At 67.3% G+C, this 134,968-nt stretch overlaps 5 protein-coding genes across 12 annotated transcripts in view; 2 read left to right on the top strand and 3 right to left on the bottom strand.

Annotated features, from left to right (window-relative positions):
* The window catches only part of DBH (dopamine beta-hydroxylase), a 9,759-nt gene extending 6,669 nt beyond the window's left edge, over positions 1 to 3,090 (top strand). The window contains exons 6-12 of the mRNA XM_084899612.1: positions 1 to 78; positions 325 to 468; positions 754 to 792; positions 1,265 to 1,324; positions 1,581 to 1,708; positions 1,990 to 2,149; positions 2,826 to 3,090. The exon at positions 1 to 78 is cut by the window's left edge and continues 89 nt beyond it. Coding sequence (XP_084755738.1) covers positions 1 to 78; positions 325 to 468; positions 754 to 792; positions 1,265 to 1,324; positions 1,581 to 1,708; positions 1,990 to 2,149; positions 2,826 to 2,957 — 741 coding nt within the window. The 3' untranslated portion in view covers positions 2,958 to 3,090. The remainder of the gene's footprint in view (positions 79 to 324; positions 469 to 753; positions 793 to 1,264; positions 1,325 to 1,580; positions 1,709 to 1,989; positions 2,150 to 2,825) is intronic.
* Positions 3,091 to 5,600: 2,510 nt separating this feature from the next.
* Positions 5,601 to 31,143, bottom strand: SARDH (sarcosine dehydrogenase). The gene is made up of 21 exons (XM_084899647.1): positions 30,991 to 31,143; positions 27,794 to 28,146; positions 26,158 to 26,336; positions 25,490 to 25,669; positions 25,025 to 25,148; positions 24,790 to 24,890; positions 23,877 to 23,981; positions 22,952 to 23,081; positions 21,157 to 21,243; positions 20,882 to 20,972; positions 19,800 to 19,941; positions 17,820 to 17,903; positions 16,592 to 16,705; positions 15,141 to 15,279; positions 14,101 to 14,214; positions 12,839 to 12,986; positions 11,673 to 11,766; positions 8,018 to 8,180; positions 7,591 to 7,759; positions 6,673 to 6,808; positions 5,601 to 6,273 (listed from the first exon to the last, which is right to left on the bottom strand). The coding sequence occupies exons 2-21, from the start codon at positions 28,116 to 28,118 to the stop codon at positions 6,148 to 6,150; spliced, it is 2,751 nt and encodes a 916-aa protein (XP_084755773.1). The 5' UTR covers positions 28,119 to 28,146; positions 30,991 to 31,143; the 3' UTR covers positions 5,601 to 6,147.
* A 5,005-nt stretch (positions 31,144 to 36,148) lies between these two features.
* On the bottom strand, positions 36,149 to 98,581 carry VAV2 (vav guanine nucleotide exchange factor 2). 3 transcript variants are annotated; one of them, XM_084899648.1, is made up of 29 exons: positions 97,931 to 98,581; positions 74,601 to 74,717; positions 61,336 to 61,394; positions 60,430 to 60,498; positions 59,872 to 59,974; positions 57,434 to 57,532; positions 56,737 to 56,805; positions 56,206 to 56,306; positions 55,907 to 56,006; positions 54,611 to 54,706; positions 53,966 to 54,034; positions 52,249 to 52,335; positions 51,125 to 51,210; positions 50,272 to 50,404; positions 49,405 to 49,419; positions 48,208 to 48,317; positions 46,928 to 47,029; positions 46,369 to 46,457; positions 44,904 to 44,920; positions 44,227 to 44,248; positions 43,494 to 43,621; positions 43,083 to 43,157; positions 42,650 to 42,702; positions 41,947 to 42,063; positions 41,253 to 41,340; positions 40,250 to 40,373; positions 39,424 to 39,510; positions 38,462 to 38,616; positions 36,149 to 37,512 (listed from the first exon to the last, which is right to left on the bottom strand). In XM_084899648.1, the coding sequence occupies exons 1-29, from the start codon at positions 98,132 to 98,134 to the stop codon at positions 37,465 to 37,467; spliced, it is 2,622 nt and encodes an 873-aa protein (XP_084755774.1). In that variant the 5' UTR covers positions 98,135 to 98,581; the 3' UTR covers positions 36,149 to 37,464. The 3 variants fall into 3 exon arrangements, with proteins under 3 accessions (XP_084755774.1, XP_084755775.1, XP_084755776.1); XM_084899649.1 differs by lacking the exon at positions 49,405 to 49,419 and having other exon boundaries at positions 97,931 to 98,580; XM_084899650.1 differs by lacking the exons at positions 39,424 to 39,510; positions 49,405 to 49,419 and having other exon boundaries at positions 97,931 to 98,578.
* Positions 98,582 to 106,843: 8,262 nt separating this feature from the next.
* On the top strand, positions 106,844 to 112,736 carry BRD3OS (BRD3 opposite strand). 5 transcript variants are annotated; one of them, XM_084899686.1, is made up of 3 exons: positions 106,844 to 106,961; positions 107,351 to 107,423; positions 107,939 to 112,736. In XM_084899686.1, the coding sequence occupies exon 3, from the start codon at positions 108,531 to 108,533 to the stop codon at positions 108,783 to 108,785; it is 255 nt and encodes an 84-aa protein (XP_084755812.1). In that variant the 5' UTR covers positions 106,844 to 106,961; positions 107,351 to 107,423; positions 107,939 to 108,530; the 3' UTR covers positions 108,786 to 112,736. The 5 variants fall into 5 exon arrangements, 4 of the variants coding, with proteins under 4 accessions (XP_084755812.1, XP_084755813.1, XP_084755814.1 ...); XM_084899687.1 differs by having other exon boundaries at positions 106,844 to 107,001; XM_084899688.1 differs by lacking the exon at positions 106,844 to 106,961 and adding an exon at positions 107,073 to 107,099.
* Positions 112,737 to 112,915: 179 nt separating this feature from the next.
* BRD3 (bromodomain containing 3) lies at positions 112,916 to 133,153 on the bottom strand. 2 transcript variants are annotated; one of them, XM_084899651.1, is made up of 12 exons: positions 132,995 to 133,153; positions 125,975 to 126,275; positions 125,150 to 125,287; positions 124,003 to 124,150; positions 123,177 to 123,376; positions 121,211 to 121,582; positions 120,763 to 120,891; positions 120,091 to 120,282; positions 119,087 to 119,316; positions 115,211 to 115,503; positions 114,914 to 115,039; positions 112,916 to 113,576 (listed from the first exon to the last, which is right to left on the bottom strand). In XM_084899651.1, exons 2-12 carry the CDS (start codon positions 126,185 to 126,187, stop codon positions 113,461 to 113,463), a joined length of 2,157 nt encoding a protein of 718 aa, XP_084755777.1. In that variant the 5' UTR covers positions 126,188 to 126,275; positions 132,995 to 133,153; the 3' UTR covers positions 112,916 to 113,460. The 2 variants fall into 2 exon arrangements, with proteins under 2 accessions (XP_084755777.1, XP_084755778.1); XM_084899652.1 differs by having other exon boundaries at positions 124,003 to 124,096.
* Positions 133,154 to 134,968: the final 1,815 nt, after the last annotated feature.

Raw genomic sequence — 134,968 nt, 5'->3', positions numbered from 1 at the left:
ACGCCCGTGATGGCCATCCCCCCGCGGGAGGCCGCCTTCGTGCTCACGGGCTACTGCACGGACAACTGCACGCAGCTGGTGAGCGCCGCCGGCCGGGGCCCTGCCGGGGCCGCCTTCCCTTCCCGGGACCGTCCCTCCCGACAGCACAGCCCCGGTTCCCTGACCGCGGGAGGGGGTGATGCTGGGAGAAGGCTGAGGCCGGGAGCACTCACGTCCTGGGCGCCCTCGGCCTCGCTGCCCTGGGCTGCGGTCGGTGCGGGCAGCGGGCGGAGGGCAGCGGCCCACGTCCCCACGTGGCCGGGCCCTGACCAGCGCCCCCCGCAGGCCCTGCCGCCCTCGGGGATCCACATCTTTGCGTCCCAGCTGCACACGCACCTGACCGGGCGCAAGGTGGTCACCGTGCTGGCCCGGGACGGCCGGGAGATGACCATCGTCAACAGGGACGACCACTACAGCCCCCACTTCCAGGTGGGGCCCCGCCCGCCCCGCCTGACCAGCAGCCACAGACACACCCGCCCCGGGCTCCTCGTCCTGGGCCAGCCACAGGCGCCTGATGGGGCGCAGTGGCCAGCCCTCCCCTGGGACTTACTCTGAGGGAGGGCTGGGGGACTCTGGCCTGTGGCCGATGCGGATCTGGGGGACCAAACCCAGCCAGGCCTGGCTCCCCAAGGGGCTGGGACGAACCTACACCCCAGCGGGTTGGGGGGTGGCTGGAGTGGGGTCCAGCTGACGTCCCCCCTTCTTCCCCTCCAGGAGATCCGCATGCTGAAGAAGATGGTGACCGTCCATCCGGTGAGTGCCGGTCAGGGCCACGGAGGCCGGGAGGGCCGGACACAGACAGCAACCGGGGGTGGGGGACAAAGGTCCCTCCGTGTCCACACGGCAGGGCTGGGCGGTCCCACAGCGAGGGCCGGGAGCTCAGAGGGGCTGGGACAGACGGCACTCAGGGCCAGCCGACCCCAAAGTCCGAGCCGCAGAGGGAGCTGAGGGCGCGGAGGGCGCCCGCGGGGCCTGTGGTCACGCCCAGGGAGCCCGGGCCACGGGGGCCTGGCCACGCTCACCGAGGGCTGGGACCTGGCCGGAAGGCCCGGAACCACCAGCCGCCTGCCCGTGGCCGGCGGACGAGGGGCCATGGAAGCCGAGGCGTGTGACCCTCAGGGGTGGGGCCCATGACCACACGTGCCGTGGCCCAGTCCCGTGTGGGCCCTGAGCACCTGTCCCCCGGGAGGGCAGGCTGACGGGCCTCTGTCGGCCCGGCTCGCAGGGGGACGTGCTGATCACTTCCTGTACGTACAACACGGAGGACAGGACGCTGGCCACCGTGGTAAGCCCCCGGCCTCTCCCTGTCCCCGGAGCCCCCGCCCCTGGGCCTTCCAGTCCGCTGTCCGCACCTTCACGGGGACACCGCTCCTCGGCTGGAGGAGACTGCGGGGGGCAGGTGCCCTCACTCATCCCATCCGTGTGGCTGCAGACCCCGGGGCCGCGGGAGCGGATGAGGGAGGGGTGGACGGAGAACGACCCAGAGGCCGCTGCGGGGTGGGCGTCCCGCGGCCGAGCCACGGCCCCTCCTCCTCCCACAGGGCGGCTTCGGCATCCTGGAGGAGATGTGTGTCAACTACGTGCACTACTACCCGCGGACGGAGCTGGAGCTGTGCAAGAGCGCCGTGGACGCCGGCTTCCTGCAGAAGTACTTCCGCCTGCTCAACAGGTGCGGCGGCGGGAGTGCGGCCCGCCCAGGCCTGCAGCCGCGGGAGTGCGGGCCGGCCGGGGCCTCAGAGCGGGGGAGGCGGCAGGCATCACCCATGGGTCCCCCCCTTTCCTGCCGAGCCCGGCCGTCCACGCAGGAGGAGGAAGCTGTCCGCCCTCCTGGCGCGGAGGCGGCCCCCCAGCCTGGGAGGCACCGGAGCAGGAGCCCTGGGGGGTGGCGGCGGCCCGAGGGGGAGTCTCCGTGCCCACCGGCACCGACAGCGCCCCCTCCCGCCCGCCCAGCTTCCACAGCGAGGAGGTGTCCACCTCCCCGCAGGCCTCGGTGCCCCAGCAGTTCACCGAGGTGCCCTGGACCTCCTTCAGCCGCGACATGCTGCGGGCGCTGTACCGCTTCGCCCCGCTGGACGTGCACTGCAACAAGTCCTCCGCCGTGCGCTTCCAGGTGGGCCCCCGCCCCCCGCCCCCGCCCGGGGCCGGCCCCCCCACCCGGGCCGCCTGGGCAGTCCTGCAGCTGCCTACCCCTCTGTGCCCGCACCAGCCCGGGGCCCCGGGGGGCTGGCAGGGAGCCCCCACGCAGACCATTAGACAAACAGGCGGCCCAGCCAGCCCGGAGGGAGGAGCCTGCAGCCGGAGGAGCCGCAGGGGCAGGCTCACGTGGGCAGGGGCTCCCGCTCCTCCCCCGGAGCCTAAAAATAACCGAGGGGAGGGCAGGTGGGCAGGAGCAGTCTGAGACCGGGGCGGGGCGGGGGCGGGGCCGCGGGGTCCCCTCCTTCTCCCGAGTGCCCAGGCTGAGTCAGGTGGGACCGCTCTGCGATGCCCGAGGCACATTTCCTGGGCGGCGGGAGCCCGATGAATTGCTGGCCGGTCGGTGCCGGCTGCCAGGGAAAGGCGGGCGGTCACCAGGCGGTGGGTGGACGTGGACGGACTGGGGTGCGGGGCAGCGGTGGGGGAGGAACAGCGGCGCCTGCACCCGGGGCTGAGGTGGGCGTGAGTGGGGCGGAGGGGGTGCCAGGATCCCCTCGTGAGGCCTCCAAGCAGCCGGGGGTGGGAGGGTGAGTTTGGAGTAAGGACAGAAACCGAGGGGCTGTGGCCGCCTCTCACCGCGGCCCTTCCTGCAGGGGGAATGGGACCTGCAGCCGCTGCCCCGGATCGTGTCCCAGCTGCAAGCGCCCGCCCCGCGGTGCCAGGCCGGCCCGTGTCTGAGCCCCGCCGGCCCCTCCGTGGTCCGCATCGGCGGGGGCCGAGGCTGAGGGCAGCCACCTCCCCGCTCCCCTCCGCTCCCCGTGGGCGCATGCCCGCCTGTGTACCCCGCTCTGTGAAGACCTCCCGAAACAGCCCCGTGTGCCCCGCCGAGACCACTGCGCCCGCCCCTGCACGCCCAGAGGCTCCCGAGCGCCCGGTGGGCCCGCCAGGCCTGGGCGTCCGGACAAGGCCCTCCCGGCCCGGAGGGCAGCCCCGGAAGCCCTGCCCGTGTCTCCAGGAGCCGCCGGCCTCCGGGCGGGAGCCACGCCGGACTGCGCTCACGCCCCCGGCCCCCATGCTCGTGCACCCCTGCGCCCGGAGGCAGGAAGAGCCGTTTCGCCACCGAGAGTCTCGCCCGGGCACCGGCTCCTTCCGGGGTGAACCGACGGTCCGCCCCGAGGGAAGCCCTCCCCGCAGCGCCACCACGAGGGCCGGACGGCCAGCATCCCGGCGGGGGTCTGGGGCGGCCCCTGGGAAATGGGACTGGCAGCCCCGTAAGAATCAGACCTGCCCCAGAGCCCCCGGCCTCTTCGTGCGGGTGTGACGTGGGCGGACCATCTCACCTCCCGGCCCTCAGTTTCCTCATCTGTGAAATGGGGCCAATACCGTGCCGATCGATGCGACAATAAAGCTCACACAGGGCGGCTTGCTCCCACCGAGGCCTGGCTGAGCCCCTTCCCCTGTGCCCTGTGCCCTGTGCCCCGTGGGGAGCGGGGACACCCCGCCTCCCCGCCGCCTCCACCGCCCGCCCCGCGGAGCTGCCTCCCCCTGGTTACGGCCAGGCTCAGCTCGGTTTCTGCGGGAGGTAACAGATCAGACTGTTCAGCCAGGTCAGCAAAACCCGCCCGGCCCCAGGGAGGGAGGGTGATGGATGGGCCTCGAGCAGACGCCAGCTCAGCGGCCTGCGGGCCACTCATCACACAGGGCGAAGGCCCGCACTGCGCCGTATCAATCACTTCCCGGCCCATCACAGGGCGATCGCGGGGAATGCCAGGACCGGCCTGCCTCGGCCCTCGCTCATCTCACAGCCGGAGGACAGGCTGGGAGGGGCCTCCCGGTGGGGCAGGCTGGCCAGGGCCCTGCTCTCCTGGCCCAAGGCGACCCCTCACCCCATCACGCCCATCTGCCCAAGCTCCCCCTACCCTGAGCCCTCGCTGGCCACCACCATCCTGCCCCCGAGCCCCTGGGAGGCACGGTGCCACTCCAGCCTCGCCAAAGAGGGAACAGGAGGAATGGCTCACCCTGGAGGGTTCACGGTGACTGGAAATCACACCCGGTTCTCGATCCTTCCGCCACCCAGTGGCACACCCCCACCCCCGCTGGCTGGAGCTCTCCGGCGAGGTGTTCCCTCCCCACAAAGGGTGCCTGCTGGGCGCTCCCACAGCGACCGCTGCCCGCACCCTGCGCGCCCTGCCCGGCTCCCTCTTCTCCCACCTGACTGTCCCGCCCGCGTCGCTGACACAGCTGCCGCTGCCCCGGTCCTGTGATCTCTGAACAGCCCACACGTGCTGCTTCTGCCCCGCAGACGGGGAAGCGCAGACTCAGAGACCTCATTGGGGACCGAGGTTCCCAGCGGGAGCCGGGAGCCCAGGAGCTGCCCCGGGCCCGACTGCAGAGCCTGGGCCCTTGGCCTCGGCCTCCTCCTCAGGAAGCAGGCCCCGGGCCAGGCCCTGTGAAGACCGAGCAGACGCCTGGGCCCTTCACTCCCTGACACCACCCCTCCCTCTGGCCCACCCTCTGGACCGCTAGGGCGGTGCCCCATCCTCCCTCTCCGTGTGACCCTGGGCAAGTGCTTTCCCCCTCTGGGCTGCCACTTCCTGCAGCAGGATGAGGCGGGGAGCCGGGCGGCGGCCCAGGCTGGCCTCCGGCACGGGACCCCCAGCGCTCTCCACGCGGGTCCGGGCTGTTTCTCCTTGGAGAACAGCCAACGCCCAAATGGGCAGACCTGGTTTCCGAGCTCAGCCCCGAGGAGGGAGTCAGACCAGAACGGGGTCTGCCCTCCTGGTCCTGAGCCGCCCCGGGAAAGGCGGGCTGCGGGGGCACACGGCGCGGCCTGCCCAGGGCCTGCGGCGGCCGGCGAGCAGGCCAGCTGTCGGGACGCGGCCTCCCTGGCCTGTGCCGGAGCCAGGCCCGGGGGGGGGGGGGGGGGCAGCCAGGCTCTGGTGGGCCTTCGCCGGGGCCCTGGGAAGCCAGAGGCCCCTGTACCCCCGCCCGGGGGCTGGCAGCGGGCCAGGCAGCTGTCCAAAGGCAGTCAGGACCCAAATGTCTTCCCTGGCTACGGCTTGACTAGCCTGGCCCGATCCAGCTCAGCCAAAGCCGTGTGTGAGCCCCCGAGAGTGGCCAGGCTGCACCCCAATCACCAGCGCCCCCCGGGCTCCTCTGTGGCCCCGTCCTCTGTCCCCGAGCATGCCCCCCGCTCCCAGAGAGCCAGGGAGGGGTCCCCGGTAACTGGCCCCGGTGCCCAGCGGGCAGTGACCTCCGGCGGGGAGCGAGTGCAGGGGCTGGACCTGGGCGTGGGGGTGGGGCAGCCGGACACCATCCCGGGCAGGAGGCAGGGCCACACGGCAGGTGCCAGAGAAGAGCCAGGCCCTGCCCCGGGGGCCCAGAGAGAGAGACAAGGACGCAGCAAGGACAGAGGCCACCCAGGCAGGCAGGTTCCGTCAGGTTCTTACTGAAACATGGTCATAAGGAGCTCCTGGGGAGACTGAGGCAGGAGATGGCCTGTCTGCACAGGCGAGGACTCCACACTGGGACACGGAGGCAGAAAGTCCTTCCCACAGTTCTGCACCCAGAGACCACACCCAGAGGGCCAGGGCCGCCTGGCACGTGCACGCTGCCTTCCCTACAGTGCCCGAGGCAGACATTACTAATCAATCCTGCTCTGTCCCTGGCTGGGGGTGGGGGGAGCCTTGAACACCTCCGCTCGCTACCCAGACCTTCTCGGAAGCCGGTGAGGGTCCTGGCCGGGCGCCAGGGGATGGGGGATGGAGGGGCTGGAGTCCGCCTTCTGGCCAGGACAGAGATGGGCCCTCGGGTCCTCTTCCACCTGCTCCATCCACATCTGTGGAGTTAGCAGCCTGGCCTGAGGGCAGGGAGGGCCCCGTGGGACCCAAGGGGGGCAGGCCCTCTGAGAGCCTGGGGGGGGGGAGAGGGGGGACAGGTCCTGGCGGCCTAGCAGCGGGCCCGGCCCGTGGCCCATCAGTAGATGCCCTTCACCCTCTTGTTGTCGGGGTCGAAGGGGGACTTGAGGTGGGCCCGGGCGGGGTAGGCCACGCCCATCCGCTCCAGGCTGTAGTCCCCGCTCTTCACGAAGTCCGGGGAGACCTGGGGGCAGGGAGACGCCGTCACTCAGGACTCCCCTGGGTGCTGGCCTCCCTGCTGCTCTCGGAGCAGGACCTCGGCCCCCCTGCGAGCAGGCCGACCTGCGCAGGCCGCCCTGAACCGAGGGCCTGCCCCGCGGGGCGTCCTGGCCCAGGCCCCTGGCCCAGGGATAACAGGGCTGGGCCCACGGGAGGTGTCTGGGTTCTGCCCTGGGGTGAGAGAGCCCTCACTCCCGGCACTCAGGACCGGGCAGAAAAATGAAACCACACAGGAGCGAGGTGGCTTCTCGGCCCGGCCCCGTGGCCCCGTGGCCCCGTGGCCCCGTGGCCCCCGGGCAGAGGGACAGGCCGGGGGCCAACGCCTGACACAGCGGCCACCACGCTGTCCGTGGTCCCGACTCACCGGCCCGCCGCTGGGGTCCCGGATGTAGCCATAGGCCACGGTCTTGTCGATGGCGAAGCCGAAGTCGGCCCTGCGCACGTGGCCCACCACCTGGCCGTCCCTCCAGATGGCCTCCAGGCCGAACATGGGCACCTTCCTGCAGACGCAGGAGAGAGACTGGCACCAGAGCCCCGGGGACGCCTGGCGGGAGGGGGGCCCGCCCCGAGGGGACGAGCCCGGAGGGAGCGGTGTCCGGCGTGAAGCGGCCCGGGCCCGTGCGTGGAGAGAAGGGGACGGAAGGAGGGTCTGTGAACAGGTCCCCGCCCCGTGGCGCCACCTCCAGGGAGGGCACAGGCTCGGGAGGCCCCGCCTCTGCCCCGGGCGGGCGTTCCGAGGCTGCGCGGCCAGCAGACCGGACCTCGGGGTGCCAGCCCTACGCTCTCTGTGCCCAACCTCGCCAGGCTGCTCTGGGGGGCCGGCAGGCAGTCACGCAGACAGCCTGGGGGCAGGAGGGCATCTCAGATGGTGGAAAGCCAGCTCTACCTGCTCCCCCACCCCCCTCCTCCACCCGTCACTCCTGACACCTCTGAAAGCCCCAGACTGGGAGCGGCTGTCACCCCCAAACCACCACCCAGAGGGCAGGTCCCTGAGAGGGCTCCTCTCTGGGGCAGGAGGCCCGGTCCCTGCCACCCGTGGTCCCGTATGTAAGTGGCCCTGCCCACCCCGTCCCCTCACCCGGAGCCCCAGGAGGATGGAGCTGGGACACGGGGAGGGCCAGTGGTGACTGGGAAGCTGCCTCAGGCAGGGCCAGCCTCTGCGGCCTCTGCCTGGGCCGCCACCGGGGGGTGGCTCGGCAGGACTTCCCTCCTGTGAAGTCTGTGCCGGAGAGAGGTGAGCCATCCTCCCCTCGGCCCTGTGCCCGGCCCGGGGAGCACTCACTCGTCCACGGTGAAGCAGACCAGGCGCCGGCGGAGGCCGGCCGCCCGCTGCCGCTGCAGGGCCTCGCGGCCCAGGAAGGCCACCTCGGACTTGAGCTTGCAGGTGAAGGCCAGGCCCGCCTCCAGGGGGCTGTCGTCCGGCCGCAGGTCCGCGTGCCAGTGCCGGTAGCCTGTGCGGGGCACCCGGCTCAGCGCCCGGCAGGCCCCACCGCCTCCCGGCCTCCCTCGGGCTGGGATGGGAAAGGGTCCCGGAGGGCCCTGGCGGCTCTCGGGACGTTAGGCACCGAATCCAAACGGAGCCTGGTCCTGTCCCCGCACCCGGCTCCCCGCCGAGGGGGTCAGGAGGGAGTGACAGGGGAGGAGGGGACAGACCTGGGGGCAGCAGCGTCCCGGCCTCCGCCCCCGCCCCGCCCCGGACCGGTGCGCACCTTTCTCGATGCTCAGCGAGTCGATGGCCCGGTAGCCGGCGTTGACGAGGCCGTGCTTGGCGCCCGCGGCCATCACGGCGCGGTACACGGGCACGCAGGCCGGCCTGGGGATGTGCAGCTCCCAGCCCAGCTCGCCCACGAAGGACAGCCGCATGGCCCGCACCTGGGGGGCACAGGCTCACTGGGCGGGGGCGCCCCACGGGGTCAGGGCCCGGCTACCGCTCACGGCGGGCGGTTCCGCTTCACCCACTGTTACCGCCAGCCCGCCCCCGAAACGCGGGGTCTCCGAAGAGACTTCCCAGGAGCCCTTGGGAAACAGGTAAGGGAGCAGGGGGCACGCTGAGAGAGTGGACGGCTCTCCTCTAAGTGACCGTGTGAGGGTCCTGCGGCCCCCAAACCAATGACCCCAACGCTATGGCTGGGATAGCCAAAAGGGACTCCCTCCAGTTCTGGGGCTGGAAGTGTCCCTGAACCCCCGCCAGCTCTCCCGGGAGATGACTGAATCCCGGGGGCACTGGGTGCCCGCCTGAGCCCAGACCCGAGGCCCTGCAGGTGCCAGGCCGGGGGAGCCACGGCACTTCCGCGGACGCTTTGGGCCTGAAACCAATGTTCCGTTTCGCCGTGTCTCGCGCGGAGCCTGCAGCCCGGCGCCGGCTGCTCTGCGGGGCCCCGTCCTCACAGAGGCACCACGTTTCCCACCGGGACCTCCACGGCCTCGAGGCCAACGTGTGGGGAGGCAGGCCATCTGGTCAGCTGGCTGCCGAGGGACGGCGTCGCGGCCCTCCGTCCTGCCTCTAGGAATGCAGGCTCCTGGGAGACGGCCCGAGCCAAGCAGCTTGGAGAATTATTGCAAAACCCGGACACTGCGCGGCTGGGGACGCTGCTCAGCCAGGGCCCGCCCGCCCGCCCGCCCGCTGTGAGCGAGGGTCCCGTGGGCGCCGCAGGCCTGGCCGTGCAAGCAGGGCCGGGGCGGTGGTCCAGGCTCAGGGCTCGCCGTCCCCGCCCTGCAGCCCGGAGCCTCGCCGGCTACACAGGCCCCCGGCCCGCTCCCCATCTGCCTGGCCGGAGCCCAGCGATCTCCCATAAACACTTGGCCCGGCCCCGCGCCCCGGCCCCAGCGCCTCCTCACACTGAGGGATGGGGCGCCAGCACGGCCAGGGCCAGACAGGACCTTGTCTGGGAGAATGTGAGATCCCGGACCCGGGAGGAGGGACGTCTGCGCAGACTGTGGCCCGGACATTGTCTGGCCTTGGCCCTGCAGATGGGGAAACTGAGGCCTGAGAGGCAGCCCCGAAGAAGGCAGGGGTGGGACCGGAAGCCAGGCCTGCCCAGCCCCCAGCTCTCTTGAACAAAGGGGTGACACTGCCCCTGCGCCCTCGGGTTCTGTGCTGACCCAGCTTCTGCCCATGCACGTCTGTGACCCCAGCACAGGCCTCTGCCATCTGTGTTCCTCCTGCCAAGACTAGCCTCTCCCTGCTCAGACTTGTCCCTGGGACCCTCCTCATTCTGACGTCAGCTCCTTGGGGAGCGCGCCCCCCTGCCCCCACCCCGCCCAGGCCACCCTCCAGCGCAGGCTAGGCTGTGGCCGCAGGACCCTGCCCGACCCCCAACCTCAACCCGGGTGTGACCCCCGGAGGGGCTGGCGGGCGCAGAGGCCTTTGGGAGGAGACACCATGGCCACAGGCTGGACTCAGGGTCCCAGCGAGGCTGTGGGAGGGCACGGCCGGGGGACGATGGTCACAGGGCTCCGAGGAGGGGACACGGGCCCGCGCCCACGCCCAGGCACAGGGGCTCCCGGGGCTGAGCGAGGATGTGGCGCGCAGAGCGGCTCAGAGAACATTCATAGAACAAGGAACCGGCTGCCAGGTCGGGAGGGAACGAGGCCGCGCACAGATGTGCACGCAGGGTGGTCCCCTCCGTGTCAGCATCGGCCCCAGCCAGGGAAGAAGGAAGCACCTGGGGCCTGTCTGTCTCTCCGTCTGTCCCTCTCCCTCTCCCTCTCCCTCTCCCCCTCTCCCTCTCCTCCCCACTCGCTGAGTGAGGGCTTCCTTTCTCATCCTCTTTGGCAGGGCCCGGGGTTTTCAATGAAGCGCTGGTGCCCAGACGGGCAGGCAAGCTTTGCGCCAGCTTCTCCCGGAATCTGCTTAACGACCCCCGTCCGGTGCCAGGCCCACCCCGTCCGGTGCCAGGTGGACAGAGGGAGGCAGAGGGGTGCACCAGGCCCGGCGCTCGGCCCCGGCGGCACTGTGGTTAGAAGCACACGAGGGCACACGCAGTAAGTCCTTTTGGACAAAACCAGTAGCCAGCCCCGGGCCAGTGCGGGGAGGAGTCCGCACGCCCTAACCCCGCCCCCCCGCCCCCCATGTCTGCCTGCTTATCACCCGGGAGAGGTTCACCCGAGGCCCGGCCTCTGTCCCGCCAACCCTGCGCAGAGCCGGCCCCTCGGCGCGGCCAGACCTGGGAGGTGGCCAGGGCGGCCCCAGGGGCTGGAGGCAGCCGGACCGTCATCCAAGAGCCCGTTCCAGGTGCCTCATGGGAGCGCCTGGCTGAGAGGGAGTGTTCCCACCTGGTCCTCTCCCCAACGAACCGCCCCCCCGAACCACAGAGGCTGAACGGACGCTGAGCCCCCCAGCTCAGACTCTGCACAGGCCCAGGAGCCACAGCGGGGAAGGCAGGGTGCAGCCACCACCCGGCCGAGCTGTGCTGCTCCTGCGAGGTGCCCACCCTCTCTGGTCCCAGCAGGCCATTTGGCACCGAGGAGCCAGGAAGCGAGCTAGACACAAACACACACACACACCCCCAGCTTCCTGCTCCCCCAGCCCGGCCTCTGCAGGGCGGCGGGAGCCGAGCAGCCTGTCTGTGTCCCCCTGGCGGCCTCCGCCGATGTCATCGCCGGCTGTTCATCCGCTAACAGGACCCAGACGCCCCTCCAGCCCCTCCGCCGGCCAGCACGGCCCCGCCCAGCGCTCCCTCCACCGCCGCCCAGGCCCCTGCTGGACACGGAGATGAGAACAGGACCGGCTGTCTGTCCGCCCAACCCGTCCTCATGGTCACGTCCGCTTCTCAGACACAGATCTGTGCCTTCTCCCTTCTCACCGGCCGGGCAGCCGCAAACCTCTGAGCCCAACGGGAGGAACATCATCCTCCGGGACGGCCTGGCCACGCCGGCTGCCACCTGCCGTGGGGACCCTGCGACAGCGACCGCCCGTGCCTGCCGCCCTGCCACGGGGACCCTGCGACAGCGAACTGTGCCTGCTGCCTGTGCCCTGCTGCCCGTGCCTGCCGCCCTGCCATGGTGACCCTGCGACAGCGGCTGCCCACCGCGAACTGTGCCTGCTGCCCGTGCCTGCCACCCTGCCGTGGGGACCCTGCGACAGCGACTGCCCGTGCCTGCCGCCCTGCCGTGGTGACCCTGCAGCCACACAGGGCACGCGCTCACGTCAGGACACGTTTTCGGTCACAGCTGGAGGAGTCCGGGCATTGAGCAGCCTGAGGGCAGGCGTGAGGGCAGGACCGGGGTCTCTGTGCACAGCGGGGGCCGAGGCTCTGGGGTAATAGCCATGCCCAAGGGCACGAGGTCCCCGGCGCCAGCCCCGGTGTGCTCCTTCAGCAGGTGGTGCCGCCCACAACCCGGGGACAGACAGCGGGTACCTACCAGGTGCCCGGCGGCTCGCACCAGCTGGTGGGTGGAGAAGGGGAAGGCCTCGTTGCTCAGGTCGGCCTCCAGCACCTCCTGGAGGATGGCCCGGCTGTGAGCGAGAACAGTTGGTCAGTCAAACACCCGCTGGCACCCCTGGGTGTGTGCTCCGTGCCAGGAGAGACTGGTGACCAATCCCCGTGCTCGTGGGCAGGCGGACCGCAGGCCGGTGCCAATGAAGGCGCGGCAGGACGAACACGCACCAAACCGGCAGCGAACGCCCCCCTTGCGGCAACAGCGAAGGAGCCGGCGGCTGGATAGAGGGCAGACCCACAGACACGCCCTCATGAGCTCCCTCCGCGGTGGGCGGACAGAGGCTGGGACGGTGACTAACCATCTAACGCCACCCCCATCCGACCACCTCCGCTGCCCGGCGCTCCCCCCACCGCTACAGACCTGGGTCCCGCAGGCAACCGAATTCGGACACCTGACGGCTCAAGTGCACAAGCCGCTCAGATCCTATTCGATTGCTCTGTAAGGACCCACGTTCACCTGCCGTGTGCCCGGGAGGGCAGTCTGACCCCGCCAGGGAGGGAGGGAGGGAGAGAGGGAGGGAGGGGGGCGGCCAGGCTGGGGCCAGCCGGGAGACGCTGGCACGGGGCTGGCAGCCCACAGGCGCCCGCGGGCGGCTTCCACACGACGTGCCTCCCCTCCTGCCCCCACCCCGGTTCCTCCTCTGAAGCCCAGAGGGGCCTCTGGGAAGTGGGCAGCTGCCCGCGTGCCCCTCTCTGGGCGGGGCTCCTCGGGGTTGGGGGGTGGGAACCCCGTAAACACTACAGAGGGAACGGGGGTGAGTGCCGCCCGCCGGCGTCTCCCGGGCTCCGGAGGCGCAGGAAGAGGCCGGTGGCCGCTCCGTGCGGACACGCCCTCAGCCGGGCAGCAGGCAGGACCAGCCTGGCCCGCCGCTCCCAGAGCGTGTGTGGCTCTGAGATGCGGGCCCTGACCTGCGATTCCGAGTCACACGGGAAGTCTCTCTGCCTCTTAGGGCGCTGAAGACGGTTTATCCCTCATGGACCGCTAGCTTCCCCCGATGGATGAGCGAACCAGGCTTCCCATCGGACAGTAGGGCTTCTGCCCGCGGGTCCCAGCCGGAGGAACAGGGCCGGGCCAGGGCCCCTCCTCACCTGGCCGGGCCCTGGATGCTGATCATGCCCAGGTCCTCCGAGCTGTCGATGAGCTGGCAGCGGAACCGCTGGTCCTGCAGCACTGAGGTGATGTGCGACCAGTTGTGCTGGGCCACGGCCCCGCCCACAGCCAGGTAGAAGCCGTCGCCTGGAAGGGAAGCAGCCTTAGGGGGCTGGGGGCTGGGGGCTGGCGCAGGACGGTTGAGAGAGGGACCAGCAGAGCCGTGACCAGCCAGGGCCCTGGACCCTCACACCCAGGACCCAACGTGGGGCTGTCCCTGGGGGAGGCCAGGGTGTGGGACCCTGAGGACCCCACACACCAGGGAGCACATTCCTGGGAGAATCTGAGGCTCCCGACCCGGGAGGGTGTGAGCCCGAGACCAGGTCGCCACGGAGAACCTGGCCCCACGTCAGCAGGCGGGCAGCCTGGGACCGGCTCCTGTCCTCTGTGAGCCGAGAGCCCACCAGCTTCCTGTCACCGTGTGCCCGTGTCCCTGGTCCCGGGCACCCGCCCGGCCTGGATCAGGACTCACTGAGGCCGGCACTGGTGGCCCTGGCCTGCGCTCTCTCATCCCAGCATGGGAGGGCGGGGACCGGACCGGAGGCCAGCCCAGGCCCGGCAGCTGCGGGCGGGCAGGGAGGGGCGCTGGGCACTGCAGCCCGGACTGGATTCCCGTTGGCACCATGGCTAGCGGCTCCCTGCGGGCTGGTACCCTGGCCCTTTGTGGTCAGAGGTGGCTCAGAACCACACCCACGCCGCGGCTGCCGGGAGCGCCAGGGACCGACGGGCTCACCGACAGCACAGCCGCCCACCGGACACACCGGGCACAGAGCGGCGTCAGCGGGGCCACCCTCACGCCCAGGGTAGGGCCAGGCAGGGCCAGGCAGGCCCAGGGCAGGGCCAGGCAGGGCCAGGGCAGGGCCAGGGGCTGGGCCAGGCAGGCCCAGGGCTGGGCCAGGGCAGCAGCTGGGGCAGGGGCAGGGCCAGGGCCAGGGCAGGCATAGGGCAGGGCCAGGGCAGGGCCAGGGCAGGGCCAGGCAGGCCCAGGGCAGGGCCGGGGCAGGGCCGGGGCAGGGCCAGGGCAGGGCCAGGGCAGGGCCAGGCAGGGCCAGGGCAGGGCCAGGGCAGGGGCAGGGGCAGGGCCAGGGCAGGCATAGGGCAGGGCCAGGGCAGGGCCAGGGCAGGGCCGGGCCAGGGCCAGGCAGGGCCGGGGCAGCGGCCAGGGCAGGGCCAGGCAGGGCCAGGGCTGGGTCTCGCTCACCTTCGAAGGCGGGGGCGAGGGCCGCGGCCTCGGGGCCGGGGGCCAGGCGGCTGACGGTCAGGTCGCTCTCGGTGCCGCCCTGTGCGTTCAGCATGCAGGTGTACACCGTGGCGCCTGCGGGAGGAGGGCCGTACACGGCAGGCTGTGAGTGGGGTTCTGATACACCATGGCGGTGTCCTCACAGGGAGAGGAAATGCAGGGAGGCGGCCCTGGGCCTCAGAGGCAGAGACGGAAAGACAGGAAGGAAGGACAGCGCAGCCAGAAGCCGGGACGGAGGCAGGAGGGTCCCCCGAGCGTCCGGGGAGCGTGGCCTGGTGACGCCTGCTGTGGCCTCTCGCCTCCAAACCGAAAGGCGGTCACTGAGGTCGCGCAGGGTCACAGCCGTCCCGGGACTGACACCGAGGACGGGGGAGGGTGGGGTGCTGGTGGGTAGGGTGGTGTGTGGGTGACAGGGACACAGCCGTCCCGGGACTGACACCGAGGACGGGGGAGGGTGGGGTGCTGGTGGGTAGGGTGGTGTGTGGGTGACAGGGTCACAGCCGCCCCGGGACTGACACCGAGGACGGGGGAGGTGGCGTGCTGGTGGGTAAGGTGGTGTGTGGTTGATAAAACAGAAGAGGACTGTCCCAGTATCACACAACACATTTTGAGAAATTCCCTGTTCTCTCTCTGAAGTTCACACCTAACTGGGCATTGTGTTTATTTGATCTGGAACCTAATCTGGCGCAAGCATCCCTGGGAGGGAGGGGGCAGTGCCAAGGGACATTGAACGGGGTGGGGGGACCTCGAATCCTTTCTGGAACAGAGTACAGGGGCCGCGAGGGTGGAGGGAGGGGGCGGGGGGGGGGGCAGGGGGCCGACAGCCTGGGCCCGGGATTGGTGGTGAGGACACGGGATCCGGACAGGGCGCAGGCCAGGCCGAGGGGCAGAGCATGTGCTGGAGGAGCCCCGAGGTGCCACCTTGTCCCTGTGCCCAGGGCTGTGCCAGGAGCTCTGCCTGGAGCGGAAGCCTGAAGGACAGGACCCGCCTGGCCGCGCACCTGGGGGCCGGCTGACGTCGGCGGAGAACAGCCAGTCGGCGGCCTTCCTGGCGTCGGCGCCCACCAGGTAGAACTTGCCGAAGTAGGACATGTCGAACACGGCCGCCGCGCCTCTGCAGGCCAGGCACTCCCGCCGGATCTGGGGGGCGGGCAGGCCGGGCTCTGAGATGTGCCCCCGCCCAGGAGCATGGGCACTGGGCTCTCTGCTGCCACCCACTGAGCCCCCTCGTCCCCTCCAGCTCAGAAACACGTGACACACGGACACACCCAGGCTAGACCATGAGCCATAAAAGCACATAATACTCTGAGGAGGATTAAAGTCACACAAAGATGTCCTTCGGCCACAGTGGAATGGCACTGACATCCCGCAGGACACGGGCACTCTCAGGTCAGTGAAAACAACAGCCCACAGACCAGGGAACACCGCCAGGGGACTCAGAAGACACCGATCGGCGTGACAGTAAACGCGTGGCGTGTGAAAGAACTTTAAAATACTTACGAGTAAACGTAACGAAAGTACAAATTGGAATTAAAACTACAAACTATGTGATTGAGGCTCCTCCCTGGCCGGGCCTGGTCAGAGCTGGCGCAGGAGGCAGCCCATCGATGTCTCTCTCTCTCACGTCGGTGTTTCTGTCTCTCCCTGTCTCTTCCACTTGCTCTCAAAGCCAGTGGGAAAATGCCCTCAGGTGAGGAGACCAAAAAGTATGAGGCGTTTCAGGGCGACCACAGGGGTTCACCCCCACCAGGCGCTCCTGAGTGAGGCCCCGTGTCTGCGCAGGAGCCAGCCAGGGCGCTGGCTGTGCGGGCGACCCCCAGCGCTGCGGCCCCTCAGAGTGGGGCCTCCCTGGGCGCTGGGCTCCGGGCTCGGAGGCACTTATGGGGCCACCCCGCCTCTCCCAACGGCCACGTGTGCGGACAGTGAGGTTCTGACCAAGTGGTGAAGGAGCCGGCCTGGTGCGTCCTCACTGGCTGCCCTGAGAATGCCCCCGTGTGGCCCAGGCCCGTCACCTGCACCCAGAGTGGGAGCGGCGAGGGGCAGGGAGCTGTCTGGCCGGCCTCCCCTGCCGAACCACGGACCCTCCCCAGAGACTGACCATGGACCCTCCCCAGCGGCTCTGCTCTGTCCCCCCAGAGGCCTGCTCTGCAGAGGGCGCCCTGCGCTGGGCCCGGAGGAGGGTCATCGCTGACAAAGCTGACCGGGCTCCCGGCTCTGGACCAGGCTCGGGGGCCGAGGCCACACAGCCGGACCCAGGCCGGCCGCCCGGAGCGGTGCCGCTGCCCCCGGCCGTGTCTCGGTGCAGACCAGGCAGCGCTGGGGCGGGAGACATCACCTGCCTCCTGGAGACGGAGTCAGCCCCACGGGCCCGGGACGGAGCGGGGCCGGCAGCGCTGCGGCCGGGAACCGGCCCACAGGAGCCCCGTCTCCTCCGGGGGCGGGGGGCACTCACCACCTCGTGGTGGGGCGGGAAGTCGAAGGTGTACTCGGCCCCCAGCAGCCGGTTGTAGGCGTAGTCCTGGTGCGCCTGGTGCCCGTACGCCCCGTAGTAGTCGTAGGCCAGGACCTGGGAAGGAGCCTGCTGGTCCCGGTCCGCCCTCCTCCCCCTCTCCCCACACACAGATGCCGGCTGGTCCCCAGGACAGACACCCAGACCCTTACACCCGCCCACGTGACACCGGCATCGCTGAGCGCGTGTGTGGGTGGGCCTCTGAGTCGTGGGGGCCCCAGGGGGATGGAGGGGAAAGGGCATGAAGTTGAGGTGTGGGAGATGGGGAGCAGGAGGGGGTCCACCAGGACCTCAGGGCTCTCAACTCAGCGCCCAGGCAGTGGGGGGCGGCCAGGGGCGGGGATGGAGGAGGGGTGGCCCAGCGCCTCCCCTGAGGCTGTCGCCATGGCAGTGGGGGACCACGTCCTGCAGAGAGTGCCCTCTCCCAGGAGGAGGTCCCTGCTGTGGGTGAGGAAGCGGGCACAGGGACACGAAGACCTGTCCCGGGTCCCGGGTCCCAGGGGTGTCAGACAGCGTGGCCCTCGCCCGGGGGTGCACGGCAGGCGCTGGGCCCTGTGGGGAGTGGGTGCTACGGGCCCAGGAGGAGGGACGCGCCCAGCGGGGCTCAGACCCGAGCGGAGGCGTGAGGGAGCTCAGCTCCTGCTCCCCTGGCGATGGCCCGGAGCACTCCGGGGATGTGGTTGCCATGGAGACGGGGGTTGTGCGGGGAGGGGATGGCGGAGCACAGCAGCAGGAAAGGGTTTAATTTGCTCCAATCGGGACCAAACACTCCCCATCGGCCTAAGCCTCCAGGCCGCCTGCGGGCTGCCCCAGGGCAGACAGGGTGGTCTGACCCTCCTGAGGCCTGGGTCCTCGGGGACCCCGCTGGGGGGCTGCGGGGGGGGGGGGCGGGGGGGCGGAGCCCCAGGAGGGCACCCCGAGGCCAGGGCGGTGTGAAATCCCAGCTCACAAGGCAGCACACGGGGCGAGAAGCCTCCTGCGAAGCCGCCCCCTCACAAATGAGCAGTTGCTGTTGCCAAAAATACGTGAACCAGATTATGAGGAGACGCTCTGATTCCTCCTGCAACCCAGGGGGGGTGCGCCCAGCCCGCAGCGGGCACCAGCTCCCGGGGCCAGGCAGCCGGCGGCTCAGCGCCCGGGACAGGTGGTGGGGTCAGGACGGGGGGCTCACCGGGGCCGCGCCTCCGGGGTTAAACCACCCTGGCCGCTCCCAGCCGTGCCGCTCCTGGAACACACAGCCTCGTGCGAGCAGCTCCTGCCGGGGGGGCGGGGGGGCAGCACCTGTCACGCCAGGCCGGACACCCCGGGTGGGGCAGCCAGCCGTCAAACCTGGACGTCACACCCCAGGGCGTACGGGCTGAGAGATCCTGCCCCCCCCAGCGCCCCCCACAGAACCCCAGCGTACCCCTCTGCGGAGGACAGAGCCCCGGCCCACACTCCCCGGGATGAGGAGATGGAGACGGGCCTCTGGGAGGGACGGGGTGGAATGAGATGGGGAGGGGGGCCTGTCCTTCCAGAGATGACATCCTGCTCTCTGTCCCCCACCTGCGGAGAGCCGGGCAGCCGCCAGCTGCCAGGAGAGCCGGTGCGGGGCTCCAGCCCTTGGGGAGTGGGGTTCTGTGCTGAGGCCGCAGCCCCTGGTGGTGCAGGGTGGAGCGGGGTGGAGCGGGGTGGAGCGTGGTGGTGCGGGGTGGTGTGTGGTGGAGCGAGGTGGAGCGGGGTGGTGCGTGTGGTGCGTGGTGGAGCGTGGTGGTGCAGAGTGGTGCATGGTGGTGTCTGGTAGAGCGTGGTGGAGCGTGGCGGTGCGTGGTGGAGCGTGGTGGAGCAGGGTGGAGCGGGGTGGAGCGTGGTGGTGCGGGGTGGTGCAGGGCGGTGCGGGGTGGAGCGGGGCGGTGCGTGGTGGAGCGGGATGGAGTGTGGTGGAGCAGGGTGGAGCGGGGTGGAGCGTGGTCGTGCGGGGTGGTGCAGGGCAGTGCGGGGTGGAGCGGGGCGGTGCGTGGTGGAGCGTGGCGGTGCGTGGTGGAGCGTAGCGGTGCGGGGTGGAGCGTGGCGGTGCGTGGTGGAGCAGGGTGGTGCGAGGTGGAGCGGGGTGGTGCGTGTGGTGCGTGGTGGAGCATGGTGGTGCAGAGTGGTGCGTGGTGGTCTCTGGTGGAGCGTGGTGGTGTGTGGTGGAGCGGGGTGGTGCGGGGTGGTGAGGGGTGGTGTGTGGTGGAGCGGGTTGGTGTGGGTTGTGCATGGTGGAGCGGGGTGGTGTGTGGTGGAGCGGGGTGGAGCGTGGTGGTGCGTGGTGGTGCGTGGTGGTGCGGGGTGGAGCGGGGTGGTGTATGGTGGAGCATGGTGGTGGGGTGGTGTATGGTGGAGCGGGGTGGAGCGTGGTGGTGCGTGGTGGGTACTGCCAGGTGTGACCCGAGAGGAAGGACAGGCATGGAGTTCTCCGCGGGCCGCCGTCTGATGGCGCCCCCTGCCGTGGACTGCACACACTGCCCGGCACCTCCCCCAGAACCCGCCCCCCGCCCCCGCCCAGAGGCCAGGGAGACCCAGTGCGCACCCTGAGCTCCGGCCTGAGTAAGCGCCTGGGAATGAGCGGGCCGCCTCCTCACCTGCCGCTCGCCCGCAGGTGGCCCCCAGACCCCGCCTCTGGGCACCCCGCCTCCGGGCACCCCGCCTCCGGGCACCCCGCCTCCGGGCACCCCGCCTCCGGACACCCCGCCTCCGGGCACCAGCCTCCAAGCACCCCACCTCCGGACACCCCGCCTCCGGGCACCCCGCCTCCGGGCACCCCGCCTCCGGACACCCACCTCCGGGCACCCCGCCTCCAGGCACCCCGCCTCCGGGCACCCCACCTCCGGACACCCCGCCTCCGGGCACCCCGCCTCCGGACACCCCGCCTCCGGGCACCCCGCCTCCGGACACCCACCTCCGGACACCAGCCTCCGGGCACCAGCCTCCAAGCACCCCACCTCCGGACACCCCACCTCCGGACACCTCGCCTCCGGGCACCCCGCCTCCGGGCACCCCGCCTCCGGGCACCAGCCTCCAAGCACCCCACCTCCGGACACCCCACCTCCGGACACCCCGCCTCCGGGCACCCCGCCTCCAGATATCCCGCCTCCGGGCACCCCGCCCCGGAGCCTCTGGGAGCCCCGGGCACCTCGTGCAGCGGGTCGGTGCGCATGTTGCGGCCGGCCAGCGGCTCGTCGTGCGGGAAGACCACGGCGTAGTTCTTGGCGTAGGACTCGTGGCTGCGCTCGCGGATCCAGCGCCGGTGGTCGGTGAGCGAGTGGTGGAAGCGCCTGTCACAGGGAGGCCGTCACTGCCGCCCCTGCCGCGGGGCCGAGGGCCGGGACCCGGCAAAGCCCCCCCCCCCACGGCCCGGGAGGCACTGCCCCCGCCAGGAGGGCGGCCGAGGATTCACCGCCTCTCCCAGCCCCTTCCGCCGGCTCTCAGGGTGCCCTCTGCCTCCAGCCACACCCCGGGCCTGGGCAGGCCTGGGGAAGGGCTGGCGGAGGGTGCCAGGCAGGTCCCGCTGGGCAGGGCAGGGCAGCCTGGGGGGCAGGCCTTGGCTGCCAAGGCCCCGGGGAGGCAGGTGTGAGCCGGGTCGGACGCGGCCTGCCTGCCCCTGCAGACAGCCCTGGGTGACCCCAGGCAAGCCCCGCCCCCCCCCGCCCCCTCCTTGCTGTGGGTAGCAGGTCCATCCCAAAGCCCCGCACAGACTTCGCGTTCTGGAACATGCCCCTCCTGGGAGCGCCCGTGGCACGGCCCCCGCGGCAGCAGGCACACGGCACACCGCGTCTCAGTGCCTGTCGGCGGGTCCCGTGGGGCAGGCACCCAGGGGTGTGATGTCCTATCAGGCCGGGAAGGGAGGAGGCGAGCAGAGGAGCGGGCGTGCTGGCTGAGCCTGTACCCCTGCACCCCTGCAGTGGGGGTCCCGGGGGGCTGTCCCCCAGGAGCAGGAACAGCAGAGCCGGCTGAACTCCCAGCAGCCCCCCAAGCCGTGGCCAGACTGCGGCCGGGACAGGCCCCAGGACCCCACCGCCTGGGCACCTCAACTCACAGGCAACCAGGACCCCAGCCCTGACCTCTGCCCCTCGGCCTCTACGCGGGTTCGCTCAGCGCTGCCACGGGCCGGCCTGCAGGGGGGTTACCTGCACGGACCCAGCAGCACACGCAGCCCTGCCCAGGTCACAGGGCGGCCGGCGGAGCCACCCCGCCCGCAGGGGTCCGGGCACTCGCCTGATGTCGTAGCCATACATGTCCTTCTCCGGGCGCCCGTGGACGATCCAGTGGGCCAGCTCCTGCCCACAGCCGCCGCCCAGCATCATCCCTGCGGGGCGGGGGGGGGCACAGTCTGCAACCCTCTCACAGCTGCTCCCCCCTAATTCCCCCCCACCCCCAGGTTCTCCCCTCCCCCCGGCAGCAGCACTGCAGGCCTCCTGAGGACCTCACCGGTCCCTGCAGGCCTCTGTCCCCACCCCTGTCGGGGCGCAGGGTGCGGGGGCTGGACCCACCTGCACTGTTGAAGCCGCAGCCCAGGAAGAAGCCGCGCAGCTCGGGCGCCTCCCCCATCAGGGGCTTGTGGTCGGGCGTGAAGGACTCTGGAAGGAAGGGTGGCCTGAGGCCCCAGGTGGGGACTCCCGAGGGGGCAGCGGTGGGGCAGGGCCCCGCCCAGCCTCAACGCCCACTCCATGCCCCCTCCTCCAGGGAGCCCTCTGGCTGCTCCGGCCACGTGGGCAGCTACACTGGCAGCTGTGCCTCAGTCAAGACTCTCAAAGCGGCGGGCTCAGGGGGTGAGCGTCACCTATGAACCCGGAGCTCACGGTTCGATTCCCGGTCGGGGCACAGGCCTGGGTGGCAGGCGGGATCCCCAGTGTGGGGCGTGCAGGAGGCAGCCGATCCACGATTCTCTCATAGATGTTTCTACCTCTCTCTCCCTCCCCCTCCCTCTCTCTAAAACTAAAAATTAAAAACAATAAAAGGAAAGGAGAGAGGCCAGGGTTGCTGACCCTGCGGCCACAGGAAGTCCTGAGCCTCGCGGCCAGAGGAGACGCCGGCGGGAGCCGTTTCGGGGGACGAGGGTCTGTGAACGTTGAACCAAGGACCCAGGCTGAGCCACACGGAGATGAGGGTGCAGGACGCATGGGGCAGGGCCTGCAAGACCCCGCCTTGGCTCCGACCTCCCAACCCTGCTTCCCCGAAGGCCCGGAGGCCAACGGCCTGGCTGTGCCATTCCGGAAGGAGAGAGGCCCGTTTCCCCAGAGACCTCCCCCCAGGACACAGACCCAGAGCCTCCCAGCACCCCAGGCGAGGCCCGGGGCGAGGATGTGGCTAATTAGGCTGAGCTCCGGCTATGTTCGCTGGGATGGCTTCCGGCCTGTTCTCCCTGCGGCCCCTCCCCGGAGGCTGCGGGTGGTGAGTCATCGCCTGCTCCCCGAATCCTGCCCTGTGGGTCGCCCTGCACCCCTGCCTCCGGGAGAGGCGGCCCTCGCCAAAGCTCCTCAGGCCGGGACAGCCCGCGGGGCCGGACACCGGTGTGCGGGTGGAGGGCTGGGCGCTGACCCCCCTCCTGCCCGCCCTTCCTCCCCGCAGCCTGTGGGCGCGGCTCTGCCCGGCTTCTGGCTGCTGTGCCCACGGGGACACGGGCTGCTGGTGGGCGGGCCCTCCGGCGTGTGGCTTCTCGCTGTCCGGGCAGGTGCTATCCCGGTTCACAGATGGCTGCCCCGGGGCACGGAGACCGGAGCCGCCCCCACAGCCCTGACCGGGCGGGCTCACCCGCCGTCAGCTGGGCATCAAACAGGCCTGTGCGCCCGGAGGGAGGGGGCGCCCTGGGGCCTGTGGGAGCCACGGAGGGTGGCGCGCCTCCGGCCCAGGCATGGCCTCTCCCCCTCAGGCTCGATTGGGCCGTCCCTCCTCCGGGCAGCCCCCCAGGCACCAGCACCCCAGTACTCCCGTCCGGACACCTGCCCCAGTGGCTGCAGCCGCCTAACCGCCTGGTCCTGCCCGCCAGGCTGCTCGGGGAGGCCAGCTCGGGGCAGCGGCTCACCCTGGGCAGAGGAAGCCTGGCCATGGCCCTGGGGGCCACTCCTGCCCCGCCTCCCGCAGGTCCCAGCCTACAGGGAGGACACAGCAGTGCCCACCACCAGGGCTGCTGGGGAGAGGCCCCGGGAGCAGAGAGACCCAGCTACTGCCTGCAGGGGCCAGCCCCTGCCCCCAGGCCTCCCCCCTTCAGTCCCCAGGGCCAGCCCCCACCCCAGGCCTCCCCCCTCAGCCCCCAGGGCCAGCCCCCGCCCCAGGCCTCCCGCTCACCTGGGCCGCAGACCGTGGACTTGACCCCCGTCTTCTCCAGCACCGGCACCCGGTTGACGGCCCCCTCGATGTGCTGGGTGAACACGTCCCAGTCCAGGTCGAAGAGGCCGAAAGCGAACTTGTCCGACACCTGGGGGGGCGGGACCCGCCCTGTGAGGCCGCCCAGGGGCTGCAGCTTCTGCCCAGCAGGTGGTGACGGCTGGGCTGGTCCCCCTCCCGGGCCCCCAGCAGGGCCTGTCTGCTCCCCGGGCCCCCAGCTCTGCTCCTGACTGGCCGTGGCCTCTGCCCGGAGGCCCTGCCTCCCCGCCCTGCTCCGTCCTGCTCTCCCGGTCCCATCACGGCCGCCTGCTCTGAAGGCTCCTCTGTGGTCTGCAAAGCCCTGCAGGAGCCGGCCCGCCCCAGCTGCCACCGGCCCACAGCCACAACGACCTCCCTCCTTCCTTCGAGAAGGGCAAGCTGGCCCTCAGGCTGCACCTGGCCAGCAGCTCCGCTCCCACCTGCTCTCTGCAGGGCCCTGCTCAGCATTCCTGCGTGTCTCCGGCCAAAACACAGGTCCCCCGGGACAGGGGCTTTATCTGTCTCCCTGTCTCCCAGAAAGTAAGGCAGAAGCTGACCCCAACTGGCCATGGTGCATTCCAGTTGTGGACTAAATGCAGGAAAATGAGAGGCGGTGGCCGACCGCGCCTGGGGTGGCCGAGGGGGCGGGCACGTGCTGCTGGCTGACAGGCAAGGACCTGAGGGAGCCCTCCCCCTGCCGAGGGCCGGCCCTGCCGCAGGCCAGGCGCTCGGGGTCAGCGGGGAGGGGACTGACCCTGTGGGCTGGGGCCTGCGTGGCTCAGCACCCACCCCAGGAGCTGCAGGCGGAGGGAGACGCAGCCCCAACCCCTCCCCTCCCCTCCCCCCTCCCCATCCCCCCCAGCCGCACCTCCTCCCAGAAGACGGGGTTGGCCTCGTAGCCGCCCACGGACAGGGCGTCCCCCTGGAGGCGGAGGTAGACGGAGGCGTCGTGGTCGCGGACGTTGGGCATGTTCTAGAAGCCGAGCAGAGGCCGGGTCAGCCAGCTCCTCTCTCCTCCCGCACAGGCTCAGAGGCTCTGGGGCTGGTGCGGGCACAGCCTGGACCCCCAGGGCACACGGGCCTGGGGACAGCACCGTGACTAAACAAATAACCCCCGCCTGCCTCTGACCTTGAACTTCACGGAGGGGCCCTGGCCGACCCCCAGCTTCTCCTGAGAGGTCCCTGGAGGTCAGGCACGGGCAGGGACCAGGCCCCGGGGATGAGGGCCGCCCTCTATCCTGGTGCCCCTGCCTGGGACACAGCCCCTGCTGCCCTCAGCCAGTCCTGGGCCTGAGCTCAGCGGCCGGAGCCCACTGCGGCCCGAGGGCGCCCCCTGGTGGCCACCAAGAGCTCTCCCGCAGAACCGGCCTCCCTTCTGCCGGCGGCGCTGGGTGACTGCTCACCCCAGCGCCCACCTGGGGGGACACAGCAGCCTGAGGAGGGGGCCCTCAATCACAGCAACTCCATGACCCGGGGAACGCGGCCAAGGGAGACCCCAGCGCCCCACCCCTCCCCTCCACGTCGCAGAGCGGCCTGCCCGGCCCTTCCAGTGATCGCAGGGCGGCCCAGGGCGGGGCCAGGCTCCCGGGACCCTCTGTGCTGGGCCTGCCCCTGCCCATGGGCAGTCTGGCCTGGATGCCCCCACCCAGACCCTCTGGCCGTGTCCGGGCGGCCTGCAGGCCCTCCACAGCCTCGGCACACGCCGCCACGGGGCCCCTGCCCAGACCCAGGCCTCCGCGCCTCCCACAGCCAGCCCGGGCCCTCCGGCCGGTGGCGCCCACCTGGATGCCCTCGATGCGCTCGGTCACCACGTAGGCGTGGTGCATGGCCACCAGCGGCACCTTGACGCCCGCCATCCGGCCCACCGCCTCCGCCCACACGCCTGCAGGCAGAGGGGCGGTCAGCCCTGCTGGCACCGTCCGCCCGACCACGGCCCTCCCCGGCCCCACGGCCCCAGGCGGCCCCCCGGGCCCTCCCCGGAGGAAGGCCGTGGCCGCTCGGAGCCGGCCCGCCCACCTGCGCAGTTGACCACGCAGGGCGTCTGCAGGGTGCCGTGCTCCGTCTCCACAGCTGCCACCCGCCGCACGCCGAAGTCGTCCGTCCGCACGCGGATGCCCGTCACCGGGCAGTTCTCGATGACCTGCGGGCGAGGGGGCTGCCACGGGCTCTGCACCCCACCCGGCGGGAGGGGGACCCCGCTTCCGAGGCCAGGCTGCCCCTCGCTCGGAGACCCGCCCCGCTCACCGGCTTTCTCACAAAGGGGCTGGTCGTTGACTAAAAGGTGTTTGCGTCTCCCTGCAGCCTGAGGGTCACGCGGGCGGCGGCCCCACGTGTGATAAAGCCACGAGAAGGCGGCGGGGAGGCCCTGGCCCAGCGGGCACAACCTGGGGAATGCTGGGGGGAGGGGACCCCGGGCCGGCGCGGGCACTGCTGCCTGGGCAGAGGGCGGGCTGGGGCGGCGCCCGGCCGGCGGCCACGTACCTGCGCTCCCCGGGCGGTGGCGGCCCTGGCGAGGGTGGAGCAGGTGCCGGCGGGGTCCATGGTGCCGTCGTGTGGCACGTACAGGGTCCCGTACAGGTCGTCCACATTCATCAGCGGGTACAGCGCCTTGGTCTCCGCCGGGCTCAGCACGTGGGACTCCACGCCGTAGGCCTTGCCCAGCTGGGGGCGGGGACAGGGACTGAGCCCCGGGGCGCAGCCCTCCGGCCGCTGTCCTCCACCCCGCCCCGAGGGCGCCCTGACCGCCTCCAGAAGCCTTGGCCGCCACCACGCCCAGGCCCGGGAGCCACCCGGACGATATGGACCCCGCTGCCTGGCGTCTCCCGCCTCCGCGGTCCGTCTCACAGGTGCGGGCACTGAGGCTCCGGGCAGACTCCTCCCGGTGGCCCAGCCACAGGGGCAGCGCCAGGTTCCAACCCAGATCTGCTGGGGCTCCCTCCCTGCAGGGCACACCCCCTTCAAGAGGCCCCCCCACCCTGCAGGTGCAGCAACCACAAACACCCCCACCCTGCAGGGCACACCCCCATGAACCCCCCCCGCGGGGCGCACCTCCCATGGGCCCCCCCGCTGGGCGCAACACCCCCCCGCGGGGCGCACCCCCCCCCGCGGGGTGCACCCCCCATGAATCCCCCCCCGCGGGGCACACGCACCGACATGAGCCTCTTGTACTCGTCCAGGCGCTGCCGGTTGGAGGCGATGAACAGGCCGCCATTCTGGATCCAGCCCGTGTGCAGCCCCGTCTCCGCCTCCAGGTCGTGGCTCACCACACGCCTTGTGTGTGCCAGCAGCTCCACTTCCACGTCGCTGGGCCGCAGCTGCCACAGCAGGCCTGCGGGAGGCGCCGTCGGTACGCGGGGGAGCCGCACCCGCCCCGGCCGGGCCCGGGTACCAGGCAGCACCGGCCCTTATGGTGGCCCCGGCAGCCCCGGGCCGGTGAGGATGACGGGTCCGGCTGCTCAGGACGGCCTCTGGGCCTCGGGCAGCGCGGAGTGACCCCAAAGCTCCGTCTACAGAGCACCTGCCGTGCCGGGTGCCGTGTGCCGTATGCCGTGTGCCGGGTGCCGGGTGCCGTGTACCGTGTGCCATGTGCTGTGTGCTGTGTGTCGGGTGCCATGTGCCGGGGGCTGGGGGCCGGGTGCCGTATGCTGTGTGCCGGGTGCTGGGTGCCGGGTGCTGGGTGCCTTGTGCCGGGTGCTGGGTGCCGAGGCCTGGGCTGAGCCGTCCCCGGGGGAAGAGGGTCACTTTACCCAGCGCCCTTCACCCACAGCTGCCCCTCGGTGAGTCTGGGAGTGGAGGCCGGGTGAGGCTGAGACGGCGAGGCCGAGGCTGCCCTGGCGGACGGAGGGCAGTGGGGGGTGGGGGGCGAGGCTGTGTGGGCGGCCTCATGTCACCCCAACATGTGTGGTGCCTGAGGCTTCCCAGCTCCGTGGGGAGCGCTCACTCATGCGGGCGATGTTGGGGGAGTCGGGAGTGTTTGTCCCTGGAAGCCGGGAGCCGGGAGCCGGGGGCCGGGAGCCGGGGGCCGGTGGCCGGGAGCTGGGGGGCCGGGAGCCAGGGGCTGGGAGCTGGGAGCCAGGAGCCAGGAGCCGAGGGCCGGGAGCCGGGGGCCGGGAGCTGGGGGCCGGGTGCCGGGAGCCGGGTGCCGGGAGCCGGGTGCCGGGAGCCGGGAGCTGGGGGCCAGGAGCTGGGGGCCGGCGGCCAGGAGCTGGGAAGCAGGGACCGGAGGCTTGGAGCCGGGAGCCGGGGGCTGGGAGCTGGAAGCCAGGAGCCCGGAGCCAGGAGCCCAGAGCCGGGGGGCTGGGAGCTTGGAGCCGGGAGCCGGCCCCGGGTTGGGGCAGAAGGTGACACCCTGGGACGGGCACTGCTTGGTTGGCAGAGAATCGCAGCCACAGCTGGGGGCCCGGAGGACCCCGTCCGACCACCTGGGTGGCCCTCCCCGTCCACCTCCTGCCCCGGGTCCGCCCTCACCCAGGTGCCTGTGCGGGAAGGGCTTCCATTCTCTGAATAGACAGCTGGCTCCCAGCTCACAGCTCAGCTTTGACCTCTGACCCCGGGACTCCCTCCTCCCACCACAGCTTCAGACTCGGGGGCAAGCGGGGGGACCCCCAATCTGCCCGGCTCCCTGCTCCACTCCGCTGCCTCTGCCCGTGGTCCCGGCCATTCGCTGAGTCTGTCCCCCACCCCACCCCTCCCAGCGCCCCCTCCCAGTGCCCCCTTAGGTCCCTCACCTGCGCCCCCCTAGGCGCCCTCCCAGCACCCCCAGCACCCCCAGCGCCCGGCCCCCACCTGCAGTGTGCCAGGTGGTCCCCGAGGTGAGGCGCTCCCGCTCCAGCAGCACGCCGCGCACGCCCAGCTTGGCCAGGTGGTACAGGGTCTGGCAGCCCAGGCTGCCGCCGCCGATGACCACCACGTCGGCCGCGCTGGGCAGGGGCCGGCTGGGGCCCCGGGCCGCCGCAGGGTCCCCCGCCTCCTTCAGGGTCCGCTGGTACGGCACGCTCTTCTCCGCGGCCGGGCCGGCCCCGCTGCTCAGGGGACGCGGCCCCGGGCCCGGAGCGGGGCGAGGGCGCGGGCGCGTGGCCACCGCACGCAGGGCTCGGCCCAGCGAGGCCATGGCGACGCCGGCGTCAGCGCTCGGGGAGCTGGGGAGAGAGCAGGGGGAGGTGTGGACGGGCGTCGCGGGGGGGCACAGGAGAGCCGGGCACCGTGCCCCCACACTGTGCCCAGGCCCCTCCTGCCACGCCCCTGTGCTCCTGCATCATTGAGTGAGGGCCCAGCGCCCACATGTCTGTCAGGGCCTGGGGCACACATGTCTATCAGGGCCTGGCGCACACATGTCTGTCAGGGCCTGGTGCACACACGTCAGGGCCTGGTGCACACATATCTGTCAGGGCCTGGGGCACACATGTCAGGGCCTGGGGCACACATGTCAGGGCCTGGCACACACGTCAGGACCTGGCACACACATGTCTGTCAGGGCCTGGCGCACACACGTCAGGTCCTGGCGCACACATGTCTGTCAGGGCCTGGCGCACACATGTCTGTCAGGGCCTGGCGCACACCTGTCAGGGCCTAGGGCACACGTCAGGGCCGCTGAGGCCTGGCGCACACATGTCAGGGCCTGGTGCACACATGTCAGGGCCTGGTGGGGCCAGGGCACCACAGTGGAGGCCCAGGGAGTGGAGAGTGGGCAGGGCTGTGCCTGGGCGGGGGGCTCTGTTGGGGGTGGAGAGGAGCGGCCAAATGAGACCTGGGAAGTGCGGTGACCCCTAGGAGAGGGCAGGGAGGACGGGAGGGGACCTGAGGACCAAGGTCCAGAGAACACAGACCCAGACAGGCACTGGGCAAGGATGGGGATGGGGCGAGGCTGTCCAGCAGCCTGGAGAGCCCCAGGCACTTCCCGGGGGTGGGGCCCGGAGACCCCGGAGGTGGGGCCTGGAGACCCCGGAGGTGGGGCATGGTGACCATGGGGGTGGGGCCTGGTGACCCCGGGGGTGGGGCCCGGTGACCCTGGGGGTGGGGCCTGGTGACCCCAGGTCTGGCGCTGCAGGGTGGTGCTGGGACAGGGGAGACGCAGTGACCCAGGGATGATGAGAACCTTGGGGTGACGAAGGACGGAGCCACCTGGACACACGCCAGGTGGGTGGGAGGGGGAGGCGGTGTGCTTGGGAGCGGGGGTCCCAGGGCCGGTGGGGCAGCCTGAGGCAGGGACACTCCCCCTCCAGCCCGACCCCTTGGGGAACTCCCCTCTCAACCCCAGACATAGTCCTCTCTGCCCGCCGGCCCCAGCGCCCTCTGGGACCGGGCGGACGGGGAGAGGCAGGGAGGTCCAGGCCGCTGGGGTCAGGGCTCAGGGCTCCCTCCTGCCTCTCCCTCACCCGTCCCCTCCTCAGGGTCCTCCAGTGGACTTCAGGGCTCACTTAGGGTCCCTCCCCCTCCGGGAAGCCCTCCCAGGCCTTCCCAGCCAGAAACATCTCCGGATTAGGAGAGCAGGACCGGGGCCCCTCTCCTCACCGGGGAGGAGTCCCGGGGTGGGCCCTGCCTGCCCTGCCCGCAGCGGGGAAGCCCGGCCAGCAGAGGGCAGGGAGCGCTCGAGGGGTGGAGTGATGGGGGTGGGTGAGCCATGCCAACCACCGTGAATCGTCAGGACGGACGCCGACGAACTGCCTGCCTGAAGGCCCCGTCCATGGCAGGATGTGCCCAGTGCCCGCCCGGGCACCCGCCTCGCTCCGCAGACGCTCTGAGGCCAGTGTCCCCGGCTTACGGGGGGCACTGAGGCACGGGGGCTGAGCCAAGGTCCCAGGGCCGCTGCCGGCCCGGGGGGAGCAGGTCCGGGCCTGAGCCGGGCGGGCTCTGCTGCCCTCCTGACCTCCGTCTGCAGGCGGCACAGGCTGGTGGGGGAGGGAGGCTGGGCCGTGCTGGGGGTGGGGTGAGGGCCCAGCCCCGTGACCCTCTCCCAGAGGGGCCGGGGGGCACCAGGGAGCTGTGGTCTGAGAGGCTCTGGGGGGGCTGGGGTTGGGGCAGCGGCTGGCCCCCGTGCCCCAGGCCTGACCCCACCTGCCTCCTTCCGCGGGTGCCCGGGCGCGGGGCGCACCCCTGGGCTGTGTCCGCACTTACCTCCCAGGAGCCCAGCGGTGCCCGCTGTGGACAGCGCCTCACGTGGTGCCAGAAACTCCCCGGGGCACCGGCCCCGCCCGCCCCCCGCCCGCCCCGCACCCGCCCTGCACCCCGCACCCGCGGCCTCTGACCGGCCTCCGCTCCCTGGGAGGCGGCCTCATGCCCATCCGCCCCCGTCCAGTCTGGCTGTCCTCCTGGCCCAGTCCGGGCTGTCCGCTGTCCACCTGGCCCAGTCCCGCTGTCCACCTGGCCCAGTCCAGCTGTTCACCTGGCCCAGTCTGGGCTGTCCACCTGGCCCAGTCCCGCTGTCCACCTGGCCCAGTCCCGCTGTCCACCTGGCCCAGTCCTGCTGTCCACCTGGCCCAATCCACCTGGCCCAGTCTGGGCTGTCCACCTGGCCCAGTCCCGCTGTCCACCTGGCCCAGTCCTGCTGTCCACCTGGCCCAATCCACCTGGCCCAGTCTGGACTATCCACCTGGCCCAGTACTGCTGTCCACCTGGCCCAATCCACCTGGCCCAGTCTGGGCTGTCCACCTGGCCCAGTCCCGCTGTCCACCTGGCCCAGTCCTGCTGTCCACCTGGCCCAATCCACCTGGCCCAGTCTGGGCTGTCCACCTGGCCCAGTCCCGCTGTCCACCTGGCCCAGTCCCGCTGTCCACCTGGCCCAGTCCTGCTGTCCACCTGGCCCAATCCACCTGGCCCAGTCTGGACTATCCACCTGGCCCAGTCCTCTGCTCCCAGCAGCAGCTGCTCCCCCGTTAGCCTGCTCCGGGGCCCCCACAGCCTGTCCCGCCCCCAGGAGGACACCCGCTGGCAGGGGTGAGGGTGCAGGACCCCGGGGTGCGGGGTGCGGGGTGGCCACCACTTACCCTGAGCCTCAGGGGCCGGAGGAGCCCCGCAGCTGCAGGAGGAGGGTGGACGGGTGCCTGCCCGCGGACCTGGCGGAGGGGCAGGAAGCGGCCCAGGACCCGCCCACCAGCCCTGCTATCGCCCCGCAGCAGCCAGAGCCGCGCAGCAGCCAGAGCCGACAGAATCCCCCAACCCCGGGCCGCCCCCACCCCGCCCGCCGGGGAGCCTGGGCCCGCCCCCCCAACCACCCCGCGCCCGCCGCCCGCCCAGCCAGGCTCCTTCCTTCCGCCCCAGCCAGTCCCTCCTCGCCCCGCCCCCGCAGCAAGGCCAGGCGCTGCCCACGTCCCGCCCCAACACGCCCCCTGCCCTGCCACGCCCCCTTTAACCCCGTTCCTGTCCCCGCCTGGGACATCCCGATCCACAAAATACCACGGCCTGGGCCAGTCTATTTTGAAGAAGTGGCGTTAGAAGAAGTTTAAGTTTAAAAAATGTGGCTCTCAAGAGAAATTTCAATCGTTGTGCTGTTGGTATTTGGCTCTGTTGTCTAATGAGTTTGCCGACCACAGGACTGGCCCCTGGGTTTGCGTTATAGTCAATGGACACCAGAGCGATGCCGCGGTGAGGACCGCCCAACACGGACCTAGGTTCCTGTTGGCACCAGGCAGTCCTCCCTCTGGCTGCCCCGGTCTGCCCTCCACTTTTACTGAGCACCGACTGCGTATAAAGCTCGGCCTGGAATCAAGGCAGCAGGGACCAGCCTGCCTTCACGGGCTCAGGTCCATCGGGAGGAAGCGGGCGGCTGTGCAGTGGCTGCTCCCGAGCAAGTGTTCCTTCCTCCCAGCAGGAAACCCAGGAGGGCGTCCTGGAGGAGGTGGCCTGGACTCTCACCTGACCAGGCGTTCTCAGTCCTCACTCCCTGGCTCTGCCAGCACCAGGCTTCCTAGGAGTGGCTCGGGGTCCTGGGCCAGGGAGGACATGGGCCAGTCACTGTGTGGCTGGCCTGGGCAGCGGCCTGGCCAGAGTCAGGGCCGCCCTCACTTGATGGGTGAAGGCCAGGCCAGAGGACGAGCACGGGTCATGGCCTTGTCCCCGAGAACGCAGTGCCCGGCACGCAGGTGACGCACTGGCCACCGCAGCCCGGGCAGCAGCTGGGACCGCCCGGCTGCCCGAGGCCCCGCACACACGTCAAGCAGCCGGTGCCCATCCTCACCAGCCAAGTGGGCGGCTGTAGCCCTGGCCTTTGGACCAGGGGCGGTGGCCGGAGGGCCAGGCCTCCCGTGGTCAGCGAGGCCACCCATTGGCCCTGCTGGAGTCTGGGGGAGGGGCGGGCCCCTCGGCTCCCCTGGGCGCTGGAGGGCACAGCTCAGGAGGGGCCAGGCTCCAGGGAGGGACACCCAGTCAGGGTCCTGCTGCCAGCCTGCCGTACCCCCTGGGCTGGTCCTGCCGGCCGAGCCTGTTTCCCCACCGGACAAGCCGGGACGAGAACCCTCCAGGGCCCACGTAGGAAGGCGCTGCACGTTCACCTGCGTGCTGTCCTGTCCTGGCCTCAGTGCACTGAGAAAGCCACGTGCAAACCAAAGTCCCACGTTCCCTGCCCAACCCTCCCCCACCCACACAGACCCAGACCAGCCCTGCCACGTGGCCAGCCGAGCCCGCCCCTCTTGCCCGGGCTGGCCCCACGCGCAGGCCCCAGCCCGCCCTCTGCCCGCCCGCTGGCCAGCTTCCCGGCACAGGGAGGCGTCTGCGGCCGCACTCTGACTGGGCGGGAGGCCAGGGCGGAGCAGGGGAAGGGGCCAGGGGACACTCTGCTTGTGGCCTGAGGGGGCGGGCCTCGCTGTGCCCGACGAGGAAGTGGCGCGGCCGCACCTGGGCCGGCGCCTGAGCGGAGCACCTGGCACAGCTGCTGGGGTGGGGGGCCGGCTCTGAGTGAGAAGTGACTGCTGCCCGTTCAGAGCGGGTACTGAGCCAGGACACAGCCCGGTGACCCGTGGTCTGGGAGTGTCCAGAGCACCTCGGAGGGAGGGCTGGGTTGACACTGAGGTTCCATTTCCCGTGTGAGCCTTTAAAATAACGATGACCGCCGAAACCGGTGTGGCTCAGTGGATAGAGCATAGCCTGCGGACTGAAAGGTCCCGGGTTCGATTCCGGTCAGGGGCATGGACCTTGGTTGCGGGCACATCCCCGGTAGGGGGTGTGCAAGAGGCAGCTGTGGATGATTCTCTCTCGTCGATGTTTCTAGCTCTCTATCCCTCTCCCTTCCTCGCTGTAAAAAAATCAATAAAATATATTAAAATAAATAAATAAAAAATAACGACGACCAGGACCCCCGGCCCCATGAAGTCGGCTGTCTGTCACCGGGGTCCTGGGGGTCTTCGGGAGGCAGGCGGCACCTCGTTCCCCGGATGCCCACACAGAGGGCAGGCGGGACCGATTCGGGGCTCGGCCACCGGGGCTCAGGCGTCCCCAGGAACGGGGTACCCCCAGCAGGTGTGGGCAGCTCCATGGGGGCCCCCGGGCTCCCACCTCACCCCATGATTTGCCTCAACTGTGACTTGAGAGTGAAACAACGCGGAGGTGGAAGTGGTCGCGTCCCATGGCTGAGCCGGGGGGGCCGGGCCCGGGCCCAGTGCTCCATGCCCCGGGGGCACAGCGCCCACAGCCGGGCACCACCTGTCCACGGGGAGACAGACGGAGCCTCGAGGATCTCCTGGCCACAGAGTGCGGGTTGGGCGCAGGCCCCCCTCATGGAGGGTACCGGAGGGAGCGATGGAGAGGCCGTGGCCAGCGGAGACCGCCTAGAAACCCCGGACTTCCACACTCCCCCATAAAGCTGCAGCACAGCTGGCCACACACTCAGAGGGCCCATTTGGTCCAGCGGGCCAGTCCCCACCGGCCTCTGCCTGACCCCTGACCAGGACCCCCAGCCACTGGGGCGGTGGAAGGAGCAGGGACAGCGTCCTCTCTCCGGCTCCGGGGGCAGGAGCGCCCCCAAACAGGACCCTAGTGAAGCCGGGGCAACCAGTGCACTGACGGAGGGGGAGGCTGAGCCTTTGCAGAGAACACCTCCCCCTGGTGGCCACATGGGAGTACAACACCTGGGAGAGCTGAGCCCAGGAGGAACCCTAAGCCTGGGAATCCGGGAGGGGACCGGGGTTGGGGGGGATGGGCACTGGGACTGGCCGCGTGGCCCAGCCCACTCACGCCCTCCTCCGCAGGGAGCTCCCACTACCCTTCCAGAGGCACCTGCTCTCTGTGCTGGACGCCAAGTGGGTCTTTATTTCCTTCTTCATTTTTTTAATGTGTTGATTTGAGAGGGAGAGAGGGAAGGGAGGGGGAAACACCCATTGGCTGTCCCACCGACCCACCCGTCCACTGGGGTTCTCCTGTGTGCCCTGACCAGGGGGGTCCCACAGCCTCGGTGTCTCCCGAGGCTCTGTTCACCGCGCCGCCCGGCCAGGGCTTATTTTCTTTCTCCTCCATCCGGGTGACTGTGTCCCCGGTGCGGGAACGCTGAGGAGGCACAGGGAGCCCTGGCCGGTGACCTCCATCCAGGGGCGTCGCTCCAGCTCGGGCCCAGGCCTCCGTGGCCGCCCTGGGACCCGCCGCTGTCGACATTCAGGCAGTGATGCCTGGTGCCCGGCGGCCAGCCCTCCCTGACCGGGAGCACCCGGCTGCCTCTGCCTCCCGTGTCCGGATCACCCGGGCAGGCTCTCCCCGCGTCCTGGCCGATTCCGCCCCGTCCACACCCGGGCCCTCAGACAGGAGGGCGCCCACCATCGTGGGGTCTGAACCCACAGCAGATGCTCTGATGCCCGGCCCCCCCGTCCTTCCCCCTCCCCAGTGGCCACCTGTGGACGCAGCAGCTCCCCTGGCCACCCCACTCTCTGCTCCCGCGGGCTCTCAGCTCCGGGAGCTGGTGTGGGAACCAACAGGCCTGTGGGGGCTCAGGCCGAGAAATTCCCGGGGAGGAATTTCTGTGTCACCCCGAATATCCGAACCCGCCTGCCTCCTTCGTAACCAGGTCCCAGGCTCAGCTGATCCTCACGAGCCCGAGCCGGGCCTGTGGCCGCCCCCCAGCAGCCTTGCCCCGTCTCCACGGTAACAGGCCCGCCGCCGGGGCCCGTGCGCCCGCTCAGCGCCCGCGTGTCCGTCCCTTGCAGCCAGCAGCGCCGGTGCCCAGGCTCCGGCTGTGCCCGTGGCCTCGGTGGCAGGAGCGCCAGCAGCCACGTGGGCCACGAGGGGAGTGAGGGAAGTGCATGTGGAGAGGGAGACAGGGTGGGGGGCTCCACAGCCTCCAGCTGCTCCCCTGGAGAGAAGCCTCCACCTGCTGCTCCCTGTCCTGGCCCAGCCCGCCCTCAGGGGAGCACTGTCTCCAGCACAGGGAGGCGCACGCGGGCAGGGCCAGGGTTCGAGTCCACCCACAGGGAAGACAGCGGGCGCTGTGCCGGCTGGAGGAGGTGCCGGGGGTGGCCCTGGCATGTTCCGGGCTGAGTGTCCTGGCGGGACAGACCCAGGGAGCCGGCGGCGGCCACACCCCTCCCGCAGGAGAGCCACTGCGGAGGGAAAGTAACCGGGTTTATTGCCGTGGAAACTGTGGTCTGAAAACCTCCTGGCGAATGGACAGCCTGTGTTCCACTGGGGTCGCCTCCAGCTGCGGGACCCCGAGTTCTGACCCACGTGCATGGCCCCAAGTTCACAGCCGATCCCAGGCCCCAGCCGCAGCCCCTCAGAGGCCCCGCCTCCTGCCGGATGGAGCAGGATTGTCCCAGCCCTGCTGCCTGCGCCCTGCTGGCCCTCCTCCCCGCCTGCCCCTCCTCCCTGCATGCCCCTCCTCCCCGCCTGCCCCTCCTCCCGCCTGGCCCTCCTCCCCGCCTGCCCTTCCTCCCGCCTGGCCCTCCTCCCCGCCTGCCCCTCCTCCCGCCTGGCCCTCCTCCCCGCCTGCCCCTCCTCCCGCCTGGCCCTCCTCCCCGCCTGCCCCTCCTCCCTGCCTGACCCTCCTCCCGCCTGGCCCTCCTCCCCACCTGCCGGAGCGAGCAGAGCTAAACCAGCCCCAGGAGTCGCCGTGTGAGAACAAAAAGACAGAGCAGCTGCGGGCCGGACCCGCCCGCGTGGTGATGGCCACAGACACATGCTCCGCTCTCAGAAAACCTTCTCCTTGTATTCACAGACACACGGAGCTCTGGACGAAATAATTACAAACTTCTTTTTCCCTCAAAAAGCAAACAAGCCGAACAGAAACAAACACAAACCCTCCGACAGCAGTAGACAGAAAGGGCGTCCCTCCCTCCAGGGGGCCGTGGCCCGGGGTCGCACAAAGTGCTGGGTGCGCCCCAGGGACGGATTCTTCCCCCGCTCCCCGCCGGGCTGCGGCCCTCACCCACTCCAGCCCAGCCCGAGGCTGCTGCTCTTCTCCCCCTGCTCACCCTCCACCGCCTGGCCATCTGGCGGCGGGAGCCCAGCCTGCAGGCCGCCAGGCCGACCTCGGAGCTGCCCCGTGCAGCGTGGGGGCCACGGCCCGGCCGGCCTGCTCCCCGCACAGCGCGGTGCAGCCGCAGACAGAGGCGGGGCCTGGCACGAAGCTCGGGGGGCGAGTCATGGGGTCTCATGCAACATCCGGGCAGAGAAGGGTCTGGCCCAACAGCCAGAGGCCAAGGCCAGGGAGGCAGGGGGGGGCGCCCCAGGGCGAAGCACTTGCTTCGGGCCGTTCACGAGCTCTGGGCGTCCCCGGAGGAAGACCCACCAGGGCGAGAACCCAGTCCTGAGCCAAGGCCGGGGCCCCGCAGGGACCGCCCGCAGGGACCGCCTCGCAGGACCCAGGGGACCCAGAGAGCACCCCGCGTGGGAGCGTGCGCCCCCTTCTGGACAGGAATGTGAGCAGCAGGGACGGCGAGGGACCCGTGTTCTTCCCGCCGCATCGGGTTCCAGTCTCTGGCAGCAGGCAGGACAGACAGCCTCGGGTTCGGGTTCGGGTTCGGGCAAGGACAGTACCATCGACCAGGGGGCGGGCAGCCCCCTCGCTCCCAGGGCACCTTCCTGAGAGGTGCCCGGGCAGAGGGCACGGGAGGTCAGGGGGCGGCCGGGCCCTTCGGTGCCCTCTCCGACGCGTCGCCCCGGGAGCAGCACGAAGCAGGAGGCTGAGTCCAGGCTGAGCAATGTGGGGAGGCCCCTCCGCCCTGGGCCGGCACCCGCTCCCGCCCGGGCTTCTGAGCGCCGCCCGCAGGACGGGACGGGACGGGACGGGACGGGCTAGGAGCTCTGACTCCCGCCGGCGCTGGCCCGGCCTCGGCGGGCAGCCACGCAGGCCGCCCGGCTTCCTCTATGTACAAGCGGCGAGCCCAGCACAGGCCGCCGGGCAGACTGACGGGCAGACGGCAGGGCTCAGCACCCTCCCGGTCCCCGCGGCCTTGGGGGACGAAGGTCAGCAGGCATTTCCCCGTCCGGGTCCAGGACTGGACACGGGGCCCAGACAGTCCCTGAGTCCCGCCTGCGGCCGGTCACTGGACGCCCTCCTCTTCCACGTAGGTCGAAGGAAACCAGCCGATCTGAAAAGACAGACGGCGAGTCACTAACGGTGTGTGTGTGCGCACACGTGCGTATGTGTGCGTGGGTGCGTGTGCGTTTGTGTGCATGTGCACGTGTGTGAACAGGATGTGGAGGTGGGGACCCTTCAAAGGGCGACGCCGGCCTGGAGAAGGGCTGAGAGCCTGGCGGAGCCCCGGCCCGGGAGGTGGGGCCTGAGAGGCAGGGCCCTGAGCAGCCACCTCTGGGGGGAGGGCGTTCGCCAGGCCTCAGGGAGGAGGGAGAGAAACGGCCATGATGAGAGAATCAGATTGGCTGCTTCCTGCACGCCCCGCCCTAGACCCCCGAGCCGGAAACCCAGGCCAGTGCCCCGACCAGGAATCCGGAGCCACACTGGCCGGTGTTAAAAAAAGGAGTGGAATGAAGACACGTCCCCATCCAGCAAAAACTAAGGACTTCCAGATGGACTCGCCGGGAGCACAGACCAGGAGGATGTGCCAGCGGTGGGAACTGGTCTCTGGCGGATGCCGGGAGGAGCCGGGGCCCCGGGAAACGTGAATCTAAATGAGCACTGGCTGCCTAACGCAGGCCACGCCCTGTGGGGCTGAAACATGCAGGATGAGATAAAGGCCCGCCCGCCTGGCTCAGTGGCTGAGTGTAGACCCAGGAACCAGGAGATCCGAGTTCGATTCCCAGTCAGGGCACAGGCCCGGGCTGCAGGCCCCATCCCCAGTGCGGGGTGGGCAGGAGGTAGCTGATCCATGATTCTCTCTGACCACTGATTGGTGTTCTCTCTCTCTCCCTCTCCCTTCCTCTCTGAAATCAATAAAAATGTATTTAAAATAAAAAAATTTTAAAGATACAAGACCACACCTTCCCCGAAGCTCAGGGGGGAGCGGGCAGTCAGGGGGGGGACCCCTCGCTGGCGGGAAGGCGGTCTCTCCGCAGGGGAGGGGGGGGGCAGCCACTCACCCGGCCGTTGGTCTCGCCCCGCCACCAGCCCTGGTCGCCGCCGATGCGGCTGTAGATCTTCACCACGTCGCCTTCCCGCAGCGAGAGCTCCCGCATGTCCCGGGCCGCGAAGTTGTACCGGGCCACGGCCGTGCCGATGACGCGGGGCGTGAACACTGTGGGGGGATGGGCGGGTCACCGGCTGTGGGGCAGGGCCCGGCCCATCCCCGGGGGGAGGCCGGGTGGCATAAAGGCTCTGGAGGGACAGCCCAGGCCCCAGGCCCGGGCCCCTCGCTCCTCGGTGGCCTGAGACCCCGGTGGAGGGAACCAGAACCGCCCCACCAGCCCTGGAGCTCCCACAGGCGATGACCGGGCTCCCACAGGGACAAGAACAGACGCCATGCTCTGACCATCACAGCGCCTGCGAACCCCCCACCTGCCCCACCGTGGTCCCGGGCGCCACAGGCCAGGGGACAGCGCGTGGCCGCCGCCCAGCTCCCAGCCCTCACTCCGACCGAGCAGCCTGAGGGACCCCAGGGCTCCCTTTCCAGGTCCCCAAACTGGAACCCCGGCTGGACCAGCTCCCCCGGGACCCAGGAGCCCTGATGGACAGGCGACAGTGACCGCGACAGAGAGAAGCAGGCACGGCAGCTGGGAGGCTCTGGCTCTGGCAGCGGAGGGAGGGCCGTGTGGTCGGCCACTGAGATCCCGCCCCCTGGCCCCCAAGTCCCGCCACCCCGCGGCCAGCGCTGAGGGGGCCGCCTGGCCGCCTGCCGCTGCCAGAGGCACAGCCCCCCGTGAGCAGCGTGGGCGATGGCGGAGCGGCTGCGGAGCGGCCATCGGGGAGCGTGTCAGGGTGACAGCAGCGAGGGCAGCGCCAAGCCGGACGGGGTCTCGGGTGCAGCAGCCCCGCCTGCCCCCTCCCCCCCTCAGCTGGACGCCGGCAGGCAGCCCGCCAGGCCCCCCCCCCGCGGCAGCGGTACCTGACCAGAAGGGAGCGGAGGAGCCCTGAGAAGCCAGGCCGAGGCCCTGGGGACTGAGGAAAGAGAAGCTGTAGGAGGCGCAGGAAGCTGCAAAGAGCGAGAGAGCGCGTGAAAGGCCAGGAGCCCAGGCCGTGCTAGGAGCTGGGGGGATGGGAGGCGGCCCCAAGGCCCACCAGGCACAGCACAGTGGCCGCCGCGGGCACCCTGCCTCCAGCTCAGCCTCTGTACCTGCCCCGGAGAGCAGACCGGGCCCTCTCCCAGCGGCGGGCACGGGAGTGGCGTGCGGGAGCCTGCCCCTCGCCCAGCACACAGCAGGTGCTCACGAGGGCCTGCCAAGCCCCGGCCTGCTCTGCCCGGTGGACCCACGCCGGGCAGGTCCTGCCGCTGGGGAGGCGGGTGGCTCAGGGTCAGTGCTGGGCTGGATGGCGAATGCTGGGGCCCAGCCTGCCCCCACTCCAGGGCCACCCGCCCCCCCAGCCCCTGGGCTGGGCAGCAAGGCCCAGTCTGCCAGAGGTGCTGGCCTGGCTCCCGCACAGGGGGCCACGGGGAGGGGGACACAGGGAGGGATCTGAGACAGGCGGGACCCGCTCTGATCTCTCCCCGTGCTGACCTCGGGCAGAGGCACCCAGGCTCAGAGCGGCGTTCCTCCCCGGACACCCAAGACCACCGGGCACTGGGCCCGGCCTGGGAGGTGCTCCTGCCGGGCGGGGGTGCCAGGGCACTGCCCCGGCCGAGGTCAGCGTGGCCCCCAGAGAGCCTTGCCTGAGGGCGGGTGGGCATGGGGCCCGGGCCGCGGGAGCACCGGTGTGCCTGGGGCGGGCACTACCTGGGGACCGGCTGGAGGTCCTGGAGGCGGCCCGCTCCCGGGACTTGTAGGGGAACTTGAGCGTGGTGTCCAGCTGCTTGAAGCTCTCCTTGAGGGAGTGGCTCTGGTAGTACTCCACCAGCTCCTGCAGGACACACACCGTGACTGCCGCCGCCTCCAGGCAGGCCTCCCGGGTGCCCTCTCCCACCTCCTCAGGCTCACACAGGCGATTCCTCTCCTGGACCCTCGAGGGCCCCCTCCTCCTCCTCGTCCCCCAGCGCCAGGCCCAGGCGGGTGGCCAGCGCCCCAAAGACCTCTGAGCCAGTCACCTCTCCCCCCGACGTTTCCAAAGGAGAAGCCTGAGAAATGCTGAGGCCAGGGTGCAGGGGTGCTCCCTGCAACTCTTACACGGATAAAAGCGGGGACCCCGTGTGCCCCACACCGGGGAGAAGCTTCCAGAAATAACAGTTTGCCCAAGTGGCCGAGGCCCCACGGGCACCAGCCAGGGGAGGCGGGGGGCTGGCCGGCCCGTTTTTCACTACGCCTGTCGGGGAGCAGGCCAGGCGTGGGCATATGGACCTCAGTGAGGCTTCCCGGGCGGGTGGTGGTTTGGGGGCGCAGTGGGGGGCTATCTGTTTTACGTGGCGTTTCTGTGGCCACTGTGGGCCTAAGAGCTCAGGTGGTCTCCGTGCATGGACTGTGTGTGAGGAGGAGAAGGAGGGGTCCAGTCGTAAAGGAGCTGCATCCGGGGAGCGGGGAGGCGGGGGGAGGGGCCCGCGGGGGAGGGGTGCTGTGGGGAGCAGCCGCGGGCGAGGTTGGCTCACACCAGGCCTCACTGGCCATGGCTTCCGGCTCCGGTAGGAGGATAGGCTGGGCCCTCCCGGTCACTGGCCCTTTTGGGGAGTCTGGGGGACGGTCCCGAGGCGCGGGGTGCAGGGGGCCTCTCCTCCGTGGAGCGGCGGCCATGGGGCCAGGCCCTCCCGGACCCCGGGGCCCGGCCGGCAGGAGCCGCAGAGCCGCCTACCAGGAGGCTTTCAAACTTCTTGGCTTCCGTGATGTGGATCCAGCTGTCCTTCTCCACCACCTTGATGTGCTTCACCTCGTCATTGAACCTGGGCAAGTCCAGGACGAGCGGTCACCGATGGCCCCGGGCCCAGCCCCTCCCCCCTCCCGGGGGGGGCGCTCAGGAGCCAAGACACACCTGGGCCTCGGCTCACACCGCTCTCTAGCCCTGCCTCTCGGTCCTCCCGCCCCACCGGCTCTGGGCCTGCCTCCCACGGCTTGCTGTCCGTCTGTCTGCCCACCTCTCCTGCCGGAGCTCCAGCTCCCAGCCCCGCCGGCACGGCCTCGCAGCCACTTCCTGACTCGGGGTTCTGCTCGCCCTGCTCTCCGCCCTGGGGACCCCCCGCCTCCTGTCTCCCCAGAGCCCGAGGCCTCGGCCGCCAGGGCGGTAGGTGGGAGGCAGCCCGCACCGGCCCTGACATCTCCTCCCAACGTCCTACACTGCACACCCTCCCCTTCGCCGGCCCGGCCCGGCTCCTCCTCGGTCACGCCAAGCTCGCAGGGCCGTGGTGGGCTGACAGCAGCCAGGATGCTCACCGTGGACACCCTTCCAACCTGACCGTGTCCAGGTTTGGGCACCGCACCCCGTGGCCACCCAGCCCAACGCCGACCTGCAAGGACGTGGCTGAGGGCCCGCCCGGCGCCGGGACACGTACTTGATGCTGATGGCAAAGCGCTCGGCCTCGGCCGGCCGCTCCCGGACCAGGTAGGTGCCGCTGGCGTGGGACTTGAGCAGGTTGTCCGTCTGCTGCCGCTCCATGTTGCCCGCGAACCTAGAGCCACGGGAGGAAGCGAGGGGTCGCTGACGGCCCTGACAGCGTCCGCCGCGACAGCGTCCGCCCCGCAGGAGCCGCTGGGAGGGAGGCCCGGGCTGGGCCCCGGCGGCTCCCCTCCTCCAGGCGGCCGGTGGCCAGGCGGGCGGAGACGGTCGCTGGGCCCTGGGCCATCTGCACCGCGGCTCACACCCAGACCACCACCTTCACGCCTGTATCAACGCCAACATCCCCTGTCCCACGAGCGGCTGCATGTGGAGACACGTGACTAGACCGGCCTCCAATGTACCGCCTCCACATGCGGTAGCGACTCTCCATGCAGAGAGCGTGAGACAGCACCTCACTCCCCCAACCGTCCCCCCGTGACCGGCAAAGGCGGCCGCCGCCAGGGGTGGGGAGACCCCAGACCCAGGCCATCAGGCCCAGCACGGAGCAGGGTAAAAGCTGGGCTCTGCTGCCTGGAGAACCCAGACCCAGCCTGCTCTCAGCTTGTGGGTCACCCCACAGCCCAGGGCCCCCCAGCCCAGAGATGCCCCCCCACACAGCCCAGCTCCCCCCCAGCCCAGGGCCGCGCTGGCCGGCTCACCAGGGGTAAGCACTGTAGTCGATCTCCCGGGACGGCAGCCGGCCAATAGGGGGCTGGCAGAAGAGAACATGGGGTTAATGCCCCCCAGGGGCCGCCCTCATGAGGGGGGATAGAAGGGGCTGGTCGGCAATGACCTGACCCTTGGGCCCTGGAGCCACTGGACTGCGGGGTCCCTGGGGGCAGTGACCGGGACTCCACCTCTGAGTGACTGGTACTGGTTTGAATGAATGAGTGGTGAAACGAGTGAATGAACGAGTAGCAGCCACCATCCGCACCTGCCCCAGGAGGTGTGACAGAGGCTGCAGAACGCCTCGGGGGCCACGAGCACCCCCACAGCGTTTCTAACACCCGTGATGGGATGCAGCCCCCTGGCCGGGTCCTTCACACAGGAGGGCCCCCTGCCCTGGGCCCACCCTCTCCTCCGCCAGCTCACCCGTCCGTCCACGGGGCAGGGCTTCACGGACGCGCTGGGGAAGCAGCCGGACTTCCTGGTCTGCACCAGCCGCCCCTGCGGCAGAGGGAGGCACGGTCAGGCCGAGGGCCGGTGTGTTTGGGGGCAGCTTAGCGCTCACTGTCCCCCAGGGACAAGCACGGGGAAGGGCCATCTGGAGACGCGGTGACCTCCGCTGACCTCACAGCCCTCTGGGCAGGACGGGGTCACAGAGGAGCACGCTGACCCGCAGAAGGTCCTCCCAGGGTACAGCCACGGCCCCGAGGCCCCGCCCACAGCCCTCCTCCCTCCACCCCGTCCCCCCACCCCCACCTGCCCTGCCAGGGCGCAGGGCCTCTGCCTGGGCCAGGGGCGGGGCAGGCGGCTGGCCTCCACCTCCAGCCCAGCACCCACCTCCCACCACGGAGACTCGGGGTCCCCTCTCAGCAGCTCTATCACGTCGCCCGTCTGGAAGGTCAGCACCGGCTTTCCAGGGGGAGCGGGGTTGCCGTGGTAATTCTGCACGGCCACCATCTTGGGACCTGTGGGGACAGGGGGTGGGGGTGACTCGGGGACTCCATCCTGCCCAGACTCCCGCGTCTCTGCTGTGTGTGCATGTGTGTGCGTGTACCTGTGTGTGTGCAGGTGCGTGTGTGCATGTGGTAACAGGCTCGGGGACGTGTTTTCTTTCAGCGCCTCTCCTCCCAGGACCGGCAGCGGCGCCTGCAGGAGGCGAGCTCCGGGTCAGAGAGCAGGTGGGCCTGGGACACGCCAAGGCCACGCCCTCACTGGCCCAGGCGGCTCTGGGGCCGAAGGGGGTCCTGGCTGAGCCCCTGAACCGTGCAGGCCGGGCCTCGTCAGGCCCCGCTCCGGCCCGGCCGCCCGGCGTGGGCCTGTCTGCCCGTCCGGTCCCGGCGCTGGGTCCCAGCGGCAAGGGCATGATCAAGCCACGTTCCTGTGACGAAGTGCAGGGTGGGTGGGTGTGTGCGTAGCATGTGCATGGCGTGTGTGTGTGCGCACGCGCGCGTGTGTATGGTGGGAAGAGGAGACAGAACACGGGAAAGCAGCCGTGTTCCCGGCTGCGTGGCTCGGGGCCCAGGTGACCGCTGACAAGGACGGGAGCCGAGAGGCCCCAGCCCGCACTCACCTGGTCCAGCTCCAGAGGCATCCTGTGAGGGAAGGACAGATGACAGGGCTGAGAAGGCCACCCACAGTCCGACACTCCTCCTCCCCAGAGAAGGGTCAAGGCAGGGAGGGGCGGGACAGGGACGTCCTAGACTCCTGCGCCCCTGTGACACCCCCTGCTATTTCTACTGTGTCTTCCCCCTTTGTGCCCCCTACAGCCCTGGGACCCCCACCCTTCCCCCGCCCACCTTACCACCAGCTCCCACCTCCTCCAGGAAGCCTGCCCTGACCGCCCGGCCTGGAGCTCCCTGTCTGAGCCTGGGACAATCCCGCTGCCTCTGCTCCTCCAGGGGCGTCTGACACCCCACGCAGGGCTGCTGAGCACGTGTCAGTGCTGGCTAACTTGTCTGGACCCCAAAGCTGGGCGGCCCGGACATCCACACCCCACAGTGACCTCAGGGCAGCCTCGGGCCAGCTAAGCAGAGGGCAGTGAGCCAGCGGGCAGGCGGGCAGGAGCCAGTGACAAAGCCGGACCCCGTGGCCACGAGCCGGCCGCTGGGCAGTGGGAAGGCGGCGGTGGGCAGGGCAGCAGCACCAGTGGCTGTGCTCGCCGGGGCGGCCGGGAGTGCCGGGAGCTGGCACGGCGGGGCCTGGCGGCACAGGGCGTGGGCTGCGGGCGGCAGAGCGTGGCGGACTCACCAGGTCAGCAGGCGAACCTGAAAAGGAAGCACCGGGCTCAGGGCCAGCCCCCAGCACGGGCCGGGCTCCCCGCAGCGGGCGAGGTGCGTGTCTGACCAGGGCTTCCGAAGGCGGGAGCGGCCCGTCTGGGGGGCCCCCAACCAGACACAACGGGAACTGGGCGAGCGGCCGGCCCAGGGGAGCGCCCACAGCAGGAGGGGCTGCGGGCCCCCGCACGGGTCCGCTCGTTTGCTCGTCCTACATTTCCCCCATTTCCCCGCAACAGCACGCAGCGGTCAGAAAGCCAGTCCTCTGACCCGCACTGGTCCGTGCGGCGAGCCCAGGCCGGAGGGTTCTGGAAGGTTTAGAGCCTGCACGGCAGGGCTGGGGCCTGGGTCCCGTGGGGACAAGGGCGGGGCTTCGTCCGAAAGCAGAGCTGAGGGGCAGGGACCTGCGGAGGCCACCGCGCCCTGCAGGTGTGGATGGCCCAGGCCCCCTCCCCGCTGCCCGCCATGGACACCGATGTCCACCCCCGTCCACCCTCAGGGCAGCTCCCCCAGGAGACGCCACGGCCGGGAGCAGGGGCTCTGCCAGTCCCGTGGCTGCTGAGGCCAGGCCCGGGGCTGGGACGGGGGAGGAGGCCCCACAGGGAGACCCGGACCCCGGACCGAACAGCCTCTGGTCATTTCTTCACCAGTTCACGGGGGCATTTATTTTCTTCTCTCTCTTTTTTATTTTCCTTCAAATTTTTGACAAGTATGTTACTTTTAGGATCAAAAGAACAACAAAAACACTTCCCCGAATGCCAGTCACCCAGCGTGAGGGATACGTGGCCACAAGAGGGCAGTGCTCCTGCCGGGAGGGGGCTGGATGGGGGTGGGCGGGTGGGGGTGGGGCCCAGGGCCTGGGCCGTCAGACGCTCCCCCCCTCTCAGGCACTGGGCCAGACTCAGCAGTAAATAGAAACTAAGTGCGTGTGCGTGTGCACATGAACCACCTGCAGCACGGCTCAGCTGGAGGGCCAGGCGCCCGGCACAGGAGAAGCGGGCACAGGGTTTCTCAGACCAGAGCCCCCACGCACTTCCCAGAGGTTCTGTGTCCATTTTGGGGGACCCCACAGGCCCCCGCTGGGATGAGGCGGGGACACGGGGAGGCCGAGAGCAGCCCTCCAGGGCGCAGCCAGGAGGGAGGAGCCCGGCCCCTGGCCCTCGACCCGGCCCCTGGGGCAGGCGTCCGCCCCTCCGAGCCTCGGTGTCCTCAGCCGTCCAGCGGGCACCTCAGCAGGAAGGAGCGCGTGCTCACGCACCAGCCCAGGAGGGGGCGAAGGTGGGGTGGGCCGCGGGACCTGGGCGGGGTGTCGGGCGGCCCGGGGGCGGCTCCCGGAGGGGGCGGAGGTGGCGGTGGGCCGCGGGACCTGGGAGAAGGTGGGGTGGGCCGCGGGACCTGGGTGGGGTGCCGGGCGGCCCGGGGGCGGGCAGGGTACTCACTGATCTTGCAGGGCGGCGTCACCTCCAGGCACTCCTTGTGGGCCCCGACCCCGCACTTGGTGCACAGGTAGCCCTGGTAGAAGGTGCCCCTGTGCCGGGGGCAGTGGGGGTGAGGCAGGGCCCAAGAGCACCAGGCCCACCCGCTGTCCCCCCAGAGCGCCCACCCCTCCCAACCCCGGGCCTCTGAGACCCCGTCCCGCTCTCCCCACTAAGGTGACCAAACGTCCCCCTTTTGGCGGGACAGTCCCGACCTTCAGCAATTTGCCCCGCGGCGTTTTGAAAAAGTCCTGATTTTTTTATCCAAAAATCGGGACTTTTTAAAAACGCTGCGGGACAAATTACCAAAGACAGCCCGCCTTGCTCTGCCACCCCACACGGCGGGCCCTGGGCACCCTCCCCGCAGGGACAGTCCTCCCCGGCCCCCCTCCCGGCCGGGTCTGAGCTGAGGGCCCGGCCCAGGGCGGTAGAGGAGGTCGGGGCGGTGGAGGAGGTCGGCTGGTGGAGGAGGCGGTCTGGGCGGTGGGTTCGGGCCCCTCGGCGGGGGCGGGGCGGGGCTCACCGGAGGAACATCCGGCAGGCCTTGCAGCTGGTGGTCTTGTCAAAGGTGTACATCTGGAAGCTGTGGTGGTTGGCGTTGGCTTTGTCCGGCTTGATGTTCGACCTGGTGGGAGGGAGGTGGCAGGTTCCGAGCCCGCACCAGCGGGCGGGGCCGGGACGGAGCAGGGTCTGCCAGACACCCCGGCTACACAGGGTTTGGGGAGCAGGCGGGGGCACTGGACAAGCCTGGGTGGAGGGGCCCCTCGGGAGGCCCCGGGGGACGAGCCAGCGATGAGAAGACTGTGAGTGGCAGTGAGCTGGAGCTCACAGCAGGCACATTCCCTGCCAGTGGGCACGGGGCCGGGGCTTAGACAAAGATCGGGGCGCTCCTGAGAGGGTTCGGGGAGACACTGCCACCAGGGGCTGGGGGCAGAGGTGAAGGAGACATCTTCCCTTTTTTTAAAAAATATTTTTTTAATTTCAGAGGAAGAGAGAGGGAGAGAGAAACAACAACAGGAGTCATGGATGGGCTGCATCCTCCAAGCCCCCCACTGGGGATGGAGCCTGCAACCTGGGCCTGGACCCCGTCGGGGAATCGAACCCTCATCTCCTAGTTCACAGGTTGACGCTCAACCGCTGAGCCACGCCAGCCGGGCGGTCATTGGTTCTGACGTGTCCTGCCTGGGCGTGTCCCCCTTCGGCCCCCCTAACCAACCCCTAACTGCCTCCTTGCACCGCCGGTTCACCAGGATAGAGGCCAGGAGTGGGCGCACCTGCCCGTCTGGCCGCGGAGTCTGAGGGCACAGGACCTGCCTCTCCGGCCCCGGGGCCAGCGTGCCTGGGTCCCCGTGACCCACTGGTCACCTTCTCGCTGGACAGAAGGGCTCCTCCCGGACTAGCTCTGTGGCTTCCACAGACGGGGACAGTCCCAGCCTGGGCCCCGAGGGGGTCACCAGGGGTCCATCTGGCATCACGACCACTGCGGGCCACGGTGTGCCCTGCCAGACAGCGTGCCGGGCTGCCTCGGGGCAGCGGGCAGCGGAGCCCGCCTGGGCCAGCTACGATGCCACCAGCATGGCGCTGGGGGAGATGAAGTTCGTCTGGGTCTCTGGGCATCTGCCCTCACCCTCACGTGAGAGAGGCCTGGACAGAGGCCCCCCGGGCTCCTGAGCCGCCCAATACTGCCCCCTCGACTCCCACGCTGCCCCCTGGATTTCCATGGCCATCCCCACCTGCTCCATCCACTGGACAGAGTCCCCCCGGGCTCCCGAGCCCCCAGCCCAGGGCTGCCCCCGGACTCACATGGCCATCTCAAACTGCTCCATCCATTTCCGCTTCGTGTCCTCCGTCTTGCAGAAGAACTGGAAGCCCTGCTTGCCTTGCAGGTGGATCAGGTAGAAGCCATAGGACCACTGTGAGGGGAGAGAACATGTGTGTATCCACGTGTACAGTGCACGCCTACGCATGTCTATGCCTGCATGTGCACATGTACGTATGTCACACACAGGCATAGGAATTTGGAAACCTCAAGCCCATATGTTAGAGTGCCAGAGGGAAAGGAATCGGGGAGGACCTGAGAGAGGGAGGGGGAAGGGGGAGAGGAGAAATGACAGAGGATGACAGAGGGACACTAGACTCGCATGCATGTTTGTTCTTGTGTGTGCATATATGTATGTGTACAGTATACTCACGTGTGTGCATGTGCATATGAGTGTGCATGTGCATGTATGCAGTGCCCTCATGTCTGTGTCTGCACACATGTGCATAAGGGCATGTGCACACCCCTCCCAACTCCTCCAGGTGCACCCTCAGCTGAACTCCACTGGTGCATCCGGGCCCTGAGCCTGAGCAGGTCCCCGGGGAGCCCGCGTTCGGGAGCCAGCCCGGCCTTCCATCCAGCACACAGGCGCCCACTCTCCTTCCTAAACGAGGCGCCGAAGGAGCGCCCGCTCTGAAGCAAACCCACCCAAACCCACCGAGGGGAGCAGGGAGGGGAGGCCATGGGGCTGGAGCCCACCCCGCGCCCACCCCCTCGGCGCCCCGGCCTGGCCCTCGGGGGCCGCCGCAGGCCCGGAAGGAGTGTGGAGCCCGAGCCCCTCTGTTAGAGTGACGGGGGGCGGGGGGGTCAGAGGGGAAGAGGGAGGGGGAGGGGGGAGAGGAAATGGAGAAAAGACAGAGGGTGGCAGAGCACACTAGACACACCCCTGACCAGCCATGGCCTAATCTCCGGGGAACAGGCCGGCGGGGACCTCGCTTGAACCCTCTGTAAGAGACAAACCTTCCTGCATCGTCGTGAGAAGGAAGATGAGGAGGAAGAAGCCATGGGCCACCCTCCTTGGGCGCCCCGTTCCCCATCCCCTCCCGGCTCAGCGGGAAATGCTGCCTTTGCCGGGGAAGAAGGCCTGGGGGCACCCCCCTCGCCCCGGGTCCCCGTCCCCTCCCGGCTCAGGGACAGTGCCGCTCGCCGAGGGGAGGAAGGCGTGGGCGCCAGGTGCTTACCATTTTCCCATGAGACTAGGCAGCGTGAGGAGGAGGGAAAAGGGGGAAGGTCATGACGGGCTCACAGCCCAGGACACTGGCCGCTGAGAGCCTGGGTGGGCAGCGGCCTTCCCCAGGGGGAGAGGAGGCGGGCGGGGCCCTGGGGTGTCTCAGCCGGGAGCTGGGCGTGGCCGCGGCTCACCCCTCTGGGCCCAGGAGCTTGTTTGGGACCCACGGTCAGGCAGGTCCCCCAACAGCTCTTCCAGGCGGCACCTCACTCTGCACTGTGAACCCTGAGGTCCGGGACCTGGCTCTTTAGCACGTGGGCTCCTGGCCCTCACCCCACTCAGGGCTGCAAATGAGGCCCCAGCGATGGCGCAGAGGCCTCTGCAGGAGCAGGACTGAAGGGAGAGAGCAGGGCAGTCCCATCCAGCAGCCATGGCCCCACCCCCAATTGCTATGGACCCACATCCAGGAGTCATGGCCCCACCTCCAGGAGTCGTGGCCCCACCTCCAGCTGATGTGGCCCCACCCCCACAACCATGGCCCCGCCCCCAGCTGCCGTGACTCCACCCCCAACAGCCAAGGGCCACTGTCCATGCAGCAGTCTGAGCACTTAGCTGGGTCCTCTGCTCCTCCCTTCACTCGGGCACTGAGACACTGGCCACTCCCACTCCCGGGAGGATTCAGAGACAAAGCCAGGGATGGGCTGGGCGAGAGGGGCGCCTTCAGCAGGAGCCCTTCTGGCAGAGGATGACTGACAGGAAGCCCTGTCCCTGGCAGCCCACCCTTCCCCAAGGCCACTCCGCACACCCCTCCGTGGGGCCCCCCGGCTCCCTGCCCGTGCGCCCCGCCGCCCGCTGCCCGCCGCCCCAGGACGGGCCCCACCTTCTTGACGTCCCGGTTGTTCATGGGGTCGTCGGTCATCTTGTGGAAGAGCAGCTCGATGATCTCCTTCAGCTCGTAGCTGTAGCCCCGCCGCTTGCACACGATGACCACCTTGTCGAACAGGAACAGGTACCTGCCCGCGCGCAGGGGCGTCAGCGTGGCCCGCTCCGTGCTCTGTGCTCCGTGCTCCCGGGCCCTGCCCTTCGCCTGGCTCCCCCCTAACGCTGACCCTTGGCCAGGGCTCTGGCGCTCCGTACAACTCCTCCAGGAAGTCCTCCTTGACCTCCCCCGTGGCCCAAGGAGCACATGGACTCCTCCACCCACTAGCTCCAACGCCCACTCACCAGAGGGGAGCCGAGCCCCTGTGTGACAGAGGACACTAGACACAGCCCTGACCGGCCATGGCCTTAACCTCCGTGGGACGGAGCAGGCGGGGCACAGGCCCGGCCCGGGCCTCGCACACGGCAGGAGGGCACGGAGGGCTGAACAGCTGCCGTGCCAGCTCAGCCAGAGCCGTCCCCACCGCCCGCCAGGCACTCCCTCAGTCACCTGGCAAAGGGCTCCCGTGGCCACTCTGGCCGGCTGGCTGCTGGGAGCCTGGGAGCTGGCCGGCCACGGCCTCTGGCTGTCCCCCAGCCCAGCCCGGTGCAGGGCAGTCCGTGGGCGTGGCGGCCGCTGGCTGGCTGCCGAGGCTCACCAGCGCTCTCGCCGAGAAGGCAGGAAGCAATTAAAACGGAGCCACACAAAGCCGGGCGGCAGGCAGCGCCCGCGGCAGAGCCGTTTCCTCACCGTGGGGGCGGGCGCCTGGCTGGGCCGGTGCCGCCGCCCGGGACGCTGTCACCCGCCCGCTCACCTGTCCTGCTTGGTGTGGTTGACGATGGACCGCACCTTCAGCTCCCCGTCGATCTTGGGCCGCCCAAACTCCTCCAGTTTGACTTGCTAGGAAGTCGGGGAGGGCGGTTAGCCGTCAGCTCGTGCCGGGCAGGCCCCCGTCCCGTCCCCGCCCGGAGGAGGCTGGGTGCACCAGCCCAGGGGCTGACCCCACAGAGGCGGAAACCCAGCGACAGAGCCGGCGCTTAGAACAAGGAGCAGGTGACGGAGAAGCAGGCCTGCCCTCTCCGGTGCCCTCGCCGCCGGGACTGCCTGCGCCTCCCAGGAGCAGACCCTGCACGGCGGGCGGCCTCCCTCCCCGGCCGCTGTGGCGATGCTCAGCGCAGGGACCAGTAGGAAAGGCCAGACGCCCGGCCCGAAAGCCAAGTTCAAGGGAACAGAGAGCGTCTGACAGACGAGGGTGGGCGGGGTTGTCCTGCCCGGAGCACAGGGTGCAGGTCACGCTGACAGCCCAGCTGCCCCGGGGCCGTGGGACAGGCTTCTCCCAGCCCTCTGCTCCGCGGAGACTCCATCCCGTTTCCTGTGAGGCTGTATCTCGGCTGCTCTGCTTGGACGCGGTCCCGGTGACCCACGCAGACAGGAAGGCTGAGCCCTGCCCTCCGCCTGGCTCCGGCATCAATGCTGACCCGCAGGTACGCCTCCTCCAGGAAGCCCTCACTGGCCTCCCCGCCCTTGAGGGGGCCGTGTCCGCGTGGCGCTCCAATGGACGGGTCACCCATGCACAAATTCATGCACCACGCCTCTCCGAAATATATATACACACACACATACTGGGTGGCCAGGTTATTATGCGTTCAGAAATCATAATAATCTGGCCACTCAGTTTGTGTCCTATAGAATAAAAGGCTAATATGCAAACTGTCCCCTCGACCAGGAGTTCGACCAGCAGGCAGGCTGGCCAACCGCCCATGTCCCCAACCCCTGGCCAGGCTGGCCGGACCCCATCCATACATAAATTCTTGCACCGAGCCTCTAATGTACACTGAGTCGTCACATTATTATACGTTCAGAAATCATCATAATCTGGCCACTCCGTGTACATTTAGAAGAGAAGTCTCCCTTCTTCGGAGAGTCGGCCACACTTACCAAGTTTTCTATGGAACTCTGAAACTCGCTGATTTTCTTCAGGGTCTCTTTGTCCCGTTTCACTTCATTTATGTACATGGCCAAGTCCTTGGAAATAGCAGTGTGGGGCGGTTAGCGGGCCCACGCTGGGCAGGGCGGGGGCTCAGCCCCAGCCCCCAGCCCGCATCCACCCAGAGCGGGGCCCTTTAAAGCACCGCCAGCCCGGCCGCCAGGCTCAGGGGTTGAGCGTTGACCTGTGAGCCAGGAGGTCACGTTCAAGTCCCGGTCAGAGCACAGGCCCAGAATGTGGGCTCCATCCCCAGTGCGGGGCCTGCAGGAGGCAGCCGATCCATGATTCTCTCTCATCATTGATGTTTCTGTCTCTCTCTCCCTCTCTCCTCCTCTCTGAAGTCAATAGAAAATACATGTTTTTAAAAAGCACCTTCCACCAGCTGCCAGAGGTGGCTGGCTCTCAAAGCAGCAAGGAGTGAGAAGGACCAAGCCCCTGGACAGATAGAAACTCGGGAAGAAAAGATAGAACCAACCCCAAACCGCACTCCAATTGGGGCCAAGAACCCGAACTCCCGCCTCCTGACCCCGTCGGTGTGAGAAGATAAACAACAGGCACCTAGACTCGAGCAGCCATGTCTTAGCTCTGGGGAGGGGACCCCTAGGAGGGGACCCCCCCAAAGGCCACCGCCTCCAGGAGCCCCGGCTGCGCGTGGGTGAACCCCACCGGCTTGCCAGCTGGCCATGCCATGCAGCCTCCTGCTGACCACCAGGGGGCAGTGCCCACCACAATCCAGAGGGCAGAGCGAGTGGACAGGGCACCCAGCGCTGCGGAGAACCAGGGACCCGGCCCACCCCGGGAACCAGGAGGGGCACAGGCTGCCGTGGGTGGAGCCGCAGCCTGGTGCAGCCCCCGCAGAGCTCCCGCCGTGCCAGCGCAGGGCCAGACCCGAGGCAGAAACGCTGCAGACGGCCGGTGGCCGTGCGCCCACAGCAGCCCTGCGGTACAGGCCACGGCCACACGGACGTGGAGTGAAGTCTCCCACGGGCGCAGGCTGCTCAGAGGCACGCTCAGCGTGGAGCATGCACAACAGGGAGTGGAACCCAGGGGCCCCCTGGGAAGACTGGGACACAGCGGGAGAGGGGCGGGCCCGGCCTGCCACCACTCAGCGGGAAAGGCTGGAGGTGCTCAGGCCTGGCGTGGCCAAGCATGCCTGGGACGTGGCCACGTGGCAAGCACCACCGCAGAGCCCCACGAGCACGCTGACGGGCGGTGGGAGCCACAGGAAGGCTCATGGCAGTGTGCGATGCCAGCTGAGCTCCCCTTGGCAGCTGCCAGTGGCTGGCATGGGCCTGGGAGGCGGGGGAGGTGGTGCGGCTGGGGGGGTGGCTCAGGGGCGGGCATGTCAGAAGCAGACGTCCCAGGGCTGGGCAGCAGGCAGCACAGGACAGATGCCCAGAACCGAGTGGAGGGCCTGGGAACCCGTGGCCCCAGCAGACGGCAGGAAAGCCTGCAGGGTCCCGGCCCCGACCCTCTGCCCAGGGCACCTCCACTGTGCCCGCCCTTACCTGTGCCCTGCTGCCCAGCTTATCCCTGTCCCTGCTCTGCTCCGTGCTCCCCGGGAGACGCTACATCTAGGGTGAACCCCATTCCAGGCCAGGAATGCAGGCCTGGTGGGCTAAGCCCCAGGCCAGCCCGGCCGCTCACTGCCTCAGTTTACCCACCCACCTGCATGGCTTCCAGTGCTTCTTTCAGCTGCTGCCTCTCGGGCCGGTCGGTGGAATGGCTCAGAAGTTCCTGAGGGGGTAAGAAGGGAGTACAGGGGTCCTGGCCTCTGCCCTCGCCCCCACCGGGCACAGGGTGCGGGCGGGCACAGAGCGAGGCCTCCTGAGACAGCCGGGCTCAGCTGCCGCCTCCAGCAGACAGGAGGCCCCCACCCGGGCCACCCACTGCTTCAAGGGAGGGGTGTCCCCAGTCCGGTGGGTAACAGGAGGACACTCCCGCCACAAAGCTGGGTGCTGAGCCCACAGGAACTGGCTGGTTCACAAGAGCCTCCCTCGGCTCCTCCCACAACCAGCGTCGCCCCAGGTCCGTCTGCCCAGAAGGACTTCATTCCCCTTTCTCCGTGGCCACCGGGAACACTCCCTCCTGGCCGGGGCGCTTCCTGTCCCCGCCCCCCTCCCTGCCGTCCCCCCCCCCCCCCCCCCCGCCTTCTCCACTGCGCCCGACGTGAGCCCTCCCTCTCCTGTGCACCCTCCCACGGCGCCAGCAGAGCCGGCTCCTCGCGCCTGCGGCTTCCAGGCCTAAGCAGCGCCCTCCTGTGGCTGCTGGCTCTAACCTGGGCCCCGCCCCGCCCGCCGGCCGCGGGCTCACCTTCAGGAGGAGGTGGTACTTGAGCACCCGCTGCATGGGCACCACCAGCAGGTCCTGCAGCTTGAACTTCCCGTCCTGGACCTTCAGCGTGCATTCCTGGGCGTCGGGGCAGCAAGGCGATGAGGGGCGTCCCGGCCCGGGGACGCTGGGCCCCGACGCTCCCGCACCCCGGCCGGGGGCAGACCTGAGGCCGGAACTGGGGCCCAGGCGTCCCGTCCTTGTCTGGCCTGGCTCCCAGAACCCCCTCCCCAGAACCAGGGCAGGGCTGCCGCCTCTCACAGCCTCGGGGCCCCAGTGGTCACACGAGGGCCGCAGGTCTGGGGCTGGCGCTCCCTGGGCCGGCCCCCACGCCCTCGGGGAGCCGGCTCACACAGGGGGGGGGGGGGGGGGGGCCCGCACCGCTGACTAAGGGACCACTCCGGAAGCAGGGTCTGACGGGAACCCAGCCGGGGGCAGCCCGGCCCACCCCAGGGAGGGGGGCGAGGACAGGGTCCGAGTGGGAAACCCCACAGGAGCCGGGCCCTGAGCCCGAGAGGATGGGAGAGCGGGCGGGGGTTGGGGAGGGAGGACCTCCACAGCTCCCTGCAAACAGCCGTCACCTGGGGCCCCCTTGGGTAAGGTGACCAGACATCCCAATTTTTAACAATTTGTCCCTCGGCATTTTTAAAAAAGTCCTGATTTTTGGCAAAAATTGGAACTTTTTTAAAGCGTGGTGGGACAAATTGTTAAAAATCAGGACTGTCCCACCGAAAGCGGGGCATCTGGTCACCTTGCCCTTGGGGTCCACCTAGACCAGGGTCCGGGGTCGGTCACAGCCCCTCACTGAGCCAGATCCGGTCCTTGGAGCCTACCTCACCTGCACCCAAGGGCTCAGGCTGGATTCGGCCGGGACAGTGACCTCCACCTGCTCACTGCCCACCCCACAAAGGAGGGGAAAATCACCTGCTAAAATCACCCACACAAAAGTCCTATAGGCCCGGCCGGCATGGCTCAGGGTTGAGCATCAACCTGTGAACCAGGAAGTCAGGGTTCGATTCAAGGTCAGGGCACAGGCCCGGGTTGCAGGCTCGATCCATGGAGGCAGCTGATCCGTGATTCTCTCTCATCATTGATGTCCCTCTCTCTCTCCCTCTCCCTTCCTTTCTAAAATCAATAAAAATTTAAAAATTTTAAAAAAAGAAAAAGTCCACCTTCCTACAATGTGGGTGAGCAGGAGGCCATGGAGCTGCAGCCTCGGGGGTCGAGCTGGGGAAAGGGCAGGGGCAGGGCAGGGGCTGGGCCGGGAGCCACTGTCACCTCCACTTTCAGCCTGAAGTCCTCCCGGCTGGCGAGGAGCTGGTTCAGCGTGTTCTGAGCGTGCTCCATGCGGCTGCAATACTCCCCGTAGATCAGGAGCCTGGGCATGCACATGCAGACATGTAGAGCCACATGTGTGCAGACACGTGCGCACACACATATGCCACCTGCCGCGGGTGGCTCACAGCCAGGGGACCCCTCCCCCCGGTGGAGCCACTGGTCAGCTCTGCACTGTCCTGCTCGGACCCAGAGAGGCGCCCAGGCGCCCCGAGGCCCCGCAGCCGGAGGGCCGCACCCACCTCTCCTTGAACTCCAGGAAGACCTTGGCCAGCGTGCCACCGCCCGCCATCATGGCCACGTCGATGGCCCTCAGGAAGCTGTGGTGCACCCTGATCAGGTCCTGGAGGGAAAGCCGTGGGCACGTGAGCGGGCACCGCCAGAGGGGCCCCGGTCCCTGTTCGCTCTCGATGGAGAGGCCCGGGCACGGGGGTGCGTCCCACAGAATGTGGGTGTAACCCAGCCAGGAGGGCTCCCGGGCTGGCGCCCAAGGAGGCCTGCCGCCACCCAAGTCCCCGAAACCAATCCCTCCTCTCATCTGCCAGCCAAGAAACACCCCTAGCCAGGATCCACCGAGCCCCAGGCAGGGATGCAAGGCAGTCCGGGACCTGGGTACAGGCACAGCCGGGACCCAGGACAGAGCCTGCGGGTGGGTGCAGCCGGAGACCTGGGACAGAGCCCGCGGGCAGGCACAGCCAGGACCCGGGACAGAGCCTGCAGGCTGGCACAGCCTGGAACCCGGGACAGAGCCTGCAGGCGGCGCACAGGCTCACCTCCAGGTTGATGAAGACGGCCGCCATGTCCGCGGGGCTCAGCACCAGCCTCAGGGGGCCCATGTAGTTCTGGAAGACAGAGCCGGTGCCGCCTCAGCCCGGGGGCAGCCACCTCCCGGCCACAGCTCGGCCGGGGGCTCTGACACCCCCCCCCAGGTCAGGGCTCCCTGCGGGCGGCGCTCAGTGCTCGCTGGGGAGCGTCTGGGGGCCGGGCTCTGCCACCGGCCGATGGGAAGGGCCTGAGCACCGAGGAGGGCCACGCCTGCCCCTGGGGGCACGTGAGTCCCGCTGGACACGAACCCCACAGCCACCGCGGAGCTCGGCTGGCGTTCGAGACACGAGGAAACAGGCCCGGGAGGTGACGGGCCCCCGGGCCCCAGCCTGCGCCCTGACCCTGCGGGAGCGGCTCTCCACGCCCAGCATCTCCGCGAGGCAGGCGGCGGTCCTGCCCGAGCGGCCTCGGCTCTCACAGGTGCCAACGCCCCTCCTGCCCCGGAGGACTCCGCCACTCCCCTCCGGCCCTTCTCCCTGGGGCCCTGCCCGGCCTCCCCCGCCACTGGACAGAGTGGCAGGAAGTGCCCACATGGACAGGCTGTCTGACCTGTCTGACTCGGGGACGGCACACTCGCCTCAAATGGGGAGGGGAGGCCTGCAAACATGGTTACCCCCAGCACACGGCACACCCGGCCGGGCCCACCTTCTCGATGTCCTCCAGCGTGCGGTAGTACTTGGCCTCGGTCTCCTGGATCTCCATCAGGCAGCATGTCCGCTTGTCATCCTCCGTCATGCCCATTTTCTACGGGATGGACGGGCACGGGCACCGGGCGTGAGCAGGGTCGCCCACCAGGCCTGCCGCCCACTTACCGCCGGGCGTGGCCAACGTGGGGCCAGGTGGGAGATGGAAGGGGCCCAGGCCTTCCTTCCCCACCTCTCCCCTTACAGAGGAGGAAACTGAGGCACGGGAGGGGCTGTGTGGGAACCTGAGAACTGACGGCAGTGCCGAGGAAGCGCGGCTCCAGGCCAGGGCGAGCCCCGCACAAGCCACCTCCGGCCCAGACTGCAGGTGTGAGGTGCTTAAAGCACCTACTGTGTGCACAGGAGAGGCTCTGACCAGCTCCCTGAGGACCCGTGTCTGACACCTGAGCTGGTGCCTCAGAGAAAGACACCGATTCCCCACCGGCTAACACCACTGGCAGGGCCCTGGGGACACGCTGTCATGGCAGGGCTGGCCCCCACCTCTGGGGGGAATGGGGCGGGCTGACCAAGAGACTGGTCACAGAGCCGGGGAAGGGGGTGATGTGACTGCAGAGGCAGCCACGCCCTCGGGCCCCCAGGGGCTGCATCGTTATTCCCGGGGAGCCATGGGGTGCTGAGTGACCCCTAACACGGCATACAAACAGCCGGCAGTGTCTCTGGGACAGGGCCGAGGTGGGGAGCCGCGCAGGCAGCGCTTACCTGCATGTACCTGATCTGCGAGCATGGAAACGGAGGAGAGACCCGGTTAGTGCCCCCCTGCACGGGGGTCAGGGAGCCCCACCCACACTTAGCCCACAGCCTCAGGGGTGCCCCCTGCTGGGATGGCGGGGAAGGACAGCCCGGGACCAAGCCCTTTAAAGACAGGGCTGAGAGCCACACTGGCCAACCTCTGGCTTTATCTTCCTTCGAGAAGGTCACCGTCCCCACGGCCTCCTCTAGGACTAAGGGGGGAGCCGGACCGTGGCTGGGGTGGCAGGGGGTGGCGGGGGGTGAGATAAACTGGCAGTGGGCCCCAGAGGGCGTGGCATGAGCCTGTGAGCACCAGCCCGGGGCGTTAGGACACTGAGCAGAGCGGGGCAGGGGCGCCAGCTTATCCCCAGGATATTGGGGACGGGGGGGTGGGGTGGGGGGGGGGGGACCACATTGTCTCAGCCACCAGGCCCTGCCGACGGCCCCAGGTCCTGCTGTGTGCGGTGCAGCACCAGGACAGAGGGAGCTCCGGGAGGCCCTCTCCAGGTCCCCGCAGGCCAAGCGCATGTGGGGGCCCGAGGGGCTGTGGCCAGATCCCCATCTCCCCGGCTGGCTGGCAGGACCCGCCTTCCCCACAACAGCTGTGAGCATTAACCCCGCACCGCACTGCAGCCGACGGGCGTCCTAGGCTGTTAGCACCGCCGGCAGGGAACAGACACCCTCGCACCCACCGCACCCACCGCCACTGGCTAACCGGGGCGACGGCGGGTCCGGTACTGCCCAGAGGCCGACCGTGGTGTGAGCTGGTGCGTGTGGTGTGAGCTGGTGCGTGTGTTGTGAGCTGGTGTGTTCAGTGTGAGCTGGTGCGTGTGGTGTGAGCTGGTGTGTGTGGTGGGAGCTGGTGCGTGTGGTGTGAGCTGGTGTGTTCGGTGTGAGCTGTCGCGTGTGGTGTGAGCTGCTGTGTGGTGTGAACTGGTGTGTGTGGTGTGAGCTGATGCCTGTGGTGTGAGCTGATGCCTGTGGTGTGAGCAGGGCTCCCGCTGGGAGCTGGCGGCTCCGGGGCGGGAGGAATTCCGAGCCCCGCACAGCCTTTGAGGAGAATCCGGCTTCGCATGGCGGAAGGCGGGAAGGGCGTGTGGCAGGCAGCGTGTCACACCCCAGGCTCCTGAGGGGACTTCGCAGGGACAAGGGCCTGCACAGGCTGGGCCCAGGAAGGGGAGGAATGGGTGGGGAGGACAGGGCAGCCTCTGGAGCTCCCTCCACACGGGACCAGCCCCCTCAGTGGCCAGGGCCTGGGGATGCTCATTTTTAAAGAAAAGGCCAGAATCAGACCGGCCGGTGTGGCTCAGCGGTAGAGTGGCAACATGTGAACCAGGAGGTCACAGTTCCATTCCCATCAGGGCACAGGCCTGGGTTGCGTGCAGGTTGATCCCCAGTAGGGGACGTGTAGGAGGCCAATCCATGATTCTCTCTCATCAGTGATGTTTCTCTCCCTCTCCCTTTCTCTCTAAAGTCCATAAACGTGTGTGTGTGTGTGTGTGTGTGTGTGTGTGTGTGTGTGTATATATATATATATATATATTTTTTTTTTTTTTTAAGGGCAGACTGCTCTGCCAAGTCCAAAGCCGTGCGGGCGAGGAAGAGGCGTGGGGGCGGCCGGGGCAGCGGAGGGCGCGGCGCGGCGCTCACCATGGGCTGCTGCACCTCCACCTTGATGATGTCCTCGTAGATGTCGTCGCCCTCGTCCTCGCAGGGGACGCAGTCGTAGATGTCCTCCCCCACGCCGTGCTCGCTGGGGAGGGAGGGGCGGTCAGAGGGCCTCCGGCACCTGCGTTAAACCAGCCGCACACAGAGGCCCCCCCAGACCGAGCCCCCACGCCCAGCCCCTCACTACCTGCCAGGGACCAGGCGGGGCCAGCACAGCTCGGGGCTAAGAAGCCCCCAGCCCCGCCCGCCCCGGTGGCCCAGCTCTCTCTGCTCCCCGACAGGAGGCTGGGGAGGAGACCCTTCCCCCATGGCACCCCCAGACCCACCAGGCCTTCGAGAACGAGGGGGGGGTGCAGAACGGCTCATGTTTGAGAGAACAGACCCTCCCACTCACTCTCCCAACCTGCTGGGGGGACACACCAGGCCTCAGGACTGACAGGTGTGCTGGGCGGGCTCTGAGGCCTCAGCGGGTACCCTCCCCTTTCCTTTCCCTCTCCTCTCCCCTCCCCTTCCGCCCTCCCCGTCCCGCCCTCCGCTCACTCGGCCAGCTCCTCCAGGCTGCGGTACACGTCATCATCGTTCTCCGCCGTCTCCTCCGAGGGGAAGGGCCTGCAGGAGGAGTGAGGATGAGCGGGCAGGTGAGTGTCGCTGCCACGGGCTGGCCGGGAATGAGAGTTGGCGTAGCACTCCCCGAGGAGCTAACCGGCTCCCGTCTGCCTCCCAGGGAAGGACCAGCCAGGCTCAGTCCGTGCGGTTCTGATTCTGCTTAATCCCGTCACCCCCTGCACTCAGCCGAGCTCCACGCCTCAGCCTCCGCCAGGCTGCGTGGGGCGCGAGCTGCTCCCCTGCAGTCCCTCCACCCGGGAGGCCAGCCCCTCACTGCGTCTGCCGACGCCGCTGTGTGACCTGGGGGCTGGGTAACCTGGGGGCTGAGTGACCCTGGGGGCTGTGACCCTGGGGACTGTGTGACCTGGGGGCTGTGTGACCTGGGGGCTGAGTGACCCTGGGGGCTGTGTGACTCGGGGGCTGAGTGACCCTGGGTGACACGGGCCACCCCGCACCAGGTGGGACTCTCGGATCAGGCCTCCCATCCATGGCCTCTGGGCTGTGCTGGAGAACCAGCTCATCACCAAAGCACAGTGCTGGGACAGCGGCCATTTCTACAGGAGCCGCTGGGCTCCATCCAGCCCTGAGAGGAAGGAGCCATCGGCCAGGCTGCAGGCCTGGGTGTGGGCTTGGCTTTTAACGGGAGAGCCCCAGCTCCCCCATTCCCACGGAGCCCGCTCCGGACGCATGCACGCACGCGGGCGGTGATCTGTGAGAGGATTGATCTGTGCACCTGATGGCCCACATCGGAACTGACTTCGCAGCCACAGCAGCTGCCTCCTCCCGCCCTGCCAGCCGCGCCAACAGGGGACTCCAGGGGCGGGCCTGCACCGGGCTCACCTGATCCCTTTGTTCTGGGCCACATTGTGCAGGGACAGTCTGGACACGGCGGAGATGACCTGGACAACAGAAAGGAGGCTCCGTCAGTCACAGGAAACAGAAGTCTCCGGAAAGCGGTCATGCAGCCCTTGCCAGCTCGGCTCCGTGGACAGAGCGTCAGCCTGCAGACTGGAGGGTCCCGGGTTCCATTCCAGTCAAGGGCATAGGCCCGGGTTGCAGACCCGATCCGCAGTAGGGGGCGTGCAGGAGGCAGCCAATCAATGACTCACTCATCACTGATATTTCTCTCTTTCTCCCTTTCCCTCTGAAATCAATAAAAAACATATATATACACACACACACACATATGTATATACACAAACACACACACACACACACACACACACACATATATAAAATTAAATAAAGCGGCAAGGCAAGGTCTGGTAGAAGCAGAGGGCTGTCCCCGTGCCCTTCACGGGAGGGGGGGGGGTTAGGGGGGGCCACAGTCCCGTACTGAGGCTGACGCCTGCTGACCTTATTGCACAGAATCAGTCACCCGGGTGCACTGAGCTCGAGGGCTGCCCGCTGCCGGTGTGGCTCAGAGTGCGAGAGGGGGTCCCGGCGGTGCCCAAACCAGCAGCTGGGTCAAACGGAAGCTGTGACAGGCTCAGGGGCGACCATGGCCACTCCTCCCGGGCGGCCCCACCCTGTGCTCCGGCCAGCCTGCCCCAGACACCACTCCACCACCCGGCCCCGCAGTCCCAGCTGTCATTCCACAATCTCTAACTCGACGGGCAGCCAGCGGGCAGCGGCTCCGTGCTGTGGGGAAACCGAGGCAGGGAGCGGAGGAGGCTGCCCCGGAGCAGAGTACACACACCTGCACAGCAAGCAGCTGCTCCCGGTTCGCACAGGATTACCGGCGCCGGGAGGCGGACGGCGCCTCACCTCGGAGACGCCGCTGTGCGAGCACAAGATCATCTGTGTGCGCTCACGTGTGCGTGCGTGCGTGCTTCAGTGGGCATAAGAGCTAAAGTGTGTTCATGTATGTGAGTGTGTGTGAGTGTGTGTGTGTGTGTGTGTGTGTGTGAGAGTGTGAGTGTGTGTGTGTATGTGAGTGTGTGTGAGTGTGTGTGTGTGTGTGAGTGTGTGTGTGTGTGTGTGTGAGTGTGTGTGAGTGTGTGTGCGTGTGTGTGTGCGCACGCACATGGTTATATCTGGGGAAAGGGAACATGAACACGACCCCTGGTGGCTGGCCGGCTGCTAAATTCACAGACACCCCTGCTAGGTACGGAGTGTCCGGGAACGGCGCCCAGCAGGCCTGTGGGAGCCTCGTCCTGGGCACCCTCAGCCCCCCAAGGCCTGCCCCGCTGTGCACACTGGGAGACAGCAAAAGTGAAGGCAGGGCCCCACAAAGGCCCCGCGGCTGGACCTGTCCCTCCGCCGTCCTTTTAGGCTGCCCTCCTACTGAGCACTTCCTCCAGGCCCGGGGGAACCCCACGCCGCACAGAGGGCCCTTTTTCTCAGCCTGCGAGGGGCAGGCCGGCCGGCAGCCCTGCGTGGCTCTGTCTCAGGGCCGGGGCGTGCGGGAGCCATGAGCCTGGGGGGGACGGGCCCGTCTGCGCTCGACCAGACCCCCCGAGCTCAATGCAGCCGCCCGCCGGTCCCACCGACTCTCGGCCGCTGAGCGCTGACAGGTCTTTCACCAGCAACTCGGCCTGGGCTGTTTTCTTGGCGCTTAAGACGGCAATGTTTCCCGAGAACAAAACCAGAGCAGCAGTGCTGGTGCCCTCCGGCCGTCCCACAGGAGAGCGGGCGGACGAGGGGCTTGGAGACCGTCGGGCCTGGGAACCGCCCCGTCCGATGCCCACTGGGCAGAGGTCACTCATCAATGGGCACCCTCCTCCCGATGAGCCAGAGGCAGCGGCCCCTGCAGAGCGGCCGGGCACACCCTGGGTCAGCGTGGACACGGAGATGGACCATATGCCGACCTGGAGCCAGGGCCAGGCGCGGCTTCCCACGGGGAGAGGGTGTTGCAGTGAGCCGCGGGGGAGAAGGTCTGCCCCCCCCCCCCCCCCCCGCGCTCGTGGTCCCGGGCTCAGGGGCTCCCCCAGCGGCTGTGACCACCGCAGCCTCAGCCCCGCCTTCACGGCCACGGCTCCGGCTGGACTCAGCCCGGGCTCCGCGGGGCTGCGTGCCGCCTGGGGCCAGGAACCCCGCTCGGGGGCTGAGGACCAGAGGGTCTGGGGGCACCGCCGTGGGGAGCTGGGCGTGGCGTGGCCCCTCGGGAAAGGGCCCGGAGCGGGGAGCACCCCCCGCTGGGCGCCCGGCTTCCCCGCAGCCGTCTCTCGGGGAGGGGATCTAAAACCGCCCGCTCCGCCTGCCAGCGCCTCTGAAAACGTAAATGTCAGAGGATGACATTTTCCCGCTTTTATCTCACGTCTCATCTTCCCGCCGATAATGAATGAAATGGAGACACCGAGGCCCCCTCCTTGTCCCTGCACCCCCCCCCCCGCCCGACCCCACGGGACCGGCACCACCTGTGCCCAGAGCTTCACTCCCAGGCGGCGAAGGGCCGAGTGTGCGAGGGGCGTGGGGTCAGAGGAGAGGCCTGCGCCCCGCAGACCGGCCCCGCTGGCAGGAGTGGCCGGCCCGGTGCCCCCAAGACCCTGCCCGCTCTGTTCCCTGCAGGCCCGCCCCGCCCCCACCACCCCCACCGCCTCACGGGGCCTTTGATGCTGGGGAGGGAACGAGGGGTGAGGTGACAGCCCCGAGGGGGGGCACTGGGGTCAGAGGCCGCGTGGACTGGCTCTGCCAGGTCCGGATCCCTGAACCAGCAGGCCCCTCACTAAGGAGGAGCCCAGGACTCACCCAGCCCCGGCTCCGAGTGGCAGGGGTCCGGGAACCTGCATTATGTCTAAGGCCCCACGTGGCTGGGAGGTGCGGCCTGCTGGTCCCGGCACTGTCCGTCTCGGGGTGGCCTGCGAAGCCGGGGTGCCAAGAGGAGCTGGGTGGGGGGCCCAGCGGAGGGGGCAGGAAGGACGTTTGCGGAAAGGACACGTGGTCTGCACCCCAGGACTGAGGGGTGGGGCCAGGGCAGAGCAGCGTCCAGTGCAGACCCCGAGCCCAGGGCCAGATGGGGCTCCCAGGACCCTGCATTGGGGGGGGTATGCTGGCCCCGTGGGCCCCCAAGACAGGGCAGCGCCCCATGCCGGCGGGAAACCCCAGCTCGTGGTCCTGCCGGGCAGGGAGGAGGCAGGGAGGCGGCAGGCAGGCGAGGACACGTCCCGAGGGGCAGGGTGAGCGGTATGGTCGCAGCGAGCCCTGCGGGGCCGATGCGGGAAGCACCCATTCCCGGGCCGGGAGCAGCTCGCCGCCCGGCTGTGCCCGCTGCCGGCTCCTCCCGCCTCACAGCCTCTGCTCGGGCTCAGGCCAACGGCCAGCAGGACCGGGTCCCAGGCTGCAGCGTCCCTGCTGGAGCCCCCTTCTCCCCCTCGGGCCAGAGCTGCAGGTCGTGGAGCTCGAGGCCCAGCCGCTTAAGGTCCCCTCGTCCTGGGTCAGGGCTCAGGGCCAGCTCGGGGCGCAGGGGCTGTGCGGGCCTGAACACCGGCGCCAACCTGTGTGGGTGCGTGAACATTCCGGAGGCCTCGTCGCTCAGCACGCTCAGAGGGTCCGGCACCGAGGAAGGCCCCCCCACCCCGGTGGGCCCGCTGGAGGGAGCTCCGCCAGGCGGTTCCCGGCCACACATGATGGGGGGGCGGGCGTGTGGGACCTGCAGGCCGGGCGGGGCGCTCTGCGGGCGGGGCCTTAGGGAGCCGTCACAGGCGATGCCGCGTGCCCACTCGGGGTGCGAGGAGCAGTTTAGTTCCCGGCGCGTCCCCGCAGCGTTTACAAACAGCTGCCGATCTGGCAGCGCCCGGCGGGGAAACACAGAGAAATACCGAGGATGCCCGCCCACACGGCGGATCCCGAGCTGCTGTCGCCTTAGGAGGGGTTTATTGCTACAACACACCCTCAGACGCCTTCCGGGAAAAGCAGGCTGTGAGACACGCAGGCGGGAGAGGCCGATCTTTACAAACACGAGCTCGTGAGGAGCGCCTGCGGCCACAGAACACCGCAGCGGGGGCGGACGGCTGTCTTCCTCCCCACGCCCGCCCCTCCCTGTGTCCGCCGGGAGCACACTGCCCATCGGGGACCAGCTCGGAAAGGAACTGCCTGCGGGGCCCACGCCCGGGCGGCCTCTCCAGAGTCTCCGGCATTAAAACACGTCACTCACACCAAAGGGCCTCGAGGAGAAGTGGGAGCACAGGCCAGGGCAGCCCGCCGGGAGCTGGCGGGGTATCTGTGCCGACCGGGAAGGCTGGCAGGAGCCAGGCGTGGTGAGGGGCTTGGCAACCATCCCGCCAATTCCTCACCGTGCGGACGAGAGAGCTGAGAGCAGGGGGCTGCATGAGGTCTGCATGGCCACCTGTGACCCCCAGGCCACCGTGACCCCCAGGCCGAGCCCTCGCGGGGCCAGGCTGCGGGAGCCCAGGCTGCGGCTCTGGACACATCGGCACTCACATCAGCGAGCGTCTGTCTGGGCCTCCCGCCCGCCCGCCTGGCTGTCAGCCCCGAAGCATTTCAGCCCCTCCAGCGCCCATGGCACTCTGCTGCCGCCCGTTTCCTGGAGGAGGAACCGAGGCCCACAGGGCACACGCCCGGGCGAACCAGCTGTCTGCCATCAGACAGTGGCCGCTCCACACCCTGCCTGCCCCGCACCCTGTCGGCCCAGCAGGCCGCCTCCACTCTGCCTGAGGCTGAGGCGGCGACAGGACCACACACCTCACCCTCAGGCATCAGGAGCGGGGCTAAGTGGGGTCCCACCCAGCACGGGCTTTGGGGGCCTGGCGGGCAGCGCCTGTGAATGCACCTCACCCCTGCCCTCCCCGCCCTCCTCCCCGCAGTTACCTCCAGCAGCTCCCGGGCTGGGGCCGGTGAGGAGGTGGGTGGATAAAGGGGTTAAATACAAGCAGCAGCTCGTCCCCACTCTGATCCGCCGGAGCCTCGCACAGACACAGGTCAGCTGCCCCGTGAGTCACAGCCCCAGGAGGTACCGGAACCCCCAGAGCAGCCCGAGGGGCCCAGGCCTGGGATGCAAAATGGGCCTGGCAGACGGCACGGGGCGGGCAGAGCCCAGGCCCCCCTGAAACCTCACCCTCCCCTCTCCCTGCAGTGGACACCGAACCAGGGGCCATAGGCAGGGCCCTCACAGCTGGCTCCCACGTGGGCCCGGCCGCCCAGCCCAGCCCGCCTCGGGCCGGCACTGGTTCCTGCCTCGGCCCGTGGAGTTTGGCCCCAGCACGCCCCGTGGAGTCGGGACGGCCCCCCATGTCCCGGGTGAAGACACGGAGCCCGGCCATCGGCCTGGCCTTTCCCAGGCACCGTCTGTACGTCTCCGAGGCGAGAAAAGCTGGAGGGCTGGGTTCCGATTAGGGTCACCTACGTCAATCCCTGACCCGTCGAGGTGTGTGCGGGAGGGAACCAGTCACTGTGTCTGCCACACGGACGTGTTCCTCTGTCTCCCCGCCCTAAACACAAAACAAACAGCAGCAGAAAGGAGAGCTCGCGGCCGCACTGCAGGCTGGCCCGCTTCCCGGCGGCAGCCGCACCGGCAGCACCACCACCAGCAGGGAGCGCCCTGAAAGCTGTGACTGATCCCACGAAGCGCCGGCCCCGGGGAGGCGGCAGCACGGGCCCCGGGGAGGCGGCAGCACGGGCCCCGGGGAGGCGGCAGCACGGGCCCCGGGGAGGCGGCAGCACGGGCCCCGGGGAGGCGGCTGGCACGGGCCCCGGGGAGGCGGCTGGCACGGGCGGCGGGGAGGCGGCTGGCACGGGCCCCGGGGAGGCGGCAGCACGGGCCCCGGGGAGGCGGCAGCACGGGCCCCGGGGAGGCGGCTGGCACGGGCCCCGGGGAGGCGGCTGGCACGGGCCCCGGGGAGGCGGCTGGCACGGGCCCCGGGGAGGCGGCAGCACGGGCCCCGGGGAGGCGGCAGCACGGGCCCCGGGGAGGCGGCAGCACGGGCCCCGGGGAGGCGGCAGCACGGGCCCCGGGGAGGCGGCAGCACGGGCCCCGGGGAGGCGGCAGCACGGGCCCCGGGGAGGCGGCAGCACGGGCCCCGGGGAGGCGGCAGCACGGGCGGCGGGGCCAGCGTCCTTCCGCTCTGCCTGCCCCGGACGGGACGGGGTGGGGCGTGGGCGCCTCGTCCAAGGCCCGGCCTCAGAGCCCCTCACCTGCCGTGTCTGAGCCCGGAGCCCACCATCGGGTTCGAGACCTAGGTCCTCCCGGCTCAGCTGCGTGACCGTGGGCAACGGACAACCTCCACTCCCTCTCCGCAGAACGGGCCGGGCAGACAGACCGAGACCAGCAAGACCGCCCTCCGCGCCCCCTCCTCCCATACATTTCTTGGTCTTAACTCGGCCGGCCGATGGGGGTCACAGCCCACGGGTGGCTGTGCTGGGGGCGTGGAGGAGGGCGGGCGCGGGAAGGGGCGCGCCTCCCCTGGGGCACGTCCTGCCCGCTGGTGCCCGCGGCGTCTGACCACGGGGTCAGCTCTGGGCCACGCCTCGGCGAGCTCATGGAGGAAGTGTCCTCACTGACTGTCAGCCAGGTGACCACTCGTGCCTCCGGCTCCCACCGCCGTGAGGACGGAACCCACCGGCCCCGGACCTGCCTGCGGAGGCACAATGCACTGCCTGTCGGGGTCCACCCCGAACCCCGCGCCCCCAGGCTGCTGGCAGGCTCACCACACAGAGGCACGCCCACGGCTTCCCTCCCCGAGCCTGGCAGGCGGTGGGCACAGGCAGGCGGTGGGCACAGGCAGGCGGTGGGCACAGGCAGGCCAGCCAGGGGAGGAGGGAGAGGGATCTCTCCCAGGCGCCTCTCGCTCTCCCCGTGGACCTGCTCTGGGGGGGAGAGGAGGGGAGAGGGAGCCAGCGGCGCCGGGCTGGGCGGCTCAGATAAGAGGCAGAAGGACAAGATGAATGGCTCCCGACCCATCGCCGAGCTGAACGCTAACAGACACGGAGGCATCGGAGTCTCCGGGGAGAAAGCCCTGGGCGGGAGCGAGGTGTGGGCGCCGCTAACAAAGGCCGGGCGTGGCCTGGCAGGGCGCATGGGGACCCGCCAGAACATGCCCGCCGGCCGCTCAGAGCTGCCCACCGGGCCGCGGAGGCGCCGCCACTGTGCTGGGATGGGCGGCCTGTCACAGGGAGGACGGTCCTCTGGGGAGGAGCAGTGGTGAGGGGGCCTCATGGCGGAGGGAGAGGGGGAGGGGGAGGGAGAGAGAGGAAGGGGTGGAGAGAGAGGAGGTACGGAGGGAGGGGGCGGGAAAATCCTTCCATCGCTACCTGTTCCTGATCCGAGTGTTTCCCGGGATTGGGTCACGGGAGGTGCTGTACGTGATTCTCCTTCAAAAACAGTGTCAAGAACAACACACGCCGGAGCATTTTGTGAAGAGTTTAGGTTGAGCCGAAACCAGTTTGGCTCAGTGGATAGAGCGTTGGCCTGCAGACTAAAAGGTCCCGGGTTCGATTCCGGTCAAGGGTATGTACCTTGGTTACAAGCACGTCCCCAGTAGGGGGTGTGCAAGAGGCAGCTGATCCATGATTATCTCTCATCGATGTTTCTATCTCTCTATCCCTCTCCCTTCCTCTCTGTAAAGAATCAATAAAATATTAGTTTTTTAAATAAATAATAAAAATAAATCCCAGGCCCAGGCCGGGTGCGAGCGGGAGGGGACCCACTGCTGAGCCTCTCTCCATCGACGTGTCTGTCTGTCTGTCTGTCTGTCTCTCAGGAGGGGAGCCCCGTCTCTGACCGCGGCCGGCCGTCCTCGAGCAGCCACAGCGCTGCCCACCGCCCGCCAGGCACCGCCGTCCCGCCCCAGCACGGACTGGCGCCTCCTGCGAGCAGACGGGGGCGCCGGGGGGCCCAGGGGGGCCGGGAGGGAGAGCCTGTGCTGAAAGCCCGGCTCTCCAACCATCGGCGCCGGCTGTGCGGGAGCCGTCCCTCCTCCACCTCTGGGCCCGGGTCCCGTCCACCGGAGGCCCTCCCACAGCAGCCCGAGCCTCGAGGCCGGTGCAGTCACTGCTCATGGGAATGACAGACGGGACCCGGCCGGCGGGGCTCGGGGGCTGAGCGCTGACCTATGAGCCACGAGGTCACGGTCCGATGCCTGGTCAGGGCACATGCCCGGGGTTCGGGCTCCATCCCAGAGTGGGACATAAGAGAGGCAGGTGATCCATGATTCTCTCTCATCCCCGATGTTTCTCTCTCTCTCCCTCTCCCTTCCTCTCTGAAATCAATAAAAAAAAAATAGAACAAAGTCACTGATCGCACCCACGACAGTCCGGCCTCGTGACGAAACCCGACCGCCAAGTCCTCACCTCTGACCCTCCCACGGAGGCCGAGGCTTCGGTGCGTGAACTGTCAGGGACATGGCTCCCCGTCTGAGGCGGCCGGAAGCCTGCTGGCAGAGACCGCGGCGAGGGAACGGGCGGAACGCTGGGAGAGGCCGGGTCCCACCGGGTCCCAGCCCTCGGCCGGCGACTCCCCGGCGAGGTCCCTGGCCCCATCGCCTCGACCACACCGCTCCCCGACCTCCCGCCCAAGGACGCCTGCGACTTCTCATTTCCCTGCTCCACCGGCTCCTCCCAGGGCGATGAGATGCCGCACCATGAGGACGAGTTAATTTGCCTCCCAATGACAGCCCGCGGTGTCAGGACGGCTCTCCGTTCCGCCCCGAGGACACGGCGGTGACTCCCTGCAGTTAAGTTAATAGGGTGCCTCCAGCTCAGCGAGGGACTGCCTCTAAACCGAGGGGAGCCCTGGCCGGTGTGGCTCAGTGGATAGGGTGTCGGCCTGCAGACAGAGGGTCCCGGGTTCGATTCTGGTCAAGGGCATGTACCTTGGATGCAGGCTCCTCCCCAGCCCGGGCCATGTTCAAGGTATGTACAGGAGGCAGCCCATCGATGCATTTCTCTCCCATCGATGTTTCTCTGTCTCTCCCTCTCTCCTCCACCCTCCCTAAAAATCAGTGGAAAATACCCTCAGACGAGGATTAACAAAACAAAACCAAGCACCAGAGGGGAGCACAGTCCCAGCGGGGCAGAAAGTTCCAGGGTCTCATTTCTGCGTCTCAAGCGCTTCCCTGTGGGATCTGAAGCACCCAGTGACCACCGGACCCACCATAACCAGACCCACCATCACCGGGACCCACCATAACCAGGACCTTCCATAACCAGACCCACCATAACCGGGACCTTCCATAACCGGACCCACCATAGCCAGACCCATCATAACCGGGACCTTCCGTAGCCGGACCCACCATAACCGACCCACCATAACCAGACCCACCATAACTGACCCACCATAACCAGACCCACCATCACCGGGACCCACCATAACCGGGACCTTCCATAACCAGACCCACCATAACCGGACCCACCATAACTGACCCACCATAACTGACCCACCATAACCAGACCCACCATCACCGGGACCCACCATAACCGGGACCTTCCATAACCAGACCCACCATAACCGGACCCACCATAACTGACCCACCATAACCAGACCCACCATGCCCGGGAAGCACCCAGGCATCCAGGCCAGAGGCCAGCCCCTAGAGGGCGCCCTGCTCTGGGTGGAATGGGGTCAGGCCGCCCTTCCCAGCTCTGGGAGGCTGACGTAATGGATGTAATTCCATAATTAATTCTGATGTCCGAGTTGCAGATAAGATGGGAGGGCGTGGAGGGTGGGGAGCTGCACCAAGGTCACGTTCAGTAAGCACAGAGGCGGAACCAAACCCTCCCCTGACACCCCCCCCCCCCACTTCCCTCAGCTGCTGGGACCGCAGCCACTGGTCAACAGCCACACGGCCAGACCCTGCCAGCCCCTCGGTCTCACCTTTGCCCTCACCCTGACCTGGCCACACTCCCCGGTGTAGACTGGACTGTCCACCCCTCAGGCCTCCCTCCTGCCACAGCCTTGCCCTCCGACACGCCCCACTGCACTCTGACACGCCACCCTGGTGCTAACGGGCACAGCCCCGGGAGAGGGAGGACCAGCGGGGCTCCGAGGTCTGAGCCCAGGGTCCAGGACTTGGCGATCCGGGAGGCACCCACAGAGCCGCCTCCCGGGACCCGCCCTGACCTGCACAGCCCTGGCGGGGCGCTCCTGGAACCCGGCACCCAGAGACCCCAGGCCCAGGGCCCCAGTGTCCCGTGGCCAATATAGCTGGCGACTTCCCAGTCAGAGCTGCCCTCGGGGAGGAAAGGCACCGGACACCGGGCTTTCCTGGAACTTTCTCCCGTCGGAGGGAGAAGGGGCTCTGAGCCATTTTGCCACCAGCTCAGTAAGTCCATCTCAGATCAAAGAGGAATCCGGCCGGACACGGCACCGAGGCCGGACACGGTGGATGCGGCCGGGAGGCCAGCCTGTCCTGGAGTCCATGGGCGGAGCAGAGGAGGGCCTGGCCGCCCGCTCCCTGTGTCCTCGGTCCCTCTGTCCCTCTGTCCCTCGTCGCGGCCCTGAGAGCTGTCTGCCCAGCCAGCCCCGGGCGGCGCCCTGCTCTGCCAGGCACTGCTGGCACCTGGGTGCTCTGTCCTGGCCTGGTGCTGTGCACCCACCTCCACACGGCGACCTCAATGTGAACCGGGCGCTCAGACGGGGGAGGGCTGCCGTCTGGGGCTGAGCCCGGAGCCTCAGGCTGGTCAGCCTCAGGCCATGCTCGGCCTGCCCGTCACCCAGGGCCTGGCTTCAGGGCCCAGGAAAGAAGCCACAGAGCAGGCCCAGTCCTCGCCAGGCCTCCATGTCGCCCTCAGGCCTCCATGTCCCTCACACCCCCCCCCCCCCCCCAGCTGGAAGACGGCCAAGGCCCGCCATTCCCAAACCTGCAGGCCCAAACCAGCCGCTGGGTCAGCCAGGGAGAGGAGAGCCCGGGGGCCGGGCAGAGATGCCCATGTCCCCTCTGCCCACTCACTCAGCCGGGAGCCTGGCCCCAAGGCTGCAGCTCCGCAGAGACCTCACACACAGCAGTGAATGGGGGCGGGGTCATCCCCCAGATGCCCGCCCCCTGGACGCCCCAGCTGATGGCTGACCCGCCCCAGCCCCAACGCACAGAGAAGCCCAGGGCTGGCTCGGGACTGGGATGCTCCCTGTCACCCCCTGGCTCCCTCTCGGCAAGTGAGCTGCTAATTGGAGACGTGACTCATAATTAGTCCTTGGTTAATTAAAGATGGGAAAGCTAATTACCTAATGAACGTCGTTGAACGAATCTGTGAAAACGGGCCGTCCTAAGAGGAGAGGGGAGGGTATTTAAGAGGGTCCTGAGGGCCACAGCCAGGGTGCAGGTTCGGCGGGCTCCCCAAGACCTCAGCCCCCAGCCCCCAGGCTGACACGGGGGCGAGTTGCCCCACTCCCCTTTCCCACCTGAGAGCAGGGGCCGGGGTCCGTCTGCTCACCCCTCCCTCTCCCCTGCCCCAGGGCACCTCCCCGCGGCTGTGGGATGACGAACGAACGAATGAATGAATGAATGAATGAATGAATGAATGAGGGAGCGGGTCTCCCTCAGACCGAGTGTCCAGGGGGAAAGCTGTGTCTCGCACTGGGCTTCCAGCTCGGGTGGGGTTGAGCAGTTCGGTTCCCGGCCCAGGTGGTAGGCTCCATCCCCGGCGGGGGGCGTGCCGGAGGCAGCCGACCGATGCTGTTGCTCTCCTCACGGATGTTTCTCGATCTCTGTCCCTATCCCTCCCTCTCTCTCTGAAATCAATGAAAACATATATTTCTTAAAGTCAACCATGACCCCCTGCCCTCCCCTCGGCAGGCGCATGTCCACAGCAGTGCCAGTTCCAGCAGCCACAGGGCAGAGGCCGCCCCACGGTCTGCCAGCGGGTGACAGATAAACAAAATGTGGTCCACAATGGGGGGGCGTGCGGGAGGCAGCTGATCCATGATTCTCTCTCATCACTGATGTTTCTCTCTCCCTCTCCCTTCCTCTCTGACATCAATAGAAATATATATATATATTTTTTTAACATATTTTATTGATTTTGTACAGAGAGGAAGGGAGAGAGATAGAGAGTTAGAAACATCGATGAGAGTCATCGATAAGCTGCCTCTTACACACCCCCTACTGGGGATATGCCCGCAACCAAGGTACATGCCCTTGACCGAATCGAACCCGGGACCTTTCAGTCCCCAAGCCAACGCTCTGTCCATTGAGCCATACCGGTTTCGGCGGAATATATTTTTTAAACGTGTGGACCTCGACGGTGGTGCTGGACGAGCAACACGGAATAGATGCTGGGACTGACGCTGAGCTGTGCACATTTTCAAGGGTTAAAACGATCATTATTAGGTTCCCTCGTTTTACCGTAATAACGGTTTTTCCACGGAAGCCTAAAAGGATCACCCGGGATAAACAGTCCAACAGTCCAGGGCCCAGCCCCACCTCCCCCACTGGAGGTGCCGGGGGGGGGGGGGGGGGGGGGCCTGGGAAAGGCTTTCTGACCCGCAGCAGGGCCTCCCCTGCACCCTGAGATCCGGAGGGGCTCCCCGACCCAGCACCCGCCTGGCACAGAGCGGAGCCTCGGAAACCCCGGGCCTGGGGGGCCCCGGGCGCTGGAAGGACACCTTGCTGCAATGCACTCGCTCCCTCTCGTTCCTTCTCACCTCCCTGCCTCCTTCCGCCTCTTTTCCAACAAACACCAATGCCAGGCTTCCACAGAAACAACGAATCTCTTGGGGCGCGGGGAGAAGCAATTAGCCAATTAAAATTTAATTAGCTGTGGGCGCAGGCAGGAGAAAAAAAGCACGCTCACACCCGGTGGAGCTGGGGAAAGTCAAGCTCCTGGCCGTCGGAGCGGGACCTCAGGGTAAAGGACGTGGGAGAAAGAGAGGGGGGAAGGTGGGAGCCCGTGGGGACCCCAGAGGCACCCCTGACGCCATCGCGCAGTCATCCAGCCAGCCCTGCCGCTGACCCGCAGGGAAAGTGAGGCCCGGCGAGGAGCAGCGGCCTGCCTGTGGGTGAGGACCCGCGGCGGAGCCGGGCCGGTATGCACCCCGCCTGCCCCTCCCCCCGTCCCAGGCTGCTCCCCACGGTGTGAGGGCTGCGCACAGAGTCCCTTCTGTTGGCACACATCCGCCTGCACCTGCCGGACGGACGGGACAGGGTGTTTACTGGGCCCCTGCCGTCGAGCCGGCCTCAGCCGCCAACCTGGGGGCAGACGGAGGGGGCACTCACCTTCCCAAAGTCTCGGACGTCGAAGAGGTCGAAGGGGTCGAACAGCTCGCTGTTCCTCAGCCCGAACTTGTCGTGGCAGACCTTGAGGAAGGTGCGGATGTTCTTCAGGCACAGGAACTGCGGGGAGAGGGAGCGTGAGCCTGGGGCCGGCATGAACAGATGGCGGCAGCGCACCTGCTCCCACTCAGGAGGCGCCAGGGGATGGCCCACCGCCCGGCGTCACACTGCCCAGCCCTCCGCCACCCATGACCATGCACCCCCGCCGCCCCCCACTCCGGCCCTGTCCGAGGAGACCCAGTGCATTTCCACCTGACAGTCTTCACTGGAACTGAGATGGAGTGTGCGCCCACACGCACACACGGGCACGCATGCAGGTGCTCACACACACGCACACGCACACACGGCACAGGTACACACACCTGCACCTCCCTGGGCTCACACTGACCACAGCTGCTCCACAGGTGACAGAGCCGACAGCGGGAAGCAGGCCTCGCACGGGAGCAGCACAGGCCCCTCCGCGGGGAATGGAGCAAGCACACAGGCCAGAGTCCCCAGATCCAGGCGGCTCCTCCCCTCCCCGCCCCCCCCCCCCGTACCCCAACACCTGGCCCCGCACCCCAACACCAGGGCACACACACACACAGTGAGGGGCACACAGGCACAGACCCCGGGGGAGGCACTGTGACGAGGGGGGAGACCAGGTGCTGCTCTCGGGAGTGAGAGGCGGAGGCGGCCAGGGAACCAGAGGGCACGGCCCGGGACCCCCTGAACCCCGAGGAGGCCGGCCCTGCCCACTCCCTGACCTTGGCCCGGCGGCCTCCAGAGCGGAGCGGACAAATCACTTCGTGGCCTCAGCACCCGGGTCCGGGGGCACACCCGCGCCGAGCCTGCACCCGGGAGGGGGGTGCCAGGCCAGCCTTCTTCCGGCCCGTGCCAGCACCCCCTCCCCCTCCCCCCAGACGCACAGCTGCCAGCGGCTCCGCTATTTCTGCTCACCATCGTCTCTAATTCCCTCTAAGCGTTTATTTTCATTCCTCCTGCCTCCGCTTTTAGCGGTAATTACACAGCGCCTCCCACAACCAGCCGGCACCCGCTTCCTTCGGCTCAGGGCAGGGCGCGGCCTCGGCCGGCCTGGCACACTCCCTCCCTCCCGGCCGCCCAGGCCCTCACCGTCCAGGCCCGCTGTGGTCAGCGCCGGCAGCTGGGCCCTCACCGTCCAGGCCCGCTGTGGTCAGTGTCCGGGCCCCTCACCGTCCAGGCCCGCTGTGGTCAGCACCAGCCACCGGGCCCTCACCGTCCAGGCCCGCTGTGGTCAGTGTCCAGGCCCCTCACCGTCCAGGCCCGCTGTGGTCAGCGCCGGCCGCCCGGGCCAGCCTCTTCGAGGCGCACAGACCGCGGGCCTCAGGGGAAGGGACACGGCGCGTCGGGGACGAAGCAGATGCAGGAGCGGCTGGGTGCCCACGCGGGCGGCAGTGCCCTGGGCGGCGGGCGCTGGGCTGCAGGTCTGCCCAGGACACCGAGCTCAGGCAGTGAGGAATGCTGGCTCCCGACGTGGCGGAGCTGAGACTTGAACCCATGTGCTTCCGGGCGGTGAAGGCCCCTCGTGAGAGCAATCTCCAGGGGGCGCTGGGGGCCGGGACCCCCGTCCTGCACACCTGTCCCCCATCCCCTTCCATCTCCTAAGGAGCCGGGGTCCTGCACAGTGATGTGGTCCCTGCAGGGAGGGAAGCCGAGGCCCAGGACGGGGAGGGGCAGTTAGGGAAGCCAAGGCCCAGGACGGGGAGGGGCAGTTAGGGAAGCAGAGGCCCAGGACGGGGAGGGGCGTTAGGGAAACCGAAGCCAGAGGGGTGGGTGCTGGTTCTTGCCTGCGGCTCCGGGCCCGGCACCGTCTCCCCACGAGGCAGCCACAGCCACAGGAGCGTGTCTCTCCAGAAAACTGGCCCGACAAGCGGCCAGCGCCGAGCCAGACCCGCTGGGCTTGTGGAAGGGCCTCCATGGGGCATGGGCACCCCACCTCCCCCCCCACCCCCACCCATAGAGCGGCCTTTTGTCCAAACAAAGCCCCTGCAGGCCCGGCGGGGCGCCAGGAGGCGGGCGGCCAAGGGGACACGTCGGCCTCCCCGGCCCTAATGGCCTCAAATGCGATTAGCTAGCCTGTGGCTCGGGCTGCGGCTCCGGCTCTGTGCCCAGCACCCCGGGCTGCGGGCACCGCCGGGCTGCTGCCTGCTGTCCGCTGTCAGTTAGCTCTCGGAGGGCCCGGCGGGGACCCGCCGCCAGAGCCAGGACCTGAGTCCCAGTGCACCCCGGGGACGGGGGCTGGCCCACTGTGGCCACGTGGTGCCCACCTGCTGGCTGGGAACAGGGAAGGCACTGCTGCCAGGGACAGCCCCCTCGCCAAGGCGCCACGGAGGCCTGTCTCCCCAGCCCGGGCAGCGGCGGGCACTGCACGCCGGACTCAGCCCTCTAACACGTCATGGAGCCACGTGGACACGCAGGGAGGGGCGGACCCAATGTGAACCCCAGCGGTCGGGTCCAGTCCTCATGGTCTCGTCCACCATGCCAGGCTCCTCCCATGAGAGACCCCCAAAGCCATGGGCAGGGACGCCTCTCAGGGGCCGAGGCCGAGCCAGGCCGTGGTGGGGACGAGCTGCTCGGAGGGGTGTCCGCAGGCCCTGTCCCAGGGTCCCAGCGAGGCAGTGCCCCCCACCCGCAGGGCAGTCCTCCAGCCGTGACTGCAGCCGTGACTGCAGCCATGACCGCCAAAGTGACTCAAAGGCCCCAGCCTCCGAGGCAGACAAGTCCAGCCTTAGCGAGCTTCCTGACCCCTGACCCCGTCTCAGGATGCCTGCCACAGGGACACAAACAGGGTTCGGGTGCACTCTGGCCAATTCCGGGAAACTGGACAGGAGCTCCGCCTCGGCCCGGCCACTCCCCACCCCCTCGGCTCCGGGGAAGGCGGCGGCTGTCTGGGCGCTGTAGACTCGGCTGACACGGCTCCGCTGGGCTCTGCTGGGCTCGGGCCCCTGGCCATGTGTGCCCACCCACCAGGCTCCCCCTCCCGCCCACCGCGGCCTCCCACCGCGGCCACGGCTGCCGGGGCCATCGGCCACACCTATGGACAGTTGCCACCATGAAACCGAAGGGGCTTCCCAGCGACCCTGGGAGGGGCTCAGGGGGCAGCAGAAGCAGGCTCTGAACGGGGTGAGGGGGTCGAGCCCTCAGGCACCAGGGCGGCCTGCTGGCAGCCACGCAGGCCAGGCCGTGCCAAGCTGGTGACGGCTGTAGAGCGGTGGCCCCTGACCTGATGGCGGAGGACTTCCTCGTGGAAGCTGGCGGGAGGCGCGCCCAGAACCACCACCCTGGCAAAGCCCCGCCTGGCAGTGGGTGCGGGCCTGGCGGCGGGTGCGGGCGCCTGGCAGCGGGTGCGGGCCTGGCAGCGGGTGCAGGCGGCCGGAGCTCCCTCCTCACCTGGTCCTGCTCAGCCCCGTCCGCAGGCGCTGCAGGTGCCCGGGGCTCCGAGAGCAGACGGGGGGGGCGGGGGGGGACCCCTGAGCCACAGCGTCCGTCAGCCGAACCAGACGGAAACGCCCGGCAGCCTGGAAAGCCCCGCCGCCCCGGCTGGCAGCGCCGGAGCCGGAGGAATGAAGAGACCTCGTGCGATCGGCCTCCAAGGCCGGGTCGGAGCAGAGGTCACCACAAAGCCCGCAGGAAGCGGCTTCCGGGCGTTTTTCCGCGCAGCCACCTCCCTGAGCCGCTTCCGGACGCCGAGGGCTCCATCCCACCGCCGGCCCAGGGCGCAGCCCGCAGGAGGCTCCGAGGGGTCAGCGGGGCGCTGCCTGGCGCGGTGCCCCTCCCCACACACACACACACACACACACACACACACACACTCCTCAGGACCTGCTGCAGACCCCGCACCTGCTCCTCTCTCCGGTGAACCCGCCCCTCGCTTCTGGCACTTCATGCTGCAGGCGCCCCTGAACCGGGGCGGGGGCCCAGACAGACCCAGGCAGCGTTCAGAGCTACATGGGTTAGGGTTCGAGTCCACACCCTCCCGGACACACTTCCTGGGAGCCGTCCCCGTGACTCCAGCTCCAGGTGAACCCGGGGCTCAGGCGCCCAGCTCGGCCTGCCCAGTGGCTCTGTGGAAAGGTGCCCGACATGAGCACCCCAAAATCAGGTCACCCCAGGAGTGCCCCTCCATGGGGGTCACCTCCACCTCCCCCGCAGGCTGGAGCCAGCACCTGCTGGCAGCCGAGCCGCCCTCACCCTGTACCGTCCGATCATGCAAGCGCCTCCATGTGCACGCTGACCCAACCCATGACACGGGATGATAATTCTCACCACCGAGAGCATCAGGACAGGAAGCAGCCTTCCCCACGGCAGCAAGAACGCTGCAGACGCCGGGAGTGTGGGCCCCGGGCCACAGCATTTCAAGAAGAAAATGCCATGTTCAGTGATCCCCCTGGGGAGCAGCTGGGGTCCAGGTCCTGAGGCCCACTCCAGGTGCCTGCACCCTCCCCAGGTCTCCCCTGCTCAAGGGATGGCCTTTCAATATTAAACCTCAGGCTTCAGGCTCTGGAGTCACTCCCCTCCCGCTCACATGGACAAAACTGCCCACAGGCTCAGAGGCCAACGTGGCCTCCAGGGCCGTGGCGGCCCCTGCACCCCATCTGCGTCCACGGCACCCAGGAACCATCCAGAACCCAGGCTCCGCCTTCCTGGCCACGTGGCCACCCAGGACAGAGGGACGCTGGAATACACTCTGCTCAGAGCACAGCTCGGTCACCCTGACAGGTCTCCGCCCCTCTCAGCGCCTCAGTTTCCCCAGGTCAGTAACCCTGAATGCAGGCCCTGGAGTTCCAGTTTCGGGGGGCAGTGGGGAGGGAGGGTGTCCTCCCCAGTGTGTCTCCCTGCCCCCCTGCCCACCATAAGAACGGCTACTGTGGGAGGATGTGGACAGCGGCCCCTCACGAGTGCGCTGGGGGTGGGCATGGAGGATGGTGTCCGCTGGGGAAAGCAGCGAAGGTTCCTCAGAACGTTAGAAAGAGAACGACCTTACGAACCAGCAATCCACTTCTGAGTATTTCCAACAAGGGGAGTCCCCCATCTGGGGAAACATGAATTGGGTAAAGACTCCACAAACCAGCTGAAACCGGTTTGGCTCAGTGGAAAGAGTGTCGGCCTGCGGACTGAAAGGTCCTGGGTTCGATTCTGGTCAGGGGCATGTACCTTGGTTGCGGGCACATCCCCAGTAGGAGGTGCAAGAGGCAGCTCATCGATGTTTCCAACTATCCCTCTCCCTTCCTCTCTGTAAAAAATCAATAAAATAAAATAAAATAAAAAGACCACAAGACAGGGAAACAAAATTCTCCCCTTCCAGGCACACGGAAGGTCACTTACACAGAAATGCCCACCCTAGCCTCTGACTGGTCCGCTTTTATGCAAATTAGGACTCCAAATTTGAACAGTTTGATTGGCCTAAAGAGCACCTTCCTAATTGGCCAACATGAGCTGCTTTGATTGGTCAGCAAATATGCAAACGAGGACTCAATGCAGTGCTCCCATTGGATGGGGCAGGTAGCAGCCAATTGATGGAAAGCCTTAAAAAGGAAGCCGATCCAGCAGACCATCCCTGCTCCCCCGTGGATGAAGCCGGAGGGTGGATGAGGCCGGACGTGATGCTGGCTGGAATGAGCCCGCCAGGAAGGGCCAGTTCTGTGTCGTTTTGCTCCTGTGAGGGACTGGGTCACTCACAGACAGGAAGTGGAGGGGTGGCCGCAGGCCGGAGGACAGGGGGTGGGAGTGAATGATTGATTTACGGTGCAGTTTCAGTCTGGGAGGATGAGAACGTTCTGGAGACGCTGGTGGTGGTGGTTGCACAAGATGTGAATGTGTTTAATGACCACTGAACGGTGCACTTGAAACTGTCAGCACGATAACCGTCACATTATATGATTCATCCTGGACTGCCCGCTGCCCTCCACACCGCACCCCGGGCGGGGCTCCCTCGGGGGAGCCGACACCACCTCCGTGACGGGTAAAGGGTGCCACCTGCCTGGGGCTGGGGGTCCGGGAGCGTTGCCTGTCCGGAGCTGTTTCATGTTTTTATTTTCTCCAATGAGTCAGAGAAGCAAAGATCCACTGGAGAAGCTGCACTTTCTGGAAATTCCGGCAGAACCAGGCCAGGCCCGGGGCAGCGCGCACGGGGTGGGCGTGGGGAGCGGCTCCATTGTCTGCGGGGCAGGCAGCTGGGTCTCACCCCTGCAGGTCAGGAATGCTCACAGCTGCGGACTCACCCTCCACCCCCGCCCGCGGGTGGGAGCGGGGGAGGGCCGGGCCGGGGCCTGGGGACTGGGGGGGGGGGGGGGGGCGGGGGGCACACGACAGGAAACACCCCAGTTGTTTTTGCACAGAAACGCGGAGCCAGCGCTGGTATTTCAGCTCCGGGGCTGCTCCAGCCCGGCCCCACGGCCCCACCTGCTCAGAGCGTGCGGGAGGCAGGCCTCATGGTGGGTCTCTGTCTGTCTTTCTGTCCAGAAGGCCTTCCCCTCGGGGCTTGGATAACCATCACCACTTCACTAGGTGGGCAAACTGGCCAGACTGGCACTGAGGGGCCTCCCCTGCACCAGCTGCCAACCAGTTAGGTCTGATTTGTTTGATCGTTAATCCTCACCCAAGGATATTATTGCCATTGATTTTGTAAATTTTTTAATATTTTGTTTTTTAGAGAGGAAGGGGAAGGGATACAGAGAAAAACAGATCAGAGAGAAACATCCATCCATCAGCTGCCTCCTGCGCGCCCCCTACTGAGCGAGGATCTGCCTGACAGGGAATTGAACTGTTGACCTCTTGGTTCCTGGGTCAGTGTGTGAGAGACACAGACTGGGACTGGGGATCGAACCTGCAACCCAGGTACCTGCCCTTGATAGGGAATGAAACCCTGGACCCTTCGGTGGGCAGGCTGGTGCTCTAACCATTGAGCATACCAGCCAGGGCTGTCCCTTCTGATTGAAACAGCAGTCGGGCCCAGGAATCACCCCCCCCCCCCGGGGGAGGGGGGGCATAAACCTTTCTTTGTCTTTTCTCCCCAAGTAGAAACTCCTCTTTAGATAAGGGGGGGGGGGGGGGGAATCAAATAAAAACCTACTGACCTCTCCAGACACTTAATCATTTTCTTGACTCTGCAGGGGGTTGTGGTTTTTTGTTCTCTGGGGTTTTTTGTGTTTGTGTTTTACAAACCTGACTGCTGGGAACAACACCCAGTCCCCTCTGCTGCCGCCAAGCTGGGTCCACGGGAATCTCCCGGGCCTGGGCCGTGCATTCCTCACCCCATCCCTCCTCACCCCATCCCTCCCCTTCCCACCCCACCCCACCCCCTCCCCTCCTCACCCCTCCCCACCCCCTCCCCACCCCCATCCCCTCCCCTCCCCACCCCATCCCTCCCCACCCCCTCCCCTCCCCACCCCGTCCCCTCCCCTCCTCACCCCGTCCCCTCCTCACCCCGCCCTCTCCCCACCCCATCCCCTCCCCACCCCCTCCCCTGCGTGGCTCAGGGGCTGAGCGTCGACCTAGGAATCAGGAGGTCACGGGTTCGATTCCCGCTCAGGGCACAGGCCAGGGTTGCGGGCTCCATCCCCAGTGCAGGGCATGCGGGAGGCAGCTGGTCAATGATTCTCTCCCCTCATTGAGGTTTCTATCTCTCCCTCTCCCTTCCCCTCTGAAATCAAAAATATATTTTTTTTAATTTTTAAAGGCAGAGGCATGCCCTTGTGCACTCTCCACAGAAGCCATTACACGGGGCTCCCTGGCTGGGCCTCACTGTGCCTCCCGACCACCCTCCCCTCCCCTACCCCCCTGGTTATTTTCGAGATGAGCGACGGGCTGGCAGGGGAAGTGAGAGGGTGGTGGAGCGGGTCGGGGTGGGGTGGGTGGGGTGGGGTGGGGGTGTGGGAACCTGAGCGGGGCTCGCCAGCTGCAGACTCGGGGCGCCCCAGGCGGGGGCTCAAACACTCCGAGGGGAGCCTCAGTGGGGAGGGGGGAGGGGTGGCACACCCAGGCGCCAGGGAGACCCTGCTGCCCCGTGGCCCTCGGGGGAGGGGAGGGCCCTCGCTACCCAGGCTGACCGCCAGGCCTCATGCAGCAGCCACCCCTGGAAAGCCCCGGCAGAGGCACAGCTGGAAGCCGGGCCCAGGCCCCAACAGCCTCACCACCCCCTCTTCTCCCCGCCCCCCCCCCAACATCCTGGGCCCAACTGAACGGCTGGGCCTGCGCCCCGGGTGTGGCAGGCAGGCAGGCCTGAGCAGAGCAGGTACAGGCCAGGCCCGAGCAGCGGAGGGCTGGGGGGTGGGACCTCGCCCCAGGGGGCCGCTCCCTCCCCTAGCTCGCAGCTGGCCTTGGGGGTGGGACCCCACCTTCTCCCCTGGAGGTAGGTGAGCGAGGCCGGGGTTGGAGGCCAGCTGCAGGCCCAGAGAGGCCGCTAACCCAGCGCGGCCGCCCTCAGGGCCAGCCTGTTGGGTAATGACCCTGCCCTGGGCCTGCCCGTCAGTCCCTCAGTGGAGACAGGCCCTGAGTGGACACACTGGAAGCAGCTGTATGGTCTAGGCCAGTGGTCGGCACACTCACTGGTCCACAGAGCCAAATATCAACAAATAGCCACATTTTTTAAGCGTAAACTATATCGGTAGGTACACTGTTATTCACGTAACGAGGGTCCTCCTAAGCTGGCCTTTGCTGAAAACTCAAGGGGCCAACGATAAGGGGACCAGACGTCCCCGCTTTTGGCGGGACAGTCCGGATTTTTAACTATTTGTCCCTCGTCCCTCGGCGTTTTAAAGAAGTCCAAAAAATTTAAGAGATTCTGGACCTTGCCCTCCGCCCTCCAGAGCTGCAGAGAATGAGGTTCTGCTGTAGCAGCTTCCTGAGGCCACTCCCGGGCATGGGGGGCGCGGGGGAGCAGACATGACCCACCCCGGCCCTCACCTGCAGACACTCCCGGGGGGGGGGTCCCTGCTCCTCTACCCCAGGAAGAACCCCAGGGGTAAGGGTGCTCGGAGGCCTCGGGGGAGACCCCGCCTGCTCAGAGCCAGCGCCTGGTGCGTGGGGCGCTGAGCTGAGAATGTTCTGGACTGCGGGAATTTCGTCACCACAGTTTAGGTTGTAAATCGCGAGGCTCAGCCTTACTTCCCTGCCTCCCCCGGCCCAGAGGCCTCGGCCCTGGACACAGCCCAGAGCAGCCGGCGCCTGGGGCCGTGTGAGGGCGGCCCGGAGCATGGGGGGGCCCTCCTCCACAACGGTGCCCACACGGAACCAAGCACCCTGGGCAAAGGGGCGGGGAGGCACTGGCTCCTTCTAGGAGTGGGCAGGGCCGAGGGGCGGGCCCAGGTGAGGGCAGGGCTCCCTCGCTGGGAGATGCACCCTAAGCCTGTGGCTCTGGCCCGAGGGGGGGGGGGGCTGGAGGGGCGAGCTGCTGCTTCCCGGGGAGATGGCCCTCGTTGGGGGGCACTTGGCGGGGCCTCACCGCCCATCCAGGGAGTGAACCCCTAGGCGGCACCAAGGGGTGGGATGGGCAGGGCCTCTGAGGGGGCTCCGCCGGCCTTGGGGGCGCAGAGGAGGGGAGCAGCCCACGGTGGGGTGGCCCACAGGCTCCCAGGCTGAGGTCAGCGCCCACCAAGGGGGCAGACTAGCGTGTCCCCTCATCACTCCGCTGACATCACTAACCCATCCGGCACCCAGCAGCCACGCCACGTGCCCCTCCCACCCTCCTCGGGGGCGCCCAGGGGAGCCCAGGGGCTGGGCCCGGGCTGCACAGTAGGGGAGGGGGTCCCGCACAGCTTTGTGCGGAGGGGGCCTGGGCTCCCAGGTTCCAGGGAGGCGGGGGTCCGGGTCGCAGACCCCATGAAAGATCTGAAACCCCGTCTGCTCTGGCCGGGGCTCAGGGGACCCGGGACGGGACACCCAGGGACGGTGCCCAGCCCTCCTCCGGGACCCCCTCAGGCGGGGCCTCCGGCTGCGCCCCCTCCTCCCGGCACGGAGCCAAGGGCCGCCGGGAGGAGCGTGGCAGAGCCGCTGGTGCCCACGGGCCAGAGCGCTGTGGGTTCGCTTCCTGCTTCCGACCCCGCGCTGAGGGTCCGGGGACCTTGTCCGCCAGCGGCACCTCACTCCTCAGGAGACATGGACAGTCACCCCGAGCTCTCAGGACTGGGCACCAATAGCCACTGGGGAACCGACACCCGAACCTGAGCCTGCAGCAGGGTGCCCGGGCACGGGGTGCTCAGAGGGCACGCACCCGTCCCCGGGCCCACAGCGGGGGAGGGTGTCCCCGGAAGCCCCCTCCCTGGCTCCTCCCCACAGGGGTCCCTGCAGAGCCCAGAACGCCCCCCATCTCCTGACACCTCGGTCCTGGGACACTGTGCCCTCAACCCCAACTCTGCCCGCCACCCCTCTGACCCTCACGGGCTCCCGGGCGCACAGCCGGGCACAGGGAGGAAGAGGGGTGAGGGGTGAGTCCTCCCCGGGCACAGGGGCTGCGGGGCGCTGCAGAGCGGGGCTGGGTGGGTGGGGAGTGGGGGTGGCCACTCACCATCCCCCTGGCACCCGGGCGCCAGGTGAGCCCCCAGGTCAGGACACCTGCCCAGGCCCCTCCTGCTCCCTCTCCCCCCACAGCGCAGAGCGCCCCCACCCCACCCCCCCGGGCTCGGGGCTGGGCCTCCGCCCGCGCCCGCCTCAGCAATGACCTCATCCCCCGGGGAGACACTGGACACCGTTCGGGACGCGCCCGGAGGCGGGCCGCCGCCGGCACAGCTCATTGCTGGTGGAGGTTTGGTTTTAACGTCGTTTTCTTTGTAGAGTTATCTGGTCTGCCCGCCATCCCTCAGGGGGGCTGACTCCGGCTCGGCCCTGCCAGACCACCCGTCCTCCCGGGTCCTTCCGAGGCCGCTCCCTCCCTCGGGGCCTCGTCTTTCAGGTCCAAGTGGAGGGAACCGCCTGCGGGCAGGCAGAGGCAGGGGAGAGCCGGGCGATGGAGCCCAGGCCAGAACCCCCTACCTGGACCCTCGGCCTGCCTGACCTCCCGTGCCCCCGGCGCCTGGCCAGGGGGAGACCCGCACAAAGGGCGCTTTGAGGCAGGAGAGAGGGAGGGAGGAGGGCCAGCTGGTGTGTGTTTTGGACGGCTTCTCAGAAATCTCCTCCTCCGGCTCCATGGCAACCGGCGGCAGCTGGGGGAGCGCCTGTGAGCTGGGCGGGTGGAGGGGGTGGTGGGCGGGGGAGGGACCTCTGCTCCCTCTCTGAGCCTCAGTGTTGGCGTCTAGAATATGGGCACAACCACCCAGCGGCTGGCTCCTGTCAGCCAGGTGCTCAGGAAGCGGAGGCCCAGGCTGCACTCGGAGGGGAAGGCCGGGGAGGGGAGGGGGCTGGGGGCAGACACTATCCAGCAGCTGGGGGCTGGGCCAGGCGCCTGCAATGCCCACCAGCAGCCCGCCCGGGCGCCCGCTGCGCTGTCCCTGCGGGAGCCGAGGGAGGCAGGGCCGGGCACAGACACAGGGTGGATCTCCCTGTGAGCCCTGCGGGGAGGTCAGGGGGTCCCCCCGCCGGAGCCCAGGCCTCAGCGGCTCCCTGAACCCGGTCAAAGCCCAGGAGAGGCAGGGAGGGTCCACGTCGGGGGCTGCTGCTCCGAGGACCGCAGACGGGCCTGGGAACACAGGCTCTCCCGTCCTGGGGCCGGAATCTGAAATCAGGGTGTCGGCGGGAGGAGGGCTCCAGGGAGGGTCCTTCCTGCCTCCTCAGCTTCTGGGGGCTCACGTGGCCCCTCCTCTGTCCCCGGGATCTCACGTGTGTTCACCAGGCCCTGCCCCTGACCCAGTGCCCTCTGCTTGATCACACGGCCCAAACCCCTGCTCGCGTGCACACTTCCAGCCAATCACGTGGCTCTGTCCCGTTTTAGGTCCCCACTCGTTTGATCAAGTGACCCCACCCCCTGTTCACATGCACACTTCCAGCCAATCACGTGGCCATGCCCATCACGTGCACAATCCCAGCCAATCACGTGGCCCAGCACCCTGTTCACGTACCCACTCTTGTTTGATCAAGTGCCCCCCCCCCCGTTCACACGGACACTTGCAGCCAATCACGTGGCCCCACCCCTGTCATGTGCACACTTGCGACCAATCACATGGCCCGCCCCCTGTTCACAAGCACCCCGTTCATGTTGCTCACTTCCGCACGTCCATGTGGCCCACCCCCTTGAGACCTTGGTCTGTTTCGGGGTGCCACCTCCCGGCTTGGCTGTCCGCCTGCTCTCACACCTGTCCGGTCCCTTTGCCAAAGTCCTTCCCGAAACCGCCTGCCCTGCCCTCTTTCCGGCTGGGCTGTGCCCGCTGGGACTGAGGAAGTAGAAGAGCAGGGCCCTCGGGGTCCATGCCAGGGGTCCAGAAGGGCCTGTGCGTCCCCTGGGGGAGGGGAAGGAGGAGAGGCGGGTGCTGACTGGGAGCGGAAAGCCCTCAGGGGGCGCACACACCGTCACCCACACTCCCATGAGGAGCAGCTGTGGCCCCCAGGACAGGTGAGGCTGCTGCAGCACAGAGAGGGTGAGCGGCTTCCTCCAGGGCACACAGCAGAGCTAAACATGGAAGCCTGGCCCTGGCCGGTGCGGCTCAATGGATAGAGCATCGGCCTGCAGACCAAAGGGTCCCAGGACTGGGTGGCCACACGTGAGCCTCTCCCAGCCCCCTCCCCGGGTCAGAGGGTCACCAGGTTCACCCCTTTCCCACTGGTCCCAAGATGGACTGTGTCCATGTCCCAGCCCCTCTGACCCCAGGTGCCTCTGGGAGCCTTACACTCAGGGCGTGTGGATGGAGTCTGGCCAGCGCGTTCCCTGCTGACACATTCCCGCTTACCCCGACGCTGTCTTCAGTCCTGAAATGCAGCATTTAAAAAACTTGTATGCATTTGATTTCAGAAAGGAAAGGGGTGGAGGAGGAGGGAGAGAGTAACATCAATGATGAAAGAGAATCATTGACCAGCTGCCTCCTGCACGCCCCCACGGGATGGAGCCCGCAACCTGGGCCTGTGCCTTGACTGGGAGTTGAACCCTGACCTCCTGGTTCAGAGGTCGACGCTCAGCTGCTGAGCCCCGCCGGCGGGCTGCCCTCCGGTTCTCGATGGGCCTGGAGTCCGGATGGCCCAGGGTGATGTCACCATACGGCTCAGTGGTTGGACACCCACAGCCCACCTTTTATTTTAAAAAGCGGGACGTTTTACAAATTGATTTTAGAGAGGAAGCCGGGGTGGAGGTCGGGGGGGGGGGGGGGGGGGCAGAGATCTGCTGTCTCTTGGATGCACCCTGACAGGGATGGAACCGGAAACCTGACTGGGAACTGACCCCGTGACCTTTCCGAGTCCCGGAGGATGCCCAGAGCAGCCGAGCCCCACCAGCCGGCCAGCCTCCTCCGCACAAAGCCCGCCTGTTCTCCCGCCAGAGGGCGGCCACAGCGCCCCGTGGAAAGGCCGGCCCCGCGGGCCAGGTCTGAGGGGGCCGCCCAGGGTGGGGCCAGGTCTGAGGGGGCCGCCCAGGGTGGGCCCAGGTCTGAGGGGGCCCCCCAGGGTGGGGCCAGGTCTGAGGGGGCCTCCCAGGGGCTGTCGAGTCCATCCCGGTCCTCACTGCACACGGTCCCCACGCCGGCCCTCCACCCCCGCTCCCTGTGGGTGGTCCAGCCACACTGGTCAGCGCTGGCCGCTGGCTGTGCCGGGGGCTGGGGTCCCCAGTGGGTCCGTGGTGAGTGGGTACGCAGTGGGACACGCTCCGGTGGGGGCGTGTGAAGCTGGTCCCGCCTCCCTGTGCCCCCGGGACCCGCAGGATGGAAGGGCCACCCTCCGTGCGTGGTCCGCCCCCCCCCGCCCCCCCCCCGCCCCCCCGTGCAAGGCCTTTGCTCCCGGAAGTACACACGCTTGCCTGTAAGTAATTCACAGGCTTCTAATCGGCGGGAACCATCAGCACAAAAATAAAAGTGGCTGCTGGGCCGGCGGCCGGGGCTCAGCAGTTGAGCGTCAACCTAGGAAACAGGAGGTCCCGGGTTTGAGTTCAGTCAAGGGGACATGCCCTGGTTGCAGGCTTGATCCTCAGTAGGGGGCGTGCAGGAGGCAGCGGGGAGGAGAGGGCCGGGGCCATGTCCACGCGTGGCAGAGGCAGAGGCCTGTCTCCCCGGCAGGGCCTGCGAGGCCCCGCATCCAGCCGGACGGACGGCGTGCGGTCAGCGCCCCGGCCAGGAGGGCAGCAGGAAGCCCCGAGGCAGACAGAGGACCGGGCGGGCTCAGGCCCTCCTCCCGCCGGCCCCGGGCAGATCCGCAGGGACAGGGGAGAGCCGCCTCCCTGGCCCTGGGCCAACGGGGGCCGAATCGGGAGGGCCGCTGCCCCAGCCAACATCGGCACCTCCTCACCCCCCACCCGTTTGCCTGCCTGGTGACCGCATCCTCCCAGCCTCCGGGCTCCCGGCTCCCGGCTCCCGGCTCCCGGCTCCCGGCTCCCGGCTCCGGGCTCCGGGCCTGCTCCCAATCCGTTCCCAGCACCGCAGCCACTTAGGGACTTCCTGAAGCCACTTCCAGGCACAGGGTGTCCTCCGCCCCCTCCCGGCTCCTCAGCACCCCACCCCCTGCCTCCCCGGAGCCTTTGCGAGCCGTGATTCTGAGTTCCTGTCGCCTCCCCTGGCAGTGAGAGCCACTCGGGGGTCCAGGGCCCCTTCTGCTCTCTCACCCTGGGCTCCAGACCCCCAAAAGGAGATGCCAGCTCTCGCCCACCTTCCCCTCGCCCGGGTCTTTGCTCAGTAAATGTTCCCTGAGAAGTGGAAGCTCCAGATGACCTATAGGAGCTGCAGGGAGAGCTGGTGAAATCCTGGCAGACTCCCTGGGGGAGGCGAGAGGCTGGCCAACCTTAAAGGAAGCAGCAGCTCCAAAGGCAGCGGGGAAGGCAGGCCCCGGAGAAAAGGGGCAGCCCCCCCCCCACACCAGAACCCGACCCCTGAAGTGACCCTGGGACCAGGGGTCCTCCCTCCACGGGAGCCGCCTGTGCCCGGCCCGGTCCCTTCCCACCACGCAGCCACTCGGACCCCGGTGCCTGCGGGGTCCCCAGAGGGCATGCCACGGGGAGCAGCCGGTTCCAGAGGGAAGGGTGGGAACCAGCAAGCAGGAGCCCGGCCAGGGGCGTCGGCCCACGGCGGCCACAGGGCAGCCCTGCACCGAGGAGCGCTGAGGTGTGGGCATGGGGGGAGGGCGACTAAGAGGCGTGGCCAGCCCGGCCGGGGTGGCTCAGTGGTTGAGCATCTACCTATGTAGGAACCAGAAGGTCACGGTTCGATTTCCAGCCAAGGCACCTGCCGGGGTAGTGGACTCCATCCCCAATGCAGGGGTTGGGGGTGTGTGCAGGAGGCAGCTAATCCATGATTCTCTCATCACTGATGTTTCTGTCTCTCTCCTCCCTTCCTCTCTGAAATCAATAAAGATGCATTAAAAAAAATAAATAAATAAAAGGAAAAGGAAATAGCAGCAGCTTGTTCAGGGCCACATGTGGCCGCAGTGGGGCTCCGGCCCCGCCTGGCTCCTGCCCACCACCGCCCCCAGGCGCGGGTCCCGGGTCCCCTGGGCACGTGGGGGCTGTGCAGACAGAAGTCGCTTCTCCCCTAAGCCCTGGCTGTGGGAGCCCCAACACTGGCAGTGAGGGGTCGGGTACCTCTGTTTTGGGGGGCCCACGGCTGGCCTCTGGTCCAACCTCAACCAAGGAAGTGCCTGCTACCCTCAGGGGCCTGAGGGGCCAAGTACAAACGCCCGGGCGCCCCTGCACCCCAGGGTGACGGCGTGGCCTCCCGGTGCCCAGTGACCCTCCGCGGTGGGTCTGCGGCGAGCCTGTACCCGCGGAGAGACAAGCCCACCCACTCGGCTCCACCTGCGGCTGCCCTCCCGCCGGCCGGCGAACAGATGTTCCGTTTAAGCTGCTAAGTTAGCACAAAGCACACCGGTGAGATGGCAGCAGCTTCTCCGGGGCCGGACTGCGCGAGAGGGAGCGGATCGCGAAAACGTCTCTCTACCGAGCGGAGAAAAGAGAGGCCGCGGGCACCGGCTCACCCAGGGAGGAGACCGCCCCAGCCACAGGCCCAAGCGGGAGGGAGGGGGCAGCACAGGCCCAAGAGCCGGTCCAGGGCACGGCTCAGCCACAGCCACGGTCCCGGCCTCAGAGAGCCTGCTGCTGGGCGGACCCGTGTCCTGGCTCCTGGCCGGCGGGCGACCGAGGCTCCCGAGCAGACAGGCGGGCAGAGCTCCCGAGCAGACAGGCGGACAGAGCTCCCGAGCAGACAGGCGGACAGAGCCAGCGGGGCCTCCGGGGCTGCGGGAGCGGGGACACAGCCCCGAACAGCCCACTGCAGAGGCCAGGCAGACCATAAACACACACACACACACACACACACACACACACACACACACAGGGACGCATACACATGAACACACACACACATGCACGCATACACACACACACACACACACACACACACACACACCCGCTCCTGGAGAGAGGAAGCTGACATCCCGCCGGCCCGGCCTCACCTGCGGAGATGGGGGCGGGGCTCCAGGGGGCAGCGAGCAAGGCCCACCGACAGGTGCTGCGGGCACAGAGCCCTGCGCCCAGGACTGTGCCTGTGGGAGAAGCAGCAGCAGGCAAGCCGAGCCCGGGAGGGGGGAGGGGGGAGGGGAGCAGAGCAAGAGTCAGAGGGCTTGCTGAAACCGGTTTGGCTCAGTGGATAGAGCGTCGGCCTGCGGACTGAAAGGTCCCGGGTTCGATTCCGGCCAAGGGCATGTACCTGGGTTGCAAGCACATCCCCCAGTAGGGGGTGTGCAGGAGGCAGCTGATCGATGTGACTCTTTTGTCGTTTCTAACTCTCTGTCCCTCTCCCTTCCTCTGTGAAAAATCAATAAAATATATTTTAAAAAAACAAACAAGAGCCTCGAACGATTTTAAAAAAATAAAGAAAAATAAAGAAGAGTCAGCCGAAACCGGTTTGGCTCAGTGGATAGAGCGTCAGCCTACGGACTGAAGGGTCCTGGGTTCGAGTCCGGTCAGGGGCATGTACCTTGGTTGCCGGCACATCCCCAGTGGGGGGTGTGCAAGAGGCAGTTGACGGATGATTCTCTCTCATCGATGTTTCTACCTCTCTATCCTTCTCTCTTCCTCTCTGTAAAAAATCAATAAAATATATATATATTTTTAAAAAAAGAGTCAGAGAGCTTGGGGGCAAGGAGGAGGGTCTCAGGATGTGGGTGTCATGAGCATGAGGGACCAGGACCACCCCTCCCCGCCAGCCCGCCCCCCAGGCCATGGGCCCGGGGCTCTGGCGTGGGGAAGGCGGGCAAGTCCAGGCCCGAGGATGGACGGAGGGACAGGGACGGGTGGCAGCTGTCCCCGGGCCCCCGCCTGCCCGGCCGCTCTCACCGACACGGCGTGCACGCTGCCTCTGAAGCCAAAACACAGGAAACAAGCCGCAGAAGCCCCGCGGGCGCCGACACGGAGGCGGCGTGTGGAAAGCACCGCGCTCACCCTCACGTGCTCGGCACCAACCGGCAGCGGACCCGCCACACGGACATGCTGTCCCAGCTGTGCGGACACCCCGAACCTGCGGCCGGAGGGGAGCCTGGTCTGGTGCCGCCCCCCCCCACCCCCCCCCCGGCCCCGCAGTCCGCACACTGCAGCCACAGCCGCCTCCTCTGCGCCCTGTTTGCTGTTCTTTCTCTTGGATTCAGAAACCAAAACAGTCGTGGCAGCTCCAGCTGCTGGCCACAGGCCTGAGACGGGCGGTTCAGGGACCGAGCGGGGGCTTGTCCAGGTCTCTCCCGGCATGTGTCAGGGCGCGGGGGTAGGGGCGGGGCAGTCACGGGGGGGGGGGGGGGGAGCCCCAGCGCCAGGCTTCAAAGAGCCAAAAGGTGCCCAGGGAGAGGAGGGCACCCCACGTGGGCTTGGGGGGGATGTCTCCATCCACCAAGCACCTATCAGAGCCGACACTGGGCTGAGAGCTTTGGGCCCCTCAGCACCTCTGTCCTCGGTCAGACACCTCCTTCTAGAGACGAGCTCACAGGCCCGAGGTAGGGGGCGGTTTGCAGCCAGGTGAGGCGGGATTTGAACCAAGTCTGAGAGGGTCCAGGGCTGCACCCCCCTCCACCCCAGGGATGAGCTGGCAGCCACCCCGCTGAGCACAGCGCCAAGGCCACGTGCAGGGGGAAAGGAGTCCCAGGGGGGCCTGCACCCACACAGCTCTGCCAGGCCCATCCCCGGGGACAGAGGACAAGGGCAGGGCTCGGAGGCCCGCCCCCGGCTTAGCACAGCTCACGGGCCCAGACAGGCCCCCGTCTTTTTAAACGGTTGGGAGGGAAGATCAAAAGAACGGTATTTCCTGACACATAAAATCCTACAGAATTCCAGTTTCATTTCCCACATTGTACGGGCACCGCCGTGCGTCCACACAGACCGGCCGCTTCCCGCCGTGAGCCCAGAGCTCACAGCTGCGACAGAGACCGTCTGGCCCCCAAGGCCTGAGACGGGGGTTCACGCTGGACCCGCACTGGGAGGGGGCAGTCAGCAGGGAGGACCACGGTGGGGCCTCAGCCGCAGGGCTGCGGGTTGGGGTCTGGGCACTTGCCTCCCCCAGGGCCCCCCCGCACCAGCCCCACCAGCACTGGCTTTCCTGGGTGATCCTCCCCGCAAACGGGCAGCCACGACCACGGCCACAGCCACGGCCTGAACACAGGAGGACGGGCCAGCGTAGTCACCTGGGCCTCCTGGCAAGAAAGGGCTCACATGAGGCCTGGGGTGGGGGCTCCCCGTGGCTCCTCCCCTTGTCAGCCCCCCATCCCGGCCTGGTCCCCCCTTAGCCCCCAGTCCAGGTGCGGAGACACCCATTTCCCGGGCCCAGCCCCTCACAATGGCCTCTCCGCCCAGAACACGGCCTCGCTCCATCTCAGCCGAGGCCGTGCGAGCCGGCCCTCGCCCTGTGCCCACCGCACAGCCAGTCCACTCCACGCCGGCCAGGCCACCCTGCCAGGACCTGGGCAGCCGAGCCCAGACCCACGCCTGGGGGCCTGTGCCACAGGCAGTCCGCTCGGGGCAGGCCGCTCGGGGCAGTCCGCTCGGGGCAGGCCGCTCCGGGCAGGCCAGTCGCTGGGTCGATGCTGAAGTCAGACCCTGGCCCGTCAGCCTCTGCTCTCCACCCCAGCCCGGCCGCTCCCGGGACTCCTGCGGCGGCTGCGCCCAGCGCCCGAGTAGAAGCACTAATGCCCAGGAAACCGTGTTTCTTTTCATTACCGCCCCCCGAAGGAGCTGTTCCAGGCTCGCTTCCTACACCTCCCGCGTGAAAGTTCCATGCCACAGATGCACGGTCGTCTGTTCCGCTCTCCGTGTGCGTCTGCGCTTTAGGGTAAAAAGAACGAATTTCCTCACCCCCCGAGATCCGAGTGCCACTCCCCTGTGGAGAGCGCGAGCAGAATAAAATGTACTTTTAACATTAACGGTGCCCGGCTGGTGCGGTTCAGTAATTGGGCGTCGACCTAGGAACCAGGTCACGGTTCGATTCCCGCCCAGGACACAGGCCCAGTGTGCAGGCTCCATCCCCAGTGGGGGGCATGCAGGAGGCAGCCGGCCACGGTTCTCTCTCATCACCGATGTGTCTCTCTCCCCCTCTCCCTTCCTCTCTGAAATCAGTTAAAACGTGTATCTTGTTTTAATCCGCCTACAGGGAGGAGAGGGCCCTGTGGCCCTGGAATCAGCCCCCATCTCTGCTCCCGGCCACCCGCTGTCCCAAACCCCGCCCGCGGGACCCAGGAGCCTCCTGCTCGCCCTCGGGGACTCCTGGCCACCTGAAGGCCACTCTTTCGGTCCACAGGCATCCAGCCATCACCCGCTGCGGGTCCCCGCTGGCCCACCCAGCCCCTCGCCAAGCAGCACAGGGCGTGACAGTTACCCCTTCAAGACAAGGGGCCAAGGGTACCAAGCCCTGGGGGACCCAGGGAGGAAGACACGGCCGAAAGGGCGGGAACCGACGACCACCCCCAGGGCTGGCGTCCCTCTCCAAACCGATCCGGCGAGAGTACGGCTCCCAAGTGGTAAGGAAAGTGAACCAAAGTGGGGAAGGGCCGAAACTGGTGTGGCTCAGTGGATAGAGCGTCAGCCTGAGGACTCAAGGGTCCCAGGTTCGATTCCGGTCAAGGGCATGTACCTTGGTTGTGAGCACATTCCCCAGTAGGAGGTGTGCAGGAGGCAGCTGATAGATGTTTCTCTCTCATCGATGTTTCTACCTCTCTATCCCTCTCCCTTTCTCTCTGTAAAAAAATCAATAAAATATATATATACATACATATATATATATATGTATATATATATATATATATATATATATATATATATATATATATATATAAAAAGTGGGGAAGGGCTGGGTTAGGGATACAGCAGGTACTTGGGGCCGAGGCAGGCTCGCCACCCGCAGGAGGGAAGCGAGGGAAATCAGAGGGGACCTCCCAGAGGAGGGGGCCTCTGGACTCGCTCCTCCGGGAAGAAGAGGCTCAGAGCAGGGCCAGTCTTCCAGCAAGAGCCCCGCACAGGATGGACAGAGACGGCACGGGGGCGGGGCGGGGCAGCGCTGTGCTGGAGGTGTGCGCGAGGAGAAACGCCCCGGCCCCGGTCTGCGCAGTGTCCCCACAGCCCGGCTGCCCAGTCTCTTCCCGGGAGCATGCCCGCCAGGGCGGTGTGGGCACCAGGCTGGGCGGGGGGCGCCCTGAGGCTCAGACGGCGAACCAACCGCCAGGGCTCTCTGCTGGCATCAGCAACCTCAGGACCGCACGCCCGGAGCCGCCCCGGCCGCCTGTGCTCCTCCTGCGATCAGCAGATTGTGGCCAGACCTAATTAGCTTAATTACAGCCAAGGTGGCCGCCGGGCACTGGAACAAAAAAATAAATAAAGCAGACCCTGCCGACTCCAGCAGGGCGTGCCGAGAGAAGCGTGGACTCGGTGTATACCTCCGCGGGCCGGCCCTGCACACAGCGGGTGCTCAATGAGTGCACGCTGCTCTTGAGCTCCTGTAGGGCCAATCATCCAGCTGAGACCAACCCCAAAAGCTGCCTCTGAGAGATGATGTCACCACGGGAGGCGGCACGGCCTTCGGAGCCGACGGGACATCACGGAGGCCTCCGAGCAGGACCGCAGACCGAGACCGGCGGCACAGTGGTCAGGTGCCCACGGTCAACAGGCCCGCGCTCCCCACCCGCCCATCCCCCGGACACATACACACACACACACACACACACACACACGCACATACACACATGCCATGAACAACCTAAGAAACGAACCAGGAACTTCAGAAAGCCAGCAAGACGGCCGAGGGCAGCCTTGAAGCCACAACTTGCTTAAAGGGTCCCAGACGGGAGACCTAAGTTCAAGTGTGTTTTGCCACTAACCCCAAGGCGCTCCCAGTCCCTGCACAGCCGCTGGTGGTACAGACCAGGCCCCTGGCGTTGTGAACACACAGGCCTGCCACAGCCATGCTGAGATGCGTGTGACCAGCCCCGCCTCTGAGGCAGGTCGGGAGGCCAGCCCTCTTCCCCCCCCAGAGGACAGGAGTCACAGCGTCCCGGTGACCGTCCTCCCTCACCGAACCCGCACAGTGTGGCTAGGAGGTGGCGACTAGTATGGCCCCATTATACAGATGGGGAAACTGAGGCCCAAAGCCGGTCACCTACCTGGGAGGTGACAGTGCCAGGTTTCAACCAGAGCACGTGGCCACAAAGACACAGACACCCACCTGGTTCTCCGACCACCCAGCCCCCTTCACACCCCTTCACCGGGGCCAGGGCAGGGGGTGCCCACCAAAGGCTCCAGAGACCCCGGAGGCCTCTGCACCTCCGGCACAGGGGCGGAGCCAAGCCACCGGCCACCGCCAGCCCCCCTCCCCACCCCGCCGGAACCCCAGCTGGGGAGGGGCAGCTCCAGGACCCAGCGGCCCCCCAATTCCCGCCTCTGCGATGCAGACCCACCCACCCCACGCTGTGCCCTCTGCCCTGGTCCCCCGGCCACTTGGGTGGAAACCCGCCAGGAGCAGCAAGCCTGGGCAGCCCCTGCCCGTAGCCAGAGGCAGGCACTCCCACTCCTGGTGCTCTGCCTCAGCACCCTCCTTCTGTTTGGGGGGAGGGGCAGGGGAGGGCACTGGGTCTGAGACCCACTCTGTGCAGAGCCGGTCTGGCCTCGGGCTGCGGGCACCGGCAGTGCCTAAGGACGGACTGGCTGGGGAGCCCCGAGGACGAGGCTGCAGGGCGGGACCTCCTTGGTCCCGGCGGGTGCCGGGTGAGGACTGAGGAGCAGGCGGCAGGACCCTCAGGGCAGGACCCTGCCCGCAGGGGGAGATCCCCATCTCCCTGGAAACGCAGTCACAGCCAAAGGGCAGAGGCCACCAGCCTGGAGAGCGGTGACTCACCGCCCTTCCCGGCCGCCCTGTGAATGGCCCTTGTGCACCGGCTCGCCCGGGGCCATGAGGACATGAGGACAGGACGGGGCAGGGAGGCCAGGCCCAGGCCGGGACCCCCAAAGCCTGCGGGGTGGGGGGCCCGGGACCCCAGGAAGGGGAGGAGAGCCTCGGTTCCCCCTAAGTCTTAGCCAAGTTCCCTTTACAGGGCCAGGACGGCAGCCCCGCCAGCGGAGCAGACATTTTCCTGCCAAACAGCGACCGCACGGCCGCGGCCACCACAAAGCCGCCCGGAGGGCGCCCGCCGAGGGCTCCAGCGGGAAAGGCGAGGGGGCCCCTCCGCACCGAGTTGCGGGGCCCGAGGCCGGCGCAGCCCTCGGTGGTCCCGGAGGAGGCGGAGGCCGAGGAGGCGGCGCCCGGTCCCCCGCCCCCTGCGCCCTGCGGGCCCCCAGGCCGCGCCCCGGCCCGGCCTCCGCCGCCTCCTCCACGCGTCCAACCGGAGCAGAGCCCGATCCCCGCGACGCCCGTCGAGGCCCCGGGCGCAGCGAGCTCCCCGGGGCCGGACGGGACCCTGGCCGGCCTCCGCCTCCGGGGGCAGCGCGGGCGGCGGAGCGGGGCGCCCCGCCGGCTGGTCTCCCCGCGCCCGGGCCGCGCCCTCGGCTGCAGACACTTGGGTCAACTTCGCGCCTCCCGGAGCCGCCCTCGGAGCAGCCGGCTCCGCGCCCCGGGGTGCGCCCCCCGCGCCCGGCCCCCCGCGCCCCGGCACCGGCCCCCAGTCCCCGGCCCCGGCCCCCGGCCCCCAGTCCCCGGCCCCCGCGCCCCGGCACCGGCCCCCCGCGCCCTCACCTGGGACATCTGCGGGCGGAAGTTGACGTCCTTGAGGTCGATGGAGCCGGGCGCCAGGTTGTGCAGCAGCTGGCACAGCAGCACGCCGTCCCGCAGCGCCTGCGCCAGGTCGAAGGCCACGGCGGCCGGCCACACCACGCGGTGGTCGGGCGGCAGCACCTTGCAGTCGATGAGCCAGCGGCCGCACTGCCGCCACGGCTCCATGGCGCCCGCCGCCCTCAGCGCCGCGCGGCCCGGCAGCCGCGGCCCCGGGGCATCCCGCCCGGACTCCGGGCTGCGCGGCGGGCGGGGCTTCAGGCGGGCGCCCCGCTGCCGCTCCCGCCTTCCTCCGGCCCCGCGGGCTCGGCTCCCGCCCACGTGCGGCCCGGGGCTCCGGGCGGCGCCGGCCCCTCACACGCGCGCGTCCCCGCGGGCCCCGCGCCCGGCTCCCCGCCGTCCGCCGCCGCCCGCCGCCCGCCCCGCCGCGCGCCGCATCCTGCGCCCGGGCCCGCCGCCCGCCCCGCCGAGACAAAGGCCGGCGGGTCCCCGCTCCGCGCCCCGGCCCGGCCGCCCTCCGCCGCTTTGTTCCCGCCGCCGCCCGGCTCCGCGCTCCGGACCCGCTCCGACTGGGGGCGCAGCGGCTCTGGGCCGGGCGGGGGGCGCCGGGGGCGGGGGGCGCGGCGGGGACGGGGGCGGGGCCACGGCGGTGGGGGCGGGGCTGTGAGTGGCCCCTCCCCGACCGAGCGCCGCCCGGGCCCGGGCGCCCCGCCCCCGCCCCCGCCCCCGCCACTTCCTGCCGCGGCGCCTCACGAAGTTGCGGAGGCGGGAGCCGGGGACCCGCTAGCGGCGCCCGGGCCTGGGGGGCTCTGACCCGGGCCTGGGGGCTCTGACCCGGACCCGGGGGGCTCTGACCCGGACCCCGGGGGCTCTGACCCGGACCCGGGGGGCTCTGACCTGGACCCCGGGGGCTCTGACCCGGACCCGGGGGGCTCTGACCCCGGCCTGGGGGGCTGTGCCCGGGGCCCGCGTCTCGCCGGGGGGCGGATGGCGGGTCGCTCCTCCGCTTTCTCCCGTCCCGCCCGGGAACCGGAGGCGCCCTGGCCGCGCTGGGGCTCCGCGTGGCGCTTCGGGGAGGACGGACACTGGCGGGGCCCCGCCTGGGGAGGCTCCCGGCCCCGGCCCGCCGGGCGGCCCCGCGGGATGCCAGGCCGGCGGTCCGCGCCCACAGCCCCGTTCCATCCGCCTGGCGAGGGACCGGCAGGAAGCTCCCTTCCGAGCCCGCACAAAGGAGGGGCTCCCCTGCCCTGACCCGGAGGCCGGCACTGGCCGCGCGGCGGCCCGAGGGCCAGGCCGGCCCGGGCTGAGATGAATAACGGAGAGGGGAGGAGAGGGGCCAGGCCGGCCCGGGGCCGCGCCCCCTGCCCGCTTCTGGGCCCTGACCCTGCCCTGTACTCTGCCCCCGGCCTGGACCGGAGGGGGTGGGCATCTGCAGCTGGCCTCCTACGACAGGGGGAGGGGAGGACAGGAGAGGGGAACAGGGGGAGGGGAGGACAGGAGAAGGGGACAGGGGGAGAGGGGACACTGGGAGGACGACGAGGAGGGGGCTTAGGGACATACAGAGCCCATCTGGCCCCGAAGTGGATTCTGACTCGGCTGTCAGGAGCCCCTGGTCCTCACCCTGACGGATGGGCCACCCAGTGCCCTGCTCTGAGGCAGGTGGGGGGCAGACCATCTGGGGTGAGGGGCCCTGCCTTGGACTCTTGTGGTTGAACCTGCACCTTTGTCCACCCCGGGGCACAGGGACACCTCACACTCATTTCCAACCCGAGAGGGTCCCCTGGGCCCTCCGCCCTAAGACCTGCCCCTTCCCGGACTCCGAGAGGGGGGGGCTGGCCTCTGAGGGCACACAGGGCCCGAGGGGGAGCAGAAGAGTGGAGCCGAGGGCCCTGAGCTCCCCATGAGCTCCCGCTCCTGGCCAGCATCCTTCCTCGCAGGAAACGGGTGTGGCACCACGGTGGCCGCTCAGGAAGGACTCTGCCTCTGCATGGAAGGCGCCAGCCTTGACCGAGACAAAAGCAGACCATCTCACCGCAAAGCGGGCACGGAGCCTGAACCCCTGCCCCTCCAGCCTCCGCTCCGAGAGCCAGCTGGACCATCCTCCCCTGGCCATGCCCGCTCCTCCCCTGCAGAAAGGAGAGCACCCACCCGGTCCGACACCCCGGGCTGAGTGAATGGCACTGATCACCCAGAGGCTTTGCACGGTGCTTGTGGCAGAGCACGGCTCCCAGCCCTCCCTCGGTGCCTCGTCACGGTGCCCCATCCATGCCTGTCTCCACAGGGAGCCCCCCCAGCTAGAAGGGCCTCTGTCCTGAGCCCTGGCCTTCCTGCCTGGGCAGAGGACCAACCTGAGTGATGAGCCCGGGCCCCACACAGGCTGGAGCAGCCAGCCGCGCCGGCGGCCCTCTGCTGCCCCCTGGTGCCCGTGGGAGGCGCTGTCGCCACCTGGCTGCCCCTTATCTAGCCCCACTGACCAGCTCCACTGGGAGGCCCACCCGCCCACTGTGTGGTCCTGAGCCAATCACAACACTTCCCTGAGTCCCAGTTTTGGCTATGTGTGTGTTTTTGTTTGGTTGGTTTAAAAAATACATATTTTATTGATTTTTTTACAGAGAGGAACAGAGAGGGCTAGAAACATCCATGAGAGAGAATCATCGATCAGCTGCCTCTTGCACACCCCCCTCTGGGGATGTGCCTGCAACCAAGGTACATGCCCCTGACTGGAATCGAACCTGGGACCCTTGAATCCACAGGCCGATGCTCTATCCACTGAGCCAAACCGGTTTCAGCTTGGGATGTGTTTTTTAAAATATATTTTTATTGATTACAGAGAGAAGGGGGAGGGGAGGAGAGAGACAATGAGAGAGAATCATTGATTGGCTGCCTCCTGCAGGCCCCCTATTGGGGATCAAGCCCACAGCCCATGCATGTGACCTGGTTCATAGGTCGATGTTCAACCACTGGGCCACACTGGCTGAGCGGCTTCTATTTTCAAGTGCCAGGTGGCTGACCCAAGGGCTCTGGCTGTGGTGCCTGCAGCATAGGCTCTCGGGGGTCAGAACGCAGGACCCAGAGAACTCCACAGCCCCGCCCAGAGCTGTCAGTACTGCCCTTGGCCTTGGCGGGAGGCAGCCCCATCCCGGGCCCTTCCTGGCGCAAAAGGTGGGCACTGCCGAGGGGAGTGCCTGCTGACCCTGCTGCCCGGCCTGACCCAGCGCCAGTGGCCTGAGTCCTGGGACATCCCATCGCCCTGCAGTGTACCCACGCCCCTGGCTGTCCCCCCCGCACCCTGCCCGCCGCGCTGCATCTGTCTCCGGGGAGCTGCCCGTTCTGGACGATTCTATAAATGGATCAGATGCCGTGTGGCTTGTGTCTGGCTCTTCTCACTCACGCTGTCCAGGGCCCACAAGGACTGTATTCCCGTGTGTGGCTCACGGTGAGCGGAAGCCATTCTAGCGACACACTTTATTTAAGCCGGTGTGTCTGAAATAGCGTCCTCTCCACGTGCAATCGGCCTGCAGACGCGCTGATGGGGTACTTTACGTCCCTCTTTTCAGATCCAAGTTTCCAAAACCCACTGTGTGCTTTACCCTCACACACATGTCCGCAGGCACCACGTTCTCCCCGACACATGCGATGGGGACTCCGGGTCCCAAACTGTGTCGTCAGAGGAGACCCAAATATATGTACAAGTTTGCCCAACACTGAACTGAGTATCAAACTTTAATTAAAAATAAATACAATGAAAACTTCCGTAGCCTCACGTGGCTCCGTGGCTGCGGCCACACTGGGGGGCGGGGGACTGTCCCCCAGCGTGTGAGGTTGCACAAGGCATTCGTCTTTTGTGTTGTTTTGTTTTTCATATATTTTATTGATATTTTACCGAGAGGAAGGGAGAGGGACAGAGAGTTACAAACATCGATGAAAAAGAAACATCCATCAGCTGCCTCCTGCACACCCCCTACCAGAGATGTGCCCACAACCAAGGTACATACCCTTGACCAGAATCGAACCTGGGACCTTTCAGTCCGCAGGCCAGCGCTCTATCCACTGAGCCAAACCAGTCAGGGCGCCTGTGTTGTTTTTTATTGCTGATTTCTAGAGAGAGAGGAAGGGAGAGGGAGAGGGAAAGGAGGGAGAGAGAAACGTGATGAAAGAGAAACATCATTGACCGGCTGCCTCCTACACGCCCCCCAACTGGGGATGGAGCCTGGAACCAGACATGAGTCCTGACCAGGAATGGAACCTCTTGGTTCGTGGGTTGACGCTCAACACACTGAGCCGCACCAGCTGGGCCGTCTTCTGTGTCCTGGCCTGTGAGGTGGTCCGGGGTCCCGTGGGATTACGGAGGAACGCAAGGACCGTGCGATGGACAGTTTTCTCCGTCTTCTCAGAGTTCCCGGGAGACAGGAACAGACGCTCCGGTGTGAGTCTGGGGCTGGGAAGGGCTGTGTCCACTCCCCACGGCATGGCCACTGCCTTCTGGTCTCCTCCCCACCCGACCCCTGAGGGAGTGGCCTCTCTGACCCACAGAGCTGACCATGCCCCCTGTGTCCCCACCAAGTCTGCACAGCCCTGTCAGGGCAGCGCTGCCCACAGGAGCCAGAGGGTGGCCACCACCTGTGTCCATCGATGGCGGATGGACAGAGCGAGGTCCATCGGGGCCTGAGTGTCCGTCAGACTAAAATCAACAGCAGCTCTGACATGCCACCCCACGTGCTTCTGATCACTGTGCTGAGGCAGGGGCCAGGCACCGCAGGCGGGTCTCCCGTCCCCTTTCCATGAACTGTCCGGCATCGGGACACCTATGGCCAGCAAGAGTGCCGGGGCCGGGCTGGAGCTGGGAGGAGGGGCGTGGGAAGGGGGTGCTGAATGGGGCAGAGCTTGTGTGGGAGGTGAGAGAGGCCTGGGGAGGATGGTGGTGGCGGCTGCACAGCCGTGTGAATGCACCTGGCGCCCTGAGCCTTGCCCTCAGAAACAATGACGGTGGCTCTGGCCAGGGTGGCTCCATGGATAGAGTCTCAGCCCCCAGACTGAAGGGTCCCAGGTTCGATTCCACTCAAGGGCATGTGTCTCAGTTGCAGGCTCGATCCCCCGATCCCGGTTGGAGTGTGTGAGGGAGGCAACCAACTGCTGTTCTCTCTCACATTGATGTTTCTCTCTCCCTCCCTCTCCCCTCCCTTCCACTCTCTCTACAACATCAATGGGAAAATACCCTCCCGTGAGGACTGACCAACGTGGAAAACGGTGAGGGTGGTCAGCGTGATGGTCTGAGGGTCTCACTAGACACCTCGTGCTTCCCAGCGCCCCACCCCTCCACACTCTGACATGTGTGCCAGGCGTCCCGGGAGGCGGCCCCGGGCATGCCATCAGGACTGGCCAGCCTCGGACACAGGAGCCCAGCGCCATGGTAAGTGGGGTGCTGAAGGGCCCTGGCGCGGGGTGGCACTGCCCCGGTAGGACAGGAGGGGGTGCCTGCCAGCGAGGGGCCTGGGCCCTGGGGTCTCAGACGCTTGAATGGCGGGGAGAGTCTTTGTTGAAACCATGGACCCCAATCCCAACAGCCTCAGTGATGACATTTACCAGGTCACCAAAAGACTGTGAGTTCGGACCGCGTAACTGTTCCTTTAAGACGGGGTGGGATCGTGCTACTGCAGCTGTGAAAGCGCCAGCGTGTTTACAGGTGAAATAATACGATGTCTGGCATCAGCTGCTGTCTGTGTTCGTACAGCCTGTCATTTGCTTCCTATTCTGAAATCTCTGTGTGCGTGTGAAACATGACAAACAGGAAGATGCAGAAAACATTCATGTACAGCCCTGGCCGGTGTGGCTCAGTGGATAGAGCGTCGGCCTGCGGACTGAAGGGTCCAAAGGACACATGCCCAGGTTGTGGGCTCAATCCCCAGTGGGGGAGAGAGGGTGGGGTGCGGGGGGGGGCTGCAGGAGGCAGCTGATCAATGATTCTCTCTCATCATGGATATTTTTTTTCTTTTCTTAAATATATTTTATTGATTTTGTACAGAGAGGAAGGGAGAGAGATAGAGAGTTAGAAACATCGATGAGAGTCATCGATCAGCTGCCTCTTGCACACCCCCTACTGGAGATATGCCCACAACCAAGGTACATGCCCTTGACTGGAATCGAACCCGGGACCCTTCAGTCCCCAAGCCGATGCTCTATCCATTGAGCCAAACTGGTCTCGGCTCATCATGGATATTTCTATCTCTCTCCCTTTCCCGTCCTCTCTGAAACCAATAAATAAATATATATTTAAAAAAATAAAAACATTCATGTACAATCTGGCTGGCATGGCTTAGCGATTGAGTGTCAACCTATGAACCAGGAGGTCTCGGTTCAATTCCTGGTCAGGGCACAGACCCGGGTTGTGGGCTCCATCCCCAGCTGGGGCGTGCAGGAGGCAGCCGATCCACGGTCCTCTCTCATCATGGATGCTTCTATCTCTCTCTCCCTCTCTGAAATCAATAAAAGAATATTTTTTAAACACACACCCATTAATGTACAGCTTAGTGCAGCGTCACAGCGTAAGAACCCACGTGCTCAGCACAGAGCCAAGAATCAGACTCTGCCGAGACCCCAGAGATCCTCAGCAAATCTTTTCCGAGGCTACCCACCTCCGATCCCCCCAAGCTCACCGGTGCACTGACGCTGTGGGCCTCACTCTCTCCTGCAGCATTACCCCTGGATCTTCAATGTCACGCTGCCCATGGGGCAGTGTTCTTCCTGAATTGTATGTCAGCCAGCGGGTGGGTGGCTCTCTCCCATCAATAGGTCCTTGGCTTCTGTGATGCCCGTGTGGGTGTCCGGGTGTGTGTGCTGCTGTTCATTCACATTCACGCCCAAGCACGGCACTCCCGTGACAGCGCCCATGCCTTTCCCTACCCAACGGCGGCAGTGGGCACTGGGGAGTCCCGGGGTGACCCTGAGCCCTCCTGCGGCCCTGCACCCCCTCGGCCGTGTGTGCGAGCACACAGCTCCTGGGTGTGTCCCTGGGCGTGGAAGCGCTCCATGCAGGACAGGGGCCCTCGGACTTCATGGAAAACAACACATTTTGTGGAAGTGGCGTGTCTTATGGGCCAGTGTTCTCTCCTGTGGCCTGTTGGTGCTGTTTTCCAAAGGGCCCGTCCATGGCCTCGGGCAGCGTGAGACTGACCAGCCCCCACACTCCTGCCATCGCTGGCCCTCGGTCTGGGCAATGTTTTTGCGTTGAGACTTCCTGTGGATGTGAGTGGTTTTGTGTTGTTTTGATTTGGGTTTTCCTGGTTCCCTTTTTAAAACTGTTGGTTTGCCTCTTTTTTCTTATGAAGTCGCAGTAAAATGTTTATGTCTGATGGGAGACCTGCCTATTTATAAATGAGCTGGGTGCCCCCCACGCCCTCTCCCCCCACCCCCCATCCACTCTTTAGGGGAACTACAGGGGTTTATAACAGAAGCTGTTATAAGTCCCCTTTAAATTTTTTTTTCTTTATATTTTATTGATTTTGTACAGAGAGGAAGGGAGAGAGAGAGAGAGTTAGAAACATTGATGAGAGAGAGTCATCAATCAGCTGCCTCTTGCACACCCCCTACTGGGGATGTGCCCGCAACCAAGGTACATGCCCTTGACCGGAATCGAACCCGGGACCTTTCAGTCTCCAAGCCGACGCTCTATCCATTGAGCCAAACCGGTCCCGGCCCCCTTTAAATTTTTTAAAGATATATTTTTATTGATTTCAGAAAGGAAGAAAGAGAGATAGAAACATTCATGACCAGAGAGAATCATGGATCGGCTGCCTCCTGCAAGCCCCATACTGGGATGGATCTTGCAACCCAAGTATGTGCTCTGCCCGGGAATCGAACCCTGACCTCCTGATTCATAGGGCGAGGCTCAACCCCTGAGCCATGCATGCCTGCTGGGCTTGTAGTTAGCTTTTATGGTTGTTTTTAGGACTGGTTTTCTTTCCGGTGACCTAGTTGTGCATGATTTACATGCTCTGAAGGTGTTGAAACCGGTGCGCAGTCTGGCCCGTGGGGGTTTGAGCATGTCTGTGTCTTCGAGAACGAATCCACAGCTGCGGGCGCAGTGCCCTGGGGACGGCCTCCGTCATTTCCTGAGGAGCACCGGAGGGAAGCGTTCCCACACCGCCGCTGGCCCAGCGAGGACAGAGCCTCCCAGGGTGTCAGGGGGCCAGGACCAGGACCGGAGGAGGGCGGGCGGGACCTGCTGACCTGCGTGAATTCAAGACCTCTTTGGGACAGTGGGCCCAGGGCAGCACTAAATTACTTAAAAAGCAATTGCATCAGTTCCTGGGAGTGAGAATGCTAATAGCTAAAGTACGCAAGCAGCTGCACAAAGTACCATCCATAAAGTGCTAGGAGCCCTAACCGGTGTGGCTCAGTGGATAGAGCGTCGGCCTGTGGACACAAGGGTCCCAGGTTCGATTCCAGTCAGGGGCATGTACCTTGGTTTCTGGCACATCCCCTGTGGGGGGTGTGCAGGGGGCGGCTGATGGATGTTTCTAACTCTCTCTCCCTCTCCTTTCCTCTCTGTAAAAAGTCAATAAAATATATTTTTAAAATAAATAAATAAAATTAAATAAAGTGCTAGGACCAACAATGAGGTGGGAGGACCGGGACTCTCCACCCCCTCCTCCACGGCAGGCCCCGCCCCACAAGCCCCTCCTCCACGACAGGCCCCGCCCCACAAGCCCCTCCTTCACGGCAGGCCCCGCCCCACAAGCCCCTCCTCCACGACAGGCCCCGCCCACGTTCTCCAGTCCCTCCTCCAGCAACAGGCCCCGCCCACAAAGCCCGCGCTCCTGCCCCGCCCCCGCTTCCGGGGAGATCCATGGCTCCGGCTCATCGCTCGGGCCTGCCCGTCCTCGGCGCTCGGCTGGGAATGCCTGCGGCGCTGCCATGGAGACGCGCCCTGCGGCCAACGGGCCCCCCTGGGTCTGCGCCGCGCCCGGCCCGCGCGTCGCGGGGAGCCACGGCGCGGGTGACAGCGGGCGCGGGCCGCAGCGGGGAAGGGGACCCGGGTGCGGGGAGGCGATGGGGACGTGCCATGAGGGGATCCGGGGCGCAGGCAGGGCGAGGGGGACCGGATGCTGGGGATGGGATGTGTCGTTGGAATCTGGTGCGCAGGCTGGACGAGGGGGCCCAGGATGCTGGGGAGCGGGTGGGGACATGCCTGGGGGACCCCGGGCGCAGCAGGGAGAGAGGGGGACATAGCAGCAGCAGCCAAGTGAGCAGGGCCTGGCGATGGGGAGAGGGGGCACGGGCCCTCCGGAGAAAGGAACTTGCGTGGCTGGGGAGGCATCTGAGGGCTGGGCGGGGAGGGGGCCGCTTCCCTGTCTGGTTTCCAGCTGACCCCCGGGTTCTTTCCAGGGCATCCCATGCCTGGAGCAGGAAGAAGGCGCCGTGCCGGTGAGGACCAGGCAGCCCTCAGCCTGCCGCCGAGGTAACGGCCCTCCCCGGTTGGGCTGGCCTGGGAGCAGGCCCGGGGTCCTGTGCCTTTTGAGGTTAAGACTTGCTTGAGCCCTAACCGGTATGGTTCAGTGGATGGAGCGTCGGTCCCAGGTTCGATTCCGGTCAAGGGCATGTACCTTGGTTGCAGGCACATCCCCAGTGGGGTGTGTGCAGGAGGCAGCTGATGGATGTTTCTCTCTCATCATTGATGTTTCTGGCTCTCTGTCCCTCTCCCTTCCTCTCTGTGAAAAATCAAAAAAATTTTTTTTTTAAAAGAAAAAAATAAGACTGATACAGACACTCAGGCTCCAGTGAGCTGTTTGCCAGGACACTCCCACCCTTTAGCCAGTAAGAGGATGAGGATCAGGCTCCCAGCCTAGGCCTTCCCAGGGCGACCGAAACGGGGAACCATGTGGGCAGCTGGGTTTAGCACTGACCCCGGGTTCAGATTCTGGGTCACAAACCCTGCCACTGCCCCCCAACCCGACAGTGTGCTCTCCCCTGCAGGACCACCTGGGGGAAGAGTTGCAGACTAGCCTGACCAGGAGCCCCGAGCAGACGCTGGCTCCACCCCCTGGTGGCACCCCCGATCAGGCCGGAGCCGCCCCAGATCAGCCGGGAGCCGCCCTAGGCTCCCGTCGGGGCAGGCGGCATGGGCGCCGTCAGGGACTTCTGTGGAGCTGCACAGTCCCCTTTCGGAGGGCACCTCTTTTCAAGTTAGCGGGCCAAGCCCTGGTGTCAGTCAGCATCACAGCAAGCATTGACGAATGCCCTCCCCCGACCCCCCCAGGTAGGTGCCTGGTCCCGGTCAGCGCCCGCCCAGCGCAGTGCACACAGCCGTCACCGGAGCCGCTTACCCGCTTGTCCTCACGGAAGGTCTAGGCGTCTTCAGAATGCTCAGCGGCTCCTCTCCAGCGTCCCCACACCACCACCCTGGCCAGGGTGCCGCCCCCCACCTGCCCGAGCCCTCTTCTCCACCATCAGATTAAACCGGGAACCAGCCCTCGGACCGCAGCCGGAAAGGGTGCGCCTCAGAGCGGCCAGCGCAGTCGAGGCCCGGCCCCAGGCCTCCGCTTGGGGCGGCCCGGGGCGAGGCGGGATGAGCGGCCGGGTCCCGCTGGCGGAGAGGGCCCTGTCCGAAGGCCACGCCCGGCGGCGGTTCCGGGACACGTCCCTGCTCATCTGGCAGCAGCAGCAGCGGGAGCTGGAGGCGGTGCCGCCCGGGACCTACCTGAGCAGGAGCCGCAGCATGTGGTACTCGCAGTACGGGAACCAGGCCATCCTGGTCCGGGACCGGGACAAGCTCGAGGTGTCCCGGGACACGGGCCAGTCCCGGTTCTGCTCCGTGATGTGACCGCGCGGTGCGATCCGGGCCCGGCGCCCGCCTGAGCGTGGCCGCGTCCCCACCAGCCGCCTGCGGCTTCCAGGCCTCGTGGGGAGACCAAGTGGTGAAGGTGAGGACCCAGCGATGGGGCAGGAACCTGCGGCCCCGGGTTCCGTGCTGCTGGGCAGTGTCCTCTGGCCTCCAGCTGGCCAGGCACCCTATCGGGTGCGCTTTTCATATTCCAGAAACCAACAAGAGGGCCCCTGCTTACCGATAAGCTTTCCAAGCTTGGGAGGTTGTGTTTGCTTTTTTGTCATTCTAATTACGGTGACATTCAGTATTATATCAGTTTCAGGTACTAGGTTGCTTTTTAAAAAGCATGTTTTTATTGATTTCAGGGAGGAAGGGAGGAGGAGAGAGAGAGAAACAATAAATAATACGAGAGAATCATGGATCGATTGCCTCCTGCACATCCCCTACTGGGGATGGAGCTCACAGCCGGGGCATGTGCCCTGCCCGGGAATCAAACCACAATCTCCTGGTTCTTAGGTCTAGGCTAAACCACTGAGCTACACCAGCCATGCGGTCGTAGGTTACTTTTTTTTTTTTTTTTAAAGATATTTTATTGATTTTTTTACAGAGAGGAAGGGAGAAGGACAGAGTTAGAAACATCGATGAGAGAGAATCACTGATCAGCTGCCTCTTGCACACCTCCTACTGGGGATGTGCTCGCAACCAAGGTACATGCCCTTGACCGGAATCGAACCTGGGACCCTTCAGTCCGCAGGCCGACGCTCTATCCACTGAGCCACACCGGTTTTGGCGTAGGTTACTTTTAATGTCCACTTCTGCCTGGTGAAGAATGATATCACCGGTGGGAAATCTACCTGCAGGGCCAGGATGGCACGCACAGGCCGACGGCAGCTGCCTTTCAAATCTAGTCGCCGGAACGGTCGGTACAACGCACTGGCTCCCGAACAGGTGGAAATGGACAGTAAGGAACACGGAAGCACCTGCCAGCGCCCTAGTTCCTGGCAGCGAGGCCGGGACGGCAGGTTCCGGACGGACAGTGTCAGCGGGGCCGAGGCTGCCGCCGCTGTCTGTAGCACCCAGCGCTGGTCCGTCCCACGGCTGCTGTGCGCACCGCGAGGACCGCCGAAGCCGGTGTTCTCTTCTGAATAAACACCCTGCGGGGCTCTCCTCGCTCGTGTCTGTGTCGGTCCGTGACGTGTTCCTTGGTTCTCTACTCAGCGTCTCATGATTGCTAACCCCCAACACAGTACCTCCCCCTCCCCAGAGACGCACAGACAGTCCTGCGGCCACACTGTCCCAGGCACCTCCAGGCGGCAGCCGCCGGGCGCCCCGTTTTGGATTTTCCTTTTCCTCCTTGCTCAGCTGCGCAGACGGTATGGACAAGGCCCCCACGGGCGGGCAGCGTCTTGCTGTCACCATGCACGCCGCACGCCCTGTGCCTCCCTGGGCGAGCCGGTCGGCCGACATGGAAGGGACGCCGTGGGGTCACCCCGCTCCCCCAGGTGCTCCTATTCAGCTCAGGCCTGGTCTCTGCCGACGGTTCTCGGCCACACGCTGCCTGTCGCCGCGCGGCGCTGGAGGAAGCCTGTTCCTCCTGCACAGCGAGGCCCCTACGGGGTCTGCACAGGTCGGTTTGCAGGTGACCGTGCCCTGGGGCACGCGGGCACAGCTGCCTGCCTGAGGGGGCATGCCGCCCGCCCTGGTCCTCGCGGAGGGGCTGTCTGGACAGGCGGGTGTGGGAGGGACCGGCCGGGTGCCCGCCAGCACCGGCCTGGGAGTGGGTGCACGGGGCTGGGGCTCAGGCCAAGAACCTTTTCCCGGGCCGGCCCGGTTCGCAGAGTGGCGTCAGGACGTCCCCTTCACTCCCCGCTGAAGGGAGCGGGGAGCTCGGCCCGTAAGCCGTCCGGTCTGGCGTGGTGTCGGAGGACCGTCTGCTGTTTGAAGCCTGAGGTCCTGGGAACCTCAGGAACCCGAGTGCAGATGGAGGCGCAGGAGGAGCAAGGACCGGAAGGTGGGGGAACCCACACTCTAGGGTGGCATTCCAGAGGCCCCTGGACGGGGTGCCTGGCCACGGGCTGAGGGGCGGTTCCGGGCGCACCCTGGGGTGTGCCCGGAGCTCCAGGCCAGGGGTGCTGAGGTCAGTGCTCCCGCCCCGCCCCATCCCACCGCCCGAGCGCGGAGCCGCCAGACGCAGAGGAAAGCACACCGGCACCTCCTCTTGTGTTTGCTTTTTTGCTTTTATTATGAAAACAAAACGAACGCCCCAGGAGAAGGGCCCAGGGTTACCAGAAACATCAGCGCACTTCCTACCATTTTATTCCGCGGTGTGGAGGCCAGCGTTGCAGTAAACAAGCTAAAACTACTTACAATGGACTCGTTTTCAGTAACGGACATTTACAGGAATATACTAGAAACGGCACTAAAAAGTTTAAGAAAAGGTACGGTAAACTCGCATGCACATCATACAGAAAAGTAACGTTTTAAATATAAAAAGGAAAACTCGGGGAAGCGTCGACGAGGAGGGAGCAGCCGCTCTGGACGCTTCTCCCCGGACGACGGTGAAGGACGTGAACCCGCAAAACAACAAACCGAACACAAAGGCGACCTCACAGCGCGTGGCGGGAGGGCGTCCTGCCGCGGCCACACCTGCCCTGAGCCTCACGGTCACGGTCACGGTCACGAGGCCGCGTCCAAAGCCGTCCCCTCTCGTGGCCAACCTGCTGAACACGCGTGAACTTCCCTCACGGCTCAGGCCCCTCGCTCCCGCCCACAGGGCCCCGCCCGGCCCGCCGCAGCCTCCCCGCACAGAGATGAGCTGAGGCTGGAGGAGGGGCCCAGACTCTAGAGGACAGAAAGCAGTGGGGGCTGCAGCCCCGATGAGCCACACTGTGGGCTCAGCAGCGACAGCGGCCAGGGAGGTCCGGGAACCCGCGGTCTCGCCCGGACGGCTCCCTCCGTGCTCAACTCGGGCGCGCTCCTCCTGCCAGCAGCTCCCAGTGACCCTTCGCTCCCCTCGTGGGGCTGGCGCTCCACGGGAGCCCCGGGCACCAGTTCCTGTCGTAGGTTAATGTGCCGCCAAAGGCTCTTTAGAAAACATTCTGAAAAACTAGGGAAACTTTAAAAATGGCAAGTTTTAAAACCCACTTATATATTTCTTATAAACAAAACTTAAAAGTTTAACAAGCTGGCTCAGAACTCACCAAGCATCGGGGTCCCACAGTGAGGAGATGGAACAGCACCCGCCCTCAGCAGAACGCGGGCCCCGCCCCACGGCCACGAGCTGATGTGGCCAGGGCACCGCTGAGCCCACCCACCCGGACTGGCACCCACGCAGGCAGCGCCCGGGCAGCCTGGGAGACGCCCTCTCAGCCATTCCTGCTGAACGGAAAAGGCGTGAGCGGGGGCCCTCCTGGAGCCGGAGGCTCTTTGACCCCCAAGAGAGGCTGGAAGACGGATGGGGCGGCGGAGGTGAGGGCCGCACCCAGGCCGGGCGGGCGGGAAGGCCGAGCGTGCACTCCCGGCCGGGGCCTCGCTGCCGGACCCGGGCGGGCGGGCATCTCTGTGCTCAGAGGCCAGAGGGGAGCCCCCGGCAACACAAAACCAGAACATACTTCTGTTAAACTCTATATTCTTCTTCTTCTCTTTACAATAGAAAGTTAAAAATCAAGACTTGATTTACTATACATTTCCCCTCTCAGATTACAAAGTCTCTATTATATACTGGGGTTCCCTAAACCGGCTTCGGATGAGACAGTCCTGGAGAGACCAGAGTACAAAACAACTGCACGAGCGAGCGAGGGGCGGGCGCCGGGCGGAGCATCTCGGGCCGCACAGGGCCCCCCACCCCACCCCCGGGCGGGCGCCGAGCACCGCAGGGACTAGCACCTGGAGCCTGGGCTCCGCAGACCGAGGCCTGCGTCTCTGCTGTTTTATTTCTTTTCTGTTTTTCTTTTCTGTTTTTTAAAAAAATGACCAATGTGTTAATAAATAAAGTATTCATATATACACGAGTGGGAGGCGGTTGCGGAGTGTGGGGCCGCGCAGCGCTGACGGGGGGACACACGGGGGACTTTCGTAGAAAACTGCGGAACCTTACAAAAAGTCTCCTTTTTTCTCTTCTCTCTCTCTCTTTTTTTTTTAAGTTGAGGTAAAAGTTTCAGTGTATGAAACCTGCACACGCAGCCACGGGCCCCCGGGAGCTCCTGGCATCGCCAAGGTCAGAACCTCACAGCCCCTCCCCGCAGATACACGGACCTCTTCCCACGCAGGACGGCCCGGGGCCTCTTCCCACGCGGGACGGCCGCCCTCGGCCCCTGCAGGCGGCGGCGGCTCGGACCCCGGGGCGAGGGGATACAGAACCGCCTCAGAGACAGCCGAGGGGGCACCCCAGAACAGGCGGGCCCGGGGAGGGGACCCTGCGGGCCGCTCCGCCGCCATCTCCTCACTCTCCTCCGGCCGCCGGGCGAGCATCTGCCGTGGTCACCCCTGAGCCATCGGACTCGGCCGCCCCGAAGCCCGCTCGCAGATGGCCTCTGACCTAGGCAGGCGACATGGGCGGCGGCCCCCGATGAAAGAGGACCCGCGCAGCGTGAACACAAGTAGTATATTGACCGAGGGGGGCACTCGGAGGTCGGCGCGGGCGGTGGCCGCGGGCTGGTGGCCAGGCCCGGCCTCACTCCGAGTCGCTGCTGTCCGAGCTGGACCCGCTGGAGCTGCTGCTCGCCGACTCCGAGGAGCTGCTGCTGCTGAGCCGGGAGGGCCCTCCGGGGGGCGCCGCGCCCGATTTCTCTGGGGGAGACGCAGCGGGTGAGAGGTTGTTCCCGGACCCCTGGGTCCCCTCACTCCCGCCACACGCCCGCCACACCGTCACCCACGCAGCTTCTGCAGCACATCCAGTCTCACACCCCACTGTGTGCCATGGCCCGCCACGCCTCAGACACTTGGTAAGCGTGTAGATGTGTTTGTGGCAGAGGAGGGAGTTAACGTGTACATGTGTTTGTGGCAGAGGAGGGAGTTAACGTGTACACGTGTTTGTGGCAGAGGAGGGAGTTAACGTGTGTTTGTGGCAGAGGAGGGAGTTAACGTGTACACGTGTTTGTGGCAGAGGAGGGAGGTTAGTGAGCTGCGGTCTCAGGAAGCATCTCCTGAGGGTCTGTCCCGGCTCCCGGCACCAAGCTCCTCAGATCCTTGGAACGCCCGGAGGGTAAGAACGCCATTATTTATAAGATCCTTTGGGTCGCCCCGAGTTTATGCTAATGAGTGACTGGCTGGGGCCCCGGATGGCCAGGATGGAGCTGGTCACCAGGAGGACCAAGCCACTAGGGGGCGGAGCTTGGAGCCCCATCCCATGCGGGAGGGGGAAGCACATGGAGCTGGGAGGGTGGCCGGACAGGGCGAGGCAGTGTGTGGTTGTGTCTGTACCCCGTCCCCCCCCCCGCCATTCCTGAGGCACACTTTGTATCAGAGCCCTGAGCAGAGGAACTCACTCTCCTGAGAGCCTTGCAGCATGTGACCAAATAGGGGGGGTCTCAGGGACCCCCGGGGTGCAGCCAGCAGGTGGGTCAGCACTGCGGGAGGCCAGGACCCGCGCCCGGAGGGTGAGGTAGGCGGGTTGTGGGCCGAGGCTGGCCCTACGGGTGTGCACTAAGGCTGAGGACAGCGCCAGCCTGGACTGGACTCCGGGGCATCCAGGGGGCGGAGCCCGGACGACGGGCCGAGAACACCCGCCGCCGGCGCAGAAAGTGGGGAGTGAACAGAGCACAGATGGGGGCGTGTGTGCTGCTGTCCCTCAGAAATTACTTGGGAAAAACATGTAAATAAATGAGCAATAAAACAATAAGCACCTACAGCTCAGAGGCAGTAAGACCATCTCACACCCCAGAGACAGGAAAATGAACCCACTCCGCCCAAGGAGCCGATGGGCTCGGGGTGGCGGGGAACCCCACCTGCTGACACAGAGTCGCCGCTCTGCCCTCCCGGGGTGACCCGAGGGATCCTCCAGCCGAGCGGGCAGAGCTCAGAGCTAGGACATCGGGCCTCGTGCCATGTGGAGCCAACAACTCCAGCTGGTCTGCGGCCTCCCGGCCTGGCCCCCGGCCCCCGGCCCCCGGCGGCAGCCCCGGTACCTTTCTTGGCCGGCTTCCTGCTGCTCAGCTGCCCGCTGACGTCCTGCAGCCGCTTCTCCAGCTCCTTCTTCTTCTCCTGCGCCAGCTCCTCCTTCGACTTGGCCGCCTGCTTCTTGCCGCTGGAGGCTGCGGGAGAGGCCGGAGCGGAGCCGGTCGGCGGGGAGGGACCGGAGCTGAGCGCACCCGCCTGCGCCCGTCCCCAGCCAAGCAGAGACGGGCCTGGGGCTAAGGGAGTGCTCCCCTGGACTGCGGGGGGGAGGTGGGGGGTGGGGGCGCCTGAGGCCCCGCTCCACTCACAGAAGGGCTTCCGCTGCTTCTTCTGCAGGCAGGACTTGACGTAGCGCTCCAGCTCCCGCAGCGTGGTGGGCTTCAGCGTCTCGAAGTCGATCTCGATCTCGTCGGGGTTGGAGTCCCGCAGCGAGGGCTCCCGCGACTGGATGATGTGCACCACGCGGCCCAGCTTCTCCCCCGGCAGCCGGTTGATGTCCAGGCTCAGCTGGCGCTTCTCGTCGTAGCTCATGGGCAGGCCCTCCTCCTCCTCCTCCGAGTCGTAGGAGGCCGGCGCCTGCTTGCCGCCCTTCTTGGGCTGTCTGCGGGGGAGAGCGCGTGGCGTGGAGCCAGTCCCCTTACTGCCCCCTCCAAGGAGCCCCCGTACCCGTATCTCCCCCAACCCCCCTGCCTCCATGGAGCCCCTGAACCCGTATCTCCCCCAACCCCCCCGCCTCCATGGAGCCCCTGTACCCGTATCTCCCCCAACCCCCCCCCCCCGCCTCCATGGAGCCCCTGTACCCGTATCTCCCCCAACCCCCCCCCCCCCCCCGCCTCCATGGAGCCCCTGTACCCTTATCTCCCCCAACCCCCCCCCGCCTCCATGGAGCCCGTCCCCGCCCCCTCCAGCCTGGCTCCATCTTCTCCAGCCCAGGCCCTTACAGAAGGGCATGCTGCCCCCATGGTGCCCCGCGCAGAGGAGCCAGGCTGGCTGTCCGAGGGCTGCAGGTATGTCTCCAGGGACACGGGAGGGAGACCCTACTCCTGAGGCCAGAGCAGAGGCTGCCCCGCTGGCTAGGCCCAAGCCTCACCCAGGAAACGGGCCACGGTGCCCACAGGCACCTCCAGCCCAGCAGGCCAAGCACTGGCCTCTACCTACGGCTCGATCGGCCACGGGAAGGGGCTAAGGGGAGGAGGGGGTAGACAGAAGGGACCCACAGGGGAACCGAGACCAAGTGCACCAACGATGACATTAAACATAAGCAGTCTAAACACACCGCCTAAAAGGAAAAGACGAGCAAGTTGTATAAGAAACAAGACCCGTCCTGGCTGGTTTGGCTCAGTGGATAGAGCGTTGGCCTGCGGACTGAAGGATCGCAGGTTCGATTCCGGTCAAGGGCACATGCCTGGGTTGTGGGCTTGATCCCCAGTAGGGGGCGTGCAAGAGGCAGCCGATCCACGATTCTCTCTCATCAGGGGTATTTCTAACTCTCCCCCACTCCCTTTCTCTCTAAAATCAATAAAACATATTAAACAAACACATACAAGACCTGCCTTACATGCTGTCTACACAAACCCCCTCTAAATATAAGACAGAGTAGGTCAGAAGTAAAGAGGAGGAATCACCCACAGGAACACTGATCAAAGAAAAGCGACAGCAGCCGAGTTACTTCAGACAGAGGCGGCGCCACCAGGAGGACTGGTGAGAGATAGAAACATCAATGATGAGAGGGAATCATTGACCGGCTGCCTCCTGCACGCCCCCCACTGAGGATCGGAGAAAGAGGGCTGGGTGAGGGTCACAGGGCCACCTGGCCTGGGACGCCCCAGCCCTGTAGGCGTGTGCGCCCGCAGCCCGCTCCCAAACGCGGGAGCAGAATCCAACAGGAAGGAAGGGACGGGAAAGCCGCAGCTGCAGCTGGAGGCTCAGCTACTTCCTCTGGGCAGTTAACAAGCCGGTCAGCAGGAGCAGAGGCTGCCCGACAACGACCCCGGGGTCAGCCTGACAAGGTCCTGCCTGTGGGGGCCGCTCTGTGTTTCTTCCTGACCGCCAGCCTCTCAGCGGCGGCGAACACACTTCCTCCTCCAGTGCACACGGACCTTCGCCAACTCCGAGCCAGACAAGTCTTTTTTTTTTTTTTTAATATATTTCATTGATTTTTACAGGAAGGAAGGGAGAGGGATAGTTAGAAACATCGATAAGAGAGAAACATCAATCAGCTGCCTCCTGTACATGCCCTACTGGGGATGTGCCCACAACCAAGGTACATGCCCTTGACAGGAATCGAACCTGGGACTCTTCAGTCCACAGGCCGGTGCTCTATCCACTGAGCCAAACCGGTTAGGGCTTCATTGATTTTTTACAGAGAGGAAGGGAGAGGGAGAGAGAGCCAGAAACATTGATGAGAGAGAAACATCAATCAGCTGCCTCCCGCACACCCCCTACTGGGGATGTGCCCGCAACCAAGGTAAATACCCTCGCCCGGAATGGAACCTGGGACCCTTCAGTCCGCAGGCGGGGCGCTCTATCCATTGAGCCATACCAGCCAGGACCAGACAACAATTTCAAAAGTATTCATCACTGACCTTAAATGGAATTAAACCAGAAAAATCCCCAAACATTTGGAAAATAAACACATTTCCTAAAAACCCACGGTCAAGAGGAAGTCTGAAGGGAAATGAAAAAATATTTTGAACTAAATAAAATTACCACCTATCAAGTTTGTGGAGTATAATTAAGGCAGCATTTAGATGGAAATGTATAGCATTAAATGCTCTGTAAGAAAAAGTCTCACCCTGGCTAGTGTGGCTCAATGGATAGAGCATCAGCCTGCAGACTGAAGGGTCCCAGATTGGATTCCAGTCAAGGGCACATGACCGGGGTGCAGGTTGCAGGCTGGATCCTCAGTGGGGGGCGTGCAGGAGGCAGCCGGTCAATGATTCCCTCTCATCATTGATGTTTCTCTCTCTCTCCTCCCTTCCTCTCTAAAGTCAATAAAAATATATAATAAAAAATAAAAAAAAGGGAGAAAGTAAAGGTCTCACCCGTCTGATGTGGTTCAGGGTTGAGTGTTGACCTATGAACCAGGAGGTCACTGTTCAATTCCTGGTCAGGCCACAGGCCCAGGGTGTAGGCTCAATCCCCAGTGTGGGGCATGTAGGAGGCAGCTGATCAACAATTCTCTCTCATCATTGACATTTCTATCTCTTCCTCTCCAAAGCAATAAAACACACACACACACACGTAAACATACACACACACACACACACACACACACACAGATGTACACACTAGAGGCCTGGTGCATGAAATTCGTGCATGGGGTGGGAGTTCCTCAGCCCAGCCTGCACCCTCTCCAATCCAGGACCCCTTCGGGGGATGTCCAACTGTCGGTTTAGGCCCACAAGGATCAGGCCTAAACTGGCAGTCGAACATCCTTCTCCCAATCCGAGACCGCTGGTTCCTAACTGCTTGCCTGCCTGCCTGCCCCTAATCACCTCTGCCTACCGGCCTGATGCCCCTAACTGCTCCCCTGACAGCCTGATCACCCCTAACCGCCTCTGTCTTGGTTCCTGCCACTGTGGCTTTGTTCGGAAGGATATCTGGTCTAATTAGCATATTACCCTTTTATTAGTATATGCCTGTGCGCGCACGTGCAGAGGGGACCCACAGGGGAGGCCCGGTACACTAAATTCACGCACAGGTAGGGTTCCTAGGCTTGGCTGGTGATCAGGGCCAATCTGTGGGGTGACTGGAGAGGTACTGGGGGCCCACTCACCAGTCCTGTCCCTCACCACCACCACCGGTCGCCTACCTCTGTGGAGCGACTGCTGGGGCAATCGGGTCCCCCACTGGCACCTGCCTTGGCTGGCCTGGGGCCTGCAGGCTGGGGGCAGCTCCTGTGTTGAGCGTCTTGCCCCCTGGTGGTCAGTGCGCGTCATAGCGACTGGTCATCCCACCTTTCGGCCTATTTGCATATTAGGCCTTTACAGGATATACGTATAAACAGTCCCGGGGTGCTGGTGGCGGGGGATAGAAGGTGGAAGAAGGCACAGAGGGGATACAGGACAAGAACACCAGCCCCCCACCCTGTGAGCCTCCAGGACCACGCCGAGCCCCACACCCAACATTCCTCCCGCCACGCAGGCCCCGGGCGCGAGGCTGGTCCCGGACGGCAGGCCCACCTGCTGGCCACGGTCGTGCTGCTGGCCTTTTTGGAGGGCGGCTTCTTGGGCTGGGCCTGCTTGGCGGGCGGGGCGGCCCTGGCCTTCTTCTCGTCCTCGGACCGGGCCTTGTGCCGCTCCTTGTCCTTGTCCTTCTTCCGCTTCTCCTTCTCCTTCTTCTCCTTCTTCCTCTTTGGCTTGTTCACGGGGGCCTGAGACAGGGCGGCCAGCTGCTCATGCACGGCCTTCAGCTGCAAAAGAGCAGGCGCTGAGCGGGCCCCGGGCACAGCGGCCGCCTAGCCTCGGGCCACGCCGGCCCGGGAGCCACGGCTCTGCCCCCAGTGCCCGTGGCCGCGGGCCCCTCGCCGGGCCCGTTTCTTCGGTGACCTGTGGAGAAGGCATCTGTCACCGGCGGCGCAGAGAGCAGACGGCCAGCCTGTGGCACGGGCACGGGCTGGGCAGGCTCAGTAAGGACGCGGTAAATGGTGGCTGGCGGTTTCTTATTCGACTTTATTTTTAGGTGAGGCGGACAAAGGCTGACACGGCTGTGTAAAGGCGGGGTTCCCGGCAGGTCCAGGGGCGGAGGGATCCGGTGCCGACGCGGGCTGGCAGCGTGCCAAGTGCTCTGTGCTTCTCGCCCCGGCGCCTGGGCACAGGGCAGCCGCGCCCACCGGGCGGGAGCAGGCAGCTCTCAGCCGTCTTCCTGGCAGCGTCATCTCTCAGGAGGCTCCGGTCAAAGCCAAAGGCCCACCCCACTCCGCTCTTCTCCCTGCCGGAACCCCGGAATCGGGCCCCGCGGGCTGCCCGGCGCCGGAAAACCGTTCACGTTTTTCTCAATCCATTGTCAGAGCCGCTCGAGCAGCGGGGAGCGGAGCCCGACTCGTAAACGAGGAGAGTGAGGCCGGGGGTCAGAGGCCAGGTCAGGACAGCCTCATTCCCGAGAGCCTGCGGGCCAGGCGGCGGGAGCCCCCAGGGCCGCGCTCCCGGTCCCCGCCCCCGGGCGCCGCGGGGCGGGGCGGGCTCACCTGCTCCTGCAGCTCCGCCAGCCGGGTGGCCCGCTCCTCCTCCGAGTCCGAGCTGGCCGAGTCCGAGGAGCTCTCCTCGCTGCTGCGGCTGCTCTCCGCGCCCTTGCTCACCACCGGCGCTGCGGGGCCCGGCAGCGCGGGCGCCTCTGCCGGCTCGTCCGGCATCTTGGCAAACCGCATCTCAAACACGTCCTGCGAGAGAGCGGGGGCTGCCTGAGTCCGGGCGCCCCGGGCCTCCACAGGGCTTCCTCCCACGTGCTGTCCGTCCGTCGGTGACTGCTGTCACAGAGCACAGGCTGCACAGGCCGCTGTCACCCGAGTGTCCACGGCCGCAGCCCCCACCTCCCCCAGCGCAGGGACCGGCCAGCCCTCTGGTCAGCGAGCCTGCAGAGGCCGACACCGGCCCTCTCCCTCCCCCTCGGCCGGAACGTCCTGTGTGCTGCCCCCACCGGAGTCCGTAGCTCCCGGAAGGCTGAGGGACCTGTTGGCACCAAGTGCCAGGGAGCAGGTGGCGGCCGGCCAGCACATGGCCACCACGTCAACGGACGTGGCTCCGGGGCCTCCCACTGGACATCCTAAGACACCTGGGTATTCCATACGGCCCGGCCCGGAACTCCTGACCCCACCTCGCCCAGCGGACCGGCCCCTGCCCCCAGAGCGGGCCCAGGTTACCTGCAGCTTCCTGGCCATGGCCACCACCTCGTGGTCGGGCGGGTTGTACTTGTAACAGTTGGAGAACATTAACCGGATGTCGGCCGCAAAGCCCTGCGCGTCCGGGTACTCGCGGCTGTCCATCTTCTTCTGTAACACACCAGGACGGGGGTGAGGCGCCCCTGCCCACGCCTGCCCCTGCCCGAGCCCGGAGACGCCCCGGCAGGAAGCCCCGCTCGGACCTGCTTCTGCCTGGTGAGGGCGTGGCCACGTGGGAGGGCCTCCTCGCCTAACCCCCCCACAACACACACACCCGTTACAGAAACCTGCGGCGCTCCAGGACAGAGGGAAGTGGAGGAAACGGGAAGTGGGGACCAAGGGGCAGCGTTGCCGGGCAGACCCCCTCCCTGTGGGGCTGCGGGCAGACCCAGGAGCCGGTGCCGGCGAGGCCCGCCCGCCCCGCGCGCACCTTGACGGTGCTGAGGTCCATCGGGTGCTTGATGATGTCGTGGTAGTCGTGCAGCTCCAGCGCCTCGGCGTCCACGGGCTTGTAGAAGGGCCAGGCGTAGGCCGCGTGCTTCTTGGACAGCAGCTCCTTGAGGATGCTGTCGCAGTGCCGCAGGTGCTCCGACAGCCGCCCCTTCTTGCCCGCGTGCTGGGGCACCTCGCCGTCCTCCAGGTCCTTCCGCGGCGGCTTGATGGGCCGGCCGCCGCTCTCCCGCCGGGCCACCACCTTGGCCTGCTTGGGGTCCGACAGCGGCGGGGGCGACTCGCTCCGGCTGGCGGTGATGGCGGCCGTCGTGGGCGTGGTCGTGTCTGCTTTCCGCTTCACGCCCTTTTTCTGTGACGGCAAAACCACCGGCTGAGACTGAGCACCGACTCCCGGCCAGGCACCGAGCAAAGCCATGCCGGCTCGGCCGCGTCCATCCTCCCAGCTGCCCCCACAATGGGGACAGAGGCTCAGAGGGCCGCGGCGCCGGCCCAAGGTCACACAGCTGGCAGTGGTGAGGCTGGACTCGAACCCTCCCTGAGCTGCTCTCTCCCTTTGCGCCCCAGGCCCCGGGGTCACAGCAGCTCATGAGGGCAGCATGCAATCACCCGCTCCTGGCCAGCACCCGGGCCGCTGCGCCAGGGGCTCCGGACGGGCGTGACCAGAGGCCGCCATCAGCCCTCGCCAGAGGGAACGTCCCAACAAAGACCTCAAAACTGACGCCCTCGGGGGCGGGGTTTGGGGCGGGTGGGAGGGCGGTCTGGAGCGAGAGGGCAGGCATGCGGGTGGGGTGGGAGCAGCAGGGCTGAGGGGTGGCCTGGACCTGCTCTGAAGGGCCTCTCCCGGGGGCGGGATGCTGACACCCCCCCCCCCCCCCCCCGTCAGAGTGGGTGTGTCCAGCGAGAGCATGTTTAACGCCCGGGCATGGGCCCACAGGTCTCTCTGGCACAACCGCGGCTCTGGGGCCTCGCGCCATGTGCCCACGCTAGGGCTCGGCGTCCCCAAGATCCCTCAGCTGGCTCCCACGTCTCCACTCAGGCAGCAGCGGCCAAGATGGCCTCACCGGGTCTGCTGTCTACAGCCGCCAGGGTCGCTACCCCAACGAGCCCCCGACCCCAGACTACCGGGGCCTGAGCCGGCTATCCACCAGCTCCCGACGGGCACCCAGAAATGCCAAGCACGTGCCGCAGGGGCCCGGGGCCTGTCTGGCCACGGCACACAGGACATGCTCCAAACCAGCCGGGCGGGCCGTGCGGCCGGGCCGGGAGCCGTCCCCGAGTGCAGGCGGTGAAGGCCGGGGCGGGGGCCACGGAGGCGCGTTACCTTTGGGGGCCATTAACCCTCTGAGCGCCTGCTCCTCATCTGAAAGATGGGGGGACACTGCCTGCCCCAGAGGGCTGCTGCGAGGTCAAACCGGAGAAGACGACACGAGTCAGTGCCCGCGGCCGCCGGCCCGCCCGGCGGAACACCTGTGCCTGACCAGCCGGCCAGGCAGTCCCACGTGGCCGTTCCCGGGGGGGCGGGGGGGGAAGGGGGGGGAGGCAGAGGTGCGGTGCTCACGCTGAGGGGCACACAGTGGGGGGGAGGCGACCCACTGCCTGCCTCCCCACGCCGATGCTGAAAACCTGAGTGTCACAGGGCGGGGCAGGATGGGCCGGGACCTTCCCACCCTCTTCTCGCACACCTTCCCCACCTGGACGCGTGCACTGCCAAGGCCTGGGGTTCGAGTGCAGCCTGCCCCCGCCAGCCATGTGACCTGCAGCCCCCGAGCCTCGGTCGCCCCGTCCGCATCACAGGCCCGGCGAGAACCATCCGGTGAGAACCACATGCACCCGGCGCCAACACGCACATGGCCGGTGGCCAGGGACAGCGGCAGAGTCCCCGCCTGCCCGCCCCTCCTGCCCCCAAACCCGGGAACCCCGACAAGCCCTGGACGCTCGCTCACCTTGATGACGGGAGGCGTGGGAGGAACCACGGGGATGACGGGTGTGGCCGGCGCCGGGGGGGCGGGGACCGGCGTGACGTTTGCGGTGATGGTTGGCACGGGGGTGGCAGCAATGACGGGCGTCTGGGAGACAGTGGGGGGGACGCTCTGGAAGGGGGTCGCCGGGGAGACAGAGGACACGGCCGCCACTTGCTGCGAACCTGGGGAGAGGACAGGAGGTTGGACAGGCCCCGCTCCTGGGCAGACGCAATCCTTCCAGAAGCTTCCGGGACCATCCCCGCAGCCGACCGGACATCAATGGGGCTCTGCTTCCCAGACTCTGGCCCTGCATCTCGGCCGCCTCTGTGGGTGCTCCCCCAACAAGTACAGGGCCTCCCGCTCTGGCCGGGACGAGCCACGCAGCCCTGTGGGCCGGAGCCAGGCCTGCGCCTGAGAGTGGGGTTAAGCCGGACTCCGTCAGGAGCCATCGGAGTGACCCGCCTGGAGCCACTAAGCCACCCACAGTCCCCCTTCTGGCAACCCGCCGGCCCCTCTCAAGGCTCGGCCACTCGCAGCCTGTCCACCGGGACACACCTCCCTGCCGGGTTCCGGGGCCAGGTGAGACCCTGGGGCTCCCCAACAGCTGACACAGCCCCTCCCGCCCAGAGAATGCAAGTGCTTAAAGGGGAGCGTCCTCGGAGGGACAGAGGAACGGCCGGGGCTCCAGACGAGGCCCACGACCGCTCCTCCCAGCGTGCTCGAGGGCAGGCGGACATCACCGAGGCCGTGTCCCGGACGGGCTGCGCCTCGCTGAGCCCCGGCCCCGGGCAGGACACCGCCCCGTTACCTGCACTCTGGGCTCCTGCAGCCGGTTTCCGGCCTTTGCCCTTCGGAGCGGGGGGTAATAATTCAACTTCCTCCTGGGGCATCTGGGCCACTTTCTGCAGAAAAATTTTCTCTAAGGCTTGGGCCATTAGCACTATGTCATCTGTGGGCTGAAGACACGGGAGAGCCGAGGTTACACGCCAGGAAGGAGCCGCGCCTGCAGGACACGCTGGCTGACTCAGACACACCCACCGAGGAACTTTTTTTTTTTTTCTTTAAATATATTTTATTGATTTTTTACAGAGAAGAAGGGAGAGGGAGAGAAAGTTAGAAACGTTGATGAGAGAGAAACATCGACCAGCTGCCTCTTGCACACCCCCTACTGGGGATGTGCCCACAACCAATGTACATGCCCTTGACCGGAATTGAACCTGGGACCCTTCATTCCGCAGACCGACGCTCTATCCACTGAGCCACACCGGTTTCGGCCCCACGGAGGAACTTAACACGGTGGTCGCCCGAAAGGCTGGCGACTTCTATGGTAAGAGGACCTGGCCGGGCGTCTCAATGGGTTGGAGCTTCGCTCCCAGGCGCCACAGCTGCGAGTTCCACCCCAGGTCACGGCACATACAAGAACCAACCAGTGAGAGTGTTTTAAATGAATGGAACAAGCCCATGTCTCTCCCTTTCTCGCTATGAAACCAGTGAGTAAAACTTGTAAAGACATTTTGGTGGGGCAGGAGAGAGGTAAAAAGAGTACATGCTAATGCAGAAACTGTTTTAAAAAATTCAGAAAACTACCAGCCGGTGTGGCTCAGTGGTGGAGCACTGACCTATGAACCAGGAGGTCGCAGTTCAATCCCCAGTAAGGGGCGTGCAGGAGGCAGCTGACCAATGATTCTCTCTCATCGTTGATTTTTCTACCTCTCTCCCCCTCTCCCTTCCTCTCTGAAATCAATAAAAACTTATTTTAAAATAAATAGAGAGCTTGGTGTGTGTCCCCTCCTGGAAGGCCTCAATCCTCCCGCCAGGTCTGGGCCCGCCATGTGTGAGGTCACGTGTGGGGATCAGGGCCCGAGGGTGCAGAGCGCCCAGGCCAGTCCAGGCGCCCCCGGCTGGTGGGTGGCTCCTGGGGCATTAGGGGGCCCGCGCCGCCCGCGTCTGCTCACCTTGTTATAAATATAACAGTTCGTAAACATGGTGTTGAAGTCCTGCATACATTCGCTGGCACTCCAATAATAATTGTTCTCTAGTCGCTTCTTGATAGTCCCCATGTCCATCGGGTTTTTTATTATTTTATGATAATCCTAGGGAAGAGATTTCAGAGGGTCACTGACGGACGCAACATCCTCCTCCCGCAATTCCAAGTCTCTGCCAGCGCCTGGGCCCCGAGGGCGGGGGGCGTGCGGTCCGGGGCGAGCACCCGGCCGGCTGGGGACCCCTCGCTGACCAGGGTTCTAGGTGGGGGGAGGGGCTCAGAGAGCCAGAGCCATCTCGCTGGGGAGGGGGGCCCAGCCCCACCCCCATTCCAAGGGCCGCAGGCGGGCAGGGCTGGGCTCGGCCCGGAACCCAGCCACCGCGAGCTGACCCAGGGCGCCTGGAAACACGGGCCCTCCATTTGGGTACAAGGAGGAAAGCCATCCGACGCCAGGTCAGCACCTGGGCCCCTCTGAGCAACTGACCTCGGCAATCAGCGGAGAGCATGGCGGGGAGCGGAGAGGGGGGAGGGAGCGCACACAGGGGCCCTCGCTCCTGGACCCTCCTGTCACCACGAAGCACGGGGTCTCCCTGCACCAGGAGTAGCGCCCTCCCTTCCCCTGGGCCCCAAGTAGCTCCTCTTCTGGGGTCGTAGCTCTCTATGGGCTCTGAGCTGTCCCCCGCCCCCCGGAGGCCCGGGCCATGCCTGGCTCGCCAGCACCGCCACCAGCCACATCTCGGGCACCACCTGTGCCAAGGCCGGGGCCACGCGGGGCAGGTGGGCCGGGCGGACTCACGGGCAGGTTCAGCTTGATGGCGTCCACGGGCTGGTAGAAGGGCCAGGCGAACTGGTGCTTCCACAGCGTCTTGACCACCACGTTCTGCATGTACTGCAGCTGGTTGGTCTTGCGGCCGGGCTTGGCGGGGTTGGCCACCTCGGGCGGCGGCGGGTTCACGGGGCCCGGGGCCCCCGGCAGCCCCGCGGGGGCGGCCGTCGCCGTGGCGGACATCGTCCGGCGGCGTGCTCACGGGCCGGCGCGGCAGCGGCTCAGGGCGGCCCTCGCGTCCTCCCCATTTCCAGGCCCGACCGGGCAGCGCCTGGGGAGAAGGGACACAGAGGGAGCGGTCACCGCGGCCCCGCACCCGCACCCATGGCAGAGCCGCCTGCCCTGGGCCAGCCGGCTCACCTGCCACAGAACCACAGAGCTCACGCAGGGCACAGAGAGACGGCGGCCAGAGGCCGCCTGAGCACACGCCCCCGGGCAGGGGGGGCGCAGGGGTGGGAGGCGGCTGCCGTCCAGAGGGGGCCAAGCGGCCGGCTCAGCTCACTGCCCGCCCCGGGCTGACTCCACCCGCAGCGGCCGGCGATCCTCCAGGCCCTGAGGCTCAGGGAGAAACCCACAGCCAGGGAGCGGGACCCGCAGAGCCGAGCCTGGCAGGCAGGCCCTCGAGCGAGCGAGGTTCCACGGTAACCGCGAGAACGCTGTGGGTTTGTGATGGCGGGAGGCTGTGACACCGGTGGAACCCGGAGGTGGCCTGCCGTGGGCCACGTGGCGTGTCTGCGCCAGGACTGCTGGCACGCCGGTGAGGCCGTCCCCACGCTGACTGGGGAACGCTGGCTGGCACCCTCCGCCTGCCCCTGCCACCGAGTGGAGTGGAGGCGGCTCAGAATCCAGGAGGCACTTCTTACTCAGCCACCCGGGGAGCCGGCTCCTCCCCTCCACACCCTCCGGAGCGCATGGCGCCTCGCGGTCCTCGGCCTAACAGCCCCAGGTCTGCAGGGTGGCTCAGTGGGCAGGTCAGCCATGTCGGCTGGTGCCAGCGGTGATGAGGCTGCGCCTTCACCACCAGACGGAAAGCCCAGCCTGGCACGCACCCGGGCCATCGACACCACGCTGCCCCGCCAGAGCGCCACCATCCCGGTCTAAGCGCCCGCCTCCTGCTGGGATCCCACGAACCTCCGGGGGTCGGGGTCGGCCCTCCTCACTCAGACCCTCAGGTGACGGCACCGCCCCTCGCCGGCCTGCAGGGTGCACTGTGCCCCGGCTCCTCTCCCTGTCCTGGGTTGTGGGCTCGATCCCCAGTGTGGGGCGTGCAGGAGGCAGCGGATCCCTCTCTCTCTCTCATCATGGATGCTTTTCTCTCTCCCTTCCTCTCTGAAATCAATAAAGATACTTAAAAAACAAGTGCGAAGGAATTTCTATTTTGAAAAAAATACTCAAAACACAGACCAACCATGGTCTGGCCAGGCCAGCTCCCATGGTGCTCTGGTCAGGAGGCCGGGGTCTCGGAGTGGGGTCTCCTCTCCCAGGGCGGGGCTGTCCAGGCGTGGGGACAGCCCTGAGCCCCGGGCGCCCCTAAAGGGGAACCAACCGAGGGCGTGCTCCCCATGAGGGGGCGCTCGGCACAACTTGGCACAACTGGCGTCTGGGCTCTGCCTCGGCGCCCCCAGGGTCCGGCCGGCCACACCCGCGCCACCGGGCCGCCGGCAAATCCCACAGAGCCCACGTGTCAGCGGAGCGAGGGCGCGCCACCCCCACTGAGCAGCTGTCCCCTCGGCGCCCTCGCCTGGGGGGCTCAGGCCGCATTCCAGGGCAGGGAGGCGGGTGCGGCTTCCAGAAAGAAGGATCAGTAGCCACCGCCCACTTCCCCCAGGGTTCCCCCCCACCCCGAACTGAGTCAGTGATGGACAGAGACACGGCCATGTGGAGGCCTAAACCACCAAGGCGCCCTGGCCGGGTCGCTCAGTGGTTATTAGAGCGGTGGCCCTCACACACAAGGCTCTCGGGTTTGATTCCCAGTCAAGGTTGCAGGTTCAGTCCCCGGTGGGTGGGCGTGGTGCGGAAGGCAGCCTACTGAAGTTTCCCCCTCATCCATGTTCCTCTCCTTCTCCCTCTACCTGCCCACCCCGCTCTAAAATCAATCTTTAAAAAATTCTAGAAAATTCTACAGCAGCCGCGCTGGCCCTCCTGTCACGATGCCAAGCCTGGTGGGGGTGGGGGTGGAGGTGGAGAGGATGAAGGTGGGCAGGCGCCCGTCCTGGGCTGGGGTTGGAGAGGGCAGAAGCGGCTCAGACTCCGTGGGGACACCGGAGGGCCTGCGGGGAGGGCGTCCCGGGGGCAGTGCCCATGGGGGGGGGGCGGAGGTAGGAGGGAAGCCAGGGAGTGAGCACCCGCCTCAGGAGAGGGTCCAGGGCAGGCTGTGCTCACCTGAGCCTCCCCGCCCGCCCTGCTCACACGCACCAACCCCACCTGGGGAGCCAGCACAGCAGTCGGACACAGCCTCCTGGGGGCGGGGCTCACTATGCACCCGAGAGGGCTCCTCCCTGCACCCAGCCCTGTCTCCTTGTGCCCCGCTGGCCTGGCTGGTGGGGGTCCCGTGAGCTCCATCTTCCAGGTGGAGGCTCAGAGGCGAAGGGGCACCAGGTCACCGGAGAGAAAGAGGCAGAGCCAGGCCCTGGACGCCGCCATCCACCCCTCGCCAACCCCACCGCCGCCTCCCGGGAGCCTGACCATCCGCTGGGACAGGAGCCGAGGCCGGGAGGCCCCGCCGAGTGTGGCCCGGGCTCCAGACCCCAGCGGCCAGGCCAGCCTCCCCGGCACTCCGACCGGCGGCCGGCGGCCACCCTGGAGCCTCAGCCTCGGAAACAGGATCCGGGCGGGCAGGGCGGTGCCGGTGACAGACGGAGCCAACTGCCTCCTCTGGGGCCGGGAGGGCAGCCGGGCAGGTGAGGACCCCTCCCGCTGGGCCCTGCTGGGCGCCACCTCCGTCCCGGAGCACGCCATGCCCAGCGGGAAACAGTGCCCACAGCGAGGTGCCCCGAGCAGGCCCGCCCTCCCCCTAGGTTTAGATCACACCTGCCTAGCAGCCCCCCGGGCACCCCTGCAGGCCAGGCCCCCTCGCCCTTCGCAGGACTCAAAGGGGAGTGTCTGCAGGGGAGTGGGGACGGCGTGGTCAGTGCCCACTCTGTCCAGAGCAGGGTCCCGGGTCTGGGAGGCCTCAGAACCAAGATGCTCGGTGGTGGGCGAGGTCTGGGGGCCCAGGGCCCCTGCCCACCCCTCACCCCAGCTGCCTCGGGGATAAACAGCGTGACACGCAGAGTGGGACCAGGATGGCGCAGCCCTCGGTAAAGCAGGGTCTCTGGTGGGCACTCAGCAACCCCCCCCCCACACACAGCGTCCACCCCTTCCCACCGCACGGGCACATCCTGCCTGCCCGCAGGGAGGGGGACGGAACAGGCGGCCCCGCCCCCCGCCCCACCCCCAACCCCACCGACAATCCCACCCAAGGGCTCCCAGAGGCCAGCGCCTCCTCCCACCAGTGAGACCGCGGCCACGCGCTGCTGCAGGCTTTACTCCGTTGCCCCTCTGCCGCCTGCGGGGGCCCACATCCCGGACGACAGCAGTGACAGCCATGAGTCTCCCCCTCCCCCCTAAGCTAAGAACTACGCACGGCCTGGGGCATAGCCTGGAGGCAGCGGAGATGACAGGGCACAGGGGGTGCCCGCCTTATCTGGAGTCTGCAGCCAGCAGAGCCCGGCTGGCACCAGGAGCGCTCGACTACGTCCTCAGGATAAGACGCACCCGACCCCAGCTCCTCAGGGCGAGCCGGGACTGTCCCGGCCCCACCATCACCTCCTGAACGTCACCCTGGAAATGCCGCCCGGCAGCCACTAGGCCAGCTCCCTGGACGTGGGGGAAGCGGCGAGGGGGGGACACACACGCCCCAGGAGCTGGGCAAGTCCCTCCCAAACACCTCGCCCACCCAGCCTGATGACTGGCCCAACACTTCGGGGGGCCGAGGCAGGGAGGAGAGTGGCTCCCCCAAAAACATCTTCTGGCTGGCTCTAACTCAAGGCTAGAAAGACCCTACGAAGGAGGTAGATTGGGCTCTGGCTCATGTTGCCCAGTGGTTAGAGGATCTGATTCCGGGTCAGGGACGTGTACCAAGGTGGCTGCAGGTTCGATCCTGGGTCAGGGCTGGTGCAGGAGGCAACCATCCGATGTGTCTCTCACATTGATGTCTGTCCGTCTCCCTCTCCCCCTCCGCCCTCTCCCCCATCCACTAGCTCCAAAAACCAGTAAAAACGTCCTTGGGTGAGGATTAACAAAAAAGGGGGGAAGAGGGGGCAGAATGAGACCTGGTTCTCACCTAGAACAGCTAAAAGCTGACAGCAGAGACACACGGCCCCGGGCACTGAGCCGAGAGCTGGGGCCCGTTGGGGCATCCCTGCTCTAACCCACCTGCCTGCACAGGGTCCTGGCCCGGACTCTCCCTGTGCCAGCCCGCGCTTCCCTGCTGGCAGGAGGGCAGGAGCAGGCACCCGGGCAGGGGGCAGGCATCCGAGGGCTTCGTGCCCACAGGGACGGAGGGAGCTCCAGGCGCCAGTCCCCCTGACCCAAACACCTGCCGATCTCCTGAAATAGGGGCAGATGGGCTGGAGGGCACCCAAGCAGAGTTGCCGGCTCCACCCCCCAATTCCCAGAAGGCACAGGTGCGCACGCAGGCCCCGCTCTCGCCGGCTTCCCCGACTTTCCCTTCCCGGAAGGATGCTGCCAGGACAGCGCCCGCAGACGCCAGGGTGTGGGCCTGCCCACGGGTGAAGGGCACCCGCATCACCGAACCCAGCACCAGAACGGCCCCCAAACCAGGATGCCCTCGGAGCAGCCTCCGGCGGGCGAGCTCCCGGCCACAGCTGTGCCGGGCGAGGGGGGCACATGATGAAACTCTGGGCAGGAAACTTTGGCCCGAAGTGAGGGTCAGAGGACACCGAGGCCCACTGGCAGTGGACACAAGCCGGCCAGGCGGCGCTGGGGACCTGTTAGGCTACTCCTCCCCTCGTCCCCCAGGGCTCTCCCCCAAGAACCAGGAAGTGGCCGCGCAGCTCACCACAGGCGGCTGGCAACTGGCCAGGCTGAGGGAAGAGGGCGCGGGAAGGAGGTGAGCGGGAGGCCCCCCCTTGCACACACTTTCCCTTTCCGCCCGCGCAGGCTGGCCGCGTGGAAGGAGGCGAGGCGGGAGCCGTGTTTACAAACCCTTCATGCAAACTCCCTTCCCGGGCGGGCGCACGTGAGCTCGGGCTCCCGGACACCAAGTCACCCCCACCAGGTCCGCCCAGGAGCCCCTCCTCCCTGGACCCCGTGAGGGGCCCCATCGAAGCCCCAGGAGCTGCTGGGAGGCGTTTCCAGACGCCCAGGGTCCAGGCATGGGGCCCCCAAGTTACAGAAAGACCGGGGAGAAACGCCCCGCCCCCGCCCCGCGCCCAGGCGCAGCCGTGCCCAGCCTTCCCGATCTGTAACCACCGGCACACATCAAGGCCTCCAGACAGACAAGGGCAAACTCACACCTTTATTTGCAAATGAAAGGCCCACGTTCAGAGCTGCGGGGAGGGCAGGGCAGGAGTCCCTAACTCCGAGGCCCAGCCCCCTCCCCCAGGGGCTCAGGCCTTTTCTGGGTTCCCCTAAGTCAGAATCCCCCCGAAGCATGCCACCCCTCACCCAGGCCACGGAGCAGAGCCCACGTTACAGAGCAGAGAAAGGGACCGGGCACCTCCCGCCGCGGGGAGGGGGACAGGGAGCGGGGAAGGAGCAGGGCCTGAGAGGAGGGGCCTGTCCGGCTGGGAGTTAGCCCACTGACACCCCCCCACCCCCCAACTCTGCGTCCCTAGCCAGGCTCTAACTCGGAGACGGAGTGGGGGCACGTCATGAAATTCTGGGCAGAAAGCTTTTGGCCAAAAATAAGGGTCGCAGGACACTCAGGGGTTGGACCCAAAAGAGAGAACTCCCCCCCCAGCCACCCCCCCCCCCCCGTGCAGTGACCCCATTTCTTATCTTTGCAAAACTGCCCCTGGCTCCGCGGGAGAGGTTTCCCAAAGCTTCCACCCGACCCTGCCCCCAAGGGAGCCACCTGTGGAGAGAGGACCGCCGCCCCCGAGCCCCCAGCTTTATTCACGAAGGACTCCCGCCCCCAGAACATGTGGACATCGGAGGCCTGGGGTGAGCCCTGCTCCCCGAGGGGTTTGCAACATGCCCACCCCGAGGAGGGCGCAGAGCAGCGCCCGCTCCTCCCGCTCCAACTCGGCCGCCCGCGGATCAGGGCTTTCCGGGCTGTTTTCCAAGGGAGGCTGCGGCTCCTCCCGCCCGGCTGCAGCGGCCCTGCCCGGGCGCTCGAACTCGGCGCCGGGCTCCCAACTCCGGGAGGGCACTGCCCTCGGGCCGCGCCACCCGCGGGCCCCGGACTCCGGGCGGCCGCGCGCAGAGCCGGGCTCGGGCCTGGCCTCGCCCCCCGCCCCGGCCGCGTCGACGGCGGGAGCCCGGCGGGCGGGGCGCGCGCGCCGAGAAAGTGGCGCCGGAGCGCACGGGACGCGCCGCGCGCCTTCCCCGCCGCGTCCTCCCTCCAAAAGATGGCGGGCCGAGCGCAGGGGAAAAAATCCCTTCCGTGAGGCTGGACGCGCGGGAGACGCCGGCGGGCGCGGGCCGTGCCAACTCCAGGCTCCGCGCCCCGGCCCGCGGCGACGCCCCCGAGCCGGCCCGGGCCGCGGCGCCGCCCCCCGAGCAAGGCCGCGGCCGGCCGGCCGGGAGGGAGGGAGCCGGCGGCGGGCGAGGAGCGGGGCCCGGGCGGCCGCCGCGCTTTGTTGCATCGTGGCCGCGCACAAAGGCGGCGGCGGCGGAGGCTGGGGCGCCCGGCTCCCCGGACCCGCCGGCGGCCTGCGCCGGGGACTCGGGGCCGCGCCGCCCGGCCCGCCCGGCCCGCTCGGCCCGCCCGGCCCGCCGCCGCCCGCCGCCCCGCGCGCGCAAGGAAGCAAGAGAAAGGCGTACTTGGCCTCGGCGGCTCCGGCGGCCGTCCCCTCCCGGCCCGCGCGGCCGGCTCCTCTCTGGCTCGCCGGCCCCGGCAGCATAATAGACGCGCCGGAGCCGAGCGGGGCTCGGGCGCCGCGCCGCGGAGCCTGGCGGGAGTCGTAGTCCGCGGCCGGGGCCCCGCCCGGGCTGCCCAGGGGAGGCGGCGGCGCGCGGACTACATGTCCCGGCCCCCCCGGCGCCGCGCCCCACCCCGCGCGCCCCCGCCCGACCCCCGCCCCGCGGACGCGGCCCGGGGGGCGCGCTGGGGCGGGGCGCCCCTCCGACCCCGGCGACGAGGCGGGGACCCCGGGAGGCCCTCCCTTCGGTGCAGGGGACGCGCTTCTCGGGCGAATTTCCTGGCGCCCACGGGTGGCGTGGAAAAGGCGGGAGCGCGGCCATCGCCCGCCCGCCCGCCGCCAGACACCCCGGGGCCTCCGAGCCCGGGGTTTGGGGGCGCCCTGGCACCGGGCCGCGCACAGCCGCGCGGCGTGCACCCGCAGAGCGCCCTTGTTTGTAAACAAACCGCGCTGCTAATTAGCCGGCGGGCGCGCGCAGGGGCGGCCCGCGCGGGGAGGGGCTGCGCTCGGCTCCGCCCCCGTCTGCCCACCTCCGCCACCCACCCACCCACCCCGCCCGTCTCTCCTGCACCCAACGCCTGGGGGTGGGGAGCTCAAGGTCCGGAACTGGCGGGGCGTCCGACACGTTGCCGCCCCTGCCGGGAGACCCCTCCCCCAGCCTCAGTTTCCCCACCTGCCCAGCGAAGGCAGGCATGAACCCGAGGTCCCTAGCCTTAGGTTCCAGACTCCAAAGATGAAAACAAGGACCCGGGCCCCTTGTCCCGTGATTTGTCAAGATCAGCTCGTGGACACGGTTTCAGACCTGGTTTTGGGTGGCAATTACTCGGCTGTACACATAAGTACACGTTCCCCAGCTATAAATTAAGGTAGCTGCACGTAGTGTGTGTTACACACACACACACACACACACACCATAAAATCTCAGAAACCACCCGTTTTCCTCAGTGCTCGCTGGACCTGCCAACTGCGAAGTGGCGCTTCCGGCCGGACCCACCCCAGGCCCCGGGTCACTGGTGGGCCTGAGGTTGCGCCAGCACTCCACTGCCCCAAGTGCCCGCGTCTTTACACTGGGCGCCAGAGACCCCGTTCGGCCCGGAGGCCTGCACCCCCCCCCCCCTCACCCACGGCTGCCCAGGCTTACAGGGCAGACGCTGCCCAGGCTTACAGGGCAGACGCTGGGCTCTGGGAGGTGAACGGACTTTGGGTCCAACGGAACCAGTTCTGTGAGGAACCGTGTGCAGGAGAGGCCCAACCCACCTGTCCGCAGCCTCCCCGCGCCCCTGCTGAGTGTGCAGCCCCTGCGGCTGCAGAGAAAGGCCTGGCTGGGGAGGACCTTTCCTTTTTAGGTTTGGGGGGGTGGGGGGTGACAGGTCCAGGAAGATGAGGGTCTGCTCCTTAGAACCACCGTCCTGGTTGTGTCTCCTCCAAGCCCTGGTCTAGTACCCCCACTTCTGTTTCACCCCCAAGGCTGCGTCCCCATCCTGCCACCAGGGTCTCATTCTCTGGGACGCTGGGCCTGGCCATCAGGACGGTCCACATCATCACTTAAAAAGACCCTGCCCCCTCCCCCCTGAGGCCAATCAAAGAGCCTCTCCCCTGGCCTTGACCTTGGAGAGCCGCCCCTGACCAGCCAGGCTGTGGAGGCTGCTGACCCTCCTTGGGCCTCCGCTGACCAGAGTCCCCCTGGGAGCACAGCAGGAACCTGGACATCCCCGGGGACCTGGCTCTGAAGGGGGGACCCAGGTCCTCTCTCCCTTGCCCGTGCCCACCAGTCTGGCTTGCCCCTCAGGTGCGGCCCCGGGGGCTCAGGGCAGGGACCCTCCCTGCGGCTGGAGATGTCTGGGGAGCAGTCTGTCAGAGCGATGACGTGACAGAC

Source organism: Pipistrellus hanaki, assembly GCF_964339955.1.
Source record: "Pipistrellus hanaki genome assembly, chromosome: 11".
In the NCBI taxonomy this organism is placed as follows: Eukaryota; Metazoa; Chordata; class Mammalia; order Chiroptera; family Vespertilionidae; genus Pipistrellus; species Pipistrellus hanaki.
This window is presented reverse-complemented; position numbering and strand designations above follow the sequence as displayed.

Bases quoted from the DNA above. Each gene is read 5' to 3' on its own strand.
- SARDH (XM_084899647.1), bottom strand. From the start codon at position 28,118: ATGGCCTCGCTGGGCCGAGCCCTGCGTGCGGTGGCCACGCGCCCGCGC. The intron at 21,244-22,951 runs GTGAGCGGGAGG...CCTTCCTTCCAG, and splicing joins GTCCACGGTCTGCGGCCCAG to AGTCCTTCACGCCCGACCAC. The intron at 19,942-20,881 runs GCGAGTGCCCGG...TCCCTGTGACAG, and splicing joins ATGTATGGCTACGACATCAG to GCGCTTCCACCACTCGCTCA.
- VAV2 (XM_084899648.1), bottom strand. From the start codon at position 98,134: ATGGAGCCGTGGCGGCAGTGCGGCCGCTGGCTCATCGACTGCAAGGTG. The intron at 56,007-56,205 runs GTGGGTGCGGCC...GTGCATGCCCAG, and splicing joins TTCCTGGAGTTCAAGGAGAG to GCTCCTGATCTACGGGGAGT. The intron at 42,064-42,649 runs GTGAGCCGGCCA...CCGTGGCTCTAG, and splicing joins GACTACAGTGCTTACCCCTG to GTTCGCGGGCAACATGGAGC.
- BRD3OS (XM_084899686.1), top strand. From the start codon at position 108,531: ATGAGCGGCCGGGTCCCGCTGGCGGAGAGGGCCCTGTCCGAAGGCCAC.
- BRD3 (XM_084899651.1), bottom strand. From the start codon at position 126,187: ATGTCCGCCACGGCGACGGCCGCCCCCGCGGGGCTGCCGGGGGCCCCG. The intron at 123,377-124,002 runs GTAACGGGGCGG...TCCTCTCCCCAG, and splicing joins TGCAGGAGCCCAGAGTGCAG to GTTCGCAGCAAGTGGCGGCC. The intron at 121,583-123,176 runs GTGAGCGAGCGT...TTGCCGTCACAG, and splicing joins CCACGCCTCCCGTCATCAAG to AAAAAGGGCGTGAAGCGGAA.